At 43.1% G+C, this 144179-nt stretch overlaps 2 protein-coding genes and 1 long non-coding RNA gene across 9 annotated transcripts; 2 read left to right on the top strand and 1 right to left on the bottom strand.

The window, feature by feature from the left end:
* The first annotated feature begins 1661 nt into the window (after window positions 1-1661).
* CNN3 (calponin 3) lies at window positions 1662-28577 on the top strand. The gene is made up of 7 exons (XM_001490827.7): window positions 1662-2468; window positions 22223-22344; window positions 22555-22621; window positions 23418-23555; window positions 23916-24032; window positions 25782-25928; window positions 27470-28577. Exons 1-7 carry the CDS (start codon window positions 2412-2414, stop codon window positions 27809-27811), a joined length of 990 nt encoding a protein of 329 aa, XP_001490877.1. The 5' UTR covers window positions 1662-2411; the 3' UTR covers window positions 27812-28577.
* SLC44A3 (solute carrier family 44 member 3) lies at window positions 28107-108593 on the bottom strand. 7 transcript variants are annotated; one of them, XM_070268691.1, is made up of 16 exons: window positions 108349-108593; window positions 107770-107877; window positions 104240-104382; window positions 102495-102631; window positions 101465-101558; window positions 83411-83571; window positions 81626-81715; window positions 80281-80405; window positions 75449-75635; window positions 66274-66439; window positions 56915-57071; window positions 54372-54458; window positions 34058-34195; window positions 31621-31686; window positions 30226-30349; window positions 28107-29444 (listed from the first exon to the last, which is right to left on the bottom strand). In XM_070268691.1, the coding sequence occupies exons 1-15, from the start codon at window positions 108373-108375 to the stop codon at window positions 30233-30235; spliced, it is 1803 nt and encodes a 600-aa protein (XP_070124792.1). In that variant the 5' UTR covers window positions 108376-108593; the 3' UTR covers window positions 28107-29444; window positions 30226-30232. The 7 variants fall into 7 exon arrangements, with proteins under 7 accessions (XP_070124792.1, XP_023497358.2, XP_023497359.2 ...); XM_023641590.2 differs by having other exon boundaries at window positions 28571-29470; window positions 31450-31686; XM_023641591.2 differs by having other exon boundaries at window positions 29321-29444; window positions 31450-31686.
* LOC138924332 (uncharacterized) lies at window positions 108510-115404 on the top strand. Its single transcript, XR_011439339.1, has 2 exons — window positions 108510-108837; window positions 114236-115404. It is a non-coding gene; the product is annotated as an uncharacterized lncRNA (long non-coding RNA).
* The last annotated feature ends 28775 nt before the right edge of the window (window positions 115405-144179 follow it).

Consider the following 144179-nt stretch of genomic DNA (forward strand, 5'->3'; position numbering starts at 1 on the left):
CTGGAAACAACCCAGTTGTTCGTCACCAAAGGAATAGATATATACATTGTCATAGATCCCTACAATGGAATAATATTCAGCAATAAAAAGGAATGAATTATTGATATATGCTACAACATTGATGAATCTCAAAATAAGTTTTCTGAGTGAAAGAAGCCAGTTAAAATGGAATACACAATGTATGCTAACATTTATATAAAATTCTAGAAAGCACAAACTGATATGTAGAGACAGAAAGCATATCAGTGGTTGCCCGGTCAGTTAGGGTAGCAAGGAGGGGACAGAGGGAGGTGTTACAAAAGACTCATTTTTAAGCATACAGTGGCAATAAGTACATTTACATTGTTTTGTGACTGTCGCTACTCTCCATTGCTGGACCTTTTTCATCATTCCAAACTAAAACCCTGTACCCATTAAACAATAACTCCCATTAAACAAAACTCGCGTTTTGTCTATAAGGTTTTCATGATGAAATTGAACACTCTACAAGCAATGACCCTTAAGTAGATGAAAATGATTTTGACTCTGTCCTTTCCATCTCCACTGCGGTGGAAATCCGGCTTAGGTGCCAGCAGGAAGTCTTTAGAGGCTGGGCATATGACAGAACTGTGACTTATACCTCAGATCTGCCCTCCTTTTCCCACTGCTTGGTCCACAGTAAAGTGGGTGAAGTCTTGCCGACACATAGCCGCTGTCACACTACTGGAAAAACAGCCCAAACTGCTTGTCTCACTAATCTTGGGTCAATTGTGTCATCTTTGTGTGGGAAGAATGACCTCATTATCATTACCTCCTGGCTAAATTAGCAAATCACATATAAATCATTCACTTTCCTTCCTATTAGCCTCCTCCACCTTTGCACCTCCCGGTCATTCGAAAGTCCTTAAAACGTGGATAGCAGTTTCGTGCATGTCCTTTTCTGGTTGCTATTCACTTCTGTCCCAGGATGGCCCAACTGTGGGGAGGGTTTGCCTCCTCTTCTCAAGTAGGTTGCCACACCTGGTTCCATGTCTCTTCTAGCCCAGCAGCTGGTGTTTGGTAAACAAAACTCTCATCCTAGGATCGGGGATTGAAACACGTCCTAGGTGTGCCCCAGAAAGGGATGCGAAGGGGCGAAGCTGTGGGGGCGGGCAGACCTCAGCCAGGATACTTGGGTCTCTGAGTTGAAGCCCTCTCACCTTTACAACGGATAAGATGTCTGCCCATTAGTTGTTTGGGGGGAGTCAATGAGATGACGTTTGGAAGACGGCTAGTACAGGCGAGTGACGAAAGTTCTGTTCCCTTCCTCCTCTCTATCAAATTACTCGAGATCAGAGGAAAGAAAAGGGTGAGGAGGGAGCGGGACCTTGAAAGCACGGCGGCCGCTTCTGGCCTAAAGGACGCTTATCTCTAAAGAAAGGTCTCCTGATTCAAAGAGGCCTCCAGATTCCAAAAAAAAGTAGCAGAGCAACAGCCACCTGAGTTTTTGGACTAGCTGAATTCCGGATAAAGATGCCTGTAAAAAGGAGCTGGCGCGAATCCAGAAAAGGACTTGAAACGCCCCAGGATTTGCCGTGGCACATTCCTGTTTTTTCTGCACTGTATTTAGAGGTTTAGACACAGAGTGAGCTCGAATTTGGCCCAAAGCCTTGACTTCCCGTGGCGGCCGCGGGGCGGGGGTCAGACCCACAGGTGTGGGAGGCTGCGAGGTAAGGCAGGGAGGAGCAGGTGTCTGAGGAGCCCCCTTTCTCTGGCGCGGAGGCTCCAAGGCTGCTCCCGGGGTTGCAGCAGCGGGCGGAGGGGCCCTGCCCTCCAGCCGGGCGCGCGGGGCCTCCAGCCGGGGACGCGGCGGGTCAGCGGCGGGCCAGTCCTGCTGGCTTCGCCCCCCTCCGCCGGCCCCGGGCGGGGGTGGATGCCTGGAAGTTGACGTGAACTCCGGGCCGCTGGGAAGCCCCCAGGCGCCGGGCGCGGGGCTGGGCTTCATCCCGCCGCCTGCCCCGGCCCAGCCCCGGGTGGGAGTCGCCTCGCCGCGGGCCGGGGTGGTGCGAGGGCGGGGGCGGGGCCGGGCTCCGCCGGGAAGGAGCGTCCCCCCCCTCCCCCGGCTGGCCGCCCCGCCCCTCGCCGGCGAGGCGGGAGGAGGCGGCCCTCCATTGGCCGGGCCCGTCGGCCAATCCCCGAAAGCCCGGGGAGGAGGTGGGGGCAGTCGTGCGGGACTCCGCTGCGGACCGGGAGGCTCTGCGGGCCCCAGTCGGACCGAGTCGCCGAGGCACCGCCCGCGCCCCGCCGCCGCGCCCGGGCATCTCCTGCGCCGCCCAGGGGAGCGAGCTCCGAGCATCTCGAGTTGCGGCCTCTCCTCGGGGCCAGGAGCGGGGAAGGCGAGTGCGAGGAACCCCCCGACCCGAGCTCAGCCGCTTCCCGCCGCCCGAACCACCATGACCCACTTCAACAAGGGACCTTCCTACGGGCTCTCGGCCGAGGTCAAGAACAAGGTACGCCGGGGCCCGGCTGGGGCGGCCCTCCCCGCTGGGCGGGGGGTGGGATGCAAGACGCCGCCCGGGGGGCTCTGGGACTGGGGCGACGCTGGGCTGCGCTTGGCCGCCGCGCCTTGGTTCTGTGGCTTCGCGAAGCTGAGACGTCGGGGCGGCCCGAGAGTTGCCGCGCGTCCGCATCCTGTTCCCGGGCACGAGGCGCCGGCTCCCGGGCGCTCCCCTGGCTTTGTTCCCGCGCCGCGGGCCGGTGCTAGCGGCGGGCGGTGCGTTCTCGGGCTCCTGGAGTCCCGCAGCGCCGGCCTTCAACTACAGGAGCCGGTCCGTTGCTGCAGGACGCGCCCCTCCGGGAAGGGGGCGCTCCTGTCTGGTCGTTCGCCCTTAGGTGGGGCCCGTCCGCGCGGCTGGGGACCCAGCTAGCAGCCCCCGCCATCCGCCCCGACCAGGGCTGCTGGCCGACCCTGCGCCTTTCCCACCCCATCCCCCCGGCCGAATTCAGCCGCTAGCAAAGTTGGGCGGTTACTTGGCCAAACTGGGCCCCCCATTGTTCCTTGCCTCTTGCTGGGGAGGGAGCCTGCTGAGCGTCCCACCGCCTTCGGGGACCCTGGAGGCACGGGAGCCGTCCCGGACCCTTCGCAGTTTCCGAATCTCGGTGCCTTGTGGCAAATTGCTGCTGCGTCTGCGGGAAACAGACAAAGCCTGAGCGCGCTGCCCTGGGAGTGCTGTCTGCTGTAGACTTGAGATTTTTTTTTTATAAAACTCTGAGACGCCTGTACTACATTAGACTTTAACGATATCAAGGATATCTTCGTGGGTCGCTTTTGTTGAGGGTTTATTTGCTGAGGGTTGTGGTTTGGAGCGGTTGGGCTGTGGTTACGGCTCCGTTTTGCCACTTTGCTTAGCATAAGAATGCGTTGGTTTTATCTTTGGGACTTTTGGTCTGGGAAAGAGATGAGAGGCGTCCCCCTCCCCAAATCCTCTCCTTCCTTCCTCCCTCCCTGCATTCCAAGCCCATGACATCAGGGGTTTCTGGGGGGAGAGACCAGCCAATCGGCGCGGAACTGCGCACAGAACGCTCATTGTCTCCTTTCTGCTGTTCTGGCCAAAGCGCCACAAAGGAGGGCTGCTGTGGTTTAATTCCCATTAACCTCCCGGGAGGCGAAGCATGTCAGGATTGCCACCGCACCGTCCCACCGCTGGTGGAATACAGTGGCATTGTCCGAGCTGTAACATCCCGGCGTTGGGGGTGCCTGTGGCGTGGAGTGCATTGTATAGAGGCGATGAAGCGCACCGTTGTCAATCCTCAAGGAGAGTTATGGCTCTTCTCACCCCCTGTTAGAGTCTACGCATCATATTATAATTCAGTCGTTAATAAATTCTGAACAGTCTTTGAAGCAGGGAGTGGATTTTAGTCTACGTATCTAAAATTGGAATGTTTAGGTGCTTTACCTTGTCAAGTGTGTTTCCTTTATTAGAAGACAGTTTCCTGAGCTTTTTTTAAAGAACAGAAAAGTGAGTAGTTTGTGTATGATTGTTCCAGTACTTTGCAAGGCTTACAGTCGGATCTTCAGGAATCCTTTCAGAGGAATCGACGCTCCAAACTGTCGGATGTGATACCCCTGCCTGGCTTGTGCACATTAATTTTAATTCGCCCTTGTGAGTCTTAGCTGGCAGAGGTTGAGTCTCCACCTTTTGCATTGTAAATGAGGTTCTGATAACTTTGGCAATCCTTCAAGTGACTTAGTTTTCTTGGATGTTAATATCCATGTTAATTTCTTTTTGTTGATTAGTGAAGCAGCTTCTGCCTCTTTCCTAATTATTATTGAGCAGACTGAAGGAAATGCATAGACTGAAGCTAGATCACTATAATTATTATAAATTTTTACAAACAGTAAAACCTCAGTTTTCAGAACCTTTGGAAAGTTAGTTTTAACTTGGGGTTTATGTAACTGTGGGTTTATCCCTTTAAGCACCAAACCCATCTTTTAATAACCCCTTTCATTTATATGAGCCTTTCATACAGTGTCCTTTCATAGGAAGTCTTTTGATCTTAACAGCAGAGCAGCCTGTGAGGTGGGGAGCATTGCTGGGATTATTCATCATCGTTTCCAGATCTGGATGGTGAAGCTCAGAAAGGGTGTGATTTGCCCAAGGTCACAGAAGCAAGTTGGAATATTCTAAGAATTTTAACTGAACTACTTAGGGATGTTCTACTACAAGTCACTATTGTCTGCCTCCCCCAACCCCCTATGTTTGCCATTCACCTTTCATTTCTTGACATGATTATTCATGTAATGCTGTTTTAATCTGTTCTGCGCTTGGAAATCAAATACTCATGTCTGCTAGGCCTTCGTATGAGCTGTTGCATTTCGACTAAAAGCTCAGCATGCTGGATGAATGGGTCTGTGGCATATGAACTTTGACATTGCTTGGTTTGGACACCTTTTGATTCCTTCCTGCCTTTTTTTAAGAAAATGTATTGCATAACTGATGTGTAGCTTAAATGCAATGTTTTTTTTAAACGTCATTTAACAAAGAGGAAAAAGTGTAAACATCCTGGGGAGGCAGTGTGGAATGGACCTTGGATGAAGCAGACGTGGGTTCTGGTCCCTCCTCTGCCACTTCCTGCCTTGCATGATGTTGGGCAAGTTATTTGAGATGTCTGTTCTGGTTTTCTAATCAGTAAAATGGGGGGGAATAATAGTTACCACCCCTAAACAGTGCATCTTTGAGATGTGTCTGGTTTGTAGCAAGTACTCGATGACTAATTTGTAGCTATTAGTTCTTAGTAATAGAAAATTAGTATCAATATTATATTGCTTATACTTGTATATCTCTGCCTCTTTAAGAATGACATTTGTGTTAAGTAAGACTTTGGTCTTTTTATCTTCCGGCTGTAAAAGCAGCTCATCAATGAATTGAGGAAGTCTTTGATCTTAGATACTTTCAATTAGTAAGATTTCAGGGAAAAGTTTGTAAACACAAGATACTGTTTGAAAAGAGGATAATACATGGCAGAACATACAAACTTAACTCTTTTTAATTGGCAAGAAGATATTTGAAAACAGCTTTAAAAAGTAGAATCCTTCAGCCTGGACTGTGAACTACGTCTCTTTAATCAACAGAAGGATCAATAACTTGCAATCTACAAAGATCATAAGAGAGTGGAAGAGTCCAGGAAAATACAGAAGCTGGTGTATGTAGTTCAGTGCCCGGGGAGAGGGGGTGGTGGAAGCACTCATAAGCAGTAAGGTCCTACACGGATTATGCAAGTTGAGCCAGGCCCTTGACTGCATCTTGGGGACCAAAATGAAAAGGAAACACACCTCTATGCCTTATAAGCCATGAGAAAACATGACAGGTCCTCAGGGGAATCACAGCGTTTCCTGACACTTGGCTCTGAACAAGATGTTGGAGTCAGGGTAGTTTCTTGTAAAGTGGAGGAGGCTGCAGTGGAACGTGCCCTTGCCAGTCCTAGAGCAAATGCTGCAGGAAGCTTTCTTACAGGTCTCAGGGAGAGGGGAGGAAATCAGTTGTGGGGGAGAGGGTGGAGCTGAAATGATCTCACCTTGGTATGTTTTTTGGGGGAATCCTAACTGAAACATTAAGAAGAATGGGATTGGAATGCACACTGACAGTTTTCTGCTCCCATGGAATGTCTGATTGGAGCAGAGCAGTTTCTCACAGAATCTTCTTGGTTACAAAATGGCAGCCCTCATCCGCTGAAAACCATTTTGGAAGTCATTGAAGAGTGAGTTAAACAATCATGTTGTAATAGTTAAATAGGACCAAAATGTCCCACAAACCCTGCTAGCCTGCCTGCCCAGTGCCATTTGGACGAGCACTTGCTTCAAAAGTGCCCCTGATCAGTAACCTCAGGGTGACTGTGGACTCCAGCTATAGAAATCCTACCCTAAGAGGCCTGCCTTGTTTTGCTGCTGGAGCACCAGAAGCATGGAAAACTGTAGATGGGTTTAGTTTTTTTTTTGTTTTTTTTTGGTGAGAAAGATTGGCCCTGAGCTAACATCTGTGCCCATTTTCCTCTATTTTGTATGTGAGATGCCACCACAGCATGGCTTGATGAGCGGTCTGTAAGTCTGCACCTGGGATCAGAACCTGTGAATCCTGGACCACCAAAGCTGAGCAAGCAAACTTAACCACTATGCCACTGGGCCAGCCCCGGAAATACGTTTTTAATTCAAAACTTTTTGTTTGTTTATTGTCTGTCTCTTTCCACCAACGATAAGGATGCCTGTCTTCTTCACTGATGGATTAAATCAGGATCTCTAGAATATAACTTGACACGTAGTAGATGCTCAGTAAATATTTGTTGATTTAATCAACTTATCCATCAGGAACAGATTTTACTATCTCTAGAAGTTAGAGTAGTCCTCGTGAGGGAATTCTCTAGTGTTTTTGTAGAATTCAATGATGTTTTTGAAGAATGGTGATTTTTATAGCTAGTTTTTCTTCAGCAGTTTATTGGTTAACATTACATTGAAAACTTACCACTAAGATAATCCTTCTTTGTTGCTGAGGTTCTTTCTTAGACTCCCAAATTAGGGAGGGACAGTAGAGGGCCCCTCTGCCAGGCTCTGCGGGATGCCTGTGGAGGACCACCTGCATGGTGGCTATTCACCCAGCCTGCTCTCCTGGTAGGAACATGCTGTTGTGGGTTATCTGCTATATTTTTTTTTTTTTTCCCCTATCTTGGCCAAAACAGATAAAGAGAATACATTTTGGTGAATTGAGAAGCAATACTGTTTTTCGTCTTTAAAATGATCAGATTTATTTACTGTGAATTTTAATGAGGATCATTATCACCTTCACTGCCCTGTGGTCCACAGCTCTTTACGCTCTTTCCTTTGTGGAAATTGTACGTCTGCCTTTCTCTACTCTTAGACTGCAAAAAGAACCTCAACAGCGAAGACATAGCTACTACTGCCATCAACGAGAGGTATATCCCTTGTCCCTTTTGCCTTTTTCCCTTCCAGGTTGGGATCATGAGGGTTAGTGAGTGTTTTCTTGTCACTTAAAAGTGTATTGGAACCATGATTAATATCTGCGACATAAAAAAGCACGGTTGGAAGGTTTTGGTTTTTCCGCCAGTCGTTGCCATTATTTCCAGGGGAGTGTGGAAATGCATTACTTCCCTTCTCAGTACAACTGGTGGTGGGAGGGAGCTTGTGCTTAGAATTCTTTGGTAACTTTCATTTTATTCTAGGCATTAGCCTCCCACAGCATATACCATGGGCTGGTGGTTCCCCTTGCCTCTGAATCTTAGCCATGGGGGCCTCTTAACTGTTACTCATTCTACTTGTGCTCAGGTTTTTGTTCAGGATTTCTTGAGCCTGGGGTAGATTCAGGTTATTTGTGGGGCCTGAAGTTATACAATTTGGGGGGGAGGTCATCACTACAAAAAGTACAAAAATATCCTGCAAATTTTATAAAAACATGTGACCATGGGAATCCTTGTGACCTTGGAGATGTCTGGTAGGCTCCAGGTTCCTGCCAGTGAGAAAGTAGAACCTAGTGGCCAAGAATGCGCACCGTGGAGACTGGGATGGAATCTTGGTTCTGCCCCTTACTCTGTAACTTTGGGCAAGTAACTCGTCTATGTCTCATCTATGAAATAAGGATATGGTAGTACCCGCCTTTATAGGGGTGTCGGGAGAAATAAGTAAGATGGACAGTCCGCTGAAAGTGTTTAGAATAATACCTGGAACCAAAAGTACAGATCCTGTAAATGTTAGCCCTTGTTCCATTTTGCTGGCGTGTGCCCTGCTGGTTAGATGCAGTCCTGTGTTCTGAACTTCTGTCTTCTGGCTGTTGAGATTATCTCCAGGACTTGGACCTTCGTTCCCCCATCTGCTTGTATCTGACATGAGGCTTCTGGCAGATAAGGGACCATGATGACGAGCGGTGCTCTACTTCACTTCTGTGTCAGCGATAGGATCTGGCCCGGAGTCCTTAGCCAAGAATCCTCCCCTTGGCATCCTGCAATGCATTCCCTCCATGAAATCCTGGGGTCTCTGACCCTGTTCTCATCCCGTCCTCATTGCCCTCAGGGCCGTGGACTTCCGTACCGAGCTCGAGGCCTTGCTTTCTGGTGATGGTATGACTTGGCTTTACTTGGTTATATGTGGCTTTTTCTTCCTAAGAGATTGATTCCTACTAAACAGGATACATCTTTCCTTTCTTGGCTTCAGATAGGGCTCATATTCTCCACAGTGGACTGATAAACATATTTACCGTCTAGGGTTAAAATCTTGGTTGTCACTTCAGTTTTAAATTGTCTTCTGAAGCCTCAGCTGAGACCTGTGTGAAGTAAGTCCATGAGTAGAGAAGACTAATTCTTAGTTTTTCCCCATGAGGTAGGGAGGGAACTTCAGCATCTTCCTTCTGCCCCCAGGACCAGGAAGCCTCAGGGTGTGTGGCTCCCTCTGCAGTGGGGAGGGCAGGCAATCCGGGATGTGAGTGGCGAGAAAAGAGGAGGCCCTTTGGGCTTGGATGGAGTCCTGCGGAAGATGTAACCTAAGCATTTATAGCTAGTTTCCTCTCTTCCCCCACACATTTTCCAGGGGATCCTAGCTGTGGAGTGGCTAGACAGGGCTGGCTATGATTTCATCGTTGGTTCTTCTCTCCCTCCTGAATGTTTGGACATGATCTTTCTTCATTGTCCCAGGCCTCTCGGCCTGCTTACTGCTACCCGAGCCTCCACAAACAGAGAGAGAGCGTGTGCACTTTATTATTGCAGTTTCCCTCCCTCCCTTTGTTTCACGTGGGAGGAAAAGGAGAGAAAATAATCAATACCATGTGTAGTAAGTCTCTCCTCATTCAAACATGTGATTCTACTTTGAATGCAAAAATAGCAGCAGCAATCCTAGTTCTAATCGAGTATAGAAATTGGTCTTATATTAAACATGAGATTGTGAGCTTGTCGGGGTCTGCGGCCCTTCCAGCCGAGCTGGAACTCCAGGGCTGCTCTTCAGAGGCCACACGTGGCCAGTTTCCTTACCCTGAATGGGCCCATTCTCTGAAGACTGGAGAGCATTCGTTTCTGTTTTCTCCTTACCTTTCTTCAGAGACCTGGGTGTTGTATGAAAAACCCCTCACCCCCACCTCACCTCAGCCACACACACGCAGGCGTGGGCTTTGCCAGGCAGGCTTTCGTTTCTAATTTTCTTCCTCTCTGGGCTGCTTTTTAAATTTTCTTCTTTTTCTCCTTTCAGTGACAGATCTGCTGTTGACACCCTTTCCTGCAGTCCGTGTGCATGCGTGTGGTAGAAGGCTGCCTTTCACAGGGGCCGGTGGAAGAGTTAAACACTGAAGTGTTTTTAGTCTGAGACGTCTCTGCCAAATGTCTCATTATGAACTTTTGAACCGTGCTGGCAACGCCCTTTGAGACGACAGCCTCCCGTGGGCTGCTTGGAATCTGGGCTCTCCAGCTCCGCAGCATGTTCGCGGGGCCTCGGTCTGATACCGCTAGGGTGGGGGCTGCTTTGGGATGCACTCTCGCTTCTCCAGGAGTTGGAAGGACTTTCTGTGAAGCCAGAGGGTCTAAGCCGCCACTTTGCTGTCTGTTGTTAATCGTCTTCCAGCAGGCAGTGCACACTCCGTGTGTAGTGTAGTGCAGAGAGTTCCCATCTCTTGGTTGGTTAGGAGGGTGAGGGGAGAACATCCAGGGGAGGAAAAGACTTAGACTTTGGAGCCCGTCCTGGGTCCGAATCCCTGCTGAGCCCACGACCTTTGGACAAGTCATCTCTGCCTGAAGACAGTGCATCTACCTTGGGTGCCATCTTCCTTGCCTGTGAGAACCTCGTCTCTTTTTTATCCTCAGAACGAAATGAAACATTTGTTGTGAAGAATGCAAATAGTACGAAAATATACAAGTAAAAAAGTGAAAGTATCTTGTATTTCTTACCCCCACCCAACCACTTGTACAGCTTTGAATAGCGTATGACTGTTTTAGAAACTGAATTATAATCTACTGTATGGCTTTCCATTATTTATTCATGGCTTCCCTGCTGGTGGATATTTCCTTTAAAAGTACTTGTGTAGAAAGGTGCGTAACTTTTGACCTAACATTTAAACCTCTTACAGGTAGTACCAAATTGCTCTCTAAAAAATTCAGTTGATACTTCCGACCAGTGGTATGAAAGAGAAGGTGGATCTCCTCTTGGTGTTAGAGAAACAAAACTATTTCAAAGCAGCCTGGTCGAAATTCATGTCGCTTGCTGTAGTTCTTTATTGTCAAGTCATGAATCATTGACATCCATGATCCCTACTCCATCTGTAACCCCCACCGGACTCAGGTGAGAGCTGGCAGCAGGATGAGGCTTGGGAATGAGGTGAGGGCATCTCTCTTACAAATTATTTGATAATAGTTTTTCAAATAGAAAGCTTAGGCAGCATCCAAATTATTTTTTATCAAAATGGCTATCAAATAGTGTCATGTAATTGGTCTTAGGATATATTGAAAGGAGGAAATCTTTCTGGTGTCTGGACAGGAGTGGCCGGCAAAGCATAGATAGAAGGATGAGGATTGACATTTATTGAGTTCTTACGATTTTCATGAATTAAGTCATCGATTCTTCTTAACCACTGTCTCATGTAATTGCCATTAAGGATCGCTGATTTACAGGTGAGGAAACTGAGGTGGGTTGGAGATGGGAGTCTAACCTGAATGTTCAGGCTCCAGAGCCCATGCTCCTAACCATTTTAACCTGAAGTCACAACTTGAGGAGAATTGGCATCTTTCAAGGCAAAGGGGAGAAGGCAGCCCAGAGAGGGAAGCTGTGGGATGGTGTCCGTTAACAAGAAGCTGGGGGAAGAGATTGGAGGGGCCTCCAGGAGTGCCGCAGAGGCCAGGAGGACTAGAAACAGGCCACAGGATTTGGCTACTGAGCGGTCACTGTGACCTTTTGAGAGATTATCTTCAGTAGAGCAAATTTCCGGGGGGTTAGGAAGAAGTACTAAGTGAGGAAATGGAGAGGTTTGTCATGAAATAAGAGAGTAACAGGACAGTGTTTGAGGCTGGCAGTTGGTTCGGTCACAGATGCACTTGTCTCAGACAAGATAGTGAACAGTCTGTGCCCATTGATGGGCCAAACAAAGGAGAAGAGCTCAGTATACATGGTGGGTGAGAGCAAAGCAGCAGAGGGAAGAAGATTCGCTGTGAAAGGCTGGGAATGATAAAGGAAGCGGACTGAGAAAACATAGACCCGAGGTGGATAAGAGTCTCCTTTTCCGTTTCGGTTGTTTTGTTGCTCTTCGCATGGAGCTGCTGGTGTCTGATGGCATCGGAGGCAGGAATAGGAGGAGATGGTCCAGGCTGGCTCCTGCATGTGGGATACACTGTAGATTCAGCTGCCTCTCCCTGAGTCCTACTGAGGCCCCTTTGCAGCCTGGGTTCTGCTCTCTCCTCATTCCATTGGCCCTTGATCTGGAAGGGATGCGAAGTTGGGTTTATGTTGTTCTTTGTGCCTGGGTGTCTCAAGGCTTCACAGCGTAATCGCCGAGGGCCCTTTGTGTTGGGTGCAGCGCTCCCATGGGGATGCAGTGCTTCCAGGGGAACTTCCGTTCTTCCTCCTTTTCTGTGCTCTCAGACTGCATTACAGTCAGGAAGCGTGTGGAGGTAGCTTTACTGTCAAGATGTGGGCGCCCTGTGACCTCCTCACAAAGGCACTGCCAAAGGGAACCATTTCAGACTGCCTTTTTTTTTTTTTTGGAACTCTATCAGTCTTCTAACTGATTGTTTCTTAGTTGTCTTGGTGGATAAGAAGCTTGGATACTAGTTTGCATCTGTCCTAGCTTTGGTGGCATTTGTGTAGCACGTGATGACATGCAGGTGTTTGAATCTTACTTCTGATTTCATCTTTTTTCATACTCCCCGTTAAAGCAAACTGAACCAAAAACCTTTTTACTTAGGGTCTCAAAAAGTTGAGTGTCCAGCTATCAAAAAGGATGAAATCTTGCCATTTGCGACAATATGGATGGACCTTGAGGGTATTATGCTAAGTGAAATAAATCAGAGAGAGAAAATTAAATACCGGATGATCTCAACAACAACAAACACATGGAGACAGAGATTGGCTTGGTGGTTACCAGAGGGGATGGGGGGAGGGAGGAGGGCCAAAGGAGTGATTAGGCACACGTGTGTGGCGATGGATTGTAATTAGTCTTTGGGTGGTGAACATGATATAATCTACACAGCAATCAAAATGTAATGATGTCCTCCTGAAATTTATATAAACCACTGTTACTGCAATAAAAAAAAGTTGAGTGTCATATATCTTTGTATGCTATTTCATGAGGTAAATTATAATTTTTTTAAAAAAGAGGAAATGGGAAATTCCATCCTGCTTTTTAATGGAAATTTCATATCCTCTAGTGAGAGAAAAAGACTATGGTATCTTGCAGACTTAATATATCTGTAAGACTCTGAAATCTCGCTAGCCAGCGTCTACCTACCTTTCAAAGGAGGTCTTTCAACTCTGTTCTTCACTGGTTGTGCAAAGCCATCTCTCTTAACTGGACAGACTCCACTGTGGTAAGCAGAAAAGGCATTCAGATCCGAGAGCTGGATCTGGATCCCTGAGGGGAGCTTCCAGGTATACTGAAGGCTGACTGAAAGGCTGGCATCTGTTTCTCCTTGGCCTCCTTTCTGCCCGTCCCATCAGTAGCTCAGAGCAAGGCGGTGGTGTGTGTTTGACTCAGTTTCGGGGTAGGCAGCTGGGAGCCCTTGGGTGAATGTGGTCAATGATCTCAGAGTGGAGAGGGTTTCCCACACCGGTAGAGATAAGTTCTTTGTAGATACAGTTTACACTTGGGGCCGTGGAGGTGGATTTTGTGCCTCCTAAGGCCATAACGGACTCGGAGACGTCCTATGAAGCGAACTTGCTAAATAGTTGATGAGCAGTGAGTACACAGTCCAAAGCTACAGAAAAGTTACTGCCACAATGTTACTTGTAATTATGGAAAGAGAAAAGGCAACTTTTCAGTGCTATCCACATGCCTGACTCAAAGGTTATTTAGGGGGCGCCTAGAGGCCTGCTGAGGAGAAAAGTGAAATCAGGTAAAATGTGGAGATGGCTGTCTGTCGAGGTGTGAAAGGTGCCCTGTGACCTCATGAGAGGGTCTTCTCGGGCTCCAGGACTGGAAAAGGGAACCACATTCAGACTGACTTTTGACTGTGATTGAAAATCTGGATAGCAGCAAAAAATCTGGATGCCTGCAAATACTGTGATGAGTGAGGTGGACCCTTAAATCTTGTAGAGGTGAGAAAGAAAACAAATCACGGAAGAGCATCTCTCTTTTCATCTATTTTCCTGTGGGGCTTCTGTTAAGGTCCCCTTTCAGCAAGCTCTCTACAGTGACATAAAATTCATGACAGGTTGGCTTCCTTCCAAAGTGAGAGGATGTTCTCAAGCAGGCTTTCTCGTGGGTCCCCTTCACCTGCCCGTCATTGGCACCCTGTGCTCTCTTTCCCTTCCTGCCTGTCTCCAGTCCATCTCTCTAGAATTTCTGCACATTTATGCTGGGTCTGACCTCTGTGTGGCATTCAGAATAAACCAACTCCCTCTTCTGTGACTTCATCTAAATATTTAGATGGTACTAGCCTGTATCTCCTGCCCACAAGGTCCCTTCTAGGTCATATATAGCCACTCTTGGTGGTTAACCTGTCTCTCATAATAGGCTGTGTAGGATTTTTCTTGTCTCTTCCCCATCCAGTTTGCCTCTTCTAGAAACTGATGTCGGTTTCTCAGCGTCCCCTTTTAGAGCGCAGCACACTCAGAATTGGTCTCAGTAATACCACAGATATGGTTTAACCTACCAGGGTCCAGTGGGATTATTAACTAACTCCATTGTTTGACTACAAAGGACTAACTCATTCTATTTTGATCAGCGTAATCACCTGGTGAGGTAGACAGGCACCTCCCTGTCCAGGAGGATTCTAATTCTTGCTTTGGCAAGTTGATTTTCCCTCTGTCCAGAGTAGGGGCAGTGACACTGCCTAAGGTTTTATAGTTCATGTACTCTTCTCACACCTGTCGATTTAACTAGTCCTTTCCTTGGTTACCTCATGAGTCTGTTGTGATCAAACGAATAAGGCAAGCAGTAGTATTTTATAAAGAATTGTAGATCTGTGCAGACCAAGGTAGCATTAGCTATTTTAGGCTCACTAAGTAAGCATTACTAGTTAATTCTAGAACTCTGGGACAGGATTTTACATCTATCTTGAATAATTTGTTATTAAGCTAAGATCTTTCTGAATCTGACTTTTGTTTCTTTTTAGCTAGTCTCAATTTAATTTTCTAAAGTTTACTAAGTGTTCTCAATAGTTTCCAAATTGTTGATTACCAAAACAGAAGCGAAGAGATGTAAATCTCAGCCTCGAGGTTCACATCCTTGGGAGCTCCTCCTGCCTTGACATTGGTCAGCACAGCGGGCACGGTTGTTGCTTCTGACCAGGCCCGACTTCTAGGGTTACCAAACTGGACTTAAGGAGTGCCATAGACATAAGGGACTTTTATCAGAAAGTAAAACAAATATGTCCCTAGTGATGCATCTAAGATTACTAGATGCGTAGATCAAAGAGATGTGATGCCCCTAAAAACCAGCAGCATTCAAATGCAGATGCCTCTCTGTAACAAGATAGATCTTGAAATCTGCGGCCTTTCCCTAGCCCAGTAATACTACCAATGGATGAAAAATCATTTATTGAGTACCCACTGTGCGCCAGACATGGGACCTAAGGGTACAAAGATGAATAAAGGTGTTCTTGGATATGCCTTGCATACCTGCGCTGGCTCATGGTGATGACTGTCTGCTCCCTGCCCCACCAGTGCCCGCACACCCTCTCTCAGGAGTCCACCATAGCATGACAGCGAGGCTCTTCAGCCTGTGGTGGAGGCCCTTGCCTTTTGGGTGGGGGTGGGGAAGGACTGGGCGCATCTCTGGGTTCCTGTTATTGCTGTTTGCCGAGGTTTCTCACACGCCGCGTGAGCTATTCAATACGTGCGTCTTTGTTAATTGATACTTCTGAGCCTAGATCCTTCTGGGGTCCAGACTCTGTGCTCGCTCCCTCCTTCTTTAGATTTGAACTTTCAAAATCTGCTTTTAACTATGTGTGTTCTAAACTTTGTAGTCTGAAGTCTGCATTTTCTAGATCGAGAAGACAAAATTGGCGTTCTGTCTGTTCTGCATTTTTCCTAGCATTTATTTGCTTTAGGCATTGGATCACCTCCTCTTAAGTTAACGTAAAAGCTTTACTTTCTTTCAGTTTCACAGTATTCGTACACTGAATCATAATGTGTTTGTATTTTTTTGCCCATACATATTTGGAGGCAAAAAATTGTGCTGGTGCCATATGCTGAATCCTGGATGTGAAGATCTGGCTGTACCTCACAGAGAAGGATCCAACTTTAAAATCCCCTTAGGCATCACTCCTGTTTACCCCAGGCAAATGTGACTTTCTATAGCTTTGGAATATGTAATCATTCCCCATCAAATCTTTAGCAAGTTCACACCGTAGAATGAGTCTAGATTCTATAATGACCTGGAGGAAGGCATCATGTGCAATCTACCTTGACATCATTGCCCCAAATGTAAAGTGATTTTCTCTCGAATTCCCATCCCTGCCCCCATTAGATACAATTAGATGCTTTTAAAAAAAGTTACTTCATCCTTTTCATCAGCAATAATCTGAAAAAGAATGAGAATTTGGGATTCAAGGCCATTCTAAGTAGAGAGGAGTGAAGAGAGAGGGGTAGGAATGAGGATCTGGATGAGTGGTGATGGGAATGGACATCAATGGTGATGGGCAGTATCCGAGATAGGCTTGTCTGCAGTCGAACTTTCTCTTTGAATGCTAGATAGTAAAGTGAGTAGGTTGCTGTGGGATTTGGTTAATAGAAAGCTTTGTACCTCTGTACTCAAGCTGATATCAAGGGAGAGTGTTAATTCTGCCATGTGTCAGGCATTGAGATGGCCTCCCCTTTACCAATGGAATAGGCTTCGTCTTCACAATGGCTCTGGAAGGAAGGAGACTATGAGTGAGAAATCGGGTCACCAGGGTTAAGTTACTTGCTTAGGTCACACTGGAATTGGGAACACACTTTTTGGAAGTTTTTGGCGTTTGACTTGAAGGCATGTGCTCTTTAGGCTGTTGTATTCCCAGTGTGAATACCTGAAACATTTGCAAAGGTGTTCACATGTTTGTAGGATCCATAGGGTGGGAGGTTAAGGTAGGTGAAAAAGTGTTAAAGCCTGTTCATTGTCTTGCATGAGGTATCAAGAATGGCAGTGATGGAGAAGAAGGGAAGAGGCACCCTGTTGCAGATGGAGATCTGTTTTGGTTCCTGTTTTGAGACTGTGGTGGACTCTGTATTTGTGTTCTCCCTTATTTTAAATACCCTACTTCATTTTTGTTTCGCAGATGTCTTAACACACCTTATTTAGCAGGCATTTGTCTCTTTCCACTAGAATGTAAGCTTTTAGGGCAGAGACTTTGCCTTTGAAGCGGGCCTGGTACGCAGTAGCCATTGGAAGGAGGACAGAAGGAAGGAGTAAGGAGAAATCAGGGACCAGAAAACCACTGGCCTTCAACAGAGCGAGAGCAGCTCTATCAAGTTCCAGTGAAACCATCTGGCCGTTTGTCCAGAGAAAGAAGTTGAAGGAAGAATCCACCACACACAAGGAACCCTGGAGAGAGAAGGAAGCTACACTGAATACGATTTTACTTGGAGGTGTTGCTGGATTGTCCTGGTGGCTCGAAACAGGGAGCCCAGTGAGAGTTCAGGCCTTATGGAAATTTGGGGGACACTGCTGTAACCACGAGAGACAGGAACCTGGAACTGTCTGCTTTGTGATAATACAAGCGCTGTGATAGTACATCGTGAGAAGGAATACTTGAGAAAGACACATCTTCATTCTCTAGTAGATTCTAGAATGTCCCTATGTGTAAGTGGGGGCTGTTACACAGTTCTTGGACATAAATATTATCACTCTGCCTCATACCGGGTGCACCGCCATCTTTTTACTAAGTTAGACTTTGTCTAAATGTGTCCTGCTTACACTGAGAAGCACCATAAAATGAGGCAGGACTCTCACTTTCGGGTTGGTTGTTGAGATGTTTTTGAAGCTCGGTTTCCCTTCTGACTGTATCTCCCGTTAGGGATTCTGAGAGGGAGACTTCTCAGACCTCCAGGCAGGAAGGGCGTGGCCCTTTCTTAGCACCAGCAGGCTTTTTATCTGATTGAGAGTCTCCCTTCTCTGTTAGCAAGTTTAGGCCCTCAGGGCTGGTGTTTGTGAGGGCATCTCATTCTTCTGCCGTTTTGTCCACTGATTCTGTGTAATACGGTGGTGCCCGTGGTCTGGAAGAGGAATTGGCAGCTAGGAGCTTACCTGTGGGGAGGGAGTAGGATTTGGGGGAGAGGGGTGAAGAGAGACACGTGCCTTTTCTGTCTCAGTGTTTGTCAACCTTGTTTTCATCATCTTGTTTCCCAAAGACCCTTTTTAGATGTTTGTCCTAACTTCCTCCTCTCTCCCACCAGTTTTTTTTTTAATTTGGTGAGGAAGATTGTGCCTGAACTAATATCTGTGCCAGTCTTCCTCTATTTTATATGTGGGACACTGCCTCAGCATGGCTTGAGCAGTGCGTAGGTCCATGCCAGGGAACCTTGGAACCCCAGGCCACTGAAGTGGTGTGCAGGAACTTAACCACTATGCCACCAGGCCGGACCCCCACCAAATTTTATGCAAAGGAATAGTTTGTTAGGGAGGTCAAAATTATTTTAGTAACTAAGGTTGTTTTCACCTCTTTGGGGGGCCGTCTCACCCCCATTGAGAATGAAGGCTGTACAAACTTGTGTACCATTTGGGTTTTTTTGTGACAATTAAGTAATTTTGTGTTATTGTAGAAATCAAAAGGATAGGTCACGCAGCTTGAAAGGTCTGAGCTGCCTCTGAACCTGAGCGTGACCCCGGACGGGTGCTCTTAGCTGTGCTGAGCAGAGAGCAAGGGAAGAGCAGAGGGCTGCAGCCGCCCGGGGCCGGAGCCCGCGCACAGGCGCCGGAAGGAAAAGAGGCACACTGGCAGGTGCCCGCAGCCGGGGCGCGGTGGCTGATCGCAGGATTAAATGCCCCAGAGGCTTTCTTTCAGTCTCTATTTTCGGTGCCTTTTGATTGTATTTGGCCAGGGAAGTGTTGTTGAGCGTCAGTGAGGACCTCGGCAGGTGTTCTTCCCAGAGAGTGCACACGAGTGGGTCACACGTGTGCCTTGACTGGAGCAGGGCTGGGAGGCTGCTGGAGAGAATGCCAGGTGTTAGGGAAAGGGGACGGGGTGGGTGAAGAAGGGGCGGCTGTGGACTCGGGAGGACCAGGCAGAAAGAGTGGAAGTCTCTTGGGAAGGCCTGATAAATCTTGAAGAAGATTTTCTAATAATGTTTATAAGTGTTGATAAATGATGTTTATAAACAACTTGGAAGAGTGATTTTAAACAAATTACAGTGAAATTTCCATGAGGTATTAATGAGATAAGATTAAGTAATTTTTAAATTTTCTTGTTGCAAGGAAGAAATATGTCAGCATTCTCTGCCTGGTGTTTAGAAATTAAAGCTTTTTAAATGAAAATGGTGAATAAATTTTATTGGCTAAAGCTTACTTTTTATTTTTAATTGCTCTCAATTTTAAAATGTGTGTATATCAAACAGTTCGAAAATAACCTCTGTAGTTAAAGAATCTAATGATATTTGCTTGGGTTGTGTTCTCATATACTTTTAAGGGAAACACTTAAGATTTCTGTGTCCTGTGGAACAGTGCTGCAGGCCAGGAGCTAAAAGACAATTTGAAATAGGTTTTTTTCCTAGATGATTTCATAAGAATTTGGGTTTTTTCATTTCAAACTTAAAAAAAAACCAAGTACACATTCCTACAGAAAGCTCACTTTAAAAAAAAATATTAACAGTACTTGGGTAGAAAAATCCTTGCTGCTCCTTCACTTAAAGGAAAACCGCGAGTGAACCCCAGCAGTCCCATGATGTGGATGCATACCTAGTTTTCATTTTTAGTTTACCATTTGGGGTCTTGAGCTTTGCGTGTATGTGCTTGCCAATTTTTTCTGTGTGTGTGTATTACATTAAGTCTCAGACAGAGTCAGCCATCCAGAGCTCCCCCTATCTCCATCCAGTCAGGGGGAGTCAGGGTTTGAACCCGGGTCCGTCTGACTCCAGTCCTTGATTTTTCTCTCTTGACTCGCTTGATGAGAACAGTCAACAGAGGAGATGGAAATTTCTTTCTGGCGTTCCTACTGGGATATTTCAAGTTAGATCTGTAATCCCTTTGTGGTTTGGGGCATGGCACTGAATCTGTCAGACACATTTTGAACAAAGGAAACATAAATATGCTTTTATGTTTTTTTGGTTGAAGAATAATTGGTCTCATTTGGTTAAGAATTACCATCACCCTACAAAAACCCAAAACCTCTCCACCATAACTTCCATCTCTACATTTGAGAAAATGAAGAGAAAGAATTTCTTTCCAATTTTTGCTGATTGACCAAATGGTTTAGGCAACTTGGAATGGGAAGAGACCTGGTGCTCTCATTGAATTCATCCTTCCTGTTGTACAGACAGGAAATGGGTCCGAAGTTAGATGAATTGACTTACGGCCCATAGTAAGATGGGTGGAGCCAGGGCAGGACCCCTCCTACCCTAAGGCATCAGGTTTGTCTTTAGATTTATTGAAATGTATCTCCCCGTTGAGAGTGCTTCGCTGTGGACAAAAATTCAACTCCCTCTGAGGGGTTGCTTCCCGTAGCTAGTGCCTGAGGAGTCCTAGTTTCTCCTTTTCTTCTTTGCCTGTTCCTTTCCATCCATACCTCGACCCCCAAATTTATATAGTTTCTTTTTCTAGCCAACTGGAACAAGACTCCTGTGTGAAAATATAGCCAAGTCTTAATTTTTTTGCACCAATTTATATTTGTCTTCTAAGAGTACCATATGTAAATAGACATGTTTGATGAGATAGATTATCCGAGAATATTTGTCTGAGGTGTAATGGCTCCTTCCTGCTGACCAGACGCTGGTGTGTCCCTGTGGTAAACCCTTCCAGCATCGCAACCTCCTCCTCCCCTGTTCCCACATCCAGGTGCCCATGTAACCCAGACCGGCAGGAAATCAGAATAGATATGTGGTTTTTAGGGGACAGGAGTTAAGAGGGGGCAGGAAATTACCACACGTTAGGTAATAGCTTTACATTGTGCCTAAACCGTCTTTTATAAACTAACCTCCAAGCCAAAATTTGATCCAGGAAACATTGCACAGTGTTAGTTATCTTAATATGAAGATATCAACTCATTGAATTTTCATTTGTAATCCTGGTAAAGTAAATCTACAGCTTAAATAAATCATCCGTTATTCTGTCAAAGGTGTAGAGCCATTTCTCCAACTCCGGAGGAGAATGCAATGATCGAGGACTGCCTTCTCCCTAAATGACACAGTAATTAGTGAAGTCATCTGCCTCCAGGGCTGAAGCAGAAGCCTCACCCTTTGGTGGTCGGGGAGGGGAGAGGGCTCCTCTGTGACTGCTGGAGACTAGAACTCAGAGGACCTTTCAATGACTGAAATGTCATGCCATTTCATTTCTTTCAGTAATTAAACCTAATCATGTTTTACGGAAGCAAACCATTTCCATTTTCAACAATGCCGGAACTGACTCCCAAGCTCCTCGCGATCTCCATCCCCTGGGCACTGTCTACATGGTGCTGGCATTTTCACCTGTGCTAACGAGAAAAATGACACATAATCTTTCCTTCTTCCCAGCCGTGTTCTTCTAATAACTCTGATTGACCAGCCTCTTTAAGGACCCAAGGACAAGGAATAGCTTTAAGAACTTGAGCATGTGATCTTTAACAGTATTTTGTTTACCTTTTATTATTTTTTTTAAAAAATTGAGGTTTATCATCTTATCCTGAAGAGATCTTTCAAAACCTGTGTTTAGTAGGTAGTTTTAGCATATACAATAGTATAGCATCAGTGTTGGTAATGTTGCCTTTATCGTAGAATTCTGTAAGTAAAGAGATACATTTTCTTTTAGTTTTATTAAATGTTTGGGTGTTAGGTACAGTGCTAGGTACTGAGGGTTGAAAAGTGAATTAAATACTTTTCCTTCCTGTGAGGAGTCTCCTATGGTATAGACTACGTAAACAATTTCAGTATTGTACTGTAAGTGCAGTAATTAGTACTGAGGGAAGAGTGTGTGTGTGTAGGATGTAGTGTGTATTTGGCTGAATAGAAGGCATAGAAACATCATAACTTTCAAGACAACAAGACTATTAGACTGATATGTCTTGGCCAGTTGCCATACTGTGTAAAATAGTTGCATGTGTCAGAATCCTACCACTCTTTTTTAAGTTTAATATGGCTGGTGCCATATTGTTCTCCGCTGTTAACCCTTGTCACTTCCTATGTGTCATGAATGGGAATCTGTCTTATCTTGATCCATATTTTCTCCTCAGTCCCAGCCTCTCTCCATGTGCTGTTCAAGATTTTGTATGCTGCACCTTCACCAGAAGTTTTTTATTAGTTACTGAAGCTGTAATAATTGGTTGTGTCAGCCAATGAACTCCAGTGTATATAATTTACTGCACATTGCAGCTTTGGTCTCAATGGATAATTAAAGCAGAGCAAGTCATACGTCAGCAGTTTCGCTGCTTTAGTGAAACTTCTTCTAAAGTTAGATAACTTGTATTTCAGATTGCTTCCAAGTATGATCACCAGGCAGAAGAAGATCTTCGCAATTGGATAGAAGAGGTGACAGGCATGAGCATTGGCACCAACTTTCAGCTGGGCTTAAAAGATGGCATAATCCTCTGCGAGTGAGTTTTGGCCCTGATGTGGCCATTTTGTTCTTCCAGTCCTTTCCACAGGCCTCTGTCTTGCCCTCCTTCCTAGTCCAGGGTGTCAAACCTTGATATTCTGCAAATGTTTTTAATGCTTTCCTTTGCTGATGTTAAAGGAACCAACTTTACATTCCAGTCCTTGTTTTTGTGTGACCAGTAAATAAGGTGTCACACTTTTCTTTTCAGACTCATTAACAAGCTACAGCCAGGCTCAGTGAAGAAGGTCAACGAGTCCTCCTTAAACTGGCCTCAGGTAACAGGCAAACCAGCAGCCTCTGGTTCTAGTTGGTTACCCTTTATGCAGCGAAAACTTGATTACAGGTTTAAAATAGACATTTTAGCAGAAATGTGTGCACATGACTATATTTTGTTTTTCACAATGTTATTTTTAATGTTTCCATAATTAGAATGAGTTCTGTGATTAGTAGATGGTTAGCTTAGAAGTTTTCTTATAGTCTGTCTACTCTTAGAGGATTTGACATAGCTTACACAGAGAAATACAAATTAGACCATAAGGATAAACCAGGGAAAAAGCAAGGAATTTAACATAATAACTAATGGTTGACTGTGGACCACTGTATTAAGCATAGTCTTATTCATGAATGCGTATGGTTAAGTAACATTGGATATTTAGTCTTGACTATATGTTTTGAGATATAAGAGCATTTAGTAACCACAAATTTATTTTTAAAATTAAACCATAATAAATTATTTATTAATGTGAGTAATTGTGTACCCTAGACAAAGAAAATTCCAGCCCTGGATAGCTTTGACACAGATTTCTTGAAAACATGTAGGGAAGAACTTGCCTTTAAAGAATTGAAAAAACTTGACTGCTTAAAAATATTAAAAAGAACATTATGTGACCTACTATGAAACACTCTTTCTTTTTCCAAAGAGAACTGTGCTTCATATGTATCTGGTCAGGAATCCTTGCCAAGTCACTTTCTACCTGATGTCCTGTAACTAGTCAGGGAGATGTAGAATTCTCAGATAATATGAATGTCAATATTTAGCTCCAAAAGTTATGTGACTGTTTTTCTTTATAGTTGGAGAATATTGGCAACTTTATTAAAGCTATTCAGGCTTATGGTATGAAGCCACATGACATATTTGAAGCAAATGATCTTTTTGAGAATGGAAACATGACCCAGGTTCAGACTACGCTGGTGGCTCTAGCAGGTCTGGTACGTAAATGTCTTTAATGTCTGGTTAAAAAACCTCCACTCTGTTGGTGCTGAGTTGTGTTTGTTTTCCTCTCGGAGTTCAGACTAGGCAGGGAGGAGCCGGTCTCTTCCATAATTATTAGGTTTGTGGAAAGGCTGCTGCCATCAACTGCCTTGTATTGGAAGCTTAAATAGAATATTCACACTTCTGAGGTACAGTGTGACCTTAAGTATATTTTTCACCCCTAATTTGGGTCTTACCAAGTGAAACCCTTCATCTATTGACAGCATCATTTCTTTGTTATTCCTTCTGTAAAACTCTGTTGGCAAAAATCTCCATTTAAGTGTTCCTTTTCACTGAGTGTACATATTTCTGTCTAGGCTAAAACAAAAGGATTCCATACAACCATTGACGTTGGAGTTAAGTATGCAGAAAAACAAACAAGACGTTTTGATGAAGGAAAATTAAAGGCTGGCCAGAGTGTAATTGGTTTGCAGGTAACTAACGTGGTATTGCTTAATCAGTTACTTATTCACTGTCATTAATTTCTCACCATACAAAGTGTCTCTCCTAAGTGAGGACTAGGCAGATAGACCATAATGTAGGTTTGGGGATGGAGATGTGGTTTATACAGTTGATGTCCATTTAAAGCCCATGAGACGATGTTGGTTTTAGAAGAAACCTCAGACATGCCATCTGACTTGACAGTTGTTTCTCCAGGAAATGCTTTTTTTCCCTAATTACATTGTCTTATTTTTTAAGAAAACACTATAAATTCCTAAATGTTAATGACCAAATGAAGCAATTTTACAAAACCTCAGTGCCAGAGTCATTTATTTACATTAGTAAATCATGATACAGCAGCCAGGCACTGTTAGAATCTGTCAGTCCAGGGGAATACTTAGTTCAGGTATTTTTTTCCCTTCATATCATTCCCCTGGAGAGTGTCACAGAAACACCACTGCTAAATGCCCAGTGTGCTGTCGGCTTCACTGTCCCACAGCTACGTGGTAACAGTGCCCCGTCACAACCGGGTCTGCGTGAGTGGATTTATTTATTTATTTCAGCTTTACTGAGGTATAATTGACATATACATGTATTTTTATACAGTACAAAATTGTGTCAATGGCAAGAAGCTGGAAACCTGAATTCCTGAACAGTAATCGGTCGTTTATATTATGGTAACTCCATAAAAGGAACTAATCATGTAAAATTGATAGACGAGTTCAAAGATTAAGGAAAACAAATCAGGTTATAGAATACTATGGTCAGCGTGATGCCAATTTTTATTTTAAAATTGCACATGCATGTTTTTGTATGTATATTTATATGCATGTGTCTCTATAGATATATACACAGACACATAAGGTAAAAAAGCTAGAAGGATATACACGTGTTTACAGTGAATGTCTGAAAGGATTATAATTATTCCCCCCTTTTTGCTTATATCTGTTTTTTCTGTCTTCTCCATTGAACAGGTTTTACTTTTAGTAATAAAGTTTTCCTTTAATAAATCTTGTTTTTAAGGAAAAAAGACCAACAGTAGAAATGTGTCCCCAACCAGTAGAGCAGGGTGTACTGGTTGGTCCTGAAGCCATATTATTCTCAGTGGGGAAGAGAAGTTATTGTTTGTCTGAACTTGGTTGAGTTCAGATTCTTCATTCTGCCTCTCCGACTCTGTCCTGTGACATGAGAGTTGGAGGAATAAAACGTGTTTCTTTTCCCATGAAAATGGTGATTTTGATGAAATTTGAAGAGGCCCTTGCTAAGCTGCCAGAGAAGACACCTGCACTTGCTCTCACATTTTATACAGAACATGTGTGGAGTAGAAAAGCATGTTGTCTAGCCAGAGATTGCTCTGTCCCTTTAAATGGCTGAAGCAGGTACCCCTTAATTTGCTTATCTGTGCTACAGAGAGTAGCAGAGGAAATTAATTATTCATAATTTTGCCACTGCAATAACTTTTTGTGTGTCTATTCATCTCTTCCTGTGTGCATGTTTCTATATGGTTGATTATGTTGTGAGGGTTTGGGAATTTTTTGGAAATTTTTCTTTTTAGAGTGAGCAGCTTGAAAGTCCTTTGTAGAAGCAGAGAGATTTTGTGCCTAGTTGACTGCAGCCTCAGCGCAGGAAGGGACTAGTCAGTTGTGCCCCTCCCATCTTTTTAGTAGAAGAGAAGTTTTGTTTGCTTCATGTATGTTGTTGACTTCTGATAATTGGCACTAATTTTATTTTTAACTTAAAAGATGGGAACCAACAAATGCGCCAGCCAAGCAGGTATGACAGCCTATGGGACTAGGAGGCATCTTTATGATCCCAAAATGCAAACTGACAAACCTTTTGACCAGACCACGATTAGTCTGCAGATGGGCACCAACAAAGGAGCCAGCCAGGTAAGCAATACCTTTTTCTACTTGTAGCAAAGAGTACGAAAAGGGCTATTTAAATTAGCACTTACCTTAGTCTTATTAATTCAAGTAGGTATTTTTTGTATGGTATGTTTAGAGTATATTCCTTCAGGAAAGTAGCTTTTGCTGAGAAAGCAAAAGAATCAAAGGACCTTTTCTGTAGCAATACAAGCATGATGTGGCTCATAGCTTTTGTTGGCAGTTAGAACAGCTGGCCTTTCTACCTAACCAGAAGAAAAAAGATACGTTTATTACAGTGTTCTTGCTCCAAATCCAAGTAAATTGCTCATTCTAATGCTTCTGACTTTTATTTTTAAAGGTGCCTGTAGTTAACTTGATGGTAAAATTATCTGGTGTTCCGCTAAGAACTGTTTAGCTAGCATTCCTGTTAAATGTGTGACTGAGTAGATGGAAATGGAGCACGGTGAGAACGCCGGCATTCTAATACCACACAGATGGAAGTATCTCCCGTTGAAAATAGATCACCAGCACCTCAGGAGCTTCCTAGAACCATTTGAGAGCAGACAGGTCTCACATCCAACAAGAATGGGGATAAGGTTTGAAAAAGCTTTTTCTTCATGACCCAAGATGAGATTTGCTGTCGTTTGCCCTTTATGGAACACATCTTGCCACAGGGGGCATTGTCTCTCTCATTGCTGCCGCTCAAGTTTGCTTTTTTTTTTTTACTGATTAAATCTGGGAGTGTGTGCTCGGCACAAACGGAGAAATGAGGCTTGAGTCACTGTACTCTGAACAGGAGGGGCGCGGTTGCTCTGAAATGGCTGGCTCTTCAGTGTCTTAGAGCCTTTTGAAAGACTCGAGCCCTTAAGGACTGCTCAGCAGAATTTTTTTAAAGATTTTATTTTTCCTTTTTCTCCCCAAAGCCCCCGGTACATAGTTGTGTATTTTTAGTTGTGGGTCCTTCTCGTTGCGGCATGAGGGATGCCGCCTCAGCATGGCCTGGTGAGCAGTGCCATATCTGCGCCCAGGATCCGAACCAGCAAAACCCTGGGCCACCGAAGTGGAGCGCTCGAACTTAACCACTGGGCCATGGGGCCGGCCCCGCAGCAGAATTTTTGTTGAATGTATTCTAAGCTTTTGAAATTGGTAACCTGGATAGTGTACATAGTCATAGTAGGCATTGAAATGGAACTTTCAGGTGTGCCAGCATTCTTCTTTGTTTGTTCATTCTTTATGTCTAATCCTCTCCTAAATCCAAAGCAGGTGGCATTGTCTCCATTTTGCATATGAGAAACCTAAAACTGAAAGCAAGTTAACTTGTTTGAGGCCATATAGCAGTTTCATAGCAGAGCTATAAGGAAGGGCTGACCTAGCTTGAAAGCCAATGAATATTGCTTCATAAGAGAGATTCGGCATTGCGATATTTTGGTAGGCTAGCTTTACCTAACCAAATTAAAGTTATTATATTAGTGTTCACATTCAATGTGAACTTCATAATTCATCGAATAGGCACAAGAACGGATTTTAGTTGCTGTTTTAACGTTTCTACTCTGTTTTCATACTAGGCGGGGATGTTAGCACCGGGTACCAGGAGAGACATCTACGATCAGAAGCTAACATTACAGCCAGTGGACAACTCGACAATTTCTCTACAGATGGGTACCAACAAAGTCGCTTCCCAGAAAGGAATGAGTGTGTATGGGCTGGGGCGGCAAGTATATGATCCCAAATACTGTGCTGCTCCAACAGAACCTGTCATTCACAATGGAAGCCAAGGAACAGGAACAAATGGGTCGGAAATCAGTGATAGTGATTATCAGGCAGAATACCCAGATGAATATCATGGCGAGTACCAAGATGACTACCCCAGAGATTACCAATATGGCGACCAAGGCATTGATTATTAGATTCACACAGAGCAGCTCAGTATTTAGCCATTGTTTTTATTCAGTGAGAACCAAGCTAGCCTTGAGTAATTTTTATCTTGTCTTCCTAAAACACTATTATGCTTATTGTACCTAAAAGAAATATTGCCTTACATACATTCCTTTTTCCTTTTCTGCCTCTTCCCTAAATAGTTGCCTTTTAGTGCTGTAACAGTTAAATCCTACAGCATAACCGATAACTTTCATATGAAGTAAAAAGGAATACTGTGAAAGGGGAGTACTCTTGTACAGTCAATTCTTTTATGAAAGATCTATGCATTTTTACAATCTTCTACTTAAACTGGTATTTTCAAACAATAGGAACCTATTTTTTTTTGTTACAGTTTAGTATCTCGTTTCTACATGGAAGACTAAACTCATGCTTATAGCTAAATGTGGTCTTTGCCAATTAAATTTAAGATGCAGCATTTTAGAAATTTACATATCAATGTTTCTACAGTATTGTTTGCTAATTTTTAAATAAAGTCATGATCAGTGTGCATTTGTGATTATATGTGTACTCATTCTCTTACCCAAGCTGACAGATCTTTTCTGAGTGGTGTTTCTGAAGGAGCATGTACAGTCGGCCTGCAGACATTTAGGTCTGGGGGTGCCTCTGCTCTTCCTGTTTGTGCCAATGTATCAATGTAGAGTTGCTCTGTTTTCTTCAACTGTATTTATTGCTGCATTTCTCAGCATAAACTTATCCCATTGTATTTTTTATAAATAAATATTTTTTTTGAACATTTATATGAGCCACAGGCTGATTATTTTCTGGCTAACTTCCAGCTAGGTAGAGTCAGATTTTTTTTTAAGTACTCTTTCCAGGTACTGCTCTAAGGTATTTTAACATTACTGAACTCCCGTAACTGCACTCTGTGCTTGAGACTGAGGCTTAGGAAAACGAAGGGACCTGCCTGTTGCATGTCGTAAATGACAGCAGGGTTCAAATCAGTATTTGATCCTTGCTTATTCCATTGTGACTGAGCTGCCCCAGAGTCATCCTAAACCCGACGTGGAATAATCCTAAAGTCTTCAGGAACCTTGGTGGGACAGGTTGGAGGGATTTTCTATTCATCTTCTAGGGTGAATAAATATTACTGAGAAACATACTGGATCAGGAGGAGACTATGCTGTTTGACAGTAAACTAGGATTTATAGTATGAAGTGTTAGCAAAACCTAACCTTCAGTCATGACATAGAGAAGGTCAAACGACCAAAAATTCCAATCACTGAAAGAAAATTGGTGACAAACTTTCTGACATTTTCTCAGCCAAGTGATTTCCGCTGATAGTATTGGCTCTGTGAGGCTTTGGTGGAATGTGGCTTCTTGGTTTTTGCTGAGGCTGATAATGAGGACAGACATGGGGTTTGATGCACCCACAAGAGCGCAGGCTACTTGCTCCTCATGCCACAATGACCATTTAATGCTCCCCAGAAACTGCTCTGTAAATCCCTTTCCTCAAGGAGACTGTCAGGAGCGCCACTGATTCAATGGTGCTGTTTAAGGAAAAGGTCGCAATTTGCATTTGCTGAAGTTGTTCTGAGCAGACATGCTGTTTCTTGCCATCTGTGGAGAGGGGGCTCAGGGAAGCCTTCTCTTGCACTGCTTGTCCTGCCAAATAAGCCAGATTGGCACTCCTGTTAGGAGAGGGGGTAATTCTGTTTACTCGCTCATCCAATTGAAATGAGCCTGCCAATCAATGCTACATGTTCCCCTTTGTTTAAAGCTTTAAAAATGAAAAGTGCCCAGCACAGCCCCTACCCACCATCGAATCTGAATCTCTGGGGATGGGGTCCAGGCATAACTATTGTCAATCTTCCTCCAGGATTCTCAGGTGGGGCTGTGGTTGAAAACCACTTCTCCAGAACGTTTGCCGATTTGTGAGAGGTAGCCTTGTACTTTTAACCAAACTTAAGTCGTATCTGGTTAAACTTCTGCCTCTTATACCATGCCTATCAGGCGGTAGTTCCAGCTAAACTTTTGGTTTTATTGTCACTAGATCTAAGAACTGTACTTGAAAAGTTATAATAGCATATTGAGCACATTTCCAAGAGTGGATATGTGGGGAAAAGTTCTGCTCTGCAAGCTGGGCAATATTCTAGAGATTTCTGCTAAGGTCTACTTACTGGTTGTGAGTGAGGAGTGTCCTTTTCACTGGTGCCCTGAAAGGAGTTTTTACCTGGTGTGCTCTTTAAATTGATGCATATAAACACTGTCTTAAAAGGTTTTCTCTCCCAGCTAGTACAAAAAAGGTTGTAAACTTTTATGGTTCTCGTATTGTAACATGGTTGAACAATAGGTCAAAAACAATGAAGACTAGGGCCCATCGGGCCTTATCCTTTATTTTGTGAGTGGCTCTTAGAAGAAAGAGACTTTTTCCAGGTACCAATACCTAATGTTTATCTCACAGTGGGCCGGACAATGGGCCGGAGTTCGGTTCCCTCCTCCTTCCTTAAGGAGTTCTTGTCTTTCTGTGCCCTTGGGTCGTTTAATTTGTTGATCCTTGTTACAAAACTCTGAAAAACAGAAGAATGAGTTAGACCTGTGTTACGTATCTGCACTACTGGCAGTCATTTAACTTGGCCGTATCATTTCGGGGAATTTAATCCTTAAAAAAGTTTTCCCTGTTGAATTAAAATATTTTGGGGGGTAGATTTCAGAGTGGATTTTTAATTGAAAAAGTATAAATCAGGGAAAGAAGACCTGCTTGGCTTCCTACCACCATCAGAAATACTGTCTTTAGAGGACATACGGATGCGTTACAGTGCTGTTGTATGTTTCATAGAAGGATGAGGATACCTTTATGATAAAACTACAGAAGTGCTTGTGAAACTGCAGTGCCTGGCTGAACTGAGCAGTGCTTTGAATGCTCTGTTTAAAAGCAAAAGGGCTTTAACACCTAAGTTTTATGGCAACGGAATGAAAGAAAATTGTTAAAATGTCACTTGACCCAGACAACGGAAAAAGATGAGACTTCATTCAGCTGTTAAAATATCCCTGTCTACACAGGATAAGGCAAACAGGCAACAAATGTGTTGCAAAAGCTGTTGGAAACAGCTGCCTGCTATTTCCAGATAGAAGCAGGATGGGGCTGCACTGAGGGTGTGGCTTTCCTCACGTTGGTGTGCCTCGGTTAATAAAGGGCCTGAGAACTGCACATCCGAGAGTACTGGCACAGAAGGTGACCAGTCTATACTGGAGTGTGTGCTCCCTAAAATACAACTGGTAGAACATGGCACTTGGGGATGCAAAAGTGCTTTAGAGAAACATCAACTGTTAAACCTGCAGACCGTTCAGAAGGCCAGACCAAGCCATTAGCACAAAAGGGACTTGATGGCCGCTGTGTCCACAACACCCTCTACCCAGGATCATTTGGTTAGTGTTAACTGAGCTTCATTCCTCTCCAGGGAGAAGGTTTCAATAAGGGAGGTGAGTCCAGCCTTGGAAAACAGAGTCCAAATCTTACCCTCAGAACCTTCAGGCCATGTGTGGAAGCTCACGGAGCACCCCCAGGAAGAGAAAATGAGGCTGAGGACGAGCCTCCTTTATGTGTGTCTTCCACACCTTTGAGATTGTGAGGATGGAGATTGCAACAGGAAATGAAATGTTTGCTTACCAAAAACTCCTGGTCCATAAAGTAGGGCTTTTCTGATGATCCATCATTTGTTTCCAGATCAACAGTAAAACACAGGAAAAGTGCATCCAGCACAGTTTCAAATACAGATAAAAAACTATGGGCTACTAAGTAGGCCAAAAAAGCAACCAATAGCAGAGGGATTGCCCACACCTGGAGTGCACGGTTGTAGTTAAACGCCATCAGTCCTCCAAAAACAGTGAAACACACCACTAACACCTGTCAAAACAAGAGTTTGTTGAAAATCTTTATAAAGTGGTCGGTTGGAATATTTTGGGGAAGATTTTTGTCAGTTACAAGTAATAGCTTCAAATACATGCATGTGTGTGTGTGTTCATACTCTATGATAAATGCTTGTCAGAAAATTTGGTACAATGAAATAGGAAGAAACACAAATGAGAAGCTATGATACCAAAAGAAAACCCAGTTAATATGGAGAGTGGGAAGAGGATATGTACTTCCATTTTATCTGTGTCTAGTTTTCGTATTTATGTAGATGTGATGATACCTCACAAAATTTTTGTTTTCTTCACTTAACACCACAAATAAGCATCTTCATTCAAAAACTTTTTTTATAAACACCGTTTGTTTTTGCCTGAGGAAGTTTAGCCCTGTGCTAACATCTGTTGCCAATCTTCCTCTTTTTTTTTTCTCTTGAGGAAGATTAGCCCTGAGCTGACATCTGTGCCAATCTTCCTCCACTTTTATATGTGGGTTGCCACCACAGCGTGGCTGCCAGTGGTAGGTCTGTGCCCAGGATCCAAACCCACAAACCTGGGCTACTGAAGTGGAGTGTGCCAAACTTATCCATTATGCCACATAATCGCCAATTTTAATAACAGTACTACAATCCATTGAGTGGATATATTGTAGTTTAATATGTGATTATTGTTACCCTGGGGATTAAAGCAGAAGGGCTTTCCAAGGCTAGTGTGGGGAGATGATAACATTACTTCAGGCTTTGGCTATATGTAATTACTATATTTCCAGGAACATGATTACAGGCCATGATGTACCTAATTCTTTAACAGACAAAGTGGAGCCTATCTGGAGTCCCCATTGCCCTTGGATATCCACAAAGATGGACATGAATGTCCGAATGCTACTTCATTCAAAAAACCAAAGAATCACTGATTATCTCATGCTCATTAGAAGCTCGTTAGCAATTATATATTCCTTATGAGAAATACAGGAAAATGGATTATTGTATAAAATGAAATAAAAGATAAATCTGTTATAAGGATGAAAGCTCGTTCCAGAAATTTTTGGAAGTAGTTATTGGAAAATACATCATCTACAATTCTACCAAGCTAACGTAGACAATATTATCCATTTAAATACAACTACAACTTAGATTATTTAGGCTGTTTTGAAAGGCATAATCAGTTTGTGTTTCTAAAGCAACTGTCACATGAAAAGTCTCCAGGGCCCAGCTGAGCCTTAAAATATATCTGCAATTAACACACACCTGTGACATCCAAGCATGTTATAACTTGTTACTGAGAGTTAACTATGATAGTAATGCACCGGAGACATACCAAGTGCCAGAGAAGCAGAAAATGCTAAATGAGGAGCCAAGAGTCTCCCTGTTTGGAATTGGTCATGTCACAGCTGGAAACAGATCTTGTTCACTTTGGGGCACCACTGAAGGCCCCGGCATTCATGGGTATGTGGAGGAATAGTTGGAAGAAGTGAGGATGTCTAGCTTGGAATAGTGAAGATGTGGCGGGAAGGTCAGGATGTCTGTGGTCAGCAATGTGAAGGCAGTCAAGTGGACGTGGAATCAGACAAACTGAGGTGTGCAGAATTAGGCCGAGTGGGTGACAATCACATGGAAAGAAAGACACTGTGGCAAAGTATAAAGAACTTTCAACTTGAAGCATGGTCAAGTAGGGGCTGGAACACCACTTTCATCAGTATCAGCCTGGAAAGGGCATGTGTCGCCTTTAGTTTATAGGTGTGAAGACTGACGTTTGGAGTTGTTAAAGATCTCAAATTCAGGAGTTGTCATTTATACCATGAGATGTTGGAGCTCCAAGATGCTCTCTCGTTCCACACGATTATACACGATTCCTTGAAAAAAATGATTCTGAGCAGAAATGTAACTTTGGTTCCATTTGGGACATTAACAATTCTGTCTTTATATCTATGGACTTAATGTCCTTAAATAATGTAGACATTTTATCAGATTTCAATACTATTTCCATGTATTTTATGACAACCACCCCCAAACAGAGCCATTTTCTGAAGCTAGTAGCATTTTCATTTTAGATATGAAAAAGTGGGACTCGGAATAGTAGAGAAAATTGATCATAGCTAAGAGAGGAGGACTAGGATTCAAATCCTGGTTCCACCTATTGTGGGATCCTGGACAAGTTATGGAACCTCATCTGGTTCCTCATCTTCTGGTTTCCTCACCTGCAAAAAACAGACACCTCACCGGATTGAGGATCAAGTGAGATAATGAAGCGCAGCATCTACCATAGAGGAAGCACTCAGGAAACATTAGCTCCCTTTCAAAGCCTTGTTGTATGGCTTAATTTTTGGATCTGACGTTCCTTTACTTATTATTTTAATGAAGACATCTCACCTTTCCTAGAAAGATTATGAAGTCTCCAAAGCGGTTAACAGATGTAAAATGACTTGAATTCTTGGACAAGAGTTTGAGTGCATCTTTTGCTGATGCGCAAAAATCTGTGGCATTAATGGCAGTTGTAGTGTATGCATTCTGAAACAAAAGACAATAGTTAAAAGGATGATGATTCTTATAGTTATTGTTTTAAAGACAATATGACAAGACAGAATATTTACAAAATAAAAATAGTTACTATACACTCCTAACAAATCATTTCAAAGTCCCTTCCATCTCTGATTATATGCACATATATTTTCATATAGTTGCAGTAAATGGAAAAGATAAATAAGTACTTCTGTCAATACGGTGGATTCCACTTGCCACGGCAAACATATGGCAATGAGGAGTAGAACATAAATTATGTTTTAATGCACAGCAGAGTTTGAGGGCAGGAAAAGACGTGTAGCGCTAGAAAAAAAGCAGGCCCTAGAGGTTGGTGAGAGCTGAACCCAAAGTCTCAGTGAGCATGGAATCAGAAAGGCTGCAGGGGTTGGGGGCTGGCGACTTAACCCCTCATGCGTAAGAGACAATGCTCAGGCCCTCGCTAGGGAATCGAGCTGCCTGCACACATTCGGGATTTATGCTCAGTTCAAACTCAACCAACCATCCCAGGCAAGTGGTAAAGAAATGCACCATCTGCCTGGGACTCTTATGGTCGGAGGAGGCAAATCCAAACCACATACCCCCAGGTCAGGGAAAGGGGGAGCCCCACAGACAACAAGCCTTGAAGAAGAAGAAACGTTCACAGGGAAAATCTGCAGATGACCCAAGGAAATGAACAGCACAACAAGCAAGAGAATCTACCCTGAGAACCACTTGAAATAAAGTATTCAAGGGACTATGCTTAAGATGCTAAGAAGATAATGGAAGGAACAGTGACCATAAGGAACGAACAGCTTGGTGTGAAAAATGAAGAGGCAGAGTAGAAAACAAACCAAGTAGAAATTCTAGAAATGAGAAAATATGTAATTTAAATGGGACAGTGTCATTATTGTACATCTCATATTTTTCCTTTCATATATATTTCTTTTTCTTCTTCTCCTCAAAGAACCCCAGCACATAGCTGCACATTCCAGCTGCAGGTCCCTCAGCTGTGCTACGCAGGATGCTGCCCCAGCACGGCCAGATGAGTGGCGCTAGGTGGCTCCCAGGATCCGAACTCGTGAAACCCAGGGCTGCCGAAGCAGAGCGTGCGAATCCAAGCACTCGGCCATGGGGCCAGCCCCTAATAACATTTTCATGTTGCTCCATGGCTTTTACAAATTTTAATTTTTAATAAATACCTATTCTGAGGCCAGCCCTGTGACCAAGTGATTAAGTTTGTGTGCTCCACTTTGGCACCCTGGGGTTTGCCAGTTCCGATCCTGGGTGTGGACGTATACATTGCTCATCAAGCCATGTTGTGGCAGCATCCCACATAGAAGAACTAGAATGACATACAGCTAGGAGATACAACTATGTATTGGGGTTTGGGGAGGGGGGAAAAAAAGGAGGAAGATTGGCAACAGATGTTAGCTCAGGGCCAATCTTCTTCACCAAAAAAAATTAATTAAAAAAAATACATATTCTATCAGATGTGTAACTCTGTGTGTGTACCTAGGGCATATTAGACTATCAAATATTTTGCTATTATAAATAACTGCAACAAATATCTTAATTTCCTGATTTTGGACAATTTCTTAAGGATAAATTTCCAAAAATGAGATTACTAAGTAAATGAGCACAAGTGTGTGTGTGTGTGTTGTGTGTGTTTATGTTCAAATGAGAAGACAATAATGGGTCATTATTCCAAAATCCCTTCCCCTTATGATTATATGATAATTTCAAACCATCTATTTCTCATATTTCCTTTGAAATCTTTAAAAATACTACTTGCACTGCAGTTTACAACAAAGAATTTATAATGTTCTTGGGAAAATACACTGAATTCTACCTGAGTGGGTTTTTGTCATTCATTTTGGCTTGGATAAAGAATGAAAACTTTTTATCTCATGATATACAAATTAATCCTCTCAGACACCCATTCAAAAACATTGTAAGGAAACCAATTTGGAGTTTACTGTAGTAATCCAGCCCCCAGCAATGTGGGTCTTAATCAGAGTAAGTGACACAGGAGTAACAAGTCCGGGAATAAGGAGGTAGAATGAACTGACTCACTCACCAAAGTGCCTCCTCACCCAGCCAACTGGAGAGGAACGTTTGGTTCTTAAAAAAAAAAAGGTTGGGGTGCCTGCTTCTCCGCACAGAGCACCCTGCTTGCCCCAGAGGGGATATTCTCAGTCAGATGAAGTCCCTCAGAAATGCCTTCGTGGTATTCCACAAAGAACTCTTGGTTTCTGACTTAGATAGAATGCATGCTAAGTTTGCTTTAAAATCCAAAATCACCTATTGGTGGAAAGCTGTCCCCAGTTTGGATGTGGACGCTCATTTGTTCATTATTTAAATAAGCATCTTCAATCATCTAAGGTTCTCAAGAGCCCTGAAGACCAACTCATTAATCCTGAAAATACACTCGTAGGGTGGGTGGGTGAAGAATGGCATGATCATTCTTTTATAGACTGAAAACCAAGATCAAGGGCATTTCCCCAGTCCCCTAGTGAATCAGAGAGGTTTTTTTTTTTTCACTCTAACCTTCTGAACATTACACTATCAATTTTCATTAAACAAAATGCTATTTAAAAGCGTGGTGGTTAAGGGAAGGACAGGCTCTGTAGGCAGACAGTCTCTGGGTTCAGATCCCAATTCTACCGCAGACTGGCTGTCGGTCTTCGGCAAACGATTTAACCTCTCTCAGACCCCAATTTCCTCATCTATAAAGTGAGCTGTAGCACCTACTGCAAAGGGATGTTGGGAGGATTAAAGAATATACTCCCTATAAAGTGTTTAGCATAGTGCCGGCACATAGGAAACACGTAATAAAGGGTGGTTATTATCATCAGACCTCACCAAAGACAATCTCATTTACGGCTGGGAAACACAGAGGCAAGCCTGTAAGCACCGAGGAGGTGCGGAAAGGACCCAGGGTTTCTTTATCCATAGACCTTAATCCCTCACACTCACAGGGATCCAGGAAGGGCAGGTCTTGCTTTCCAGCCCACGTGCCAGGCCCCGGCGTGGTCTTGCTCTGCAGCAGCAGCTCCACCACAGGCCACATGGCCTCTCCCTTTGCATTCAGGCTTCATCGCCAGCCCACCACCCCACAACTGTCCCCCCTCTAAACTGAGGTTCTTGTGTACTTCCTGACTCAAACTGGTGACTACAGTTTTTGTGGGGACTTCCTTTTCCTACAGACCATGGCCTTGTAAGCAATTTAGCACCCCTGCTCCTAAGTAATAAAAATAGATTTTGCTCCTTGGCTAAAATGATTAAAGGTTAAAACAGTACTTTCTCATGCATGTGTTGACTCCACAGATTTTTTTGGCCCACAACCATTTATCTTTTCTTTAGTGTATCATGCCCACTGAACGAGGACTTTAAAACCACTCTGACAGGGAAATTATATATGCCTTCCCGCAGTTAGTATACCGCTAGCATTTTACCACAAGGTTCAAGCCTGAGTGCGACAGAGAGACCTAGAATTAATGTCTGAAGGAATAGCAGGAGGAGGGAAGAATCACTCAAGACACAGGATACGCACTGAAAATTTCTGCAGTTTCAGCATTAGCTAATTTATATGCATTCTGAGTAGAAGCTGCTTCCTTGTCAGGCGGCCGGGAGATTAGTTTTCAGACACTCATGGACTGTCCACCGGGGTCTGTCACAAACTGCGGGAGGTTTGGGGGAAGGTCCTGTGTGCCTGTAAGGACTCGTGAATAATGAACTATAACTCAGGCACAAATGTGAGAGCAACAGGGAGGAGAAGCACAAGCCGGGGTGAAGGGGAGGAAGGGGCGTCGGGGAGGGCAGTGGTTAAGAAGATTTGACAAAAGTAGCGTTGAGCCTGAAGTTGGCTGTCCCCTGCAAGGAATGGGGGTGGGTGGGGGCTGAGGCAGCAGCAGGAGGCAGTGAAGTGAGACTCAGGGACCAAGAAGAGAAGTGTGGTGGGAAATGGGTTGGAGGAGTCATGAGCCAGACCTGGTGGGGCTGAAATGCCATGGTGTGGAGCAAGGGGAGTGACAGGAAGTTTTCAGGACTCGTGATTTTCAGCCTGGGCTTCGGGAAGCTCTCCCAGGCTGCCCTGTGAAGGTTCAGGGCAGATGTCCCCACATCACCACCTGCTGAGCCACAAAGCCCTGCATCTCCCCAGGCTCATTCTCACCCAAGCCTTTGGGGAGCCCCTAAGCACCTCCGTAATGCCTACTGGGCTCTGCTTGAGTTATGCATAAGTGCCGCGTGACCATCCAGCCACTGAGCACACTGGCGCCATTCACAGTCATAAGCCAAGGGTCAGGCCCAAAGAAAATGAGCCCTTCTCTGGGAAGAAAATGAGTATTAGGAATTGTAACTCTTCCCAGGTACTCTGCTCCCTTCCACTCCACATCAAGAGACGCCTTGGCGGGGCTGGTCTGTGGCACAGTGGTAAAGTTCACAGTGCTCCACTTCAGTGACCCAGGGTTTCGCCAGTTCAGGTCCTGGGTGCGGACGTGGCACCGCTCATCAAGCCATGCTGAGGTGGTGTACCACATAGCAGAACTAGAAGGATCTACAACTAGAATATACAACTATGTACTGGGGGGGGGGAGGGGGAGGAGGAGGAGGAGAAGAAAAGAGATTCCTTGGTGATATGTCCCAAATGGCTTGAAATGGACCTGACAGTAGCTTCCTAATTTGTTTCTGTGGCTTTTTTTTTTTTTTTGCTATTAGTAGACAGGTGTGCAGCTTCTGTGTACAAATAAATAACAATAATAAATAATAATGGCAAGCATTCATGAAGTGCATACTAGGTGCCAGGCCCTATGCTATATTCCCCAGAATGCATGAACTGATTTAATCCTCTTGACAACCCCAGTGATGAGGTCATTGAGGAAACTGAAGCACAGAGAGGTTGGTAGCATGCCTCCAGGCATGCACATGCATGACGTTGCATCACTCTTACAAGAAGTAAACCTCTGACTCATTCGGGCCCATCTGCGGGAAAACATTTACTTTGAGCTGTACTTTGTGCTTTTCCTCCCAAAACGTTCAAAATAAGAAAGTAGTGCTCTCCTGAGATGTATCATTAAAAAGAGCCAAGGATGTGGCAGAATGGTTTAGTGGAAAGAGCCTAGGTTCCTATCACACTGCCTCCAAAGACGGGCTGAGTGGCCTCCACTAAGTAATGTCCCTTCTCCAGGGCCCCGTTCATTCTGTTCCTTGTAAAAGGCGTCTGCCAGCTCTGAAGTTCAAAGCTAAAGATGCTTTGTGTTGTGCAGTATTTGGTAGTGGACAGGCACCTCCTGTTATCATCTTATTTGATCATATCTGTTTCTCACTGCAATTCAGTGAAATAATGACCATGGGTATTATTATTTCTGTTTTACAGAAAATTCTAATTATTGAAGAAAAATGAAAGAGATTTAAGTGTACTTTTGGATAATGGAAAAGCTGGATTACCTTTTTACTTTGAGAGTTATCCAAGAATGTTAATCACAGCTTTTGCACAGAAAGAACATTTTTGCTCCTTTAGTCAAAACTGAAGGCTGCACGGTTCCGGCCTGTGTCCCTCTTCTCTAAGGGCAGCCGTCTGTCCTCCCGCTAAACTGAAGCAGTTCCTTCTTTTGGTGGCGGAACTGTGAACCTGAGGTTCTGTTGACTCTTCAAAAAGGTAAACAGAGTTTTTCTGTGTAGGAGGGATGGATTTTTCAAAAGCCATGCCATGAATAGCCAGCTTTATATCTGGAATGCCTTCCTAACAAGATTCCAATATTTCTTAACTCAAAATAAAACAAGAACTACTAAAACAAACTTGAGAAACTGGGCGATGAATAAATAACACTGGTATTCATACTTTCCTCAGAATTGAAGGAAATACAGTGAAATCTGAGCCTAGATCCATCCTCATATACACAAGTGTCCTTCCTTAGACCTACAGTAAAACTTGCAGGAACCATCCCAAGCCAGTTTCATCTGGAGCTCTGTTTTTATCACAAACACATGCCCAGTGAGCAGTGCATAAATAGCCACTGGGCCTTCCAGGGCCTGGCATCACCCTTCAGAGCCATTCAGGAGTCCACTGGTCAGCAGCTGCGTAAGTCCAGTGAAGTGGTGAGCAGGGGAAACCGGCCAGTCCCCTCTGGGATTGGGACCAGGTGGGGGCAGGGGGTAAGCGGACGGTGCCTCTGCCGAGATCTGCCAGTGCCTGTAAGCCAGACGCAGAGCAGTGCTGTCTTGTTAGCTCTTTTTAAATTTATTTACTTTTTGCTTATTTTTTAGAATAATCGCTTTATTATTTTCATGCTCATCATAAAAAAAATAATTCAAGCAAGATAGGAAGAGACAAGGAAGAAAGCAAGAAAATCATTGTGATCCCACTCCTCAGAAATAACCATCACTAAGATCAGGGGACCTCAGCCCAACAGTTCTCTGAAAATACACAGACGGAAGAAGGAAGGGTGAGTGGACAAGCGTAAGTTATAAAAATGGATCCATCCTCTACATGGTATTTTAAATAAAAGTACTAATGTTAATTTGACTCCAACAAAAGAAAATGAAACTAAACTGAAACTGAAGGAATATTTTACTATAGCTGAATGTATCTTCACACACAAGACTTAGGTTTCTAAGAAATCTTTCTAAAATCATTATAAAAATGTTCAAGGTTAGACCACTTTTTTTTTTTTTTTGAGTAAGATTAGCCCTGAGCTAACTACTGCCAATCCTCCTCTTTTTGCTGAGGAAAACTGGCCCTGAGCTAACATCCATGCCCATTTTCCTCCACTTTACATGTGGGACGCCTACCACAGCATGGCTTTTGCCACGCGGTGCCATGTCCGCACCCGGGATCCGAACCAGCGAACCCTGGGCCGCCAAGAAGCAGAACGTGCGAACTTAACCGCTGCACCACCGGGCCGGCCCTCACTTTTTTTTTTTAAACACTGTGTCTTAAGTTTAGGCAGCATGGATGGTGAAAGATGAGTCCTCTCACACTTTCTCCCTCCTCCTGATTTTAGTGAGTTTCATTATTATTCTGACTTTGCCAGGATTTTGGACATTTATAGCCTCTTTGAGGATGACAGTTTTAGCTCCTTAATGAGGTGTACCCAGCACAGCCATCATGCCTTCCACCTCCACACCCGCTCTGTGCCAGCTGCACTTCAAACCGTTCCGCAGGGCCCCTTGTGGTCCCTCTGCTGCTGATGCTGTTCCCTCTGCTGAGATGCCCTTCTGGACCCCTGCCCTCTCTGCCAGGCTAATGTTTGTTGAATGGATAAAGGAAGATGCTTTTGGCAAACTAAGAATGTCTTCCAAATAATATTTCTTCATAGAAAATGCAAATTTAATTGATTGGTACATTTGGTACATTGGTCCCTTCAGTCAAATGTTAGATTAAAAGTCACCCCTGATGTCACTCAGGAAAATCCTTTCATTTTACCGACGAGGAAACAGAAACCTCAACAGGCTGACCAGGCAGAGGTAACGAGGATGGGACATGAATCAGGCATTCACGGCCAGCGCCGCCTCCTCCCACAAATCCAGAAAAAGCTAGACTAAGCAACTGCATCTTGTTGAACTTCACCCGTCACTGATGTGCGAGCAAAGCTCTGTAGTCTGCAATGGAAACCCACCAGAACAGTAATATGATTTATAATGACAAGGCAGGTCCAGGAGACAGGGCTGTGCAGAAAGCGCTGCCTTCATCCAGTAAACCCTTTACCATTACAGAGGGCTCTCACATCCCTTAATCTCATTTGACCTGTGCATAATCAGTGGAGGAAATAAGCAAGGCGGAAGGGAGCCTGGTCCTCCTTGAGGCAAAACTGAACTTGTGGACCCGTGAAATGGGAAGCACAGGGGATGGGAAGTGCTCATTCTGTGTTTTGGCTCCAGCTTTTATTAGAAAGAAGACTCAATAGATGGGCTGTCCCTAGTTAGAGAAGAACATTGGATTCCTCTCGTCTTTACTCTTCTCCTGGACAAGGAACTCCAGGCAGCACAATGAAGCCATAGATTCTGGAGTCATGCGGATCACCACATGGCAGTGCCACCATCCCAGATGAGCTCTTCAGCCTCTGGGCCTCAGCTTCCTCATCTGTACAATGGGGGTAATACTCGCCTAATACGCAGCATCCTTGAGAGGATAAACTTAGATGTGTAAGTAAATACTTACCATGGTGCCTGGTAAACTGAAAGCTCAGTAAATGGCTATGTTATTTAAAGACTTCAGAAGATTGGCTCTTTAGTTAAAGAGGATGTCAAACATCTCTGATTTGAAGCTTAGGGCCAAGGAAATATCAAGAGGGAGATGGAAAGCAGACATGGGAATGTTTACATGTTTTCATATATTGCACGTTTGGGGAAAAGAACTTTAAGTCAGGTGTCTGTCCTCCATGAACACGCTGCTGGTGGGCGTGGCACTGGTGAAGCCAAAGCTGCTGGCCCGAGAAAGGCCTGCTGACAGAGACCCTGGCAGTCAAGGGGAAGTCGCTAGTGACTGGGAGTAACAATTGCTCTGGCCCACAGTGTGGCCCAGCTTGCAGTGAAAAACTCTCTTATAAGAAAAATGCATCTGCTTAAAGACACTGACGATGATAACAGATCTCCTTTCCAAAGCTTCAAAAGGCTATGGGACCCCCCAGTTAGCCTCCTCTGTCCATGACACTTCTGCTCAGAGGGCAGTTTCCCTTGCAGTCAGCCCTGGGTGTTGTTAGGGCAGCTCCAACAAGAAAGGGTAGCTCTTTCGAGCATGTATCTCCTTTTTCTTTATTGTCTCTCTGCTACTCTTAGCAGATGCTGAAAGCTGTGTGAAGGCAGCATGCACCCAGGGCTGTGGCTGAGAAAGTCGGAGCTCTCATATTCAATCATCCTTCCATCCACAGACAAGCTCCAGGCTGGGGACAGGGCACTGAGCTACGTCAGTAGCCTTGTGTTCTTGGGACCTCACCCAATTTCTTTGTTGTGGCTTGGTGGAGGCAAGACATGGGCATGACAAACAGGCCCAGAGGGCCCTTCTCCACCAGCACTGAGGTGCATCCTGGTGAAGTCATTTGGCCTCAGCTGTCTCACTCCTTGGATGAATGCAAGTCTAGCAAATGTTCCTCTCTGCCCCACCCCTGTGCCCATGGAGGCATTCTATAAAAGGCAAAAGATGGGGGAAGACAAAACTGCTTCAAGAACTGTCGAAGCCTGGATCCACCTGCCAAACTTTTAGGAAATTTCTAGCCCCACCTAGATAAGAAAGCTATCTGAAGCAAAATTCTCTTAATTACTTCCTTTCCTACTTTTCACAGAACTTGTTCCTCACATGTTCCTCATTTAGAAATGAGACTCTAAATGGAAGGACTGTCCAGCTGGCCCAAATACATGAGTGATGCTCCCCTTTTCTCTCTTGACTTCTGTTTCTTTTCCCTCGTGGATCTTCTCATTTCCCTTCTCTCTGTATTCCCTATTCAAGTGGGACTCAGGCTCTGTGCTCATTCCCCCCAGGCGAGGCTAGGGAGTGGGGGTGGGGGTCAGGGCAAGAAGACATCCAGTCTGCAACTCTTACTGGCTCTTGCTTTCCAAAATGTTAAGCTCCTTAAGCCCTTACCTACCAGTGGAGAAGGTGAAGGAAGGGGATTCCCAGTATGAACTGAATATCTTGGAGCAGCAGGTGAGCACGTAGGTCTTTCTCTACCCTGAGATTACAAAATGAGACTCCTCTGGGCTGCGAGAAGGAGAGAAAAGAGATCTGTGGGTCCTGACCAAGGGTCTGGGTCTGCTTTTTTTAGCAGAGCACAGAGAAGTGGCCACTCTGAGGGTTCTGATTTGCCAAGAGTGAGGGAGTTTCAGAAACATGTGGCTTTCAGTGCTAAAACCAGATCAGTCTGAGACAAACTGGACAGTTTGTCACTCTACCACTAGCACATCCAGGTAGACAGGACCATAGGTGGCCTTGCAAAAGACTCCACCTTCCTAAGCAGGGCCTGAAGGAGCCAGGAAGATGGGAAGATGGATTTCTCAAGGGCAACCTTAGGACACCTGAAATCTCCTATGACCCCATGGGGGATAGGCCAAGAATAACACATGAAATTTCCTGCCAGTCTAGTGGAATGGGAGCTCAAAGTCAGAAAGTAGGTTGAGAGACATGATACAGTATTTCCTGCACATGTGAGTTTGTGGCTGAGATTCACACCCATGTGGAAGTCAGTCAAAGTCGAGACACAGGCCCTGGTAGCCCGGAGCATGGTCAGATTCCAGCTCATAGCAGGATGTGAATTAGCGACTGTTGCACCGAAGTAGCTTTTCTTCCCTCAACCACTATGACTCACACGTTTCGTTTTTTCTTTTTGTGAATGCATTCTCTAGTCACTGGCCCAAACCCACGTCCTTCTCCCAACAAGTCTCAACATCTAGGACAAAGTCAATTGGGGAATGACGGCAGAGGAACGTACTCACAGTCAGCGCCTTCCTTAGTAGGGTAGGAAGGGAGAAGGGGGTAGGTGGGTTTCAGGGGTGAGCAGTCTGAGCCCTCTGACAACAACTCTGTTCCAGAAGCAGACCCAGATAAAGAGAAAGGACAAGAAGAAACCTGCTCTCCATCACGAGGAAGATTAGATTTGGAGTAGGAGCTACTTAATGGTTTAATTTCATTTCCCACGCTAAATGAATTTGGGAAATGTCAAAACTAATCTATAATCTTTACATTTCTTAAGCACTTAGGATAATGTTGAGAACTCGGACTGTGAAAGTTCCATCTTCCATTCTGAACCGCCTCTCCCAGCTGGGCCACACTCTGGCTGTGATCACAGATCACAGGGCCTGAGCGGCTGGGAGTGTGGGGCCCTGACAGACACTAGCCTGCGGATGGGAAGAGCATAGGAGGAGTCAACCTGCAGCTGCCACAGCCCCACAGTGAACACTGTTCATCAGAGCACAGTGTTTTTATATGTCATCTGCTTCCTTATTTATGAGGAAATTGGATTTTGCTGACTCCAAGGGTAGTTTTCATAGATCAAAGCTGAAAACACAGGCAATCTCCCTCAGCATATTTTCAGTGTACTTGGAGCACATCATGATGGGAAGGGACAAAGGTCATTAAGGGGTTGCTTCCTGTCGTCCTACACGTGGCTCAGACTCAGGGAAGGAGTCTTACAGTTAAGCAAATGGCGAGCCCTTGGATCAGACGACCTTTGAACCAGTGTTGTTGGAAGTGGTCCCAGTCGCCCTCACTAGGCAGTGACACAACTGCCCTTGACTGCTGAAAAACGGGAGTGAAGAGAAAGAAAATGAGGGCTAGATGCAGAAACGAGGGGGCCAGACGGATGTGCTATGCAGGGCAGGTTTCCTTAGCCTCAGCCACAGTCACTTGCTGTCTCCTGGGCACCAGTTTGGATTTGAGTCTCGGCTTTCCCTCACCATCACCCTTCTTGAGGGGAAACTTGGGCATTATTCTGGTCTGGAAGTTGAATTATAGCAATTCAACTGCCCTGAACCAGTCATTAGCGCAGTGGTTCTGGCAGGGGTTGGAGGACGGGGTGGGGAAGAGAAAGGTGTATTTTGAGAAGTTCCCCATGGATGCTGATATACTCCCAACTGAGCAGGTTTCATGAATAACCCCTGGAACTCAGCACCATTCTTAGTGCACAGGATAGAATCAGAGCTCATACACTTAGCGGGTTGATAATGATGATAATGACTTCCATTTATTCAGTATGTACCTCTAAACACCAGGCACAAAACTAAGAGCTTTGCAAACATTATCTCTGTAATTATTTATAATAATCCCAGAAGATAAGCACTATTATACCCAATTTGTCTGGCACATGGTAGACTTCCAATATTTGGTGAATCGATGAATAAACTAATTAAACCTTCTTCCTCTCACAAAGGAAACTAACATTTATGGAGCATGTACTAAGAGCCTGACACCATACTGTAATGTTTATATGTATTAGCTTAGTTAGCCCTCTCAACTGCCTGTGAGGTAGGTGTTAAGACTTTTGCTTTACCTATGGGGAAACCAAGGCTCAGAGAGGCGAGGTAACCTATCTAATGTCACACAATAAGTGGTGGAGCTGATTCAAACTCAGACCTGTCTGCCTCAAAGTCTGCCTTCTTCCTACTCTATCATACTGCTGGGAAATGGATATATGGTTCAGGTCCAAGGAGGGGAAAGGGCGAGGCAGAAGAAGCTGTCATAAGATGTGGACAAATATCTTCCAGAAGAAGAGGAAGCCTAAGGTGTAAGGAGAGAGAGGAGGCTTGGAGAAAGAAGCTGGGGGCTTGGTACCATTAAGAAGTGAGACCTTGTCCATCCCAGGATCCAAATGTTCCCTACCCTTCTGCCCTATATGAGCATGGGCCTGACTTCCATGTTGCCCAAGGGATGTTGAGATACATAGAGATATGCTTGAAAGGGAAGCCAGGGCAGCTCACACTGACATACCGTGTAATGTGACATACACGTCTGTCCTCAATGTCTCAGTGAAGCTCAGAAGGGCAGGGGGAGAGAAGATACAAGGTAGAGAAGAGGAGAATCAGAAAGAGCTCTGCCCACTGTGTGACCCTGGTTAAGGCACTCAAGTCCTCTGGACCCCAGACTCTGCTGTGATGAGGGGAGGGTGCTCCATGCTCTAAAGTTCTGGGGTCTGAGTTCCTACCCTACGGAAGGAGTGCCCTAGTGGACTGGTGAAGACCTGGGTTTGAATCCTGATGTGGGGCAACCTTGTATTTGCATTACTGTGGCCGGGGACCTCCTTTAGGGTAATACCTCTCATTCATTCCCAGAGGATGAGGCTGACTTAAGGGACTGGGTGAGTTTGGAGGGAGATGCAGAGCACAGACTGGCTCAGCCCTTCGCCATTCTCTTTGGGATCTAGCTGTCACTGAGAATCCACCCTCTCAGCTCCTCAGCTATAAGTTTACAGGGAGACCCCGGGGCAGGTCTACGTTGCTGGTTGGGCCTGGGAGAGGGAGAGTTGGTCTGTTTCAGGGCTGAAACATTAACAAGCTGCTCCTACAACGCATTTTCCAACCTGCTGATTAGGTATTCAAGGTGATATTTTTAATCTTCATCCACTTGATTCCTGTGTCTCTCAACTGTCCAGAACATGGACAAGGAAGGGGGAATGACATTAGCTCCCCAAAACCGCAACATGCAGCTCTGCTACTTTCCTCCTGTCTGACCCACAGCACACTGCTCCTTGACTTCTCTGAACCTAAGTATCATCATCTATGAAAAAAGGAAAAAGGATGATAATTGTACCTTCCTCACAGGATTATTTGTGAGGATGAAGGTAGTTAATACACGTAAAGTAGTTAGCACAGTGCTGGGCACATGTCAGTGCCCAATAAGTGGTAGGTATTCTCGTCTTCAGGAGCTGCACACCTTGGAGGGAGTCAAAGTAAGTGATGCCTAACATTCAGTTGCCTCCCAGGATGGTTTTCTGATTAGCTGAGGACCCCTTGCATAACTTACTGTCCCTCCCCTAGAGTGAGGCAATCATTCACTCAACAAACATGAATTGCCTCTCTGAGAAGGTAGAAGTATTTCAAGTCAGGAAGGACTTCAAAGTCCATCCTAAGATGGCAGTTGCTCCCTGGACCTTACCCCAAAAGGAGGAGAGGCTGCTAAGGCCCACTTGGGGAAAAGGCTTTAGGGCCTCACCCTTGCAACACGCCCACAGCAGGTGGGAGCTAGGCTCCAGAGAGGCTGCTCCCAAGGGAGCCACATAAAGCCAGGGCCCTAAGAACAGCAGGTTCTGAGCCACACACCAGGAAACATGAGGATACAGTTAGGTCTCTCCCAGACAGTCTGGGGCCTCTGACAAATAGGTATCTTAATTCCTTTCTATCTAAAGCCAGGGTAGAAGCATTTGCCATGAAACAGCTGGGCTGTGAGGATTACCACTGTCCATAAATGGGCCTAATGCAAACTATCATATTGACACACATGTGAGTTTCTTTCTAAAACATGTGCACAGGGAGGCCTCTCTCCAGGGCTCTCATCATCAGCTGCCTGCCCAGAATAGCTCTAACCCAGTCGGCGGGGGTGGCAGCATTCAGAACACTGTCACTGCAAGAACGGCTGTTTCGATGCTCTGTGATGAGGTTACCTATCACGGCAATGTCAGCGACCAAAACTGTGTGCTCTTAAGAACCTTTACGTCATTTTCATTATCTAGTTAGAGAAATTGCACAATATTCATTACTTTTTTTTTTTTCTGAGATACACATGCTGTTCCGGGGAGAGTAGAGAAGAGGAATCCCTGGAGATCTGCCAGTTGGCTTGGGATGAACCAAAACCTGATATGGAAAAGTCACCTAGTGTCTTTGCTATTGATGGACTGCAAGAAAGAGAGTCATTGAAGCTAACTGCAAGGAAAATTGTTGGGGAGAGAAAGCTTTGAGATATTACAAAGTTGAGTCTGCCACAAAGGCTTAGGAGACAGAGACCAACATTATGTGCACTGAAAAAAAAGTACTGGCAGGCAGTATGGGTTGGGGAGTGGGCTATGAAGTAGGGAGCGGAGATGAGTGTATTTTCCAACTAGCAGCAAGTTTTTCTCTGCACTGGACTCAAGATTATCTGGGGTCTTTCTGAGCACTATATTTGTCAGTCAGGAAGACAGGAAGCTGCAGGATTTCTGATCAAATGCCAAGAGGCAATAATCTGTGCATTTCTTAGCATCTCGTATCTAGATGGATGCCAAAGTAAAGCAGGCTGCCAACTCTATGGACTGCATTACGGAAGATCCGAGTCATCTTGTCCTCTCCTCACGTCGGAGACGCAGCAGAGATTCATCGGGTACCTATAAGCTATCCTGAAATGGGATGTGAAAGCTGTTGGACATTACAGTACTCTCCTCTACCGAGAATGACCTAGGTGACTGGCATTTTACCAGAATCTCATCACCAGTTATTTTATTTATTTGCGGTTACCGTTACGTAGCATCAGCATCAGGAGAATCACTGTAAGGGGATGCTGATAGGTGCCTCCTCCTTGTCCACTCACATTCTCAGTCCACTCGATAAGATTCTGGAGGCTCAAGATGGCGGCAACATAAAACATCACCGATCTTTGTGATCCCTTGCCATGGATAAGAAGTACAACACGAAAAACACAATCCTGTCATTTGGAACATGACGGGAAAACGTGTAGTTGACATTTTTTTCTGTTCTGCCCCACATTCCACACAAAGCATGTCATGGCTGTGACGCAGTGGTATGCCCCCGCATGCCCCAGCTCTCGGTTGGGCACTACAAGGGTCAGAAAGCGGCACAAGGACCTTGGGGTCATTGAAACTGATGGGCTCATTCTGCAGAAGCTCATTAAGGTGGAGGGATTCACCCGAGTTCCACAAAGAAGGCAGAAGCCCACTGTTGCCACACCTGACGGGGAGTAGCCTTTACCTGGGAGTTCCTCCCAGCCAACTGGAAGGGAAAAAGTCATTCTCAGACTTGTTCCACCTCAGCCCGTAGCTCACTTCCTACACTCATTCCCACTTCCGCTGGAAGAACAAAGGATTGAAGATGAATGCAACGTTCAACATGATAAAAATATGACAATTAAACGCGCCAAATAATCAACAGAAGTAAAATGTTAATTAAGATAAGAATAACAGCAGTTGAATAACACAGCCAATTCAACTCTGGTGGGACACCCAAAGCAAAGTGTTCTTTGCCCAGCTTGCAAAATCCTGACTGTCTGCATGGGCGCAGTCACAAGCTTTGTAGGGTTGCCAGGCATCGCCTTGGCAGCCAGACATCTTAACAGAATAATGAATTTGAGTCCTCAGGAAACTAGGTAAAACATCAATTTTGGTTCATTAATAACACATTTTAGTAAGCTCTACTGACATACTATGTACTTTACTGATTGGTAAATAGCCCTTAATTGTATGTGAAAATGAAAATCCATGATATTCTGCCATTTGCCTATAAGAATTGAAGAAAAGACATCCTGGAGTGTTCAGATTAGTCTGGAACCATCAGGCAGAGTCCTGTGGCCCACCAGTGGCTTTCAGACGTAGAGGAACACTGATCTAAAACCAGCATCAGAGCTGGGACAGATGTGTGTCCGCAGTGGACATGAGATGTGCACTTAGGGAGACATTTCCAAGAGGAACCACATGTGGACACATAAGAAACAATAAGAGGTGTGCCACTCCTGCCGATGGTCAGCTCGCAGAGGCCCACAGGGGAACTTCTCAGCCAGGTTTCTGGAAAGTGCTGGGAGGGAGAGGGAGGCTCCAGGATCTCCTTGTCTGAAAATCTCTGAGAACAGCCAGCCTGGCCTCCCAGAAGCTTTAACAGTGACTTGGCCTGAGGGGAGGAGGCGGGCCCCACCCCCCCACAAGCCTTTTCTGGATCTGTAATTGCATGATTCATGCTTCATCCCCTTCGATGTCCCTACGCCTTTCCTGTTCTCCACAAAAACCTGCCTGTAACAGGCCTTGCCGAGATGCTGGCAAACAGACGTGTCTGGGCCCCGGCTGGGACAGGCGCTGAAGAGATCCACCTGACAGTGGTTGTGACGTCCTCTCTGGCTGTTTAAAAATCAGAGTGGTTAAACTCTCGGTCCTGGAGGCAAAACAGATACGGATTCAAATTCTAGTCCTGCCACTAACTCTGTGCCCTCTCTAAGCCTCAGTTTCCTCATCTGTAAATTGGAGATACCACCTCAAAGGGCTGAGGCAAGAACTCACACTGATATAAGGCAGGAACTTAGCCTACAACTGGCAAGACAGGGAGTGCCAAGAGCCCATAGTGATTGTCATTGTCCTTAGCTGGTGACCTCCCGTGGGTGCTCAGTGCTCAGGTCTGACAAATCCAACCTCTTCCATGACACCTCTCCAATGACCAAGTCAAAGTACCTCTCCAATGACCAAAATTCTCCTTTTCTGAACTGCAGTGCTCATGCCAGCACTTAAACACGCACCTCTCTGTTCTGTTATATAAATGCCTCACACTGTTCCCCATTCCTCACACTAGCTTGTCAGCTCCTGGAAAGCCTGGCTTTGCTTTATATTGACTCTGTTTCACCACAGTGCCTTCCCCCACTATGTCCAGGTTCAAATGGTTCGTATACACCATAAATAAACAAATAGTTGTTGGATATATAAATGAGTGAGATGTACACATCTAATTTTTTCAGGTATACACACATTTGGAATTAATGATGTGGAGAGACAAGTAATGAGAAATGACGAGATGTGGGGTCTCACCCTGTTCTCTGCCTGTGAATCACTGTGCAGCCTTAGGCTGGGGGTCTATAAAAAACAGCAACTACCACCTGCTGCCTGCCCAGGACTAGTGAAGACAGATGAGGCTTTTCTGCAGCAATGGTGAGACCCCACCAGCTCCTTGATGTTAAGTAAGGAAGAGCATCTGGGTTCTGATGGTAACAAATGGATCTCATTCTCTTTGAGCATTTCCCAGCTCCTATTGCACAAAACAAGGAAATAAAACAGGCCTCAGCTCTTTTAAATCTGATTTCCAGAGAAATCCTTCCTTAGTAACTCATTCATGGTGCCAGGAAATTTTTCAAAAGGCTAATCTAAATTCCTTCTCTCCCTTTAAGCTCCCTTTCCTTCGTCCACCACCAAATGAGATGGACCACGGACCACAGCTCTGCCCACCATGATACAATAATGATCTTTACTCTGAAAAATCTTTATTTTTCTCTGCTTCCCAGTAGTTGATTTAGACTAGAGGTGACCTTCCCCTCTCCATCAATAGTCACATCAATTCTTTTTCTTTCTTTTCCATTCTTCCTCCTCTTCTTTCTCAGTCTCCTAAACCTTTGGCCTCCCAGCAGTGCCCACGTCTGGGAGGCAGTGCCCACAGCATTGCCTAGACCTGTAGAAGCCACCTCAAGTTAAAGATGCTTTGACAGCTGGTTTAGGCCAAGGCCTAGTGCACCAGCACCATGATCAGAATCGGAAGGACCTATCCCTGTTTGCAACACTGATTCACTATGAGCTTGATCAAGGTTAGGTGAGCTTTTTTGAGATGCAGGGACAATCACTCCCATGGCACATCTGTGATAAGGGTTCCTCACCTTTCTAATGGTAATTATAGTGTGGTTAATACTAACACTACTTATGACCTTGGAAAAATGTTGAGCTCCCAAGGGAAAAGGTACCAAGTTAGTATAAGGTGGTGAAATTTCAGAATGCAGGAACTATGTCCCTCAGGAAAACAGGGCAGAGAAAACAAACACGAACATGGTCCAAGACAATGGTTTTCAAATGTGTTAGCAGCAGAGACCTGTCTTCAAACAAAACATCCAGTGGACTCCTACTCCCAAATCTGATGAAAGTGGAGCTGCTCTGGTTCGAAGGCAGGTAGGGTGGTGGTGGTATGGAGCCAGAGCCCACCCTTCCTCCTCTTCACCCATTTCTTTCCCCTCCTGAAGTGGGGGTCCCTGTAGAATCCACAAGAAGCCCCTAGGCTTCCATGGGGCAGTCTGAAAACTACCAGTGAAAGAGGGACACAGAAAGAACCTGAATTTACATAATACAGTGAGGGGATGGCAACTCAACTTCAGGGCCTTGTAGGACCATGTGGCCAACATACTTGGATATCCACGGTCCCATTGCTTCTGCCTTTCTAGTCTATCTACATGTTTCTTAGCCTTGATTTTCATGTACATACACTTTACCATAATTAGTAAATTTTTATAATGCATCTCAAAATCTTTCTGGAAGAAGTTGGTGTCTGGATATGTACACACAGTTCTAGGAAGAGAGAGGCTAGCACGTTGTACCATGACAAGACATTCATAGGGTTTGGCTTGACTTGCTATATGACCCACCATTCTGAAAGGTGCTTTGGTATTTTACTGTGTTTTATACACGCTGGCTTGAAGCAATCCAAATGAAAACTCGATACTCTCTAAAATGTACTCCAAGATTCTTAAGAAGAGCCTTAGAAATAGAGCTTTACTCTAAGAAGAGTACACTCTCCTTTGAACAATGAAAGGTATTCTTAATACATTTATAAGACATCATTAAACACGGATGGTCTAATTAGTCCCTTTACTTCTCCTAGTACGTTTATTAGGAAGAGTGGCAATGATAAGAAGTACTTTTCTAAGTGAGATTTTTGTGGACATGTAAATTATAAAACAGCCTGCTGACTTACAAAAATATTGCTTTGCATAAATTTGACTAAGGGCTATTAAAATTTCCTAAATTACCTACAGAAAAATAAAACATATATTTAAATTTCCATCAATGTGAAAGACTCATGAGAGAAAAAAATTTTAAATTCAAACAATTGTAGTACATAATTTTTTTGATTTTTAGAGGAATATTTATAGTTTGAAAGGGAAAGGATGGTGAAATATATAAAAATTAGGGAGGCAATTCTTTTCCTATTTCAGGAAAATTATAGTTCTTAGAGAACACATTGAAAATAATCTCACAGTTGAAATATATTCATTATGCTAGAGGTTCTAAAGCCTCCTTCCCTTTTTATTTCTGAAAAGAGAAACCCATTTCTTTCGGAATTTGAAGAATGGCTTTAATGCTGTAAGGCTCTAAAGTGAGGGCCTGCAAGCCACCGCCCACAAGCCAGCTCCATCGGAAAGCCCGCTTTCCTCTGGCCGGAGCCGAGAATAATTTCCACGTTTTCTTTTTTTTTTTTTTTGGAAGATTCGCCCTGAGCTAACATCTACTGCCAATCCTTCTCTTTTTGCTGAGGAAGACTGGCCCTGAGCTAACATCCGTGCCCATCTTCCTCTACTTTATATGTGGGACGCCTACCGCAGCATGGCTTGCCAAGCGGTGCCACATCTGCACCCGGGATCTGAACCGGCGAACCCTGGGCTGCCGAAGCACAACGTGTGAACTTAACCGCTGCGCCACTGGGCCAGCCCCAATTTCCACATTTTTAAAACGGTTGAAAAAAAGTGAAAAGAAGAATATTTATTGCAGTGTGAAATTATAGGAAATTCAAATTTCAGTGCCTGTAAATAAAGTTCTATGGGAACACAGTGACGCCCCTTCATTTACATTTTGTCTATGGCTGCTTTCCCACTACTGTGAGTGAGCAGGGGTGAGCCGTTGCGACAGACTGAATGGCCCAAAGGCTAACATATTTACACTATCTGGCCTTTCCCAGGCAAATCTGCCAATCCCTGACCTAAGGGATGGAGCCCACGCACTGGCCCCTTTGTGTGTCCCTGCTGCACGTGGAGGACACCTACCTGGTTGAGATGGCGCAGGCACCTGTCAAGACACCAGAAACAGCAGAAGCAGCATCTGAACACGTATCTCGACCACACACTACGCTGCTGGGATCAGGTTCAGAACAAAGGAAGAGAGTCAGAAACAACACAGGAAAGAAGTCAGCAGGCAGTTTCCGTGGACACACGGCTGCGTTTCTCCTTGGAGACTTACACAGCTGGGGACGCACTGTAGCTATCTGCCTTCAGTATGGGAGAAGTTCCTCTATTTTGCACAAGTTATTATTATGAATTATTGTTATTATTACCAGTGAGCAAAGTCTCTCTCTTGTGGGCTCACCAGTTTTGATTACTGTTGACCTCAGCAGAGAGGGAAATGGGTTAATGCATATTTACCAGCAAAGGCAAACTAGGCCTCTGGTTCTAGAAAAACAAATCTCTCTTCCCTCCTCACCATCCCCTAAGCAGCTTCAATGATAAACTTTGCTTTTGCAAACCAGCTTATATTCATGAAAAATTCACACCCCAAAGACAAAATAAATAACGTAGTGGAGAGACTAGTTATGTGCCCACGTAAAAAAAGAATCCAGTTTAACTTTTTTGGAAATCCTACAGTGAGACTTACAGGGCTAACTTTCAAGGGATAAACGAGTCCTTTGAAATTTTAACTTGGATCTTGTGTATGACTCAAAAGTAAATAGTTTAATGAAACTCGTGGAGGAGGGGTGATCGAATTTGTCCTACCCACTGCCCAGAGTGAAAAAAAGAAAACAAAAAGCAATCCTGAAATAGTCCTCTATGAGGACCCCAGGAATAACTCAGCCTTATATGGACATTTTCTTGTCCCAGTGTTAATTCAATTGGATGAAACTTGATCTGGATACTTTTCAGCCTGGCTGTGGTTGTGAATGAGCCATTTAACGAAGGAAAGATCACGCAGTGGCTGTGTGAAACGTTGAAATTGTAGACACAGGACAGGCTGTAAGGCTGCTGAGGAAGACGATTTCCTTTTAACCTAAGAAAGGACATGTTTCTCCAACAGTAACATCACTAAAAGGGAGTTTGGCCCCTTGGTCCTTTTGGGATCTGGGGAGTGATAAATAAGCTTTTAGACCTCTGTTGGAGAGACCGACCCACCGATGTCTCTTTTAGATTTATGGAAGGCTGTCTCCCCACAGTTTAAGCTGCCTAGCTCTAGGAGCAACAGCAAGGTCCCCTACTGTTCATTAATTTATGATTATCTATTACTAATGCATATATATATATGAATATATTTAAAATAAAAAGCTGTTCTGTTTGTCAAGAAATCCTTCTCCAAGTCTCCTAAAATTGAAGGATCAATTTCAAAATGCAGGAGCTAGAGCAGCCACATTTGGCCTGGATGTGGAAATGCCTCTTGAAGTCACTAAAATGTATATATTTTTTAATCCCTTGAAATTTAGCCCTGAAAGTCTCACTATAGAATTAATTTCCAAAAAAGTCAAACTTGGTTTTTTTTTTATATAGGCACATAACTGGTATCTACAATGCAATATTTCAGTAGCAATACAATAAAGTACTCTATGATCAGGGGCAAGTGCTTACCATACATTTCAAGATAAGGAAGCTAGAAAATTTTATGTGAAATTCAATCTATTGTTCCTAACTGATACACTTATGGGCTTAAAAATAAACAACTCGGATTTCTGCTTAAAAGAAAAAAGAAAAGTAATTCTAAAATACAATAATGAATCCATGTGTAAAATTTCCCATTTACTAAGGACACATACCTATACCCATAAGGTGGGAATCAGGTAGCTGTGTGAAACTGACCAACCCACCAGTGCAGAGGTGGGAATGGGGGAGAGAGGAACATCGTATGAGAACAGGAAAGTTGGGACAAGTCCAACCTTCCCTTGTTGGGCAGGCCAGAAATACCATGAGAACAGCTGTTTTCCTGGTGTTCTGGTTTCCACTGGCATTCATAACCAAATGTGCATGGAAATAAAAACCAGGGAGAAGCAAAACCCCCAGGCACAAAAGCCCTTCAGTTTTCTGTCTTTGAGCTGAGATTTAGGTCAGCTTGCCATTTCTCACTGTTAAGTGTACGCCCACCTCCCCACCCCCCCGGCCCTTCACACCAGTAACTTCCAGTAACCCTCTAGGAAACACAAAAGGCAGGGAATATTTTAGCATTAAAACAGAAAAAAATATTACATTTATCTTGTAGTATATTTTCTTACTTTTTAAAAAAGCATGATAAATGTCCAGAAAAACTTGTTTAACTTTCATTTGAAGAACTCCTCCCGTTTGTTCAGCATTTAAAGAAGAAGGACCAGTCCCTGCCCACCCCACCTCCAGCACCGCATTGGTGAAAAACTCAACAAACTAAACTATAAACAAAACCGACTGGGGACAACAAGTTTGCTGGGGGTCGGGGAGGATGGGACCTGAAGAACACGGGAGCCTTCTGAATGGCCACTGTCACAGGTCACATTCCTGTCCCTGGGGCTGCTGTAGTTTTCCAGTGATGAACTTTTCTGCAACCCAGACAGACTGCGCTGTGTGTTAAGGTGCTGCCTTACCTTCTCTTTCAGAGCGTTACACATGTACACGAGAACGGTTCTTGGAATCCTCACCATGGTGATTACAAATGACCCTTTTACAACTGTTCCTAGATGGTAGCAGAAAAGTACGGAGAGAGATGAAAGGATTGGTCCATCAGGAGGGTCATTTTTATTTCTGGGAATAGGAAAAAAGGACAGCATTTAAAAAACACTGTTTAAAAAGAAACAAAAAACTTCTCTCTGGTTCAAATCATCAACGGTACTACTGAGTTATAAAGCAGTGATGCAACAAGCATTTGGCAAAATTTTTATACTCCTTGGTAGCTAAGGTTAAATTATTTCTTGGACTGAGTTTAATTCCTTTTGGTGGCACTCAATGCTACACAGAAAAGAAAATTAAAAAAAAAAAACAACTAATGAGTTAATAAACAAGTTTCCCTCTTTATAACACCTACCCTCGCCACCAATCCTTTAAGTTGCCTATTTTCATTTTCAGAAGTTTAATTATATAAGAATCTCCAAGGTTTAAATTACGCAGGAGCATATGTAAATATCGCCAGGTTAAAATCATCACCAAATCACCTGACCAGGACGGGCCGCCAGAGAGGTAACTGTGACCTCCAGCTTAATGGGAAGGAACAGAAAGTTTTGGCTTCTGCACAGCTCTAGGCTCCTGAAATCCAGCTGATTTCTGCTCTGCTCTTTAAAGGTCACTTCAGTGTGAATCATTTACGGGACTTGTCATGACACAGCTCCCAAGAATGCAAGTCAGTTTCACAGGCATGGATAAAAAGCGAAAAAGAACAGAATGGGCACAGCCTTCGCCCTGCCTCAAACCTGAAAGATAAAGGAGGGAGGGCTGGTGCAACCCCTCCCCTGATCCTCTGAATTCCCGCTGAGGCCAGTTCTAGAAAAGTAGGCCATTTCCGAGAAGGCAATTCACTGATTCCAAGTGAAGGTTGGTTCCTTCGTAATGGATTATTCTACAACTTGCTCTGGTTGCTAATAAGTCACGATGAATTAAGGTTTTGACAAGAGCCTTGGTTTTGAGGGAGGAAAAGGAATGCAGCCAGAAATGTTTCAAGAGTTGGCAATGGCTGTATTTCGCTGTTACTTAAATCATCCAGGAAGGAAAAGAGAACATGAAAGTCGTTCCGGGAGCGGAATAACTGCAATCCAGTTGTCCCACAAAAGGGCCACGTGTGTTTAAACTCAATATTATTGAAAATAGGAAATACTGGCGAAGCCATTGCTGATACGAATTCATCGTTATCTGATCAACTAGAAGAGTAGGATGGGCAAGGAAAATCTGACACATTTTTTCCCTTTCCTCAGTTGTTTTTTTTTTTTTTTTTTAAAGGCAGAATGCTTACTTTGCCATTTAGGAGATTTATGTGCCTTAGAACTTATTATGGTGCTCAAGAGGGGCTGCAGGGAGAAGAGGACAACACCTGCTTTCCATCTGGTAGGGAAACAAATGATTCATAGGCCCCCCTGCAGACGGGCCTGGGGGTCTGCTCCTCCAGGTACTGAAGTTTGGGGTTAGGCATCAGCTTTCTGAGAAGGTTTCGCCGTGATGGGATTAACCACTTCAGACAGAGGACTGTCTGCACTGGCTCCATGGCCCTCATCCATGACACATCCTGGCTATGACTCTAAGGTCTCCAGGGCTTGGTCAGAAGATGCAGAGGTTCCAGAAGCTGAGTTACCACATGATGAGAGAGACAACGTGAAAAGAAGGGCCTTTAAACCCAGGCCAGCTCACAGAACCAGAAGTCACTCAATATCTGCCCTGAAAGCTAGACACCACTCTGCAGAAAAAGGTTAGATAAGTGGAGTGTGTTTGAGGCCTCCCCCTTTGCCACCCTGGCATCCCTCCTCTGCCATGTATGCAGCTGCGGCCTTCATCTCTGTTTCCTTCATAACCAGCAAAACCTGCCTTCAGCAAGAGAATCTGATTGTACCCGGTGAGACTTAAAGTAATAGATATCTCTAAACTTCACCGTATTTTGAGAATTGGCCTAAGGATCGGGCATACTCGGGGACTCAGTGATGAGCTTATCAGGAGGCTAGGGCCTCCAGTCAGGCTTACTCATCTGTCCCTAGGGAGTACTGTGTGTTGAGCACATTCCACCCTGATTCTGTGGATGGTGGCAATAAGGAAAACTCAGGCAGTGTGAGAGAGCAGCGACTCGAGGATGTGCCCCACAAGCCCAGGTTTCCCTCTCCTTCTAAACTTGCGGCTGCCCTGAGTGCTCAAGGTGCCTGGCCCCATGCCACAGAGCCAGGGCCTCAGAACACTGCATCAACTCAAGTTGCTGGGCAGAGGTTTTAATGGTCCCATCTATACAAGTCATGGTGCATAAGTGCTGTTTTGCAATGACTAGTGCCTAGGACAACAGAGCATAAGGCCAAGCAAGCAACTTCAGAGTCCCAGAGGCAAGTTGGAGCTCTAGTTAGATCCAGCCCAGTGCTCACTAAGAACTCTTCAAACAGTATGGAAAACTCATTTTGTGCTGAGGCTCCTGGACAAGGACCGGGCTGCACGGGATGGATGGCCTCCAATGTAAATCTGGTCCCAAGCAAAGGAGCGCTCTGTGGTTCCTGCAGAGACCGCGTCCTTTCCTGATATTTCTTTCAGCAAATTCACTGCAAGATGGGGTTGGGAGGGCTGTTAAGAAGCTGTAAAGCTCATCTTTCCAATCCTACAGAAAATGGAAACTGTGTTTGTTATGAAGAACAGGATTCTTTAGCTGTCCTCGGCAACTCTTGCCAGGGTTAGGAAATTCATCTGTCTCCTACCTAAATTCCTTAGGCTCTGGTGTGAATCTGTTCCCTCACTTCTTCCTCTGTGAATCCAGAGCAGCTGGAAACCATCTTTTATATATTTGAAAATGATGATGAAGTCGTGCCTCAAGTGTCCCTTTGCCAAGCTGAACAGTTCTAGTTCCTTCCTGCCACACCTCAGTGGACCCCTCTTTAAGCAAATGGTTTTAAAAGGGAGATTTTATCCTGGTACTTGAGTCTTTGCATGAACTCTTCAGTCCTCTCAGTGCTTAAGGAATGACCAAGATGAATGTACTCTGGCTATATTTAATCCTCACTCTGCATGCAGGCTAGAACACGAGATTAAAGAATTGTGAACTCTGAGATAAGGAAAAACTTTGAGGTTTCAAAATTAGGCACAAACTCAAAAAGAAGGTAGAACTTTTTAATAAATGAAATAGCTGTGCTAAAAATAAATCGTGTTTCATTTTAAAATAATTTAGTTTGATCAAAGTAATACGTCAAATATCTTAAAAAGTCAGATAGTACTGTGAGGCTTAACAGGAAAAACAGCAGTTTTCTTCCTCTACTCTTAATTTTCTCTCCCTAAAGATAATATTTCAGCTGTTTCTTCTGGAACTCACCTCTACACTTCTAAATTATATGTTCTTACTGCTATTTCTTGATTCTTCAGCCTCAGCTATTGTCCACTGACATCCCACTACACAAGATGCCGGTTTACTGTTCTTACTAAGGCCAAACTCCCCAATACACTCATTCTTCCATGCCCCGTTCTTCATCTAATTGTACTGAAATGTTTAACGTTTTCTTTCCCCAGCTTTATTGAGATATGATTGACATATTACATTCTGTAGGTTTAAGGTGTACAATGTGTTGATTCGATACACTTACATATTGCAAAATGATCACCACCATGGCCTTAGCTAAACCTCCATCATGTCACGTAATTACTGTTTATTTTTTGTGATGAGAACATTTAAAATCTATTCTCTTCACAACTTTTAAATATATAATACAGTCTTATTAATTGTAATCACCATGCTGTACGTTAGATCCCCAGAACATACTCATCCTATAACTAGAAGTTTGTACCCTTCAACCAACATCTCCCCATTTCTCTTACCCCCCAGCCCCTGGTAACCACCACTCTACCCTGTTCCTATGAGTTCAGCTTTTTCAGACCCATAGATAACTGAGATCACACAGTATTTGTCTTTCTCTGTGTGGCTTATTTCACTTAGCATAATGCCCTAAAGGTCAATCCATGTTGTCACAATGGCAGGATTTCCTTCTTTCTTATGGCGAATAATATTCCGTTGTGTGTGTGTGTGTGTGTGTGTGTGTGTGTGTATTCTTTTTTATTCATTCATCTGTTGACAGGCACTTAGATTGTTTCCATATCTTGGCTATTGTGAATAATGCTGCAGTAAACATGGGAGTGCAGATACCTGAGATCCTGTTCTCATTTCCTTTGTGTATATATATCCAGAAGTAAGATTGCTGGATCATATGGGAATTCTATTTTTAATTTTTTCAGGAACATCTACACTCTTTCCCATACTGGCTGTACCAATTTACATTCCCACTGATAGTACACAAGGGTTCCCTTTTTTCTACATCCTCTACAACACTTTTTTATCTCTTGTCTTTTTGATGATAGACGCCCTAACAGGAGTGAGGTGATAGCTCATCGTCGTTTTGATTTGTATTTCCCTGATGATTAGCGATGTCAAGCACATTTTCATGCACCAGTTGGCCATTTGGATGTCTTCTTTGGAAAAACAGCTATTCAGTTCCTCTGCCCATTTTTCTTTTCTTTTTTTTTTTTTTAGGAAGATCAGCTCTGAGCTAAAAATCTGCCACCAATCCTCCTCTTTTTCTAGGAAGACTGGCCCTCAGTTAACACCTGTGCCCATCTCCCTCTATTTTATATGTGGGATGCCTGCCAAGGCATGGCATCAAGCATGGTTTGATAAGCGGTGCATAGGTCCGCACCTGGGATCTGAACCAGCAAACCCCGGGCCACCAAAGCAGAGTGCGTGAACTTAACTGCTGTGCCACCAGGTTGGCCCCTCTGCCCATTTTTTAATTGGATTTTTATTTTTTTGCTATTGAGTTGTATGAGTTCTTTATATATTTTGGATATTAACCCCTTATCAGATACCTGATTTACAAATGTTTTCTCCCATTCCGTAGGTTGCCTTTTCATTTTTGGATGGATTCTTTTGCCGTGCAGAACCTTTTTAGTTTGATGTAGTCTCAGTTGTTAATGCTGCTTTTGTTGCTTGTGGTTTTGGTGTCATATTAAAAAAATTGTTGGCAAGACCAATGTCAAGGAGGTTTTCCCCTTTGTTTCTTCTAGGAGTTTTACAGTTTCAGTTCTTATGTTTAAGTGTTTATAAGTTAATTTTTATGACCAGTATAAGATAGAGGTCTAATTTCATTCTTCTGCATGTAGTTATCCAGTTTGCCCAGCACCATTTACTGAAGAGACTAACCTTTCCCCATGGAGTATTCTTGGCTCCCTTGTCAAATATTAGTTCATCGTATATGCAAGGGCTTATTTCTGGGCTCTCGACAGTGTTTCATTTATCTGTGTCTATTTTGATGTGAGGACCATACTGTTTTGATTACTATAGCTTTGGAGTATAGTTTGAAATCAGGAAGTGTGATGCTTCCAGCTTTGTTCTTTCTCAGGATTGCTTTGGCTATTTGGGGCCTTTTGTGATTCTATACAAATTTTAGGATTATTTTTTCTATTTTTGTGAAAAATGGCATTGGAGTTTTGAGAGGGATTGCACTGAATCTTTAGATGGCTTTGGATAGTATGGATATTTTAACATTATTAATTCTTCTGATCCATGAACCTGGGATATCTTTCCATTCGTTTGTGACTTCTTCAATTTCATCAAAATCTTAGAAGTTTTGATCTTTCATCTCTTCGGTTAAATTTATTTCTAAGTATTTTACTGTTTCTAACACTATTGTGAATGGGACTGTTTTCTTGATTTCCTTTTCAGATACTTTGTTGTTAGTGTATAGAAATGCAACTGTTTTTTGCATGTTGATTTTATATCCTGAAACTTTACCAAATTCATTGGTTAGTTCTAAGAGTTTTTTGGTGGCGTCTTTAGGGTTTTCTCTATCTAAGAATATATCATCTGCAAACAAAGACAATTTTGCTCCTTCCTCCCCAATTTGGATGGCTTTTATTTCTTTTTTCTTGCCTGATTGCTCTGCTGGAACTTCCAGAACTATGTGGAATAGGAGTGGTGAGAGTGGGCACTCTTGTCTTGTTCCTGATCTTAGAGGAAAAGCTTTCAACATCTCACCATTATGTTTTAGTTAATGTTTAATGTTCATATTATCAGTACATAAATAACATTCACAACTGATCCAAGTAGTGTACTCTGATTATATCTCCTCTCTTATACAACTTTTGGTTTTCCTGAAGTTAATAATCGTTTCACATTTGTTATTTGCTTGGTTTTCATGGGTTTCACTGAATGCTTCACCAAAGTGTAAATCATTTCTCTACATGTTCAAACACACCTGGTTTTCTTTTTTTTCTTGGAGACAACCCTCCTTTTGCCCACTGTCCTCCTGTTCCATCTTGGACAATCTATTTTCTATACCTGCTGCATAACTACCACCCTTCCCTTCTTTTCTGTGGAGCCCATTTCCTGAATCTCATGTTTTCCTCCCTGGCTTACTCATTTACTTCAGTGGAGAACATCCTTCCTAAGGAAGAGTGGGGAGGGAATCTTTTAGAACACTGCAAGCCTGAATACAACTTTATTCTCCTTTACCCTGACTGATGGTCAATAGGTAAAGAATTCTAGATAGGAAATAATATTTCCTTAGAATTTTGACAGTCTTGTTCCACTGTCTTCCTGGTTCAGAGTTGTTGTTGAAAGTCAGGTTTCACTCTAGTTCTTGATCCTTTGCCTGTGATCTGTGTTTCCTTCTAGAAGCTTCTGGAATCTTCTCTTTACTCATGTCCTCCAGCTCTTCTTTTTTCTCTATTCTCTGTTTCTAGAACTCATATTAGTCAGATGTTGAGTCTTCTAAATTTATCCTCTTTTTATCCTTTCTTATTTTCCATCTCTTTGTCTCTTTGCTCTACCTTCTGGAAGAGTTTTTTATTTTTTAAAGATTGGCACTTGTTGTCAATCTTTTTTTATTTTTCTTTTCTTCTTCTTCCCAAAGCCCCCCAGTACATAGTTGTATATTCTAGTTGTAGGTCCTTCTGCCTCTGCTATGTGGGATGCTGTCTCAGCATGGCTTGACGAGTGGTGCTAGGTCCATGCCCAGGATCCGAACCAGTAAAACGTGGGCCGCCGAAGCAGAGTGCATTAACTTAACCACTTGGCCACGGGGCTGGCCCCCTGGAAGAGTTCTCCAACTTTATATTTTAATTCTTCAATAGAAAATTTTCACTTTTACAGTAATATTTTTAATTACTAAGAGGTCTTTCTTGTTCTCTCGCTATTCTCCTCCTCCACTTTTTTTGGTTCTTATTTTATGGATTCAGTATTTCTTTGTTCTCTCTGAGGATATTATAGTTCTTTTTTTTTTGTAGTTTTCTTCTGTTGCCTGCATTGTCTCTTTTTCTCTAAATTCCATTTGTTTGTTTTGTTCATTTTGATTTCTTTCTTTCACTAGAGGCTTTCTTCAAATATTTAACCACCACTGGCTACCAGTTCACATTTAAGAGTGAGAGACTAAAGAGGAAGTGGAAGCTCTATATTTGAGGGGCACTGCTTATTGACTGATGAATTTCACCGTCTGGTTCAGAATCAGGGAGTCAGGCCATTTCATTGGGGGACTCCCGTACGGCACTATGTATAGGTCTTTGGGTTATAAAATTTCTCCAAAGAAGAATCCTCTGACTTCCTGCCTAAGGGATATTAACCTGGCTGTTAACATCCTGGGAGCTGAGCCATGAAATGTGGATCAGTGGTGGGTCCTCACTATGCAGTATTTAGACTGTCATTTACTCCCTTTTCTTTCAGTCAGAGCCTCCCCTCCAGCCTCAGCTGTGCCAGACACCCCAAGTCCAGACCTTCTCTGGTTTACCTCTCCAGAGATCAAGGCTCCCATCTTTTGCTGGTGTGGAGGAGGAGACCTGGGGCCTAACTGCTCCTTAGAAAAACTTTTAACTAATCCTTGGAAGTACATTTTACCCGTGAATTCCTGAGCCTCTCTAGGTTTTTGTGGCTCAAATCAGCCTGCATCTTATCATCACCTCCTCTCCCACTGCCCCCCCACCAACCCCCACACAGACAGGCCTTTTTAGCTCTCTCTAGTCTGCTCAAAGTCACCACTCACCCATCCTTTCTGTTGACATATCTTATCTGCTGTCATTGCCTCTGTTTGTCACTGGCCTTGTGTGTTTATGCCTTTTTCATTCTTTCATGATTTTGGGGTGGGAACTGGAGTGGGAGGAGGTGTTAGGAGATCCATTCACATGCTTCACTGGAAGTCCACACCCTCTCATTGAAAATGCTTTGGCTTTGTTATTCTAAGACAATAGAAAATCACTACTGTCAGACATCTGTTACTTGCTGGTCAATTTGGTTAGGATAATCTTTGCTCTCCTACTCAGGAGCAAGCAGCACATACCACCCACCTGGGGCCGCTCAGAGGTTCTCCACGCCATGGGCTACAGCCCCTCTGCAGCCCTCAGTCCTATGTCCTACAGAGTCTTTAATGATGGAGGCTCCCAAACAGCACCACTGTGTTAAAACCCACGGGCTCCTTATCCTCAGGAGGTAAGTGCTCATCGCTGTGAGTCATCCCTGGTTGACTTTCTTTCCCCACAAACACTCATGTATATCTGCTCATTTGGTCTGAGAGGTTAGAGGAGGATGGGAAGGATCAGCCCTATCAGGAGTAAACTTCCTGTTCTGAGTCCAACCCTGTCATTGTCTTGGCTGAGCTCTTCTTGCCTGTGGTTTTATCAACGCTCCTTGGAATGTCTTACACACAAAAGGGGTAAAGAGTTGAGGGGTGAGTGTCCTCAATTATTTTGACGTTGTAATGGGGTGTAAATACTTAAATGATAATCATGGTGAACACAGAAGGTAGTAATTAATTCTCTAGTACTTGACTATATGAACACAAATTATATTTTATAGTTATATACAATTCCCTTAGGATTTAAAATTATTTTCCAAGAAGATGTTCTCCTCATTTCACATAGGATGAAATGAGGCTCACAGAACTTACTGAAGTGTGTTCCAAATAGACTAGCAATTTTTTTAAGTCTGAAATCAGTAAGAATGGATGTTTACAGAAGTCAACTCTTCCTTTAGGCTGTCTTTCAATGCTAAACAGTACGATTACTTCCCTGTTTGATTTCCTTCTGAATTTTTTTTTAGTTTAAAGCAAAACAGCTTGGAAATGCAGCAAATTTAAGGTATAACATTTCTTTTCACTACCAAATGACCATTCCACCCAATTTTTAGCTTAGTCTTTCATTCTAGGCCACTGCTTTTAAGGGGTCATGGCAAAGCTCCAAAATATCTTTTGAGATGCACAACATGAAGCACACAGACAAACCAGCAGGAGTAACATGCTAGACCTACCTGTTGAAATAACAAGTAGCCACCGCCCCAGCTATAGTCATCTGCTGGCACGCCAGGATGAATTCGCTGGTCCAGATGAGGCCAATCAAATGGTACCACCACATATACCGAATGCCAGAAAGAGGCTTGTACTCCACTTGGCCGCCTTCGATAACCTGGGCAGCTCCTAAAGTTTAAAACACAGACATGCTCTACACCAATGCTTCCCCAAGGGTGGAAGACGGTTCCACAGGCCATGCCTCTCGTGCCTGGCCTTTGGCATTACATGAAACACAGACACCAAAGCAGTTTGAAGCACCCACCATAATTTAAGATCTCCACAGCAAAAACTAAAAATTGAAACACACCTTTAATTTATGAGTAACATCAACAACAATAATTACAATGACTGATTGGTAGGCAATTTGCAAGGTATTTGCCCCATACTCTAATACCCATCCCACTTCGTAGATGTGAAAACTGAGGTTTGGAAGAGACAAGTAACTTTCGGAAAGTTTTGCTGCTCATGATTAGCGGAAGGAGAATACAAACCCAGACACACTGGACTCTAAAATGCCTGGATTTTCTACTAGACCACTTTGGGATGTGAACAAAAGTTGCTATGTTGATGAAACCACACAAAGCCATTAAGACTATGTTATAGAACCTTACTTTACCCCAACTTTAGCCATTCTAAAAGACAAAGATCTTCATTTCTTTCAAAGGGATTCATTGCAGATTTCAAGAACAAACTCTTCTAACACATTTAAAATGCCTGCTGGGCCTCAGGGTTAATCTTGGAGATTCAGATCTCAGCTTTACCTCTTCCTGGGTAGCCTGGGGCAAGGTACTTGGCCTCTTGGAGTTTCAGCATCCTTATCTCTAATACCCATTTCCTGGTGGTAATCTGAGTGACATTACCTGGTAAGTGCTTAACAGAGGGCCTGGAATAGCCCTCCATAAGTGACAACGATTATTATTATTAAATTTCAGGAGCACAATACTGTATTATACCAAGGCCAGCAAGGTAACCCCAGCAGTGCTCAGCTGTTCCCAAGGCTGTACCTTGCTTTACGCGCCCTCATCTAAAGAAGCCCTTGAATTAGCTCTGCAATTTAATTCAACTCCATTTGGATTTGGCAAATCCCAGCTGTGGGACTGTGCTTGATTTCTAGAAGGACTCTGCTAAATATTTTAAATAAGCTACTGTAAGTAAGAAGATGGGCACTTTGGTCTTCGGCGAAACCTACAACTTGAACAACATTTAAAGATAGTTTCAGATTCCTTTCATAGCTATAAATTGCTTTTAGGTTCATAATTCATATGTCTTTAGACATTCACAATAGAGTTTGTGCAAAGGAAGTAGGAGAAGATAATCATGCTTCCACAGATCAGGGCTGGGCTCAGTTCCTTATGCTCTGTGTTCTGCTGAACAAGAGTCACATTGTGACAAACAGTGGAGCAGCTTGATGTACAGAGAGAAGTTAATATTTTAGTGAACACTGGGCGCATTCTGGCTTGGCGGCAATCTCTGTTTCAGGTAAGGCACTGATAAATGCTTATGTTTCTCCAAAATGGGTGTGTTTCAGAAAAGCATTCCCAACTCCAAAGGAGGTGACCCCTCACAACGAACAGGTGTGTTTGGGTAGATCAGGTCAGTGGAGACTTGGAGAACCACTCCCTGGAGGAGTAGAAGTGACAGGGGCTAGCCAACAAGCACTCTGCTGCTCCTGCAAGGTCTCCAAGTCCTGGGGACAGATTGCCGTTCTGCAAGATTAGATCTACACCTTCACAAATGCTTTGGGGCTGGAGAATGTTTCCACAGAGCAGGAGGGATGGTTTCCTCGACTGACAAAAGGCAAGTACAAAGGTCCTGCATTCTGAGGGGGACAGTCTCTCCTCGCTCTGCACGTTCATATGCATCCCTGCTAGGCACACTGATGGCAACAGCCGGCCAGTGGAGAGCGGCTGGATAAGTCAAGACCTGTGCAGGCCTTCAAACCGTTGGCATTCCCCAAAGCAGCAGAACCTGTGCGTTAGTTTTGATTGCTCACTTGCTTTTGGACATCTTTAGCAAAGCTGTCTTCTATTTGTTCTTCTGGTTCAGTTATACCAGGCTGTTTATAGACTTCCCTTTAGGACATGGTTTCTCAACCTCTCAACACACCAATTGGCATTGTGGACCAGATCATTCTTTGTCGGGGGTAGGGGGACTGTTCTGTGCACTGTAGGATGTTTAGCAGCTTCCCCGGCCTCTACCTACTAGATGTGAGGGGCATCCCCCCTTCTCGCTTCCAGTTATGACAACCTAAAATGTCTCCATACATTGCCAAATGTCTCCTGGGGGACAAAACGGCTGCTTGAGAAACACTCCTTTAAGTAAACACTCTGAAGAACCAGGCGCTGGCGCTGGCTTCAGGAGGAAAGCCCAGGACTAGTCTATGGGTGGGGCAGGCGGGTTTATGCACACATGACTGCCCTCTTCTGGATGGCCGGGTTGGTGCAGGCAAGTGCCTCTCATTGAACGACCAGTCGCTTTGTCACTAAGGACTCTTACAATACAGCTACTACCATGTGTAGCTAACAGGTGTTAGCAGGAACTGGACTTCTACAGATAGATCCCAAGATATGATGGATCTCAGGGATGGTGGTGGAGAGGGCACTGAACTGGGAGTGGACTTAGTTCCTGCCTCGGCTTTGACATAAGCGATCAGCACCTTGGGCCTCAGTTCTCTCATCGTAAAGACGAAGAGGGTAGACAGGATGAACCCTGGGGCAGTGGTTACAGGCTTGGGCTCAAGAGTCACACAGGCTGAGATTCACACCTCTGCATTGTCCTCTAATGGTGACCCAACCTCGGGCAGGTTATGGGACACTGTAAAATCTGTTTCATTGTCTGTAATCTGAAGGTACCTACTTCTCACTCCCGGGGGGATCCCATCCAGTCTCATGGCTCTAAATGTCATACATGTAGCTGTTATGAGGATCAAGTGGGTATGGCACTTTGAATAGTAAGTACAATGTAGGGTTAGCTATAATTGAGATATAGGTAGATATGATTCCAGTTCTGAAATTAACAAATATCTATTAAGCATCTACTGCATGCTAGATTATGCTGGATGTTAGCTATTAGGGGAAGAAAATGAGAGAAGCAAACGAAAAATCAGAAGAAAGATACCATCTGAGCGACTATCAGGAACTCACACGTTGCTATGTTAGTCTATTCATCTCCCCTTCTGGACTGTTTATAATTTCTCCTCCGACCTCTGAGAGCTGCTTCCCCATCCTCACTCTCAGTCAATGACCTTACTTCCGGTTTCTCTGAGAAAATTGAAGCAATCAGAAAACCTCTGCTAGAGCTTACCCACTACATCTACTCGCCATCGGCAGGTTTCCATAGCCCACCCCCTGCCTCCCCCTCCCTCCTGATAGGATAAACTGTCCATGATCTTAAGGCCAATCTCTCCACTAGATCCTACTTCTCACCTACTTGAAGATACCTCCTCAATTCTCTCCCTCTTTCTTGCTTCATCAAAACAGTCCCTCTACTGAAACATTTTTAATCATCTCACATCTTTAAAAAAATCTACTCTTGACTCTTTCCTCCTCCAGCTGCCTTTCCATTTCTCTGTTCCTCTTTATGATCCAATTCTCAAGATTTTCTCTACTTACTCTTTCCAATTCTTTTTCTCCCATTTTTCTCTTAAACCCACTCCAATCCGGATCCACTCCCCATCACCTCTCTGAAACTGTTTTGTGTCACCTCCATGTTGCAAACTTCAGTGGTCAATCTTTAGCCCTTATCTTTCTTAGCAGCACTGGACCATTCACATCTCCTGGAAACCTTTACCCAGATTCCAGGACAGCACGCTTTCTCCCCTCCTGCCCACTGGTGGCTCCCTTTCAGTTTCCTTCCTTATTCTTCCTCATCTCCAGGACTTCTTAACACTGAAGTGCCCCAGAGCACAGGCCTTAGATTTCTTCTCTCTCTGCACTCATTCTAACCTCATGGTTTTAAATACTACTTACATGCTCCCAGATTCCCAAATGTAGATCTCTACCTGGGATTTCTCCAGAAACTTCAGACTCCAACAGCTAACTCTTTACTTCATATTTCCATCTGGCTTCCTTAAAGACATGTCAATTAACACAACCAAAAGCGGATTTCTGATCTTCCCCTAAAATGCTCCACTCAAAGTCTTGCTCCATTTCCATGGGTGGCAACCCTATCTTCCAGTTGCTCAAGCCAAAAACCTCAGTACCATCCCTGACTCCTCTTTCTTTCAGACCCCTCATTGACTATATCAGGAAATCCTTCAGACTAGATGCAGAATCCAATATGTCACACCATGTCCACCATTACGACCTCTCCTAAGCCACCGTCATCTCCTCCCTGGATCACTGCTATTCATATGTAGGTCAGATCACGTCACTATTCTGCTTAAAACACTGTGATGACTTCCCATCTTAGATTAGAATCAAAATTCCTATAAAGGCCTACAGGGCCCCAGAATCAGGCCCTCTGCTCTCTGACCCCCTCCTGAACCATGCCCTCCTTCAACCATGCCACTCTGGCTGAACGGGCCTCCTCACTGTGCCCCCAGACCTCTGTCTATGGCTGTTCCCTTTGCTGAGAGCATTTTCCCTTCCCTTATACAGCCTCATGGCTCTGCCCTCACCTCCTTCAAATCTTTGCTCATGTACCACCTTCTCAATGAGGCCATCCCCGGTCACCAAATTTAAAATTGCACCCCTCCCTTAAGCCTTTCTGGTTCCTGTTCTCTGCTTTATCTTTCTCCATACCACTTGCCAACTTTTAATGTTCTATGAAATTCGCTTACTTATTTTATTTAATGCCTATCTCCCTCTAGCTTCCAAACCAGAAGGATTTATCTCCAGCCTCTATAACAGGGTCTGAGACAGTAAATGTTCAATAAGCAATTGTTGAATGAATGACTAAATGAATGAACAGCCAACCTTCCTCAAGTAATATATCCTATCATAGAGATTTGAGACAATTTTCTGGAGATCTTCCTAGAGTTATCAGTATAACCTGGAGGAAATTCATCCTGCAGCTAACTGTAAATCTGGGTATTATAAGCAAGCTTTAAAGTATTTCAAAAGACTGAAGTGATACTAATCATCAATATAAATGGCAGTTTCTCAAAGAAGGCAGTCCAGCTGGTTGGGATAATTTCCCAAAGAAAGCAGGCCCAACTTGGAAGGGCTCAAATTTCTAGCACATTCTGTGTACTTGCTCTCTTCCAGCAAATTGGCTTAAACGTCCTGCTGGACCCCCAGCCCGCTAATAGCAATCCTGCTTGTACCTCCCACTGGCTCAGCTTCTGCTCTGACAGCATGAGGATCAGAGAAAAGGAGAAGAAAAATCTCACTGACATAGAGCCTGCAATTTACCAAATTCTTTTAATGTATTCATCTCATTTCATACTCACAACACTGATGTGAATTCACACGGATTCAGACACACTTTCTGATCCCATTCAGGGCCTGTGCACTGAGCTAAGAGACACAGAGAGAAAAAGACATGGTCGCTGCCCTCAAGATGTTTGTACTCTAGTGGGACGACAACACACAAGTCATTGTCTTGCATTATTGTTCTTCACAGGACTTACCACCATGACATATAATATATTTACTTATTTATTCCCTCATTCCCCACTTACGAGTGCCTTTGTCCTGCTCATTGCTGTATCTCCCATACCCAGGGCACACAGTAGACTTGCAACGAACATTTGTTGAAAGAATGAAGAACATAAAAAATGCAAGGAAAATGAAGAAGAAATATCTGTGTGCCTGGGGAATTTATAGGAGATTTTCTAAGAAATATAATACTCAAATCTTGAAGAATGACTAGATTTCCAAGTAGTTTGGGGTAGGGAGTTGGGGTATCATTGGGGAAGAGGAGAAGGCTCTAGACGAAGATCACAGCAGGTGAAGGGCACAGAGATGTCCGTGGAGACCATTTTCCTTTGTACCTTCCCAAAGGGACCGTGACCTTCTGAAAAGCAGGAGCTGTTTCAAATCGCTCCTGTGCAATCTCCCTTCACTCGGTTCCTAGGACCGGGTTGGGCCACTAGCAGGCTTTTGTACAATAACTTTGAATATCTTCTAGATCTCTGATAATTAAAAAAAAAAGACTATTTTCTTTTGAACTGTGTTCTCAAATGTGCCAGGCAGAGCAAAGAATAAACCACTAAGCTGAAGCTAGTTCTTGATTTTCCCTAGTCGAAATTAATTCCTAAAATTAGGAACATATATGGTCCTTTACTTGCAAAGCAAAGCTCTGATTCCATCTCAGCCTCCTAACGTCCCTGTGAGGCAGCCTGGGGAAAGCAGCATTTTTCCATTGCAAACATGGGAAAAGGGAAGAGCAGAGGATTAACATACAAGGAAGGCCAGAGCCAGCCTGGATCCCGGGTCCCTTGATGGGAAATCCTCTGTCCGATCCTGCTGCCTCCTTTCCAAGCACGGCCCTTTGCCTGTCCCAAGCATGCTGAGGCATCCCTGTGTTACCTCTTCTAAGCGCGGCAGAGACTGCGAGGGAAAACTCCCCCTCAATGGGCCTCTTCCATTATTCAGACTCTGCGGTCTCCAGACCATGTTAATGACAACTGGGGGAATCAGCTCATGTGGGCTCTTTCCAACCTGCCAACTGCACCTGCTGGATCCCCAAGGTTATTACAGTTTTCATTTTTCTCCACTGGATTTTAGTAGTCACTGTCACGTTGCTGGTAGCAGACAAGTCCCAACCGACCAATAAATGTCATTGCTGGGGGGCATTGATATGCTCTGCTGAAATAATCCCCAAACAGGTCAGAATTTGGTAAGTAGTTAAAAGACTGATCAACTGTCACTAGAGAAATATAGCTCATCCAGGCAAAAATGATCAATCTAAGTTCACTTTTCCTGTATTTTCTTTTCTTTTTTATAGATCAAAAGAATCATTCATTCAACCGTCTGACAAAATTGAAAACTCACAAGTGTTTACCTACTGAAGACACTCCACAACATTGGGCACGGACTGAAGAGGGAGTCTGAGGGGGGGTGAACAAGACAATCAGGCACGTGTGCCGTCTCTCACCACCCAGCTCACCTGGCATCTTTGCTCGAGCTGTGAGAGCAGCTCAGAGTCTCTCACAAGTGTAGCTGGGGCATCTTCTGAAGATCAAAGGGATGCAGCTGCTGACCTGCCCAGGCCCAGAGCTGTTGCTTTGGCACTGGGTGAAAAGGCCTTTGAAAACAAAGGGAGCTCTGTGCACCTGGATCAGCCCACAGGTGAGTGGAAAGGAGAGGCAGGTGGCCTGAGGGGACGCCAGCCTGGTCTTATGATGCCCTACCCCAGGGAGGAGCGACGGCGGTCACTCTGTGTAACACCTTCCCTCCCAGAAAGTCTAATATCAACCCTAACGTCATCCATACCACAATAGGTCCTGGCACCCAGCTTGCTTTCCCACCCATTGACTCCTCTCACTCTTGCTTGTTTGCTCCTTGCACTGATAGAGAACTGCTGCTACACTTTAATACATGACCCTCTGAAGCAGCTATAGACCGAGTGCCACCTTTGGCCCTGGAGAAGAGCCTGCTTGTCTCCCTGCCCCTCTTGCTCTCAATCCTGGGGCTGGGGCTCTTGAATTCCCCCTGGGCCCTGGGCCTACGGTGGGGACTGACGGGGCACCATGCTAGCAGCTCACCCCCAGTCAGCCGTGGGGCTTGTTCCTCTCTGACTGAAGCCCCAGCTCTCAACCTGGCTCTCTTCCTGTCCTCTGTGACTGAGTCCTCTCCTGTGTTTGGTCGTGACACCATTAAACGCCCTTTTGTCTCTTTCTGTATTTTCTGATCTTCTGGCAACTTCTAGCCCATCTTCTGAGAAGCCTTCCCTGACTCACAAAGTGGGTTGGAACCTTGTTCTGGTGCTCTCAAGGCTCCCCAAATTTCTCCACGGTGACATTCGTCAACTCTGCTGTGAGCACGTGTTTAATTCTCAGTCCATCCTGTTTGGCTCTAAGTACTATGGGGAGAGACCACCCCTCACCCCTGGTGCCTTCCCAAGGCCTCAGCCCCACAGAACTCACCTAACATCCGTGAATCAAAGAACGAATGGAAGAATGTGCCCTGCTCTAAAGCATCGAGGGTTTAACCACAGAACCAGTTTCCTTCAGCCAGACTCAGAGGCCCTAGAAGCTGGAGGAGGAAGCTCCTTCTCTGGTCCTGAGCCATATTTCCCAAGACCTCAACCTTCCTCTGGTGATTCTTTGAGGCAAGGGCTCAAGTACCACAGCTCAGCACCCCATGCGCTGTACCCTGCCACTTCCTGCCACTTGTCACTCCCAGCCTGCTCTGGCTTCAACCTCTGGCCCTGCTATGTCTCCCTGTAGCCACAGGCCCCAAGTGCCACATTAGGGGCACAGCCTGCATCTGCCAGCCAGCGGCTGTGGCCGTAATACTGCTTCGATTTGAACAGACAGATCTGAGGAAGCCTAATTTTGATTTCCTAGCTTTGAATCTCAGACACAAGGAAAAGGTGAGATAGAGGAAAGAGGACAGGTTCTATTCTAAAGCTCTGGAGCCAGAGAGAGCCACTGCACTTCCCAGCTGTTTGACCTTGGGCAAATTACTTACTCAGAACCTCTATTTTCTTGCCTTGTTAAGTTGAGCATAACAATGCATGCATCATGACAGGAGGATGGGGGACACAGTATTGTCTTCTCAGGACCAAAGCAGTGTGAACTTCTGTGTGCACCTGCTTTGCACTTAAGCTGGCTCTGCTGAGCACAACAAGATTTTAACAGGGTCTTTCCTGGGTTCTTCTTTATCGCCTACGGATTTGTGAGGAGTTGGCAAATTACCTTGGAAAAAATTTAAACCCAGAGACATTTGATAATATTCTTCCTATAGACTTTTGTTCATATTGTAGTTTTTCCTGAAGCTCTTTCAGTTCTCACTGAATTTGTTCTTTCATGAAACACAAACCCAGCTTCTTTAATGACTATATAAAAGAAGAAAAAGAACATCCTGCTTCCCCCCATGACAGAGGCCCTAGCACCGTCTCTGTTGTCATCAGATGCCTCTAGTCAATGGGAGGGTCGGTGCCTACAAAAACAGACCAATGGTTCCAAAATGGTGGCATCTTCTGTGCATGACTCCGAGGTGATGGGACCCACCCCGCTGCCCGTACCTGCAGTTCCCAGGCTCAGGAGCACAGCCACCCAAAGGACCCAGAAGAAAATGAGGATGGCAAATGTCCACAGTGGCTGGAACAGCAGGAAAGGAGAGCTGCCGATGGCTTTATTTATGACTCGGAAAAGTTCAACTGTCAATTTTATTCTCTTTCTGAGGACAAAAATCAAGACGAGCAGAACTGCCTGGGGAAAAATGGGATAGAGTAAATTAGTCAAAATAATGAAGAACTGAGAAGCGCTTAAAACAAACCCTAATATTTCACTGCCATCTCAGCAAACAGCTCTCTTAGGGTAGTTACTCACTACTTTTATTAGAATCGGGCAGATAAATTCTCAAACACGAATTGGGCGTCTGCTATATGCTGGTCCCTCTGCTAGATCCTGCAGCTACAACAGTGAACAAGACACAGTCCCTGCCCTGCAGGAGCCTGCAGTCTGGTCAGAGAGCAAGAGAAAATGAGAAGGCGGCCCTCTGGGGTGAGGGAACTGTCTTCTATGTCTTTTTCCCCCCGTAGCACCCAAAACACTCAGAGAACGCTGAAGGACTGCAAAAGGGCAAAGGAACACAAGTATGAGGGCAAAGGAACACAAGCATGAGGGCAAAGGACAGTGATTGTGTCTCGAAACAACCATCTGTGCCCTCTTCTCCACTGGTTTTGGCCTCAACATAAATATCACATTAAAGAAACAAACCACCCTTCACCCCACATCCCAGTCCAGCCACTACCATCCCTCTCATTCCTTTCACAGGCAAGCTTCTTCAAGGACTCGTCTACACTCGCCATCTACACTTCTATAGCCCAACTCATTCTTCAACCACCTGTAAACCTCCAGACCCCAACACTCTTCTAAATCTGCTCTCCCTAAGGTCACCTCTTTTGACCTCCTTCATGTCAAACCCCATGGAAACCTTCCAGGTCTTGCTTGGCCTCAGCATGGCCCAGGAATCTCTGGTCCACTCCTCTTTTTCTTAAACTTGACTTCTGTGATCGCTCTTTCTTCTGGTTCCCCTCCTCCTACTTCTTCAGTTGTTGTTACTTGGGATCTTTTGTGGGTATCTCCTACTCCTTTCAGATTTTAGCATTCTTCCTAGATGCTGATAACTTTCAAATAAACTCAAACTCAACTTGTCCTGAACCAAATTCATTAGCTTCATACAAAAATCTCCTCTTTCCCGTATGTTCCTGACTCTGGTGGCCCTAATTTTTCTGGCTCTTCGAGAATGAGTTAGACTCCTCTCTTGCGTGCTTCCATTTTATTCTATACTTGCCCTATGGTAGCACTCAACATATTCTACTGTAAATGCTTACTGTCTGGATTTACCATTAGACTAAACTCCTCGAAGGAGGGCCATCTGTTATTGTCAGGGACTGGCAAAGGGCCCAGTGTCCAGCACAATCCCAATGACCTGTGATTCAGGTTCCTGACCGATCTCTCAATCTATCCTTTCCTTTCTATTCCCACTGTTGATGCCTCAGCTCAAATCTCATCCTGTCTCATCTAGAGCCTAATAACCTCCCATTAGCTTTCTGCTTTTAATCCCTCTGACCCCCCACTCCCACTCCAATCGCTCCTCCAACCCACAGCTAAAGGGATCTTTGTAAAGGGTAGTGTCAAGGATGTCATCTCCCTGCTCAAAATCCATCAACCGTCCCCCAATGCCTCTGGATAAAGACCAAAGTCATTATCATCACAGATCAGGACCTTGCCCCCACGGCCTCTCCCCACACCTGCCTCTCAGGCTTCCACCAAGGGAACTTCCTGCAAGTCCGTCTCTTGTTCATGTGACCCTACACATGCCATCACCTTGGCCTAACATGCCCCTTCTCTTCCAGCTGGGCTTGGGCATTCCTACCTCAAGGATCTCACAGTCAAGTGGAGGGAAGTCAGAGGACGGTGGGACAAACTGTGCAAAACTGCTCTGGGGCTGCGAGCAGAACCTCCGGACCTAGCTGTGGGGAGTGTTAGCAGAAGCTGGGGAAGATGCTCAGAGGAGACCCAAGAGTTGTAAAGGCTAAGTGGGAATTTCCATCTCTGTGTCCTCAATGCCTAGCACCATCAACAAGGAAGAGGGATTTTTTTGTTTTTGTTTTTTATTTAAAATTTTAACAAATCAAAATGATACAATCTTTAGGCAAATAAACTTGGCTTCTAGCTCCTGAATGGAATGCTAACATGTGTATTTAAATGTGTGTGTGTTTCACAACTTATATTACATATATGCATGAAATACTCCCCTCCTACTCAAGGTACACTTATGTGGATGTTCTTTAGAAGTGTTAACTCGAACCCATTACTGCCCCCTATCCTTCTCAGTGGGGTAATGGGACGGTGCTAGAGCTGTGGGCTGGGCTGGGGCAGGCAGCACAGCTGACTCACCATGGGCGCCAAGCCTGGACTTCACTTTTCTGGGCTCTAAGCTACAGGCAGCTGCATTTCAGCCTGTGCTCCTAGGCTGACACCCTGAGGTCAGCATTTAACGCCATTCACTCCATTATCTTCATTGCTGCTTGTGATTATATTGAAACTATTTAAATAATAGTCACAGGGAGCCCCATCTTTCCTGTTGTAAACAACATTTTCAAGTTTATTTGTAAGGCAGGTGCTGGGAACCCAGGAAACACATCCCGACCCAAGTGGTCCTGGCAGCAGACAGGAGCTCGCCGGGATTCAGGCCACCAGGTGAGACTCTCAGGGTTCCAATACATGGCAAGAGCATGTGGGAAGACGAATGAGATGGAGGCTCGAGGTGAGCAAAGAGGATGAGCGTTGAGGGAGGTGACCCTCCTTCTGCTTCTATTCTTCTCCTGCTAATGTTGGTTTTCCCCTTTCTTTCCCTTCTCTGGGAAAGTCGGGGTAAGAAAGAGGCAATGAGGGAGAGGAAGGGCAGCTGACAACTCCTCTTGCCCCTTGGAGACCTGCACTGGGCATGGGGAGTGGTGCTTGACCAGCGGACATAACTTGATTTTCCCTCCCTGTCCTTCTTCCCTCACCTTGCGCAGGGTCTGTAGGAGCTGAGACTGGGGTAGTGGGAGAATAAACATGGTGGGCAGTGGTTTTCCCAGGCATGGCCCTGGCCCTCCTCTTGCTCCGTAACCAGCCCAGCTGCCCCAGACTCAGGGCTCCAGCCAGGGAGCGTTAGGGGTGGCTCTCTGGTGGGAATGCCAAGCTTCCATGGTGGACGCCCCTAGGGGAGGGGAAGTCCATACCCCGGGGCAACCTTGCAGTGGTATTCCCATTGGACAGATGAGGAGACCCAGGCCTCAGAGGCAAGGTATGTCTCCAAGGTCACACAGTGGGTGGGTGGGTGGGGCGTGGATTTGAATGTAGGCCTGAGACTGCAAAGGCCAGACCCTTTTCCCATGCACCATGTCATGGTGTTTGCCTGTAATTCACCTTACCACAGGGCATGTGCTATGTGTGATGTGTCCTGCTAGCTCCACTTAGTGCAGAGCCCTGTGCAGAATAGGGGCTCAGTAAACAGCAACGATGACAAAGAATCTAGGGTTTTTATGAGGATAAGCTCATCCAGGAACTGGTACTTGGTAGAAACTCAGTAGGTGCCCAATGAATGGTGTGTGAGCTGTGGTTTAGTTCTACCCTCTGTACCAGCCTTCACACTCCTCACCGACACAGGTGAAAACAGCCTCTCTCTGCTCTCACAGCCTCTCCTTTCCTAACCTTACACTCAGTGAGGAGGAAAATTCACCCCTGACCCTGGCATCTGGGTGGCCATCAATGGTTCAGTGTGTGAGGACAAAGGAAGCCCTGTGGAGGGCTCAGGGAGGAAGCGGCTCTCTCGGGAACTCTAGCCCTGCTCCCTCCACCCCCAGGCCCAACAGCCCCGGCCTGGGGGTGCAGGGGGTCCTTTCTTCTCCAGCCTCCTTCACAGGCCCCGGCTCAGCTACGCGCTTGCTCCCTGGCTGAGGCAGGACAAATCAGGAGCTTTGCTTTCTCGTAGCCTTGCTCCTTGAGATGCAGTTTATGTGAAGAACACAAACCTGAAACATCACTAGAAAGGAGAAAATGTGAAGACCGTACCAAATATGGGAACCAAAGGATTTCCTTAGGAGAGAGAACTGAGTTGGCAAGACAGTCTCCATTTGCTGAAAGATTAATGGGCTTGTGGAAACCCCTGGTTGTTGCTCTTCCATAAACAGTAAGCAACACACTAGCAAGGATGACCATGGGTCACCTGGAATCAATTCCAGACCCTTACCAGGGCCTTGTGGTTCTAGCACTTCTAACACCACCTGGGGTGTGGCCCGAATGACTTGCGTTTGCCAACCACCCTCCCCCAACAACCCGTATCTGCTGCTTCAACGTTCTGTGTTTGCCTGTTTTCAACTATGGAGTTCACTGAGGAGGCGGCAGGTTCTCTGAAAACCAAAATAACCCAGTGGCCAGGAGGTTTGGAAACAAAGGGCTCTCTGTGTTCAAAGGCAGTGGGAGCTGTCACAGCCTGGAGGGAGCAGAGCATCCGTTGGCTGGAAGGGGGCCTCTCCTCACAGACAGGAAATAGGCACTGTCGTGAGTCTGACCCCTCCACCTTAGAGCACCACTCACTGTATTCAAGGGTAACGAATCAACCTCAGAGAGATGGCAGAAACAACTCGGAGAGAAGTAAGATCTTTTCCTTATTTTTGAAGGTTTTGATTTATTCCTACGTAGGTATCTCAAATAAAAAGAAGGCACTAAATATGTATATACATTCACTACACTCATATTTATGCACATTTGGAGGTGAGAGACAAATAAATTCTAGTGGTTTTTGGTTAAAATCCAAGTATTTGGATTTCGGAGTTGTGGCTGGCTACTCGTTTCTTACCGTGACGACTGTGGATACAATGGCAAACCCCAGCAAACACTCCATATTTTCCCTTTCTGTGTCCAATTCTATGCTGAGGTCATAGGTATAGTCGTAATACAGCCACCATAAGACACCGCAGACAACTGGAAAACAAAACACCAGTGAGGCTCAGCACACATGGCATGAGGGAACCACCCCACAGAGGTGGCCCTGCTCAGGCAGTGGGGCTCAAATCCCCGGGGCTTTACAGGCAAAGACTGCCCCTCTGAAGGAGTTGGGCAGGGCCAGGGTGGCCCCCTGAGGACCCACCAGACCTGCAGTGGTTGGTTGTCTTTGGGAGATGCAGGAAGCTGACCCCAGAACACAGGTGTGTCCCGTCAGTCTAGCCCACAGGTTGGGTCTGGGTGTGAGGCAGGAGGAAATTGCACCAGGATGGTGAGAAGAACAATATTAGAGTCCAAAGTCTGAAATTTCCAAATGAGCTCTGTGGTGACAACTCCTGTGAGAGTCTGAATGTCGGCCTGGCAGCCACAACACCAGACGAATACTTTGACACTGCAAATGCTCTCCATTTAGCTACTAAATGCCACCTACGCCACATCCACAGTGACTACAGGAAGGTCAGAGTGGTCTTTATGTGGTAGATGAGGAAAGCGTCCCTCACAAGCCATGGTGCCTGTCCTTCAGCACAGGCATGCTGTGTACCTGGGCGCTGCAGGGCTCCAAGTTCTGAGGAGAACTGATTATTCAGGGGAATGAAACACTACGGTCACACCAATTATTAAAAATTAAAACACCTCACAGCAGTTGGTAAATAGCTGCTGCCTTGAGTTTCCTGCCTGTCCCTGCCTCTCAGACCCCTTTCCTGACAACCCCTGGATGGACTCACAATCCAGTAACACAAAGGGAACAGTGGGCACAGGAGAGCCTCCCCAGGACCCTGCCCCAGGTCAGGACCTGCGGCTTTTCAGACGGGGTGGAGTCTTTGAATGACAGTCGCGGGCACCCAGGTGCCAACGGGTGATGTGAAAGTTCAGAAGAAATCCTTTAAAATGCTTCCAACAGGCGTTGGAATTCTCTTTTAATGGTACGGATACCAGGACCACTTAACTGGCAGGCTCATCTCAGAGGGGGCATAACGTAGACGGGACAATAAGCTGGGCATCAACTCTGCAATTATCTATGAGGCCTAAGAAATCCTCTTTGTCCTCTCTGGGCCTGAGTCTTCTCATTTGTAAAATGACGGGGTTGGAGGAGAGACTCTCTGAGACCCCATTTAGCTCAAAAATGCCAACTTTTAAGTTCTACACTTAGTGGGAAGGCTTTTCATTTAATCAAAAAGAGATCAAGTAGAAATACTTACACAGCAATCCTAAAACAACCAGGGCTATGAAAATGTGAACGAGAAGGGTGGTAACGAATCGGAAGGTGAACATCACGGCCAGAGACAAGGCTGAAAAATTAAGCAAAATATATAAACCCAACAGCAACCAAGATGGGAGGGCAGTGACGGACTATACTGACTAACCCCTCCAGAAAAGGCAGGGCTGAGGATTTCCTTTAGTCTCTAAATATCTTGGGACGTCTACCAAACACCAGACAGAAACAGTAAGACACATCCAGGGCACTCTCTAAAGCAACACCAGTTCAGTCGGCTGCAGTAAGCCGGTCTCTGAAAGTGCTAGCATTCTACTTGAACTAAAAAAATTTTTTTAAGCAGGTATTATTCTCAAATATCCAAATCTTTTTTTTAAGTCCAAATGAACCTTTTTTTTTTTTTTTTTTTTTTACCATACTTAACTCTTTTGACTTCACACTGGGCTTACGTAAAGTTCTAACTTTAAATGTTCTCAGATACTAATATTGAAAAGGAAAGCTTAATGCCTTTAAAAATGAAAAATTTAAGATTCTAATCCTATGGTAAGCTATATGTGTAAAAAATCTGCCTATTATTTTCCAATATTTGGGTTTTTAAACTTATGGATTTATTCTAAGTATTTTAGTGAATCTATATATGCTATTTTATTTTCTTCTAAACAAGAAATCAGGATTACAGATAGATATTTTGGTGTAGTGGTTAAGAACTCGGTTTGGGAATCAGACAGATCTGGGCTGGGTCTCAGCTCTGCTGCTCACTCTGCTGGATGTGTGACCTTGGCCAAGGCTCTTAACCTCGCGAAGCCTCAGTTTCCTCTCCTACAAACGGTGATGGGATTCTGAGGGGGTTTCAATGAGTTAAGAGTAAGCACATTGCCTGGCACATTTGGGTCATAAGCAGTCTGGAAGTTGCATAATGGTGACTAGTTAAGCATGCCCAAGCATTCAGGAATTAGAAACTTTTTGGTAACAAAATTATGGAAAACTCAATTTGTAAAGTGGCAAAATTATGTTAACAGCTGACCAAAGAGGTTCTTTCAACCAAGAGGTAGGGAGGCAGCCACTGGGGAAGCGGGTAGATAACAGGCCGTTACAAGTGCCTAAAGCAGCAGAGTGTATTAACTTGTTCAAAGAGAAAGTGACTCTTAAAGGGGCTCATCAAGCTGAAACATAGAAAATGGGAAGTCAAGGGTCAAGAGTGGGTCTCTGCTTCTAGAAATGCCCGGAAGAGGCACATCCCAGCTCAAGCCTTGGACCTTCCTACAACCCAAAGCAGGCACATTCCTCGGAGGAGCTGGACACATCAGGCCGTTGCCATCTGATGCTATTTAACATGGATGCACATGTCTCCTTCCCTTGCTCACTGAGCAGCCTTCTGATCTGGCTTGCCTATAGGAAGAGGGTACACTGGCCAGAAGACGTGCGTTTCTGGTCCCCCTGACAGTTGTGCTTTTCATGGCCAGTTCACAAATTGGTGATCTGCTTTGCACACCCACCCTTACGTAGAGCCGAGGACCAGGCACTGGAACATGGTCACAATATTAAGGTGACCCACACCCAATGAGGTCTCCTGGCAGAGAGCCAGCTGGTCTTTCCCCATCTTATTGCCCCTTCCCCACTCAAACCTGAAATACTGAAAATATCCATAAAGAAAACATATGAAACGAAGTTTTATATTTAAGTCAAGAGGCTAATTTTCATTGTGCAACATACATAAATGCTAGAAGCTTTGGCATAAAGAGACACCGAAATAAAATTAACTGAACATTACCTAATGCGAGGATACACAGGCCAAGGATTGTGTCTCTTCCTGACATTATTCCACTTAGGATTCGATGAAGGGCGTCCACATCATTTATCAAAACAGAGGCAAACACGGAGTAGCACTCAGGCGTTTGAGGGATGCACCGGTTAAACAAAGGAAAAGGCTTGCTAAAAATAAGAGGACAAAGGGCAAAGAGATTCATTTAATTACTTCAATTACTTAAAATTATTAATTTATAATTTAAATATATTTAAATAAATATGTTTTATAATAAATTATTATTTAAAATTCTCAACATCCAAGAAAGCATAAGATCTGCAGTAATAAAAAGGGGTAGAGTATCCTGTTTGCAAAGTACTGTACATCTTAGAAAACTGCTCCTCTGCACGGCATACTGATTATGGGGTCCTGTAGAAACAAGATGCCTAAATTTGAGAGTGACAATTTTGACTCTCGTGTCTTGGGCCTTCCTTACACAAACTACAAATTCCAACACAAGAATCACATTTCTTTAAGGAACTGTTAGAAATATGCACTGGGTCAATCAGAAGCTGTATTAATGAAACTGCCAACTTTATTCTGTCCTTTTATTAAAAATTTTATTGGAGTCATATTGGCTTACAATGTGTAAATTTCAGGTGTACATTACTGTATTTCAGTTTCTGTATAGACTGCATCATGTTCACCACTAATAGTCTAGTTTTTATCTGTCGCTATACATATGTGCCCCTTTACCCTTTTCGCCTTTCCCCTAACCCCTCCTCCTCTGGTAACCATTAATCTGTTCTCTTTATCTATGTGTTTATCTTCCACATATGAGGGAAATCATATGGCATTTGTCTTTGCCCGTCTGACTTATTTTGCTCAGCATAATACCCTCAAGGTCCATAGATGTCGCAACTGGCACAATTTGGTCTTTTTTTATGGCTGAGTAGTCCATTGTGTGTGTGTGTGTGTGTGTGTATAACATCTTCTTTATCCATTCATCTGTAGAAGGACACTTAGGTTGCTTCTACATCTTGGCCATTGTGAATAATGCTGTGATGAACATAGGGATGCACAAATCTCTTTGAATTGTTGATTTCATGTTCTTTGGCTAAATACCCAGTAGCGGATTAGCTGGATCATATGGTATTTCTACTTTTAATTTTTTGAGAAGTCTCCTTACTGTTTTCCAAAGTGGCTGCACCAGTTTACATTCCCACCAGCAGTGTATGAGGGTTCTCTTTTCTCCACATCCTCTCCAACACTAGTCATTTCTTGTCTTGATAATTACAGCCATTCTGACAAGTCTGAGGTGATAGCTCATTGTAGTTTTGATTTGCATTTCCCTAATAATTAGTGACGTTGAACATCTTTTCATGTGCCTATTGGCCATCTGTATATCTTCTTTGGAAAAGTCTGTTTACATCCACTTCCCATTTTTTGATTGGGTTGTTCATTTTTTTCTTGTTGAGTTGTATGAGTTCTTTATACACTTTGGAAATTGACCCCTTGGTGGATATATGATTTGCATCAGATTAAAAAACTTCTACATGGCAAAGGGAACCGCCAACAAAATGAAAAGACTACCCACCAACTGGGAGAAAATATTTGCAAATCATATATTCTGTCCTTTTTAAGAAGATGTCTAAGGTTTGCGAGCCTTGCTACAAACAGAGTGAATGCTTAATAAACGGGGGATAAATGTATGAATGAAGTGTGGTTGACAACTGCCCTGGGCAGATGAGAAAACTGACCCTTTTTGGGCTCCTTCCTGAACTGCAAGAATGCCCAGGAATGTTCACCCTAATGACTCTTAATGAGGCCACAAAGAATTTCACAGATCCTACTCTTTTTCCTTTCCATGGGCTCCAAACAGTGGAAATAATCTCAACCCAAGAAGTGCCAAATTATCTGACAAGTTGCTAAAACATTAGGCAGTCACCAAGCATTTTGTGGAATGTGTGAAGATAAAACAAGGGAGAACCTAAATGCAAACAATATTACATTTCCGTGAAGAAAAAATGACTTCCAAAACTCCACTGAAGCACAACATAGAACATATGGAAGAATCTTTCTCAGGAAGACACAGCATTACAGAAATAGTTCCTGAGTCATCGAACAGTGATTCAAAAGAAGGGTAATACAACTAAGCAGTTGGGTTTTTGTAATTAAAAATTTTTAAGTGTGATACATTCACACGGCTCAAATTCCAAAAGGTACAATAGAATAAACTGTGAGAAATTGCCCTTTCGTCTCCTCGAGCCACCAAAGTACATTTCCTCACAGGCCACCATTGTTTGGTTTCTTGTATATCGTTCTAGAGACATTTTTTAGCACATGTGAACGTAACTGAGAATTTAAATGGAAGTTTGCAGCTGAGGCAAAAATATAATAAAAATTATACTCCAAAACAAGATGCTAGAACCCACCACACAGGGCTTATCAAAAGAGAGGTGCAGAGAACTGGTTAGATTATTCTTAAACCCCTCACCCACACTGAGAGTATAAAAGGGTTGGGAATTGGAGATCAGAACATTTTAAAAAATACGCTTTTTTTTTTAAAGATTGGCACCTGAACTAACATCTGTTTCTAATCTTCTTATTTTTTTCTTCTTCTCCCCAAAGCCCCCCAGTACATAGCTGTATATTTTAGATGTGGGTCCTTCTGGTTGTGTCATGTGGGATGCTGCCTCAGCATGGTCTAAGGAGTGGTGCCATGTCCGCACCCAGGATCCGAACTGGCAAAACCCTGGGCCGCCAAAGCGGAGCACCTGAACCTAACCGCTCAGCCCCGGGGCTGGCCTGCAAAAATAAACTTTTAATTTTGGAATAATTTTTGAGTTGCAGAAAAATTCCAAAGGTGTTACAGAGAGTTCTTGTATACCCATCACTCACCTTCCTCTAAGGTTCCCATCTTACGTAACTACAGAACATTGGTGAAAATTAAGAAATTAACATTGGTACTGCACCATTAACTAACCCACAGCCTTTACTTGGATTTCACCATTTCCCACTGACGTCCTTTTCTGTTCCCACATTGCATTTAGTTGTCAGATCTCCTTTGGTCTGTGACAGTTTTAGTTTTTCCTTATGTCCCATCTTTAGCTTACAGTATCCAATCACATAGCTGTTTTCCAGGGTTACTTAGGTCAGCTCTTGTTCTCGCTGTTCCCTTCAGTGAGGTTATGTTGTACATCTGTAAGAGTTAGATTCATTTGTCATAGTCTACATTCTATCCTGAGATCTCAACACTGGTTGATTTTATTTTTAATTTGGATATAGTAAAGTTCACTCTGTATAGGAGGTGACAAGCACACAGAATCACATAGAAGAGCAATTCTGAAGTTTCCCTTTTTTTGAAAGAGAGAGAATTGTTACGTGATTCCATCCCTGTCCCCAAGGGGAAGAGGGTGAGGGATGCTACTCCTGAGTCCGATGAGAAGGGTCTCATGGGAAAAACTAGACTCACTGAATAAATTCAAAGAGACAGAAAGATAAAAATAAAGTTGCCTTCTGACTATATGCTAAAGGTCATGTTTGTTTGATGTATATTTACATACATGTGTATGACATAAACGTATATATATATTTACTTGTACAACCATTATATACACTTACATATACATATATTCACTTATATGTATATAATCCCATAAGTCACACTGATATTTCCTTTTTATGCAAAAGATAGTACACTACATACTGCTTTATAGTTTGTTTTTTTAACATAATACATCTTGCAGCCCTGTTCATTTCAGAATGTAAGGGATTCCTATTATTTTTACTGAGGTAAAATGTACATACAGTGAAACATGTATGTAAACGTGTTAAACATATAATTAATGACTTTTGACAAATATATATGTCCATGTAACCACAACCCCTTTCAAGGTACAGAATATTTCTATACCCCAGAAAGTTCCCTCATGCCCCCTTGCAATCAATCTCCATCCCTTTATAGGCACTAGTGATCTGATTTCTATACTATAAATTAGTTTCACTCTTGCACAATTCCATTTAAATGGAATTACATAGTACGTACTCTTGTGTCCAGCTTCTTTCACTGAGCTGTTTCATGTACCAGCATATCATTTATTTTAATTGCTGAGTGCTATTCCACTGCATGAATATACCTCCATTTGGTTATCTATTGTCCTGTCTATTGCCATTGGAGTCGTTTCCAGTTTTGGGCTATTAAAAATAAGCTGCTATTGGAGTGACAGCAGCAGCACGGCAGAGAGAGCTTTCCTGGTAATCTCTCCTTTCCACCATACAATGAAAAAGACATTCATACTCCAACAGAGGACATCCAAACACAACACAAAAGACATCTGAGAGACCACGCAGCCATATGATGTTGGGCAGAGAGGCTGGAGTCCTGCTTGGAGGAGGTAGAACTGGGTAAGAGAAAACTTCACTCCCTCCCCAAAAGACTGGGATCCAGGACTGCAGGCCACTTCTGAGAGGAAAGGAACAGGGGAGGGGATGTTCATTTGCTAGAATGTCAAAGATCCCCAAGGGCCCTGACAGCCTAGAGGGAAGCCCCCTATCAGGGTGAAAGCTGTCATAGGGGGTGACCTCATCAAGCCAACACCCCAGGAGAGCAGATAGAGCAGAGCGAGAAAACCCCAAGAGCACACAGGAGAAAGGACCCCTCTCCCCACCCACCCAGCCCTGGATCTAGTCCCTGGGATCTTGGCAGAATGCAGAGGGCTCAGAATCCATGGCTCTTGACCCCTACTCAGTGGTGACAGACAGTAACTGAGACCAAATAATACCATGATGTGCAAAAACAGAGCCACACCCTCCAGCAGTATCAAAAATTATATTAAATCTCCAGACCAGAGAAAAAAGGACAAGTACCCAGAAATCAGTCCTTTGGACACCGAAATATGTAATCTAAATGACAGAGAATTCAAAATAGCTATCATCAAAAAACTCAAGTTAAAAGAGAATGTAGAGAAACAATTCAACAAGTTCAGGAGCTACTTCACAAAAGAGATTGAAACTATAAAGAAGAATCAATCAGAAATATTGAGGGTGAAAGACACAACGGATAAGATAAAACAAAATATGGATTTCCTGAATGATTGAGCAGACATCATAGAGGAGCGAATCAGCATAATTGAGGATAGACATGTTGAAATGCTCCAGATAGAGGAGGAGAAAGAACTAAGAATAAAATGAAATGAAGAAAGTCTCTGAGAAATATCCAACTTAATTAGGAAATGCAACATAAGAATTATAGGTATTCAAGAGGGAGAAGAGAAGGAGAATGGAGCAGAAAGCTTGTTCAAATAATAGCAGAGAACTTTCCAAATCTAGGGAAGGAATGGAAATCCATGTGGAAGAGCCTAGTAGATCTCCTAAATATGTCAATGTAAAAAGACCAACTGCAAGGCATAAGTGAATGACAAAGAAAAGATACTAAGGACACCAAGGCAGAAGAAAATAACCTACAAAGGAACCCTTATCAGGCTTTCAGAGGATTTCTCCGCAGAAACCTTACGGGGGGGGACTGGAATGACATATTCAAATCTTTGAAGGACAAAAACTTTCAGCCAAGAATACTCTATCCAGCGAAAATTTCCTTCAGATATGATGAGAAAGAAAAACTTTCCCAGATAAACAAAAGCTAAGGGAGATTGTAGCTACAAGAACCCCCCTACAAGAAATCCTCAAGGCCCTCGTACCGGGGGAAAAGAAAAAGGGAGAAAGGGGTTACAAAGCAGGGAGTAAGGAGATAAACAGGTAGACAAAATCAGAAAATTGCAGCTATACATCAGAACAGGTTAGCAAATACTGAAGAATAGCATTACAGACAAAGGGCAGAAGAATACCAAAAACAGGAGTAATCTTGTCATTTTAATCACAAACTCCTAACACAAGATGGAGTAAGATGTGAGAAAAACAACTCAGGAGGGGAATGTGAAAGGGACTGTATCTCTTTACTCTAAGGAAATGAGGCCATCAGAAAATGGACTATCTTATATATGAGATTTCGAATACAAACCTCATGGTAACCACTAAACAAAAAAGCAGAACAGAGACACAAATAACAAATAAGGAGAAACAAAGAAACACAACATAAAAAAGTACATAACTCAATTGGTAGACCAAAATACACAGGGCAAGAAACAAAGGAAATTCAGGAGAACTGGAAAATGAGTGATAAAATGGCAGCATTAGCCCTCATATATCGATAATCATCCTAAACATAAATGGACTGAATTTTCCAATAAAAAGACAAAGAGTGGCAAGGTGGGTTAAAGAACAAGACCCAACAATATGCTGCCTCCAGGAAACACATCTCAGCTCCAACGACAAACACAGGCTCAGAGTGAAGGGATGAAAGATGATACTTCAAGCTAATGGCAAACAAAAGACAGCAGGTGTTGCAATAATTATATCAGACAAAGTACACTTCAAGATAAGACAAGTAACGAGAGACAAAGGGGGCAGTATATAATGATTAAAGGGACACTCCACCAAGAAGACATAACACTTATATATATCTATGCACCCAACACAGGAGCACCAAAGTACATAAAGCAACTATTAACAAACCTAAAAGAAGATATTAATAATAACACAATAATAGTAGGGGACCTCAACACTCTACCTCACATTAATGGATAGAAATCATCCAGACAGAAAATCAGCAAGGAAACAGTGGAATTAAATGAAAAGCTAGACCAGTTGGACTTAATAGACATATATAGAACACTCCATCCAAAAACAGCAGAATATACATTCTTCTCAAGTGTGCATGGAACATTCTCAAGGATAGACCATATGTCAGGAAACAAGGCAAGCCTCAATAAATTTAAGAAGATTGAAATAATAACAAGCATCTTTTCTGATCACAATGCTGTGAAGCTAGAAGTTAATTACAAGAAAAAAGCTGAGAAAGGGACAAAGATGTGGAGACTAAACAACATGCTATTGAACAACCAATGGATCATCGAAGAAATTAAAGGGGAAATAAAAAAATAACTGGAGACAACTGAAAATGAAAACATACCACACCAACTCATATGGGATGCAGCAAAAGCCGTATTAAGAGGGAAACTCACTGCAATACAGGCACACCTTAACAAACAAGAAAAATCCCAAATAAGCAATCTCAAACTACACCTAACTGAATTAGAAAAAGAAAAACAAAGCCCAAAGTCAGCAGAAGGAGGGAAATAATAAAAATCAGAGCAAACATAAATGCTATTGAAACAAAAAAGGCAGTAGAACGGTTCTTTGAGAAGATAAACAAAATTGACAAAGCCCTTGCCAGACTTACAAAGAAAAAATGAGAGGAAGCTCAGATAAATAAAATTAGAAATTAAAGAGGAGAAATAACAACGGACGGCACAGAAATACAATGGATTATAAGAGAATACTATGAAAAGCTATATGGCAACAAAACTGACAATCTGGAGGAAATGGATAAATTCTTATACTCTTACAACCTCCCAAAGCTGAGTCAAGAAGAAATAGAGAATCTGAATAGACCAATCACAAGGAAAGAGATTGAAACAGTAATCAAAAGCATCCCAAAGAATAAAAGCCCAGGACCAGATGGCTTCCCTGGAGAATTCTACCAAACTTTCAGAGAGGATTAAATACCTATCCTTCTTGAGCTATTCCGAAAAATTAGGGAAGATGGAGTGCTTCCTAACATATTCCATGGGGCCAACATCACTCTGATACCAAAGGCTGACAAGGACAACACAAAAAAGGAAAACTACAGGCCAATATTGCTGATGAACATAGATGCAAAAATCCTCAACAAAATATTGGCAGCCTGAATACAGCAATACATCAAAAAGATCATATACCACGACCAAGTGGGATTTATACCAGGGACACAGAGGTGGCTCAACATCTGCAAATCAATCAATGTGATACACCACATTAACAAAATGAGGGATAAAAACCACATGATCATCTTAATAGACACAGAGAAAACATTTAAGATCCAACAGCTGTTTATGATAAAACCTCTTAACAAAATGGGGATAGAAGGAAATTACCTCAACATAATAAAGGGCATGTATGACAAACTCACAGCCAACGTCAACTTAAGGGGTAAAAACTGAATGCCATCCCTCTGAGAACAGGAACAAGGCAAGGGTGCCCACTCTCACCACTCTTATTCAACATAGTACTGGAGGTTTTGGCCAGAGCAATCAGGCAAGAAAAAGGAATAAAAGGAATCCAAATAGGGAATGAAGAAGTGAAACTCTCACTATTTGCAGACGATATGATCTTATATATAGAAAACCCTAAAGAATCCATAGGAAAACTATTAGAAATAATTAACAACTACAGTAAAGTTGCAGAGTACAAAGTCAAATTACAGAAATCAGTTGCGTTTCTATACTCTAATAACGAACTCACAGAAAGAGAACTCAAGAATAAAATTCCACTTACAATAGCAACAAAAAGAATAAAGTATCTAGGAAGAAATTTAGCCAAGAAAGTGAAGGATTTATACAATGAAAACTATAAGACATTATTGAAAGAAATAGATGATGACATAAAGAGATGAAGACAGATTCCACGCACATGGATTAGAAGAATAAGCATAATTAAAATGTCCATACTACCCAAAGCAATCTACAAATTCAATGCAATCTCAATCAGAATCCTAATGACATTCTTCACGAAAATAGAACAAAGAATATTGAAATTCATATGGGGCAAAGACCCCGAAGTGCTAAAGCAATACTGAAAAAAAAGAACAAAGCTGGAGGCATTACAATCCCTGACTTCAAAATGTACCACAAAGCCATAATGATCAAAACACAATGGTACTGGTACAAAAACAGGCACATAGATCAATGGAACAGAACGGAAAGCCCAGAAATAAAACAGCACATCTACGGACAGCTAATCTTTGACAAAGGTCCCAAGAACATACAATGGAGAAAACATAGTCTCTTCAATAAATGGTGGTGGGAAAATTGGACAGCCACATGCAAAAGAATGAAAACAGACCATTATCTCACATCATACACAAAAATTAACTTAAAATGGATTGAAGGCTTGAAGATAAGGCCTGAAAGCATAAAACTCCTGAAAGATAATGTAGGTAGTACACTCTTTGACATGGAACTTCAAAGGATGTTTTGGAATACCATGTCGTCTCAGACAAGGGAAACAAAAGAAAAAATAAACAAGTGGAACTTCATCAGACTAAACAACTTCTGCAAAGCAAAAGAAACCAGGAACAAAACAAGAAGACAACCCACCGATTGGGAGAAAATATTTGCAAATCATATATCCAACAAGGGGTTAATCTCCGTAACTCGGAACTCCGTAACTCCGGAACTCCATACACGGAACTCACACAACTGAACAAAAAAACAAACAGCCGGATCAAAAAATGGGCAGAGGATATGAACAGACATTTTTCCAAAGAAGATATACAGATGGCCAAAAAACAGAGGAAAAGATGTTCAATGTCACTAATCATCAGGGAAATGTAGATCAAAACTACACTAAGATACCACCTTACACCTGTTAAAATGGCTATAATCATTAAGACTAAAAATAGCAAATGTTGGAGAGGGTGTGGAGAGAAGGGAACCCTCATACACTGCTGGTGGGAATGCAAACTGGTGCAGCCACTATGGAAAACAGTATGGAGATTCCTCAAAACACTAAAAATAAAACTACCATATGACCCAGCTATCCTGCTACTGGGTATCCACCCAAACAACTTGAAATCAACAATCCAAAGTAACATATGTGCCCCTATGTTCACTGCAGCACTAGTCACAATAACCAAGACATGGAAGCAATCCAAGTGCCCATCAACTGATGACTGGATAAAGAAGATGTGGATATATATACAACAGAATACTACTCAGCCATAAAAGAAGACAAAATCATCCCATTTGCAACAACATGGGTGGAGCTGGAGGGAATTATGCTAAGCAAAATAAGCCAGACAGAGAAAGACAAACACCGTATGATTTCACTTATATGTGGAATATAAACAAACACATGGACAAAGAAAACAGTTCAGTGGTTACCAGGGGAAGAGGGGTGGAGGGGTGGACACAGGGGGTGAAGGCGAGCACTTATGTGATGACAGACAAGAAATAATGAACAACTGAAATTTCATAAAGATGTAAACTATTATGAACTCAAAACAAAAAAACACAAAGCACCATCCCCTGGGACTACAGCCTGAAAGAAATTACACTAAATAGTATTTTTAATAAAAGTTATTAAAAAAAAATAAGCTGCTATTGGGGCCAGCCCGGTAGCACAGTGGTTAAGTTTGCATGCTCTGCTTCGGCAGCCCAGGGTTCACCGGTTTGGATCCTGGGCGTGGACATAGACACCACTTATCAAGCCATGCTGTAGCAGGTGTCCCACATATAAAATAGAGGAAGATGGGCACAGATGTTAGCTCAGGGCCAATCTTCCTCAGCAAAAAGAGGAGGATTGGCAGTGGACGTTAGCTCAGGGCTAATCTTCCTCAAATAAAAAGCTGCTATTAACATTTGTACACAAATATTTTTATGGATGTACATTTTCATTTCTTTGAGTAAATACCTAGGAGTGGAATTGTTGGGTCATATAGTAAGTGCATGCTTAGCTTTATAAGAAACACCAAACTTTTCCCAAAGTGGCTGCACTATTTACACTCCCACTAGCAATGTATGAGGGTTCTTGTTCTATATCCTCACCAGCACTTGGTATTGTTAATTTTTAAAATGGTAGCCCTTCTCGTTGGGGTGTGGTTGATATCTCATTGTGCTTTTATTTGCATTTTCCTGATGGCAAGCATCTTTTCATGCACCTATTGGTTGTTTGTATATCTTCTTTTGAAGAAGTGTCTGTTCAAGTTTTTGCCCAGTTTTATGGAGCTATTTGTCTTTTTGTTATTGATTAAAGTAGGGGTCAGCCGCATTCGGCCCACCGCCTGTTTTTGTACATGAAGCTTTATTGGAACGGAGCACAGCCCACGTGTTTATGTATTTTCTATGGCTGCTTTTGCACTACAGTGGCAGAATTAAACAGTTGCCCATGAGATTCTATGGTCCACAAAGCCTAAATATTTACTATCTGGCCCTTTACAAAAAAAGATTATAGACCCTTAAAGAAATTCTTTACATATTCTGGGTTTAAGCATTTGTCATAGATATGTATTGTGACATTCTCTCTCAGTCTTGCTTTTTTTCTTTTCATTTTCTCAATGGTGTCTTTAGATGAATGGAAGTTTTTAGTTTTGATGCAGTCCACAGTATCATTTTTGTTTCTTTTATGAATAGTGCTTTCTGTGTCCTCTCAAAGAAATCTTTGCCTACTTCAAGGTGTCAAAGATATTCTTCTGGAAGCTTTATTGTTTTAGCTCTTATGTTAGGTCCAAGATATATCTCAAATTACTTTTTGTGTGTGGTATGGGATAAGAGTCCTCATACAAAATGACCCAGAGTCATTTTTCCCCCAATGTCTTTCTGCTTACGTCAGCCCCATTTGTTGAAAAGACTTCTTTTCCTCATGAAACTGACTTGGTACTTTCATTAAAAATCATTGACCACGGATATGTAGTTCTATTTCTGGACTCTCCATTCTGATCCACTTGTCTATTTGTCTATCCTCATTCCAATACCACACTGTCTTAATCGCTGTAACTTTATAATAACTCCTGAATCTTTTCTTCTTCAAGAATTTTTTGTGACCCTAAGTAGAATAAGTCAAATAAACTTGTCAGTTTCTACAAAAATTATATATGGAGGATTGTGTTGACTCTAAAGAACAATTTAGGGAGAAGTGAAATCCTAACAATGTTAAAGTTTAGGGAGAAGTGAATATTAAATTTAGGGAGAAGTGAAATCCTAACAATATTAAAAACTTCCAATTCATGAATAAGGTATTTTTCTCTACTCATTTAGGTATTTAATTTCTCTCAGCAATGGCTTGAAGTTTTCAGTTGACGTCTTCCATGTCTTCTATGAAATTTATTCCTAAGTATTCTATATTTTTTGATGCTGCTGAAGATGTACTTAAAAATTATTTCCTGGGGCCGGCCCAGTGGCTGCACTCCACTTTGACGGCCTGGGGTTTGCCAGTTTGGATCCTGGGCACAGACCTATGCACTGCTCATCAAGCCATGCTGTGGCGGGAGTCCCACATGTAAAGTGGAGGAAGATGGGCACAGATGTTAGCTCAGGGACAACCTTCCTCAGCAAAAAGAGGAAGATTGGTGGCAGATGTCAGCTCAGGATTAATCTTCCTCAAAAAAAAAAAATTATTTCCTAAATGCTGCTGGTATATACAAATACAATTTGGTCTCGTATCTTACAACTTTGCTAAATTTACTTAGTATTTTGTAGATTCCTTTGGATTTTCTATGTAAAAAATTAGTTCATCTGTAAATAAAGATGGTTTCATTTCTTCCTTTCTATTTCTTTTTCTTACTTTATTGCAGTTCCCAGGACCTCCATTACAACGTTGCGTGGAAGTGGTGAGAGCAGACATCCTTGCTCTGTTTCTAATCTTAGGTGGAAAGCATTCAATAGCTCACCGTTGAGTATAACATTAACTGTAGATTTCTCATAGGTGCCTTTTATCAGACCGAGAAAGTTCTCAGCTATTCCTAGCTTGCTAGTCTCTTATGAAAAAAAAGGCTAAATGGTGTTACATTAAATGATATACCATCATTTAAGCAGCTTCTATTGACAATCATTTAGATTGTTTTCCATCTTTCACTATTACAAACACTGCAGTGAATAACCTTGCACAAATGTCATTTCACCCTGGTAAAAGTAGGCCTGTAGATTAAATTTCTAGAAGCAGAAATGCTTGATTAAAAGGTATGCACATTCATCACTGATGAATATCAATGAATTGCCCTCCTGGGGACGCTGCCTCCACAATGGATGAAAGTCCTTACTTCCCCATACCCTTGCCAATACAGCATATTATCAAACCTTTAGATGTTGCCAGTCTACGAGGTGAAAACATTAGAGTCTTAATGGAATCTCCTCTATCATGAGGGAGGTCCAGTCTCTTTTAGTATATTTTAGAAACATTATGCTTTTTCTTTAATGCATCTACTCATATCATTATTTCATTTTCATATTGAGATATTGGTCTATTAAAAGTTGATTAGTAAAACCTTTTATAAGTTAGACAAATCAAACTTTTTTATATGAACTGTAACTTATTTACCTGTTAATTTCGCTTCTAGTGTTTTTGTCATGCAGAAATTTTGTTGTTTTTTTTTAAACATTGGCACCTGAGCAACTGTTGCCAATCTTCTTTTTTTTTTTCTCCCCAAATCTCCCCAGTATTTAGTTGTATATATATTTTAGTTGTGGTCCTTCTAGTTGTGGCATGTGGGACGCCGCCTTAACGTGGCCTGATGAGCGGTGCCATGTCTGTGCCCAGGATCCGAACTGGTGAAACCCTGGGCCGCCAGATTGGAGCATGCAAACTTAACCACTTGGCCATGGGGCCAGCCCAGAAATGTTTGATTTTAATGCAGCCAAATTTATCAATTTTTTAATTTATGTCTTCTGAGTTTTAAGCCATAGTTAGAAGCCTTCGTTACTCACAGGTCATAAAATAATTCTCCCATGGCTTCTAGTACTTTCTGATTTCACTTTACACATTAAAATCTTTCATCCATTTGGAATTTATTCATAAAAGGCACAGGGTATGGATCCAGCTTTCCCCCAATGCCTGCCCAGTTGTCCCAACACCACTTGTTGATAGTCCATCTTTTTGTCACTTATATGAGATGCCACTTTTAGCACGTACTAAATTCCCGTAAGCATTTGGGTCTATTCCTGGATTATCTAATGTCTTCCACTGATCTTTCTACACATGAACTAGTACTACAGTATTCTAATTATTAAACTTTATCATATGTTTTAAAAACTGGAAGGGCTAGTCCTCTTAGTTTTTCTTTTTCAGGTTTTTCTTGGTCATTCTTGTTTTTTTTCCTTTAAATTTTCTTTACAAACTTTCAAATCAGCTTATCTAGTTACTGAAAAATCCCATTTTTATTGTAATCATGATAAATGTATAGCTCTACTTTTGGAGAAATGACATCTTTATAACATTGAGTCATACTATCAAGAACACAGTCTATCTTTCTATCTGTTCAAGTTTTGCTTGTACCTCAGGAACTTATTAAATTTTTTTTTTTTTTTTTTTGAGGAAGATTAGCCCCGAGCTAACATCTGCCCCCAAGCCTCCTCTTTTTGCTCAGGAAGACTGGCCCTGACCTAACATCCATGCCCATCTTCCTGCACTTTATATATGGGATGCATACCACAGCATGGCTTGCCAAGCAGTGCCAGGTCTGCACCCAGGATCCAAACCGGCAAACCCCAGGCCGCTGAAGTGGAACGTGCACACTTAACCACTGCACCACCGGGCCAGTCCCTAAAGTTTTCTTTGTTGTACACTTCTTCTTAAATTTATTTCTAGGCACTTTTGTGCTTTTGTATGTATTTTTCTTGTTGCAGTAAAAGGAGTCTTTTAAAAAATATATGAATCCTACAGATTTCTGTACATTAATCTCGTTCCCTGCCATCTAAATAAGTTTTCTTACCATTTTTAGTTTTTCAATTAATTTTCTTAACAACTGAAGAGTAGTAATTTTACCTCCTGCTTTCCAATTTTTAAACCTCGAATTTCTTTTTCTTTTTTATTACTAAACAATCTTAACACCAATGAATCTGAATTGTTTTGAAAGCAAATGTTTTCTGACCTTTCATTTAGTGTTTCTGAAAAATATGGTCAGATATAGATTGAATGTTATTTTATTTGTTTTTCTTCAAGCACAGTTCTCCGTAAGACCTTAATTTTGTCAACTAGGGTGATTTTTAGGCATTTAATAATGCTGTGCTGGTAAACAATGGCCTATCTTAGCCCTGAGGGTGACACAGAGAGGCACAAACTGTGGGTCACCCCTGCTGGGTGGTTGACCAGCTGCCCACTGAGTGCTTCATTAGCTGGGGCAAGGGATGTATCTTTCGGCCACAAACTGTGGTTTCTTCCCCACTTCTGCTTTTCCTCTCCCCACCAGCAAAGCCACTCAAATGTGCAGGAAGTAATTTGGAGAGCTGACTGTATATTCAGATGACCCTGTATGTGGAATTCATCCAAGGAAACAATTCGGTGACATCCATGGGCACCTGTGTGGGAGGCTGGAACTAGAATATACTAGAGGGAAAACCCCAAGTCTTTTAGATTTTAAATACACAGGAGACTCAAAATACAATATTTCATTGAACACCAAAGGGAAAAAGATACGCTTGTTATCTTCTGCAGTATTTTTTTTACTGCTCTTAAAAGCTCATTCATAGGTACACAAACCTTCTTGATATTCAGCCGCTGCTCTAAAAGGGTGTGTTACACCTCACGTGATCGACAGAGGAAGAAGAAACAACTGGTTTAGTCAAAAAGAGGTATTTAGAAAATGCTCCTGGGCCATATAGCCACACTTCTCATGTTTTCAAGCTTTTCACTCTTGGCACTATTCTTCCATGATAAATACGATAATTTCCATCTTAAAACAAACAAACGTTTGTGCAGGAAAAGGAAACGGAGCCCTCAAGCCTATTTCTATCTGCCTAACTCCATCCAAGAAAGGCCAGTCAATCAGCAGTTTTGTCTTCACTGGAAAAGTTAGTATTGGAAAAGTCTGCATTTAAGGAGTGATAGGACTAGGAGTGGTCGAGTGGTAGAAAAGATGGTGACCCTAGGGCACATGGTATGGGACTTCTCCGCCAGCTTGGTGTGAGCCTAAGGAGGACATTTGCCAGGCAAAATAAAACCAATGAAGCGTCGACTGTTTGTTTTGAATCACATAAACAAATACGGACGCTGTTTGGTTTTGAATTCCAGCTCTTCCACTTGCTGGTTGTACGACCTTAACCTGTCTCTGCATCAGTTTTCTCAGCTGTAAAATAGGGATGAAAACAACGCCTACAACACAGAGGTTAGGTGAGGTCCAAATAAGTGAATACACGTCAAGAGCTTACAAAAGTACCTGGCAAATATCAAAAACTCAATAAAAGTTCTCTAGTATCATCAGTAACATCAAGATATAAGCTTCCCATGGAATTACAGTTGCCGTCCCTTTACAGTAAGAGGGGAGTTTATCCGGCTCTGGTTAGATAAACAACCTTAAAAATTCCATTCTCTCTCAATTCCTTCTGCAGGCACAGTTACAAATAGTGTTCTTTAAAAAGTCTTTCTCAAAAGGCAAATACGCAGGATCTTACTTATATATGGACTCTAAATAGTCAATCTAGAAGCTCTTCTCTAACAGAATGGTGGTGGCCAAGAGTGGAGGAGGCAATGGGGACATGTTGGTCAAAGCGCATAAAGTTTAAAAAAAAAATTGTTCTCTTTAACTGTTAAATAATTTTCTTTCAACCTGCTAAAATATTGTAGTTTTTTTCCCCTGGGTTCAGTTGTGTTTCATTGAGATGTATTTATGATATATGACAAAAACCAGAATTGAAAAAATATTACAGAGGCTGGGCCCGTGGCTGAGTGGTTAAGTTCGTGCGTTCCACTTTGGCAGCTCAGGGTTTTGCTGGTTCGGATCCTGGGTGCAGACATGGCACCGCTCATCAAGCCGTGCTGAGGTGTCATCCCACATAGCACAACCAGAGGGACCCACAGCTAGAATATACAACTACGTATTGAGGGGCTTTGGGGAGAAGAAGAAAGAAAGAAAGAAAAATATTGGCAGATGTTAGCTCAGGTGCCAATCTTAAAAAAAAAAAAAATTACAGAAAAATGGAACTGGTACTCTCCTTGGCAAGTAATTCTTTCCTCTTTCAATTACTTATAACACAAAGTATTTATTTTAGAAAAGAATACCACAAGAATGGTTCACTATATTCTTCCTCCTATTCAGTTAAAACCTATCCCCTTTTTTTTCTTTTTTTAGCACCTGCTATTCAGCATTTTTCAAGCTGTACTTGCAACCTGTTAGAAATTACTGAAATCCTGAACTAAATTTCTTTTTTAAAAAAGTTAAAGAGAACAGGAACTGTTAGGGTGAATCATGTGTAGTTAAGGGCAATCTGGTTTTGTGAGACTTCTCTTTCTGCTTCATATATGTAAGTATGTACGATGGAGGTGCGTGTATACTGGGGTTGTGACACAATAAATTTCTTACTGTGGGTCCCAACCAAGAGTGTGATAAACACTGAATTAGACAGTTGGCAAAAGGCCTTGTTCTGCTTAAATCATCATTATTTCTCAGGGATTTTGCAAAGAGGTCTCATTCATGGTAAACATACTTAGAATTTTCAAAAGAAGGTCAATGCAAAATAATCGAAGTTTTCCTTCATCACACCTCAGCATCCTGATGGTGGCAATGATTATTAACTGTATTTTTCCCCTTAGCCTTCTCAGTGGCTCAAATACAAACCATTTACCATGGCAATGCAACCACCGCTTCCTCATTACAGCCTTATTCTACAGATGTTTATAAGATGCCTCCTATGTGCCAGTACTACCCTAGTTGATAGGGATAAATAAGACTCTGACAGGAGCTCACTGAGTGCTATTCTTGAGAAGGACCTGTTTTCTGTTCTCAATGAGAAGAAAGGTATCATGGACACTTGGCCTTGCTTACCCAGGTCTGTTTCTTATGGACAAATCTAGAACTATACAAACTAACAATGTCTGGTTGCAATAAAAAAGCAAAAGTAAACAATTTCTACTTCGTAATAAAATAGTTGGAGTGGAAAAAATACACACCGACAACTTTGTAAAACCACTCATTTGGTAATAATTCATATATTACTTTTGCTAGCTCTAGTGTTGTCACTGCAGACTATGTGTATCTTTCTTGTTTGTTCTCTCCTTATTTATCCTGGTTCCTAATCCATTGTCCATTATGTATATTGCAAACAGTCCCTCCTTGTTTACCCCTGGCCTCCTCCAGACTGTAAGCTCCCTACAGGCAGGGGCTCTACCCGATATACCTCCTTTGTGCTTCACACAATACCTAGAAGAGTAACAGACACGCACCAGGCACCCAATAACTTTTGTTGATGGATAAGGAAAAAGTACGGAAGCTTTTACCTTGGAGGGACTGGCAGACTGGGGCACAAGGAGCCTGCATTTGGATTCTGGGTGTAGTTGAAGGAATTCAAGCTATAAACACACAGGAAGGACCCTGGAAGCAGAAGACACACAGACTGTACCATCTTCCCATATTGTGCCCATCTTTCTAGTGGAGCCAGTAAGGAAATCATAGTCATTTTACAAACCCAGGAGAGAGACAGAATAAGTCACTCAGATTTAGAAAACAGGCCTATGGGTGACCTAAATACAAAAGAATTAGCATACCATCTGAGGTCAAGTTAGGTCCTCTCTTCCTCTTTCTCCAAAACCCCAAATCCAAGACTAAAAGCTATATGATTGGTACTAAAATGATTTGAAGTTTATTTGAAGATATTAATTGGATAGGCTTGATATTTTTAACTCAGCCTTGCAATTAATCTTTAAAAAATCTGGCGTACTATTTCACAGGCAGATAAAATTTGCAGTAAGTTGCCTCAAATTCCCTTTACTTTCTTTTGGTTGTTTAGTCTTTGTAACATAAACCTGAAAAGTGGGCTCAGAACAAGGTACTTCAGTTACTCAAACGTTTGCTACCACTTATGACTATCCCACTGGTCGGTGAAAGTACCCAACATTTTAATGAAAGAACATACTTGTTGGCAATTCACTCCGAAGCCTGTGGGCGCCTCTCTAGGACTGGATGGGCCCCGGGCACAGAGCTCTCTGACCTCCGTCTGACCCTGCCTGCAGGCCATAAATGTCTGTCATCTACTCTGTGTTCTCTACGGAAGACTATTCCCTGGCAGTGAGCAGAGAACAGCTAGGGTTTCAGATAAATTCCAGATAAACCAGAGTGAAATTGAACAAGCTCAAGAGAAAATGTTTACAGCCTTTTCCACACATGAAGAGGCACCCACAAGGAAGGGTGATTTCCAGCTTTGCAGAGAAAGGAGTGTCAGGGTAAGTTATCTGGTCTAGGTCTGCACAGGTTACCCCACCGTGGTTCCCAGCCTCAGGGGAAAGAGGGAGCCCGTCCCTCGGTACCTACCACTGTTGTTTGCAAAGAGCTGAACCTCTTCCAGGGTATCAAGCTGCTCTTCAGGACAGCTGGACACACAGAGGACAGTGGAACTGAGCCTCACATCTTTCACCTCCAGGTTGCAGGAATTCATAAAGAACACGTGTCTAGGAGATAGATCAAACAGATAATGTTTTAGAGCATTTCCACTCCTTGGGTTTCACTGCGGGCTTTAAAAAATATCCACGTGCTATCAAATATGGGAATAATTAATGCAAACTTTTATAATCAAATGCTTCAGCATAATTTAACATGTAGCATGCCTCCTGGGGGTCATCTAGGGAGTTGCGCAGCTTGGGAAGCATACTCAAATGTTAACACAACTTTCCTTTTCCAGATTCAGCATTTTCTGGGGGAGAACACTAGGGAGTTAACTTAGGAAGTCACTGAGGAAGGGAGGGGATTGATTCAACTGCCTGTGGATTGCCACATCAGGCCAGTGCAGAAACTGCTCAGTGAAGTCCACAGAAGGCATTTTTGCACCCAAGAGCGTTCAACTATACCTCAGAGACTAGCTGAACCCAGGGAAGAGAGAAGTGGAAAGGAGGGGCCAGAGGCTCTGAATTAAAGGTTTGCTCCTCCCTCTGCCTCCCAGTTTGAGAGCCAGAAAACTCAGGAGACCCTTGCTGCTGCACTGTGCAGCCACTGGGGAGGTGGGCAATGCCCCCAGGCAATCCACATCCAGCAACGCAAAGCCACCGTCCTCAGGAGTGACATTCAAGGACAGAAAACGCTTGGTCTGAGATTCATATTCGGTGACTCCAAACTTACATTCAGGACCTATTTAGACCCTTAAGATTTCTCTCCTGGGAGCTGCTTTTGATTATCAAGCCTCAAAAGTTACTCGGAGGCAGTCTCCATCGTAGAAAGTCACAGCCAGGGATTCCTCTCCCCTCTGGATTTCTGTCTCTTCTCTCCCCTTCCTGTTTCTGTGTTGGAGTCAGAGGAGGAAAAACGTGACATCACAGCACCAGAGTTGAGAGTGTAGACTGAGGAGGAAGTGAGACACAGCCCCCAGCATTCCCAGTGCAAGCCAGGTATTCTGCTTAGAGACAATACTGTGGATGGAGTACAATTGGCAACAGGATTTAACTCACTATGAATCGCTGTAACAACTAACCTTTACTAAACCTTAGCTCGTGCAGTGGCTCAGCCGATCCTCAAAACAACCTTGCGAGGTGGGTGCAATAACCAGTTTAAAAAGTTGAAAACCTGGCTCATAGAGGTTAAGTACTCTGTCCAAGGTGACACTGCTGAAAAGCAGCAGAGGCTGAATTTGAACTTAGGACTGGCTGATTCTAAAACCCATGTCCTTCTTACCACATATATGCCTCCCTCTTTAAGAGATGGGCTGAAAGAGTTTTGAATGGGAAAACAGCTTCCAGGCTCAACATGACTAATTTATACAAGATTTTGAAATATAGCCCTTGTACAGGTTGGGGACTTACTTGAATACTTTTTTATTTTGGTGAGGAAGATTGGCCCTGAGCTAACATCGGTTGCCAATCTTCCTCTTTTTACTTGAGGAAGATTGTCACTGAGCTAACATCTGTGCCAGACTTCCTCTGTTTCGCACGTGCGACACTGCCACAGCATGGCTTGATTAGCGGTGTGTAGGTCTGCCCCCAGGATCTGAACCCATGAACCCTGGGCCACTGAAGCAGAGAGCGTGAACTTAACCACCACGCCATCGGGCCAGCCCCTTGAATACTTACTTTTTTAGGGTCATGTCCTGCCCTGAAAGAGGGGCTCCTTCTACTGGGGAGTTCTTCTTGCCACACACGTTGCCAAAGCTGTCATAGCCGAAGAGGAGTCTTCCCGTGGCTCCCGCCGCCACCGAGTAGCCCATGATGAACACCTGGCAAAACCCATCCAGGTGGCATGTGAAAGCCTGGCCAACGTGCTGAAAACATGGTCCCCCACATCCCTGAAGATGCTGATATAAAATGAAACCAGGTGAAAATGAATCCCCCAGCGTCACTGCACTGCTCTCCTTCAGCAACAACGTCAATGACTCAAATGAGTTAGGAAGCTGCTCATGTGCTACTTGTGTGAACAGGGTGGGTAGGGAGAACGTTCTAAAACGCCGACACAGAGTTCTCACCATTTTCTCCCCTCTTTGCACTTCTCGCCATCTTCTCCTAGCGTCTGTCATTTTTCCCTCTTGGCCTCACTTCACCAGGACAACTTAGTGCTTTTCCCCTCGAGGTTCTTGGTTTACCAAGTGCACCAGGGCTGTACTACTTCTTTCTCTGACTTTCCTCCCCTTCCTCTCTCTCCCTCGCTCTCCCTTTTTCTTTCTGTCTTATATTTAGGGCACTCCGACCCTCAGGGGCAGAGGCAACGCAGCTGACATGTACAAAAATACTGTTCATAACGAGCGTGAAAATGGAATAAGTGCTTAAAACACACAAAATAAAGAATCTTCGTATTCTGCTGGACAAGAACATCTTGCAATCTATAGTCACTTTTCTTTAATTTCATAACGAATGTGGGATGTTTGAAATTTCAGCTCAAATGATGGTTCCATTAATACGCATCGGCAGGCCTTCTACCAAGGCTGAGTATGTATCTTCTATAACACACACCCAGCGCTGTAAGTTTCCCAACATGCAATGCAGACAACACCATTTAATAGGTGGTAACGACAGCCTCATTCCAGGAGAGGGGATACCGTACATCATTCAATAAAATATGGTGTTGATACCGCATGTTCCAAAGGTATATCACCCCAAAGCGAAATAGGTTTCAGACATTCTGCATTCCCTACTAATTAAGAAATCAAGATAACAGTCTTCAAGTGCCCACTGTGTGCCAGCGGCTCTGTTGCTGGAGGACAGAAAGGTGAACAACCTCAAGTCCCCATCCTCAAGGAACTGAGCCTAGAAGACAGGCGCGGCTCAGGGCTCAGGAATCACCGGCCTCCTGGGAAGGAGGCTCTCTGCCCCTCGAACGCCCCCAGCACTTGCCATGGTCAGACTCCAGGACGAGTGCGTCACCTGTGCTGGCAGACAGGTCACTCCCCCTTTACTTACAGGCTGCGGGTGTGGGTTTGACGGTGTGCCCACGTGGCCGGCACGGCAGGCTGACCCAGCCCCGCATTGCTCCTCCCCTGCCCTTCCAGCTAAGATCCTGATTGGGTTTGGGTTTAGAGGGAGGAAAGGGGTCGTCTGTTTCTGCCCAGTTCTCCAGAAAGCTAATAAGGAAGTGACCATTCCCATTTACTAGCATTCTTTATGTTAATCTCTCCCTTGGAAGGTTGTGGGGAGAAGTGGGAGGTTTTTTCTTAGGGAGGGAGGAGGGATTTGGGTACCCCTGAGTCCCTGCCTTACAATTACTACTTTAAACCATCGAAAATTTGTTCTAATTTCAAACACACAATAGCAATTCCATAAGATAGGTGATACGGTAGGTGTGTATACCAGGTAGGGTGGGTCTACCAAGGTCACTGTCAGCTGTGCCAGGGAGATCTAGAAAATGGAGTCTTAAAAGACAAGAAGGAGAGGGCAAGGAGGGAGAGGACTCTGGAGAGGTAAGTAGAGACAGAGATGGTCCAGGTTTTGAGACGCTCTCTTCTATGTGTCTTATACAAATATAAACAAAGACTGGTAGTCTTTCTATTTGCAACAGACTGTCCCTGCTTCCAATTCTGGCCCCTCACCCCCTAACCTCCTTTGTCCAACCCTAACTCAGGGCAGCACCATCAATAATCCAGTCCAGCATGCGCCTCGTCACCGGTCAGGTCACAAGACCAGGAAGCTGAAGAGCAGAGACAGGAAAAACACTCTTTGCCCTGTTTTAAATATCTGTGGTTTAAAAATGTCGCAAAAGATACTAAAAGCCAGTCAGCTAAGGAAGGACTCTCATTATTCAAATTTAATACAGTAAAGAGAATGTGGGCATATTGAAGCCTTCAGACTGATTTTGCAAACGACATGTAATTTTAAAGCAGTTTCCAGCTCTGTGCCACCTCTCAGATGGTTCATAATTCTTCAGGCTGTGATGGGCCATCTACGAACCCTCTCCCCAGACAGCTGTCGGGCTGAGAGTCTGGTAGCCATGAGGCCTAGGGAAGATCACCAAGTAACATTAACTGCCAGAGGTCCACGCAGCCAGGTGCAGGCAGGATAGCTGGTCCCTGCATTTATGCAATAGCAGACCCGGCTAGAAACACGGGCATCTGTGGGAAGTTAAGGGGGAGGTGCAGTTTCTCTCAGCTCCTAGCGGAGAGCTCCAACGGCCATGATTTAGACACCCAGAACATTCAGTTACACCTTCAAAGCCCAACCTTCCCCTGTGTCTGTAACCAGTTGGTAAAGCCAACAACTGCACAAATACCTTTCTTACTTGGAAAGAGGAACAAACACTATATTCGAGTCATTCAAACAGAATTCTTTTCAACAAAGGTAATTAGTATCTGGTAGCTATTATCGAGCTTTATAAATTAATCATTTACCATGCAGCAAACAGCATGCCTCAATCTGGAGTGCATGGTTTCACGAACATGCTCTTGGAAGCAGTTGAGCGAGCCTTTTTCTGCTGTTACCTACGACTCTAAAATATGCATTGAAGCACCAACATTCAGCTTCCAAGAGACTCTCCCAGGACTGAAACGGCACAGCCGGATGAGGTCGACCAGCAATCCTACACACCTGGAAGCTGGAGTGGGGGGGGAAATTATTCTCTAACTAGTGGGTTTAAATCAAAGGCCTGTTTCCCTGTTAGCTGCTAAACCCCACATACCAGGAGAGTGTGTGTTATGCTCAGCTAAAGTATGACTAACATATTTCTAGGCTCACCCTGGATTTTCCTATGTTAGAGGAACCGCAAACACTTGAGGAATATTTTATTTTGGGGGCTGAGACAGTAAAAGAATTTCCAAGCAGCGAGCTCGGATAATGAGACCACACACTGGTCTATTAAATAACAAGCCGGATGCAAACGGTGATTCTCATCTGCTAATGGAGTATTCCCTTAGAACGTGGCCTGCGGCAGGAAGACAGCCTCTCCCATTCAGTAAGTCGACGAGGTTAGGAGATACCTGACAAGAATTCTCCAGGACTGATGTTTATTCTGCAGTATTGGTAGATGTCTCTCATTGCACCACAGACTTTAACCTGGTAGCTCCCGGAGCCCTGGGCTTCCCCAGGGAAAGTACTAGGGGAGCAATTTACATTTGGGGCACAGTTATTTCGGGACACGCGCACACGCTCTGGGCTTTTCCCTGCCAAGCACCCACACTTACCAAACCAGTCCAAAAGAGAAAGAACAGGGATAACCATATCGTATCTGTGCATTTCCTATAAATCTGAGGTCGCCACTCTCTTTCCCTGGGGGTTCTCTCTGCAGAAACCTTCCAGAAAAAGAAGGGAGAGAGTTTAGAAAAAGAGGATAAATAATGATATGGATCCCAGCCTGGAAACTGAACCCAAACTTACTCGAAGACTGCTCGATTGTTTGTTTTTTTTTCAACGTGGCGGCCTAAGCTTTCCTGGGAGCCTGTGAAACACCTGCTCTTGCGGAGCGGTTGTGAATTCCCACTCGCCAAGTCCTTCCCCGGAGGTGCACCTGGAGGCGGCCCCAAGTTCGCGCTCCGAGGCCAGCCTCTCCCGCGCCTCTGCCCCAGCACTTCAGTGGGGTCCGAGGTCCTCCTCGCCAGGTGTCCCCAGCACTCAGCGGCGCCGGGGCGGGGGGTTATCCCTGAGGATTGGGGGAGGCGGAAGCGTCCCGGCAGGGCAGGTGCATGCAGGAGGGGACCTGAGCTTTCCCCCGCGGTGCCTTCCCCCGCGGTCCCTTCCCCGGGGGGCCAGATGCGGACACTGACCTGGTACTCGGCGCCGAAGCAGTGCATCCTGCGCTCCGCGCCCGGGGCCGCCGACTGGGAGCCGGCAGAGCGCCCGCGGCTGGCGGGCCTGGGGGCCAGGCGGCCGAGCGGCGGGAAGGGGCGCAGCGCCGCCCCGCGGCCGCCTCCGGGAGCCACGAACTGCGCGCTCGGCGCCGCCTAGAGGAGCGCCGGGCCCCGCGAGCACCGGCCCGCCCAGGGCCTCGGCCGTCGGCGCACTCCTTCCCGTCGGGATCCGGGGCCCGGGGCGCTTCCCCGCCCGCCTCACCCCTGCTCGGCGGCCGCTCCCGGGCTGCCAGTTTCGCGGCCTGCAGCGTGGAGGTCCCGGGCCGGCCCCGCCACCACCCCGGCGTGCCCTGCCGGGGGCTTGGTTAGCTGGCCGGCCACTGCAGGGAGCAGGAAGCAGAGGTTCAGCAAATCCTTCCCGAGGGGTGGGGGACCGTTCCGCGCTGCCTTATTCAGAGCTCACAGGTAAGAAGCACTTGCCCCGTGCCGGATTCTGTTCGACCCGCTTTACAAGCTTTATTAAATAATCAACAAGGCAACGACTGTTGTTATCCCTAATCTACAGATGAGGGAAACTGAGGCACTGGACAGCAGCGATGTAACTTGCTCGAGGAGACACAGCTAGCACACTGTAGGCCCAGGAGTTGAACCCAGACCCTCACGGAGTCGCTCTCAAGGCGGTTCTCTGCAAACGCTACCATGTCTCTGGTTCAGCTGCCGTTTCTACCGAGACGGTGGACCCGGAGGCTGCTGGCTCTCTGCCACAAAGTCTTTCCTGAAGGGACTACCGGAGCCGGAGGAACCACGGGTTCTAGGAAGCAAAACAACAAGAATAAAAACCCTGGGAGCCTGAAGACTGCCTTAGTCTGAGTGTGCCGCAGGTGGGTGGCGGGAGGAGACGCTTAGACGTTGGCGGGGCTGAAAGAATCTTCGGGTCTGCTCTCACCTCTCTCCCGCGCTGCCTTGGGACAATCATTGCCCTACTCTTCGCACTTGAAATGGTAGCAACCGCAGAAGCCGCTGGTGGGGGAGTCCTCCAGGTAATAGCAGACCAGCACAGAAGTGCTGTTGGGGTGAGAATTATCACTGCAGACTGGTCCCCCTTACCCCTTTCACTCTACTCCTCCAGGGCTGCCAGGTTACTGTTTTCCTTCAATACTGTGTCTCCTTGAATGTAGAAACCTGGTTGGAGGAATGATCTGGTGTAGTATCAGAAAGTCTTGTTCGCTGGGGCCTGAGACATCAGTCCTGGGCTCATCACCACCTTCCCACCCCACACCCACTGGGCCCTCCTGGACGCATGTTTATCAGGGTAGCTGAACTCCAGGGAACAGGAATTCACCAGACAAATAACCAGACAGCTGAGGAGTACAACTACTATAAAAAGACCACAATTGAGCAACATGTAGCCTCTGAAACCTAATTGTGAGAGCAGATGGACCAAGATTTTTAAATAAACATGATAAATATGTTTAAGAAGATGAGAGGTGACGATAGCAGTATGAATCAGGAAAAAATATCATGAAACTAAAACAAACAGAAATATTACGCATGAAAAATATAATTGGAATGAATATTTATTGATGCTGTTTATTAATAACATTAGATAAATCATAGAAAAGATGCCACTGGATGCAGCTAATTAAGATGAATTATTGATTGGAAGAGCAGTTTCAGCAGCTCTGCAGAGGCAGCAAGAAAAGGTTAAAAAAATAAAATAAGGCTGTTTGTTTTAAAAATTCCTGATTAATATCAAGGATAGAACTAGAAGAGAAAAGGAGTGATATAAAAATGGAGAGGAGGAAATATTTGAAGACATAATGGAGATAAATTCCAAGGTTAAAAGAAAGAAAGAAACCTCAGATTGAAAGGGCAAGTCTCAATCCAATTATGAATATTTAAAATATATTATTTGTTTGTTTTAGGGATTTCCTAAAAATTCATTCATTGGGACAATAGCTCAACCACCCAACCAGCTCTCAACAGAATAACAGCCCCTCCTCAGAGCCACAGACCAGTCAGCTGGGTTATCCCATGAGTGTGCCCTTCAAGGCTCACTTCAGACCCTTCCCTTGCTGTGTTCACTAGTCACAACTATTATCTGACAAACTTACCCAATCTAATCAGCCTCCCTGCATTGAAAGACCCATCTTATACCAGACCCTAAGAAACCTGTAAATATCCCATCCTTGAAATACATCAAATATGTTTATATTCAGAAATTCACAATAATGCTAAGTAAAAATAAAAACATTGATTGCCTGTAGAGGAGTCTAAACTCATTATTCCAAAAACTGGTAAATAAGGGAAAGAATCAAGCGCATATCCTGCTTCTTTGACAGGAGCCATACTTCAGGGTAATCACATCACTGATGAAGGAAATTTTCCTTTAGAGAAGTCTGGCTTATAAGTGCAGAAGAAATGATAGAATTTAGGACATCACAGTTTTCTGAACATCAGAAAAGAGGGACAATCAGACATCAGCCTCCTCCCAGTGAAGAACACACTGCCACCAGTGAAGCTGTCATGCCAGAAAAGTCCACCTGAATCTGACTACCAATTTATAAGAAGTGTAGGGAATAGAGGAACAAGAGAAATGACACCACAGGGATGCTACCAGCAAAACCGAGAATGGGAAAGTCTTCAGACACGTGGCCTAGTTTGAACATCAACAACAGGAGCAGCAGCAAAAAAAGTTAGAAAAAAAAAGCAGGGAGGGGAATGTAAATTAAAAGAATGTAAATGAGAAGAATGTAAATTAAAAGAGACGTAGGAGATATTTTAACTAATTATAATGTAAGGACATTGTTTAGAACCAGCTTAAACCAACCGGAAAAATAAAAAGAAAGAAGGCCATTCAGTGAACAATCTAGGGAATGTGAATACTGATTGGATATTTGATGGTTTTAAGTAATTCATATTAAGAAATTTGGGGATCTGACGATGTCATTGGGGTTAAGTTTAAAAAGGAGAGTCATCTTTTAGATTTACGTACTCAAACTTTTACAAAATGATATGCTGTCTGCGATTTGCTTTAAAAAATTCAGGGCAAAGGGCAATGGGTGGAGGTGTAGGAGGAACGAGGTTGACCATCAGTTGGTAATTGCTGAAGTTGGGGGACGTATACATGGGGTTCATTGAATTGTTTTCTCTGCTTTGGTATGTTTGCAACTTTATACACACACTCAGAGAAAACAACAATGCATCCCTCTCCCAAGCCTCCACTTAGGCAGCCTCTAACACTTACTGTACACACGTACCTGTTACTGAACACACTTGCCTTTTCTCCTTTTTTACTCCCTACCCCACAGCCTGAGCCCTCAGCCTGACCCCATCTATCCTCAGGAGGCAACACCCCCTGCTGAGCCTTAGGATGGTTGTGTCTCCAGACCTATTGGCCTTGTCAAGGTGCCCCGCTCCTACAGTTTCCCTCAAACTCCTCTCCAACCCCATCTGCAAGCCCCTGGTGCTTCTGCAGCACTTGGGCCGTAATGTTTTCTCCTCTTCTACGTGTCTCTTCATCCCTCACTCACACTGCCTCTTCTGCCCATCCATCCCTAAATTTCTCATGATCTGCATGCTTTTCCTTCCTGATACTCTAATCCGCATCTCTTCCAAAGGCTTTGGCACCTTCCTTAACTTCTAGCTGCTCTCCCCAGATGCTGGACTCTTACTCCTGTCCTGATCCAGCCAGACAGAGATGCAATTAGAACCACTCAAGTTGCCTGCTTTCCTTTCAAGCATCTGACCACTACCATTCGGGTCAGGCCTCTCACGTGCAGACTGACGCTTGAGCTGGGCTTCAGCCTGCACATCTTATTGACACTGTACTTTGGGGCCAACACCTGGGGAAGGTCGCATTTCCCACCCTCTATTCCACTTTGCTCAGGCTTTCTTCCTCTCCTCACCAGCTCCTCTGGCTGAGTTCCCAGCATGCTTTGAACCCTAGCCTGACACCCTATGGTTAAAATACTGTGATGCTGGACTGTGATATGGCAATTTGTCTTCCAAGAATAAGGGTTCACCTAAGAAAGTCAGTTATTAGAGGCTCCAGAGAGGGCAGGATCATCAGCTCAGGCCTGAGGATCCAGATCTTTCATCATCTTTCCTTTCCTGTCAGCCATGAAGATTCATCCCTCAGAATGGAAGCGAGAAATTAGATGAAGGATACAGGGGTCTTGGGTTTGAACTTTGGTATTTGTTGTTGGTCCAGGAATGGCCCAAGATGCACTGGACAGATAAGGGGGCTGCAAGGGGCCATTGGCTACAAGACAGGAAAGGGGGTGAGAGGAAGAGAGCCAAGCAAGGTGTGTGTGTAAAGGAGTCCCAGTGCTTTCGAGCTGGATTGGGAGAATTTCAGGATGAGGAAGTTGGAGGCTCTGAAAAGTCTTTCTTTTCTCTTTGAAATCTTTGGATCAGAAATCTGGTCTCTGGAACCTTGACTATTTCAGCTGTTCTCCATCCAACAAGGATTGACTGAACATTTGCTTTGTACCAGGACTTGGGCCGACTCAAGGGGCACAAACACCAAGCAGGAGCATTTGCCCCTTCGTGAAGGTCACACTTGCTTGGGGGTTGGTGATGAGACACATGGTGAGGGTTCTTTGCCCAGAGCAATGGTTCCCGGAAAACCTCCTGGGAAAGGGTGCCTGAGTTGAGGGGTCAAGTGTGAGTAAGAGATGACGAGGCAGACAGAGGGGGAGAGGGCATTCCCAGCAGAAGAAACAGCAGGGACAAAGGCCTGGATGTGTGGAACTGCACGGAGAACCCCGAGCCGTGCAGTACTGCTGGAAAACGAACAGGAGCAAGGGAAGGAGGGTGGGGTGAGTCTGAAGGCGGAAACCTCTCAGCCGTTTAGGGCCCAGCCTGCCACACTGAGGACCTGCTTGTCTTTTTGTGGTTTTATCTTTCCCATTCGCCCTCACTAGAACAGCGTTTGGAAAATGCTGTCCTGCCCTGGTTGTACTTAGAGGACTGGAAGAAGAGGGGCTTGTTCCTCCTCGTGCCTCAGAAGAGCTGGAAGCGAGAGCGACAGTTTCGGGGCTATAGGTAGTAGGAGCAGCAAGAATCAAGTGAGACACTCTTATGGGGCAGTGAGACACGGGGACAGTACAGCCACCAGGCTCCCTTCCTATATGGGCTCCTTGGAATGCAGCTCTCCTCAAGCTCTGAGGGATTTTGTTTGGTTAAAAATTTTTTTTTATTACGAAAAGTTATATATAATTACATTACATTATTTGTATTACTAATCCTTTTGTATATATCAAATATTACATAATAATACCGTATGTAACACATATATGTCATATATGTAACATATTTCAGTTATAAGGCATAATAACACGAACACCCCTGAACCCACCGCCCAACTTAAGAACTGGAACATCACCATCATGTTCCTTCTTGATCACAACCCTTGTCGAACCTTCAGTCTCAGAGGTAACCACTGTTCTGAATTTTGTTTATCAATCCCTGCTTAAACAGGTTTATCTCGCGTTATCTTAATCTTTAAATAATATAATTTAGTTTGCTTTTTAAGGGAATGTTATAAAAAATAGTGGTATATGGCATAGAGTTGGCTGGAACTTTTTTCACTCAGCATTATTTTTTTCACGTTTGATTTTAAAATCGAAGCTGGTCCTTTAAAGACTTAACCAAACAATTTATCCACAGACTTTCTGCCTGTAGTTTGGAAGAGCAGAACAATCAGATTTCTGAGTCCTCCAATGCTGTTGAAGATAAAATGCTTGCACTGCTAGGGGCTGACTGCTTGGTCCAATTTTTGGCTTTCCTTTGTCCCACCATTTCCATTTAGTCAGATTTTAATGTTATCTGTACACTAATCAGATCTCTTACCTCCTAGGTTTCTACATCCGTGCGGGGCAGAGCCCTCCTGCGAATGACCTCATGACACTTCCTGCTTTCCTTCACCCAGTGTTTGCACCTGTCTCTAGGACACCTCCTGTTCCGGCCTTTTGTGTCCACAGCAGTCTTCAGAAACCATATTCTTCCTTCTTTGTCTTTTAATCAGTAACGAGAGTTCTAACAGCAAAGCTGTAGGACAGCCTTTACCATGATGCTTTGATGAGGCTAGAGACTGAACAGAAGGAAGTCGATGGCCTGGTCCCTCTTGTGTGTTCTGAGGAACATTAGTCCTTGTCTAGTTTCCCAGGGCTGCTGCAACAAATTACCACAAATTGCATGGCTTCACAATAGAAATTTATTTTCTCACAGTTCTGGAGGCTAGGAGTCTGAAAGCAGAGTGTCAGCAGGGCCATGCTCTGAAGGCTCTGGGAAGTGAAAATCCTTCTTTCCAGCTTCTAGTAGCTCATAGTGTTCCTTGGCTTGTGGCTATGAAGCTGGGGACGTGAGGGTTACTGTAAATATTCATTAAGATTACCTTTCACTTTTGTTCCTAACGCATAGATGAAAAGAAGTCAATCTTGTCAATTTGCTGTAAGTGTAACCTGGGAGGGTCACAAGGATTTATGAGCTTGTTTTACAGAAGAGAGAGAATGCCTTCAAGGAAGTTACAATCACCAGATAACCAGCCCCAGCTGCCATTGCTGCCCAGAAATCAGATTGCCCAAGCACTTATCTGGAGTGAAAGAAACACAGATTTCCCCTTTATTTCTGTGAGACTCCTGCCAAGCCCCTTAGCTCTATGAAACCTCCTGTGTTCTTCTCTTGTGAAGGTGAATTTGAGAGAACCTATCCTCCTGCTTTCTCATTTTGGCCAATTCGAATAAACCTTTCTCCATCTCCAAGCTCCTGTCTCACTGATTGGCTTACTGCATGTTGGGTACCTGAACTTGAGATTGAGAGATCGGTATCAGCTACATCACTCCAACTTCTGTGTCTGTCTTCACATGGCTTGTTTTCTGGGTCACTGTTTGCCTTCTTTTCTGTCTCTTAGGAGGACACCATGATTGGATTTAGGATCCACCCTAATCAATCCAAGATGATCTATCTCAAGATCCTTACTTTAATTACCTTTATTCCAAATAAAGTTACATTCTGAGGTTCCAGGTAGATGTATCTTTTTTTTTTTTTGCAGGGGAAGGGGAGCATTATTTAACCCACTACAGACCTACAGACGCTACTTGAACATGCCCTGTGGTTACATATGTTTTAGAAATGTTATCTATCCCAGACTGTTCATCAGTATGTTAGAGACTGGACCACAGTGTGTGTGTTTGTGTGTATGGGTGTGGTAACAACTGTTAGCACTGCTTTGGGAAGTGTTGTTAGAGACTATGTATTAGAGGACATGTTCCACTCAACATGTGGAAATACATGGGATCTTAGAGTGGGTGGAAGGATTTCCAAGGCTCCTGGAAAACCCTCCTCCTCCATGCCTTGCTGACTTGATCAATGCTGCCTCAGGTTTCTTAGAGAAGAAAGCCTTTTTGCCCCCCTTGAGGGAATACTTTCAATACAGATGGCACAGGGAGAGGGGCTTGGGTAATATCTCCGTACCAAGATATGAATGACTAATAACAAATTCTTTTCTTATCAAAGGTCTTCATAGGGAATGGAAGAGACCCAGACCTCAAGGCCACTGGGCTTCTGAAGACTGAGGGTGGCATGAAAGGGCAGGACAGAAGCCTGGAATTCAAACGAGCTTCTTTGTAACCTTGTCAGGGCCAGTGCTTTTTACTGCACAGTTGAATACATTGTATGACTGAAAGTGCTCACCTGTTTGACCTGAAATATAAGACTACATTCTCATTTTCATACCAATCACTGATACATGAAGATACCATCCATTTTTGCTTCTTGCCAAATATCTGCTATAACTATCAGAATTTTTAATGGATACAAGTATAAACTTCTAGAAGGCAGATTGAATTTTTTTAATCTAAAATTATGTTGTATTTGATTACCTGTGACTTTTTCTCTCTTCTCATTCAACAGGAAGCCTGTCCACTTGGAATAAATGTGTGATGTTATAAAAACAGGAAAATCACTAACCACCAACACAAATGTACTCTGATTTTTAAATTCTTACATGCAAATCTCTTGCAGGGGATGTTTGCCTATTTCTCCTGAATTTTATCAATCCAACAACCTTATCTTTTTCTGTTCTGGGTGTGGGGAAGAAGAAAAGGAAGGGAGAGAGAGTAAAGAAGGGAGGAGGACGCGTGGTGGAGTGAATGGAGAAGGAGCGATGAATCAAGAATGTGGAACCTCGTCGCCGGCTGTAGGCAATGAGGTGCATCTCCCTGCTCTCTGGGTCTGTGAGATGAGGGGGGAGAGCCAGGTTCTTCTCTGTCTTCTTCCAGCTCTGAGTTCTGTGATTTAAAATTACATGGTGTAGATATGGAAACTAAAACCCAATGGAAGTAGAAGGAAGCAAATAACAGAGATGAACAGAAATAAGTGAAATAGAAATGAAAATATAATAGAGATGATCAATGAAAACAAAAGCTTATTCTTTGAAAAGACTGAAAAAAGCAAAAAAGCAAGCCTCTGTGACAGATCAGTAAAACAGATTGGAGATAAAATATGCAAAATACCCAGCAGGTGATAAGAGAGAGAGACTAATGTACACAGTGGTCAGTGATGTGACACCCCCTCCCTGTGTGGCTTTTCTTTTTCTCTCCCATCCTCCTTAGTTTTCCTCCTCTTATATTGTATTTTCTTCTTACTTCTGCCTTTATTCCATGTCTACACATTATATCTGATGTTGGCACTCACTCTGTTAGACTCCTGGGGGTAATAAAGAGGTGATAGACCTTAGACCAGTGTCCTGGTGACACCCTGGCATTGAGGGCTAATGTAGTTGCCACTTTGTTACAGCAGGTGGCACTGTAAGCCAGGAGCTGAGGAGTCAAACCAGCCATAAATTGTAGTATCAGGTTTTTCCATTGATTCTAAGTTCTCTTCCTCTGTTTTATTTATTTATTTGCAGTTTCACATTTCCAAAATTGTAAAGCATCTTACACTCAATATGTAGATTTACCGTAGAGTTTTATACCCCCTGAAAGCTGTTATTAAATTGATGCTGCTTCTTATTAAATCTTAACGTTGTCTTAGAATGGAGGACATCAGCGTGTTGTGAACCTTAGCACTATCTGGAATGAATTCATTACCTATAGAGAATATTCAAGCTCACGGGACATAAGTTCTTACTGAAGAATTAAAAATGCTGCATTAGTTAGTTGTCTGGGAATCACTGAAGCTTTGAGGTTGGACAGACTCAGGGGTTTGAAACCAGGCTGTGTGATCTTGGGCATATTTCTTATCCTCTGTGAGCCTCAGTTTCCTCATCTTTCAAATGGTGATAACAATGGCTAATTTGGAAGATTGTTGTTGTATGCCTACTATATAACTTGGCTCAAAACAGTTTCAATAACGTCCAGCTAGTGTCACATAATTTTAAAAAGCTTAGGTTAACAATGAAATGTGCAACAGACCCCTGTTAATTTACAACAATTAGGGAGACCGCACCTGTGCTATTCAATGAATTAGCTAATTGACTTGGGGTCCATGGATGTTTGACACTCAACCCAGATGGCACGACTTTATCATCTTCAATAGTGTGGTTCCGGGAACAGGATCTCCTGGGTGCTTGTTAAACAGGTAGATTTCTGGGCCCACCCAGACCTACTAAATTAAAATCCCTGGAGATGCAGCATAGAATGCATTTTTTAAACAAGTTCTCCATGTTGTTTGTAGGGACACAAAAATACGGTAACTCTGACCCAGCGTGTGTCCTGCTGACTAGTGTTGGGATCATATTAACTTAGCTTATTTCTGTAGTACTTGAATGATACGGTGATTTTAATTTGCTTATTGAGTGATGGAAAAACAAAACTAATGGACAACTCTGGTTTCCTCTGATCTTTCTCCTTCCCATGTGTCGCTCATCTTTCACGAATCAGTTCCATTTGCAGTGGTTTCTACCACCATTGTGAATGGGTGTTGCTGCTAGGAGATGAATAAATTCTAAAGATCTAATGCACAGCACAGTGATTATAGGCAACAATACTGTATTATATACTTCAAAGTTGCTAAGAGTCTAGATTTTAAATGTTCTCACCTTAAAGAAATAATTGTGTGCCGAGATAGAGGTGTTAGCTACCACTTCGGTGGTAATCATATTGCAATATATAAATGTATCAAATCAATGCTTTGCACGCCTTAAACTTACACAATGTTATATGTCAATTATATCTCAATAAAAACAAAACAACCTATGTTAAAAAAAATGAATGGGCCTGGCGTGATGGCAATGCCAGTTATAAAGTCTCGTCTCCATTGTGTGAAATAGTTAGAAAATGAGAATTCTAGATTGGTGAGTGAGTTCTAGATAACTGAGGTTTAACTTTTTAAATGTCTACACTATTTGAACATTTTTGATGAAAATTATTTATTCAACAAATATTTGTGTATGGCTTCCTAGGTCCCAGACTCAGGCTCTCTCTCTCAGTACAGAGAACACAAGGACTAGAGCATGTGTATTTGGAGCTGAGGGAGACCCTGGACCAACTCTCCACACACAGCAAGGTGTCCGTGGAGAGGGTCTCCCTGTGCTGTCCCGTCCCTTCAGTCATGACTTGTGTCTGGACACGCATTCTTCCAGCTGCCGCTCATGCAATTGTTGGTCAATTGCAATTTCTTCCTCCTTAAACATTTTCTTGAAGGCAACTTTAAGTGCCAAAAACTTGAATCCATATGTATATCTATAAATGCATACATACACACTTGCACAAACACATGTATGTGTATATGTATATCTGGTGCAGGTCTGGCACTATCACTTCTGTGCGCTTGATCTCCTCTAGGTCAAATTGTTTTCTGGGACACACGTTAAATGACAGGAGACAAGGCCGTGGTGGATTAAGCCACACACAGTGCTGGATGTGAGCACAGGACAGGGCTGTGAAGGGCTCGTGGCTGAGAGCCTTTGCAGGTGTGAGTTAATACTCACTGCCCGAGAGCACAGCTGTCATTGTCACCGAGCTTACAACAGCACTCAGCACATGGGAAAATATAGAATATGTCTCCTGTATGGGTCAGCATATCTATTTACTTTTATAGCATACTATTTCAGAGATAAATGTCATTATAATGACACAGAGTAGAATGGCTACTTCAAATGGGGGGGGGATGTGTACCTTAACTTTCTTAATGACAGAGTGATTATTAGGAACATAAATTATTGTACTGTGTGATCATTTTGAGAATTATTGTGAGCAATCTGTGTGGGATGGTGGTGGGCAGGCCCATTTGTCCCACACTAAGTGACTCAGCCCTCTCTGCCTGACACCTGTGTCCTTGTTGCCTTGCCCCCTGTCTCAGGGTCTTCTTGTTACTGTCTCCTGTCACCTTTCTGCTCTCTGATATCCTCTTCCATTTTATTTGCTTCACAACCTTTCTTTTCTCTTCTCTTTCCTTTCATCTCAGTCTGAATTTTATCTTACATTCTTTGTTTTTAGAGCCATTTCTAATCAAAGAGAATTTTAACTAAAACAGCTAAATAAATTTCTCCTTGCCCAAACTTCTCCTTCATCTTTTGAGGATTGAAGAGTATTTATTTCAAAAGGCATAGAACCAAAGGTGAAAAATACACATAAAGATATTGAAACACCTGCTAAATATAAACAGCACAAAACCAAAACTATTTTGCTATATGTGTTTTGAACAGCATACAGACTATAGAATCAAGCCTCACATACATCCAGCCCCAATATGTAGGTTTTATAATATATTTAATTGTAGCTGCTTTCATCTTCTTGTCTCCAGCTTATCTTAGATTTTTTTTTTAAAGATTGGCACCTGAGCTAACAACGGTTGCCACTCTTTTTCTTTTTTTTTGGCTTTTTCTCCCCAAATTCTTCCAGTACCTAGTTGTATATTTTAGTTGTGGGTCCTTCTAGTTGTGGAATGTGGGACGCCGTATCAACATGGCCTGACGAGTGGTGCCATGTCCATGCCCAGGATCCGAACCGGTGAAACCCTGGGCCGCTGAAGTGGAGCATGTGAACTTAACCACTCGGCCACGGGCTGGCCCCCTCATCTTAGATTTTTCAACTGGTCTTGTGCCTGAGGCTTTTCTGGGTACTTCTGGCTGTCGTTGTACTGGACAGTTGAGTGGCAGAGGTCAGAGTGCAGGTCATGACGCCATTGACCAAGAAAACTGTTCAGACAAAGTGTTTCTCAAATTGAAATCCATTGGCTTTAGGAGGTCTGTAAGAGCGCTTGGGTGGGAGTCAGGCTCTCAAACTGTTCTAGCCCGTAGATCTCTTGTGCTGCCAAAATGTAAAAGGCCAAGAGCCCCTCCCAGATGGAGACAGGTGAACTCCCACCCTTGTCGGCCTCAAAGTAGAGCTCTAGGGGCGGCCTCGTCTCCCAACTGCTGCCCGACTTTACCTGGCATGGGCAGGCAGTCCTCTGGGGCAGGGCTGGGGCAGGGTGAGGAGAGGGAGGCCCCCAGGCTGTGATCACCTCCTGAAATTATGCACCCAAGGCAACTCCCCTGCCTTGCCCTTGTCCTGGCCCTGCTCGGGCAACTCCAATTGTCCTTCCTCTAAATACTCAGAATTCAACCCTGCAGAGGGAGCCAAGTAACTTTAAAAAGAACACATGACTCTCACATTCTAAGTGGTTATTAACCAGATGAAACAAACAGCTAGAGAACTCTACCCTTCTAGTTACAGCACGACCTCTTAGGCAATGCCTTTGTTAGCGAATTGTTTAATTAGATGAGACCTGATCCCGGATTTCTGATCCGCAGCAATAGAAGGCCTATTGTATCACGCCTGGATGTGCATTCTCTAAGGAAACAGGAGGATGCAAAGCAAAACTGAAGTGGGACAGGAGAAGGGGGAGCCAAATGTGACAGACAGAAATAAAAGCACAAATTTTTCTGAGCAATGCAAAGGAAAGCTGGAAGAAAGAGAAGGCCCACTGTTTAAAGACGATGAAACATTGTGAAGACGTAACTGCTCTCAAAATTCACAGGCTTGATGCAATTTCAAACTAAGTCCAATGGGATTATTTTGTGGGGAAGAGGTCTTGGCAAAATAGTCTTAAAATTTATCTAAGTGTATTTTCAGGCAAGAACACATCAAATTCTAGAGAAGAGGAGAAAGAGACTGCACCATTAAGAAAGTACTGGGGTTATTAGCTGGTAGCACACAAATAGTAAAAAAATAGTGACGTGATGAAAGGATCAGTTCCCTGGAGCAGAATCAATGGCCCAACGATAGTGTATATTACACGTTCATGAATTCAGTACATATAATAAAGAATAAATACACAATAATAAATAAGTAAAATTAATGGGCTTGTTCGACCAAGGCCGCACATAAACAAATATATAAAATAAACTAAGAAATAAATAATAGTAATAAATAAAAAGAAAAAATCCATATAGGTGCCCTTCTCACACCATGGCCCCAATACATTCCTGATGAATCAGAGTTAAACAGATATTATATCATAGAAAAACTTCATGGATATGAGTTTCAATATTTGTCAAATTTCTAGAAGATGAAAGACTAAATTTCCAAATGACAGAAAATCATAATGGAAAATACTTGATTACAGAACATAAATTAATGTAAAATTATCTGAAATCAAAATTAAATGAAATTGTCATATCTGCTGCAAAGAGTTTCTAAAATCTTTATTCTAAGGTATAATCACAAAGATTGTAGAGGAAAACAAGAGAAAAATGGGCAAAGGAAAGAACTGGTCGATTCCTAAAGGAAGACACAAACGCAGGAATAAATATGCATATGGAAAATGCCGACTCCTGATATTAAAATGAGAATTGCCGTGATATAGCATTCACTGCCATAAACATTTTAAATGTACGCATTTAAAAATAAAATAGTTGCGGGGCTGGCCCCGTGGCCGAGTGGTTAAGTTCGCGCGCTCCGCTGCAGGCGACCCAGTGTTTCGTTGGTTCGAATCCTGGGCGCGGACATGGCACTGCTCATCAGACCACGCTGAGGCAGCGTCCCACATGCCACAACTAGAAGAACCCACAACGAAGAATACACAACTATGTACCGGGGGGCTTTGGGAAGAAAAAGGAAAAAATAAAAAATCTTAAAAAAAAATAAAAATAAAAAAATAAAATAGTTGCTGGAGAGAGTGTGATGTAACAGATACGCTCGCACTTAGAAGAAATTGGTTTGTGTTTATCTTTTGAACACTGTGAATGTTCTAATATCTCCTGCCTCCCTGGCAAGCACTGGACCGCTGGAAAGCCCACTCTTATTTTGGCTCACCCGTAACAAAGGTACCTTCGTGTAGCCCCAAATGAAGTACAGCATAGCGATTAAGAGCTCAAATTCTGGAGTTTGAGCTCTTAATTATTCTGCTCTGTCCCATAATGGTTTTGTGAAATTGGGCAAGTTATGAACTTTCCCACCCTCAGTTTTCTTATCTGTAAAATGGGCATAATAATACCTACCTCCTTGCTGTGGGAATTAAATGAGATTATATATGATGATTTTACCATGGTACCTGATACACAATAAGTGTTCAAGAAATGCTAGTTGTTACTTTTCATATTTTCTCCCTTTACCCTAATTTTCCCACTTTAAAAAAATATTTGTAGTGCTGTGTTTGCTTTCGTAAACTACTTCAAATCCTTTTGGGACAAGGCTGCTTATAAACTAATAATTCATATTGCCAGGCCCTTCTTAGAGAATTGTATTAATTTATGATGCCAACTCCAATGCTGGAGAGCAATTGGACAGCAAGGTCAGTTGTAATGTGCCAACATCTGTCCTAAGACTTAAAATGCTCATTACCTTTGACACAGTAATTCCATTTTTTTTGATTCTACATGTGAAAAAGCTGAAAACTTTACATACGTAAAAAGCTCATTCACAAAATTTTTGCATTGTTCTATTTATAACAGCTAATACTTGCAAACAACCTGAACATCCTTTAAAAGAAAATGGTCAAATTATTCACTCAAGAAAACTTTATGGAGTCATTAAAAAAAAGTTTTTGAAAATTGTGTAATAGCGTGGTAACTGCTTATGATGTAATACCAAGCGAAGCAATTTACTTGTGTCTCTGATATGACTACAGCAACCTACAATAATCTCTAAAGGAAGACTGGAAGGAAATATACTAGCGTGTTAATAATGGATTTTGAGGGGAGAAACAATGGATAATTTTAAATCCTTTTTTCCACACGTTTCTGTAATTCCCCGTTGTCTATAATGATGAATCTCCCCCCAACATAATGCCATTTAAGGTCTCTGTTCATAACTCATGGGTAAACACAAAGGACAGCTCATTTTGAACTGTTTTCTTTGGACAGGATGTCATCATTATTCATGAGAAACGCAACCACCTAAGGTACAACAGTGGGACAAGGGAGGGGCTTTGGGGCCTGTATAATGGGGAAATTTAATATCAGTTCCTGTCAGGGGCCTTGTTTGGGCTGATAAAATGAGAGAAAGCAGAGCACCTTTAGAGAAGACGGTGAGGAACCAGATTCTTTCTACCAGTCACAGAAGTTACAGAAATTCCAAAATCAGGAAAATGGAATTCCAGAGCAGAATTCACTGCTTGATTGGGAAAAGAAAATAACAAATAAAAAAATAGAAATCCCTCAAACTTTGTTTAAAGTAAGCAAAATCCTATTAGAACATGTTACTGCTATTCCTGTTTTAGTATTATTTATTTTTTAACTTAAAGTCATCAAATTAAAGACATTTTAGAACCCTAAGATAGACTTTTAATTTTTATGCTGTGTATTATCTTTTTCTGATTATAAATTTTAAATATACAAAATGTATAAATTAATAGATGAAATTTGTGAGTCATCCACCACTGTTAGGGTTTGTGATGTGAACTTTCTCTGGTATGGATAGAGCTGTTATTTCTTGAGTGATTATCACGAGCTTGGCAGCGCTTGGAGAATTTTACATGTATTAACTAAGGTTCATTCTCACAGCAATCTTCTAAGGTGGGTACAAAGATTATCTGCATTTCATCAAAGTTCAGCTTCTGGTTCACGACTCTGCAGCTGGGAAGGGGCAGAAGCGGGTCATGGAACCCCAGTGTTCTGGCTCTGAGTCTGTGCACTTAACCTCTCTCTCCACAGCTTCCATGCATTTATAAACACGTATTTACCAAAGTGGGATTATATTGCACCTAATGTCTCGTGACCTGCTTTTTCTTTTTAGTGTAGCTGAACAGCATTCCAAGTCACTAGAGAAAAGTCTGCCTCAGTATTTTTCATGTCTGCATTGTATTTTATTGCGTGGGTGTCACATAATGGATTTAACCATTATCCATATGGCTGGATATTTAAGTTTTTTCCTTATTGTAAACAGCAACAAAATGCACATCCTTACATGAAAATGTGCATATGAGAGATCATTTCATTAGGATAAATTCTTAGATGAGAAACATCTGAGTCAAAGTGAACATTTTCAAGGGTTAAAACACTTGCCAAAAGGCCCTTGAGGAAAGTTGTGTGCATTTACATTCCTCCGAGCAGCACAGGAGAGTGTGTTTTTCTCTACATTCTAGAGCTTTTCAAACCTTCTGCACCTTGACTGACTGTGAGAAATACATTTTATGTAGTGATTCAGTGTAAATACACATTAAACAAAGTTTACTATTTTCCTGACTAGATGCAGTGACCTCTTTTTCTCTCCTCTCCTCTTCTTTTCCTTCTGAAAATTTTCTTAAATGCCAGAGATGGTCCACTAAGTTAATTACATGATCCACAAATGGGTAGGAACTCACCATTTGGAAAAACACCATGTCAATGCTTGGATGTTAACATTCTTTTTAGTATTTGCCTATCTGATAATCTGAGATAATGACAAGTTTCAATTTCAACTCCTTTAATTAGGTACCAGGAGGTTGAACATTTTGCAAAATCATGTTTTTGGAGAGAGTGAACTGTAGTTCATCGTTTCTCAACTTCCAGCGCACATTAGAATTAAAAAAAAACTCATCTTTTTAATTAATTGCTGAACCAAATAATCTCTAGAGATTGGGCCCAGATATCAAAATTTGTCTCCAAGGCCGAGAACGATGGCTGTAGATGATCACAGTAAATTAGAGATTCGTACAATGATCTTGTTTATAACCTACCTAGAGTCTTCCTTTATAAAACTGCATTTGGCTTGGTGTCCCTTTGAATTTGATATTTATCTTAAAATATACTTGACAGGCATTTAAACAAATAAATATGGTTGATTTTCTAAGATGTTTTGTTCAGTTCTGACTATTAAGCATATGCCACTTCCAAGGGTCACTCTTTATTTAAATTGAAGTATCCTAATATTTTTTGCAAGCCTACTATGTGCGAAGCACAGTGCTAAATCTGTGGGGTTAGCGGATGAGCCAGCCACTCAGCGTGTAATAGCTGCCTTAACCTATGTGTGCAAATGTCTCTAACGCCAGGAAGATAGTGGCAATTTCACAACCGTACGAATTTAGAAATAAGACCATTAAAAAACTATGTTTCTAATATCCTCATAGTATTTACGACAAATTATATTATTTATACCAAAAAGCAACAAGAAAATTTGGAAACTCTTTCAGCTGGCTTTGATAAACTCTGTTTGCCCTGTAAACAGTACATATTTTAATAATATCTTCGTCATCTGAAGGTGTGCCTTCACTCCGTCTTATGTATAGAGCTGCGCAAATCACAGTTGTGTTTATTTAGTCTGATTTAGGGGTGGATTATTGCAAGGAAACTCATCTGATGGGAGACAGTTTAGATTGTCATGAATAAAATCACATTGTGGGAGAACCGAGGTGCTGTTTAGTATTTCAGAGTTCCATCAGATACAGAGTTCCAATTGCCTACTGTACAGTCCACCTAGAGGGTCCTCTGGAACCCCAAGTGTAATGTATCTCCCCAATAGAGTTCTTAGCTCCCCCTACCTATTCCACAAACCCATCTTCCCTCCTCCATTTGTGGCACAGTGGGCAATTGTGTGCTTTGCAGTAAGACAGAGCTTACTATACATCTCTGATGCTGTCTCCTCAGTTGGAGAAATATACTACTTGCTGGCCCAAACCAGTCTGGGGTACTTTGGGTCATCTGTGGGCCTGAGCACTGGCTGGAGGCGCTGACTGCTGAGATTCCAGCTCTGAAAGCCCAAGAAGGCCAGCCTGGGACAACTTTCACCATCCTTCCCTCCATCTTCACATTTTTGCTTCTCTGTTGTACATGAAAAGGACTTCAGGAGAGGAGGGACGTTCACAGGAGGCTCTCAGAGGGCCACTAGGACCAGTCTCTGGTCACAGGACTGTCTGGAGAAGCGAAGACAGCACAGTAGAGTCTATAGTGGGTGACATGTTGAGGGCTGGCACAGGTGAAAGAAGTAAGCGAATTCCAAAAGGGTTGCACAAATTGGTGAATGACAAAGGACTAGGAGGAGCTGGGGTTGACGTTGAAGGGGGTCATTCATGCCCTCCCATGGCATCCGTGTTTCGTCTGCTATTGGCACACTTGGCAATTCCCAAGTCTCCAGGTTCCTCTACTACTGCATCCTTAGAAGTACGCTGGAGTAGGAGAAGCTTTGTCCTTGAGAAGTTACTCAACCTTTCTATGCCTCAGTTAACTCACCTACAAAAACTGGGTAAATGACAGCTCTGTAGAAGGAGCCAGCTCTGATGGCCAGGATCAGACCCCCTCTATACATCCAGCTGGACAAGTGCCTGAGATCTCAGATCATCAAGTGGAGTGTCCAGTAAGGGGGCTGAGGCATGGCGGGTGGGCTGTGGGTTTACTTATGGTCCCTACCATCTTCTCCCACAGCGTAAAATGTTCACCCTTCAGGGGAACCCAGCCCTTGGCAGAGATGTAGCAGAACAGTTATGGATCTGGTCAGATGATGGATCAGCTGTTCAATTTACCTGTCCTTTACATATTTTGGGAGAGGAGACTATCAGTCACCTAGGGCAAGAACCAAAAGTGCAGCAGTGTTTTGGGCTCGGATTATTGGACCGTGAGTTTTCCCCCTGTTAGCCATCATCACCAGAGATCAATGACCAAGTCATCAAACCCCGAGAACAGTTTTTTAGAGCTGGAAAATGGAAGACAAGGGAGAGCTGCATCCTGTTGGGTCACATCCTGTTCACGAAGGCAGGAAGCGGGACAGTAGACCAAGACTGTTAGAAAAACATGACGTTTACTAGCCATTCACACGCTATGTGTGTGTGTTTTGGTATACAGTTTTTTAAGACATTGTGAAACGAAGCCCATATATCATGCTTTGGGGAAGTCCTCAAGCTTCTTGTGAAATAAAACTGGCTAAAAGCCAACTCTTTATTATATGACTGTGCTCGATCTATAAAGAAAAATATCCTATTCGCCATCTGAAAAACTGGTCACACAGCAGTGAGTGTTTCCTCCAGGAATGGGAATGCAATGTTGGGAATTTCTCAACGGCAGGCCTAGTGAGTATGAGACTGTGCATCTTGTCCAGAAATAGAAATGTTGTTGTTGTTCTCAAAGGGATGGATGGATTGTCCCAGGGTGGACAGCCCACAGGGCATTGCCAAAGAAGCATTGGGGTCGTGTGGGATTGCTGGCACACAGTGCTCCCTGCTCAAAGCACAGCTTGTCTTTCCTTCAGTCAGCTGCCTCCACAATCCTCTTCTCTGCCTTCTCTTTCTTCTCTCCCCTTCTCTGGCATGTGTTTCAAGTGGGGTGATGGTCGCACAATTGTTCCATGCTGTTTCGCATGGGGGTGGGATTAAGAAGAAAGCATTGCCCTCTCTGGGCAATTATGTTGATAATTAGTGTCCTTCAGGAGTGATCTGAGAGGACCCTTGCAACTCTGGACTATCTAGTAGCTCAGGACTGCCATGCTTCAAGACAAGTCAAACATTCAGGATGGTGGTGCTCAACCTTTTGGACACCTGGTCCTACGAATCTACCTTTAAGATTTGAAAACCACATGCTTTGCAATTAGTACTCAATGGATTGCTGACTTTCTTCTTGGATTTCCCTTAGTCTATGGTAAGTAATTGTGCTAGGAATGGGCCACAATTACTAGGAAATTATCTCTTAGGAATATCCATGCATCATGGAACCAGACTGGGTGCAAATCTTCCAGCAGATAGTTCTGCTAAGGGCTTCACCTATCATCCGGTGATTTTGGATTTTAGTATTTAGAGAAAGAGACAGAAAGAAAGGCAAAGAAAAGAATAATATTGACTTTGCTAAGATCTATGCATGGTTAGTGTAGTTTTTATTCTAAAAATTTTAAGTAATGGAAATCCAACAAAAATATTGCATATAATTTTATCCTAAATTAAAGTTGTGTTTTTAGTGGTTCATGTCACCTTCTAGTTCTTGTGATATGTTTTTTTTTAACCTGTTTACAGTGTCATCATAAACTTTCTATATTTTTGCCTAAATTCATGTATAAGAGATGTTTTTTTAAAAAGAAGTGATAATTAGACCCGTTTTTGGTGCTCATGGGCAGAGTAACAGAATGCCCACAATAAGTTGTGGGTTTCCTTTCTTGCTTTCCCTTGGGGTCTTCACATCACACTTCAGCTCGGTTTATGAATAATGGGAGCTTATGACTAGTCACCTTATAAATATATTAGGTGGAAAAATAATGGCATGATTTCAGAATCACCCAGATGGAAAGATGTGGTGTCAAATGTTGCAATACTTAAAGGACCTCAAAATTTGGGCGGTCACCAGGATATGCTCCTTTTCTCTTGTTCTTGTCCTTTCACTTCTGACTTTTCTTTCTTCTTCTCACTGCTCCCAAACACTCCTTTCGCAAAATTCTGTTGAAGTCTAAGAGCGAGGATTCTACTTGCTAATCTCTGCAGGGCTTGTGTGACAGGCAATGTGCTAAGGTATTTACTCACATATCCTGTTTAATCCTACTCCCTGATGGGGGAGGTACTATTATCCCCACTTTACAGGAGAGGGAACTGAGCTGCTAGTGATTAAGTGCCTTGCTGGAGAGCAGTTGGTGAGTGATGGAGCTATTACCCAATGCAGATCTCTGCAGTTGGATTTTTCTGATTACAGATCAGGCTGTTTTGCAACACAGCACCGCCTTTCAGTGTGGAACCTGGGACAGAGATGATAGGAGAAGCAGGCATGTTGTACAGTTGGCTACTTATTCTTTCAATGATATGATCACTCTATTTTCCCTGCATTTTTGTACCTTGCGTTTCCTGTCACCGCCTTCTACAAGCTGGGGACATTCAATAACAGACATAATTATTTAGAGAATATGATTTTATGTAATAGGAAAAAGCGTTTTTGGAATATAAACTGGAGGAAGAGAAAGACAGCAAGTTTGTTGATGTCTCATTTCCTTTCTTTTCTTCTTTTGTAAACTGTTTGGTTGGTTCCATTCAGGATATTAAGTTAACCTCCTGAAAGATAAAAATAACTTCCTTTGTAGTTTTACCTCAGACAGCAATGACTTATTGTGCTTTTTCATTGAAAGATCTATTTTTAGAAAGAGTGCAATCCCCATGAGTAATAACTGTTTGGCAAGATGACGTTTATGGTGGATAATCACTCTGAGGTCTTTCTTTGGATGGCTAACAAATTGTTTTTTACACAGTTTGTGTGAGTTATTTTGTGATATGTGCAACTTCATTTAATAAAAAACCCCAAAGGATATATGTATAGAGCTTTGGGAATTCCTTTTACTTCCTGTATAATGACTCACAGTTTAGATACACTAAGTTGGGTAGAGGAAGCATCTCCCTATGATTGTCTCACAAAAATAAAAACCATAAACCGGGAACAGAAAGTGCAAACCTCTGCAGGATCCTCTGCTCTCCCCTAGGCAGGAGGTGGCATCTGGGGATAGTATGTGAGGTCAAAAAAATGAAGCCACTGGTGGACTGAGAATGGGCTGATCCTGGGAAGAGGGGAGGAATCATTTTCTTTTGGTGCTTAAGTTTAGGATATTTACTTTTTATTTTTGATCTACTTCTCTCCAGCTTCAGAATTCCAGTCATCTAACTCAAATACAGCCAGAACTGATTCCCATCTCTGTTTGAAATACACAAATGGCTAAACAAAATAGACAAAATGACCAGAATATGGAATTTCAAACTTTGAGAGTCATGGTTTCCTAGAATTATATAGAAGAACACCAGGGTAATTATAGGGCTGATTCCTGAGTTAGGTGGGTGGTCTCCTTCACCTCTGAGATGCTATCGTTCTATGATTTTTTACTCTTCTATGTCTCTGATAAGTTTCTTCTGGGAGACAAATTTTCAGCTTCCCAGAACCTCAGAGAGCCATGACCAAATAATCCGAACAAAAGTGCAGAGACAGACACCTTCCTTTCTGGGGAAGCAGTGCTGACAGTAGCTGGGAAGAACTGGTGACTTGTTAACAAAAAACCAGTGTAAAGATATACTATTGTTATTTCCATTGGAGAAATCTTGATATAAAGTTGCATTTCATCTAAAAAACCACCATTTGTAAATAGAGCCATGGGTTTTCTGCTACTGGATTCAGGCAACTCACCCCAGAATTGTGTACGTATTTTGCTCTGAACTTCATTGCACAAACTGGTAGGTATAGTTTGGTTCAGATTTCCTCTAGCCGTATTTGAATGATGATTTCATCAACAATTCAATTAAGTTGAAATTTATGGCTTTAGAAAGAGATCACAAACATGACTCGTTTGGGTTTTATGTTTTGTGAAATTTTTAAAAATCTTTTAAACCACTCACAGAACTTTCCAAGTATGACAGATTTGCAAAGTGTGGCCAAATGGGCCAGTTAGGTTTACCCAGGGTTTCCAAGATCCCAGCACTCAGGTCCTGGGTGGCAGTGGATCTGGAAGACTTCTAGAACGAGCTCTAGCTTGTGGTTTCACAATCAACTTAGTTTCACCTCTACCTTAATAGGAGTAAAACTTAGTACAATTAGAAATTAAAAGTCTTCTGATGAGTGTTAGGAGTAAAACTTAGTACAATTAGAAATTAAAAGTCTTCTGATGAGTGTTTCTGTCTTTAACATTCAGTAATCTTGGTTCCAAGCAATCACTGCTATAGATTTAGAAGAAAGATGGCACCTGAGGGGACGGAATTATACTTGGGCCGCATGATTACTGTGTTCTTGTGGTCTGAACCAATGACTGAGCCCTTCCCAAGTGAAATAACTGCAGAGCAACACATTTTTGAAGGAGAAGGAACTAAAGGCGTGTAACAGGAGCTCTTGCGTGTTAAAAATAAATTACAGAATAATGAAGGCAAGCCATTATTTTTGTTGTGATTGTAAATGGTATTGTATTCTTGAGTTCTCTTTCTGTAGTTCATTATTAGAACATAGAAATGCAACTGATTTTTCTAAGTTCATTTTGTACAGCAACTTTGCTATAGCTGTTGATTATTTCTAATAGTTTTCCAATGGATTCTTTAGGGCTTTCTATATAAAAAATCATGTCATCTGCAAACAGTGAGAGTTTCACTTCTTCATTGCCTATTTGGATTCCTTTTATTTACTTTTTTGGCTCTGGCCAAAACCTACAGTACTATGTTGAATAAGAGTGGTGAGTATGGGCACCCTTGTCTTATCTCGATGGCTTTCAGTTTTTCACCATTGGGTATGATGTTGGCTGTGTGTTTGTCATACACGGCCTTTATTACATTGAAGAACTTTCCTTCTATACGCATTTTATTCAGATCTTTTATCATAAATGGATGTTAGATCTTAGATGATTTCTCTGTGTCTATTGAGATGACCATGTGGTTTTTATTCCTCATTTTGTTAATGTGGTGTATCACATTGATTGATTTCCAGATGTTGAACCATACCTGTGTGTCTGGTGTAAATCCCACTCAATCATGGTGTATAATCTTTTTAATGTATTGCTGTATTCGGTTTGCCGATATTTTGTTGAGTATTTTTGCATCTGTGTTTATCAGCAATATTGGCCTGTAATTTTCCTTCTTTGTGTTGCCATTGTCTGGCTTTGGGATCAGGGTGACGTTGACCTCATAATATGTGTTAGGAAGTATTCCATCTTCTTCAACTTTTTGGAATAGTTTGAGAAGGATAGGTATTAAGTCTTTGAATGTTTGGTAAAATTCTCCAGAGAAGCTATCTGGTGCTGGACTTTTATTTTTGGGGAGGCTTTTGATTACTGTTTCAATCTCTTCACTTGTGATTGGTCTATTCAGGTTTTCTATTTCTTCTTGATTCAGTTTTGGGAGATTGTATAAGTCTAAGAATTTATCCATTTCTTCTAGATTATCCAATTCGTCGGCGTATAGTTTTTCAAAGTAGTCTCTTATAATCCTTTGTATTTCTGTACAATCCATTGTAATTGCTCCTCTTTCATTTCTAATTTTATTCATTTGAGGCTTCTCTCTTTTTTCTTAGTGAGCCTGGCTAAGGGTCTGTCAATTTTGTTTAGCTTCTCAAAGAACCTGCTGTTTGCTTCATTAATCCTTTCTAATTTTTTTCTATTTCATTTATTTCTGCTCTAATTTTTATTATTTCCCTCCTTCTGCTGACTTTGGGCTTTGTTTGTCCTTTTTCTTCTAATTCTGTAGTTTAAGATTGCTTACTTGAGATTTTTCTTGTTTGTTAAGCTGGACCTGTACTGCTGTGAATTTCCCTCTTAGGACCACTTTGGCTGCATCCCATATGAATTGGTATGGTGTACTTTCACTTTCATTTGTGTCCAGATATTTTTTTATTTTTCCTTTAATTTCTTCAATGATCCACTGGTTGTTCAGTAGCACATTATTTAGTCTCCACATATTTGTCACTTTCCCAGCTTTTTTCTTGTCATTGATTTCCAGTTTTATAGCATTATGATTGGAAAATATGCTTGATATGATTTCAGCCTTCTTAAATTTATTGAGGCCTACCTTGTTTCCCAACATCTGGTCTATCTTTGAGAATGCTCCGTGTGCACTTGAGAAGAATGTGTATTCTGCTGTTTTTGGATGGATTGCTCTATGTATATTGATTAAGTCCATCTAGTCTAGTTTTTCATTTAAATCCGCTATGTCCTTGTTGACTTTCTGTCTGGATAATCTATCCACTGATGTAAGTGGGGTGTTAAGATCCCCTACTATTATTGTGTTGTTGTTAATATCTCCTTTTATGTTTGTTAATAGTTGCTTTATGTACTTTGGTGCTCCTGTGATGGTGTATATATATTTATATGTGTTATATCTTCTTGATGGAGTGTCCCTTTTATCACTGTATACCACCTCTCTCTGTCTCTCATTACCTGTTTTATCTTGAAGTCTACTTTGTCTAACATAAGCATGGCAACACCTGCTGTCTTTTGTTTGCCATTAGTTTGGAGTATCGTCTTCCATCCCTTCACTCTGAGCTTGTTTGTCGTCTGTGGAGCTGAGATGTGTTTCCTGGAGGCAGGATATTGTTGGGTCTTGTTTTTAATCCATCCAGCCACTCTGTGTCTTTTGATTGGAGAATTCAATCTGTTTACATTTAGAGTGAGTATTGATATATGAGGGCTTAGTCTGCCATTTTATTGTTCATTTTCTAGTTCTTCTGCATTTCCTTTGTTTCTTGTCCTGTGTATTTCAGACTACCAATTCAGTTTGGTAGTTTTCTGTGATGGTTTTCTTAGTTTCCTCTTTATCACTTATGTCTCTGTTCTGATTATTTATTTAGTGGTTATCATGAGGTTTGTATAAAAAATCTCATAGATGTGATAGTCCATTTCTGATTTCGTATTTCCTTAGATTAAGCCAATTCCATCCCTTTCCTTTTCCTCTTCTAAGTTATTATTGTTACAACTTATTTCGTCTTGTGTTGTGAGTTTGTGGTTTAAATGATGAGATTGTATTTATTTTTGGTGCTTTCCTTCCCTTTAATTTAATGTTATAATTAAGTGTTTGCTATCCTGTCCTGATAGAGAGCTGCAATTTTCTGATTTTGTCTACCTATTTAAATCCTTGCTCAAGACTTTTTAACCCCTTTCTTTTATTTTTCAGGTATGAGAGCCTTCTTGAGCATTTCTTGGGAGGGTGGGGGGAGTTCGTCTTGTGGCAATGAACTCCCTTAGCTTTTGTTTATATGGGAAAGTTTTTATCTCTCTATCGTATCTGAAGGATATCTTCACTGGATAGAGTATTCTTGGCTGAAAGTTTTTGTCTTTCAGAATTTTGAAATTGTCATTTCACTTTCTCCTAGCCTGTAAGATTTCTGCTGAGAAATCTGCTGAAATCCTGATAAGGGTTCCTTTGTAAATTATTCTCTTCTGGGTTGCTAGCTTTAATATTTTTTCTTTGTCATTGACTTTTGCTAGGTTTACTACTACATACCTTGGAGAAGGTCTTTTTACATTGATATAATTAGGAGATCTGTTGTCTTCTTTCACTCGTATTTCTAGCTCCTTCCTCAGGTTTGGGAGATTCTCAGCTATTACTTCTTTTTTTAAAAATTTTATTTATTTACATATTTATTTTGAGGAAGATTAGCCCTGAGCTAACATCTTCCACCAATCCTCCTCTTTTTGCTGAGGAAGACTGGCCCTAAGCTAATATCCGTTCCCATCTTCCTCTACATTATATGTGGGACACCTGCCACAGTGTGGCTTGACACATGGTGCTTAGGTCCACACTCAGGATCAGAACTGGTGAACCCTGATCCACCAAAGCAGAACATGCAAACTTAACCACCATGCCACTGGGCTGGCCCCTCAGCTATTACTTCTTTGAACAAGATTTCTGCTCCCTTCTCCTTTGCTTCTCCCTCTGGAATATCCATAGTCCTTATGTTGTATTTCCCAATTGAGTTGGATATTTCTCAGAGAATTTCTTCATTTCTTTTTAGTTTTAGTTCTCTCTCCTCCTTCATCTGGAGCATTTCTATATTTCTGTCCTCCAGACTGCTGATTCACTCCTCCATATTATCAGCTCTGTTATTCAGGGAGTACAGATTTTTCTTTATCTCATCTGTTGTGTTTTTCATCTCCAACATTTCTGATTTGTTTTTCTTTATAGTTTCAATCTCTTTTGTGAGAATGTTCATGATTTCATTGAACTGTTTATGTGTATTTTCTTGTAACTCATTGAGTTTTTGTATGATAGCTATTTTGAATTCTCTGTCATTTAGATTATAAATTTCTGTGCCTTCAGGCTTGATTTCTGTGTGCTTGTTATCTTCCTTCTGGTCTGGAGATTTAATATTTTTTTCATACTGTTTGACAGCATGGATTTGTGTCTCTGCATAGTGATACTATCTGGTCACAGCTTCCACCTGCCGCCACTGGATGGGGGTCAAGATCTGTGTATTCTGAGCCCACAGTCATCCATGGCTTGCTCTCTCACAGCTGCTACTTTTCTATCTGTGCAGGCACTCTAGCTGACCAGTTGAGCTGGAGTGTTGGGCCCGGGGAGGGGTGCTTTATTTCACCTGCACAATCCCAGGGGCATTCTCGCTCTGCCCTCACTATCTGCTCTCCTTGGGTTCTGGCTTGTTGAAGACATCCCTGAACTAACTTAGTCACTTCTGTGTGGGGTTTTCCCATGGGCTGTGAGTGAACCTGGAGAGAGAAGGAGTTCCCATGGAGGGCCACCCTTCTCCCCTTTCCTCTCAGAGCGATGTGCAGTCCTGAGCCCCGGGTTGCTGCTGCTGGGGAGGGAGAGGAGATGCTCTTATCTCCTTCAACTTTCCCTGGGGGTACCAGCACCTTCACCTTCAGACACATGGCTGTGTGGGTCTCTCAGATGTCTTTTGTGTTGTGTGAATGTTCTCTCTTGGTATGTGAATGTCCTTTTCATTGTGTCTCAGGGAGAGAGTCTAAGGGGAGAAATCACTCTGCCATGATGCTGAATGTCACTCCTCTTTTAATTTTTGTAATGATATCTTTGGAAGAATAAAACCTTTTAATTTTGATGAAGTCCAATTCAACTTTTTTTTGCTTTTGGTATCATATCTAATAGTTTGCCTAACCCAAGTTCACAAAGATTTCTCCTATGTTTTCTTCTAGAAATCTTATAGATTTAGGATTTACATTTTGGCCTGTGATCCAGTTTTAGCTATGTATGGTGTGTAAGGTGTGGGGAAAAGTTCCATGGTAATTTTTGAAATTTGCATGCAAAGATACAATTGTTCCAGGATCATTTGTTGAAAAGACTATTCTTTTCCCTGTTGAATTGTCTTGATACCTTTGTCAAAACCAATTGACCATAAATATGAGGATTTATTTCTAGACTCTCTGTTCATTGATCTATATGTCATTCTGTACCCCAACATCACACATTTTTGATTACTTTATAGTAAGTGTTGTATAAGTCCTCCAATGTTGTTTTTGTTCAGTTTTTTTTTGGTTTATTCTAAGTCCTTTGAATTTCATATAAATTTTAGAATCATCTTGTCAATTTCTTCAAAAGAGGATCTTTACCAAACTTGCTTGTTAGGTCTAGTACATTTTTTTGTTGATTTTATAAAATTTTCTACCTACAAGATTATGTCATCTGCACATAAAGACAATTTTGCTTTTTCATTTTCAATCTGTATGCCTTTAATTTCTTTCAATTGCCTTATTGCACTGGCTAGAACCTCCAGCACAATGTTGACTAGAAGTGGTAAGAAAAGACGTCCTTGCCTCATCCCCAATCTTAGGGGCAAAGCATTCAGTATTCCACCATTAAATATGATGTTAACACATTCAAAGAGACATATGCACCCTTATGTTTATCGCAGCATTATTCACTATAGCCAAGAAGTGGAAGCAACCCAAGTGCCCATCAACTGATGACTGGATAAAGAAGATGTGGTATATATATATATATATATACATATATATATATATATATATATATACAATTTAATACTACTCAGCCGTAAAAAAGACAAAATTGTCTCATTTGCAGCAACATGGACAGACCTTGAGAGCATTATGTTAAGGGAAATAAGTCAGACAGAGAAAACTAAACAGCATATGATGTCACTCATATGTGGAAGATAAACAAACACATGGACAAAGAGAACAGATTAATGGTTACCAAAGGGGAAGGGGGCTAGAGGGTGGGCATAAGGGGTAAAGGGGCACATATATGTAGTGATGGAACTGAAATTTCACAATGTTATAAACTATTATGACCTCAATAAAATAAATAAATAAATAAATAAATAAATAAATATATGATGTTAGCTATGGATTTTTCATAGATGCCCTTTATCAGGTGGAGAAAGTTTACTTCTATTCCTAGTTTGTTGAGTTTTAAAAAATCATGACTAAATATTAGATATTGTCAAATGTTTTTCTGCATCTGTTGAGATGATCATGTGGGCCTATTGTTTATTCTTTTAATGTGGTATATTATATTTATTGACTTTTGGATATTAAGCCAACCTTGCATTCCTGGAATAAAACCCAATTGGTTATGGTGGGGTTTTTTTTCATGTTACTAGATTTGGTTTGTGATTTCCTGTAAAGGGTTTTGCATCTATATTCATGAAGGATATTGATCTATAGTTTCCTTTCATGTGACTTCTTTGCCTGGTTTTCATATCAGGCTAATACTGGGCTACTAATATTTGAGAGTGTCCCCTCATCCTCTATTTTCTGAAAGAATTTGTATAGGCTTGGTATTGTCTCTCCCTTAAATATTTGATAGAAGTCAACAGTGAAAACCATCAGGACTTGGCCTCTTCTTTGTGGGAATATTTTAAATTTCTAATTCAATGTTCTTACTTGATATAGATCTACTCAGATTTTCTTAAGTAAATTTTCATAATTTGGGGTTTTTTTTCCAGGAATTTGTCCATTTCATCTAGGTTGTTTATTTGGTTGGAATAAGTTGTTCGTAATAATCCTTTAAATATCTGTAGGGTGGTCCTGCTTGAATTGGTTTGTTTTAATTTCCCACTGACTTTAATCACAAGGGCATGGTAGTACTAAAAGATGCTGTAAGAAATCTCCTGTATTTCAGGAATACTGTTCCTTACTTCCATTGTCAACTGGCAGTCCAATTTCCCACTGGTAATCAGGATCAATCACCCTTGACAGTACAGTAACTCCCTTCCTTGCCTGTTGATTTAGTTATGAGGAGACCAAAATGACTGGATAGCAGTCCAAACTTTCAGTTCAATGGAATCGTTGCTATGTCTCCTGGTGAAAGCATTTTTCTCATTGAAACCAAGACCTCCGGGCAAGCAGAGAATTAGGTTGTATGTACAGGAAGCAAAACTTTGCTGGGGGATCACTAAGAGTAATAGTAAGTGGTGCCACTTTTATTTCCACCCTTTGATTCCTGGACCTGTGAATCCTGGCTATGGGAGAAATAACACCATTTGCTGGATGCTGATTCAGAGCATAATAGCCTTCTGGAGAACCTTGGCCCAGCCCTGCCACTTAGCTGGTGCTGTAACTGAGTCTTTAAAAGGCCAAGCCAGCTGCTTCAAGATGGTGGGGCACATGGTAAGACCAGTTAATTCCATGAGCGTGGGCTCATTGTTGCACTTCATTTGCTCTGAAGTGAGTTCCTTAGCCAGCAACAATGCTATATGGAATACCATGATGATGGATAAGGCATTCTATAAGTCCACAGGCAGTAATTTTGGCAAAACATTGCGTGTATGGACCACAAATCCATGTATAGGGTGTCTATTTCAGTAAGAACAAAATACTGTCTTTTCCATAATGGAAGAAGTCCAATGTAATCATCCTGCCACTAGGTAGCTGGCTGATCACTTTGGGGAATGATGCCCCCCATAATGTGGATTTTGTCTTGGTCTCTGCTGCTAGCAGATTGGGCCCTCAGCCGTGGTGGTAGCCAAGTTGACCTCGGTGAGTGGAAGTCCATGTTGCCAAGCCCAATGTGTAGCCTCCACCCCTGCCACCATGGCCACTTTGTTCATGAGCCCATTGGGCAGTGCCAGGGTGGCTGGGGAAAGAGACTGACTTGTATCTACAAAATGAGTCATCCTATTCACCTGGTTATTAAAATCTTCTGCTGAGGTCACCTTTTGGTAAGCATTGACACGGAACACAAATATCTTCATATTTTCCACCCATTCTGAGAAGTCCATACACATACTTCTTCCTCAAATTTCCTTGTCACCAATTTTCCAATCATGTTTCCTCCAAGTCCCTGACAGTCCAGGGAAACCATTGGCCATGGGACACGATCAGCATACAATCACATAACTGGATGTTTATCCTTCCACACAAAATTGTCTAGGTACACTTCTTGAAGTTCTGCCCACAGGGAGGACTTCCCTTCACCACTATCCTTCTTGGATGTCCCAGAAAGAGGCTGTAATACTATAGCTGTCCACTTTCAGATGGTGCCTGCATATCATGCAGAACCATCCGTAAACGAGGCTCAAGATTTCTGTCAGTCAACTGATAGTAGGGAATGCCCATGAGCCACATGTGTGGGCTGGGAGAGAGAAGGTAATATAGTGGAAGTAGGGACCATGGGTAATGGATATTTGGACCACTTCTTCATGTAGCTTGCTTGTGCCTTCCAGGTGCACTTGGGCCAGATCTTATATATGCCACTTCCATTTGATGGTGGAGTGCAGCTGTGCATGCCCAACTTTATGTTTTGATGGGTCAAACAACACCCAGTTTATGATGGGCAGCTTGGGTCAAATGGTAACTTTGTGGCCCACAGTTAAACAGTCAGTCTCCACTAAGGCCCAGTAACAGACCAAGAGTTGATCCTCAAAAGGAAAGTGGTTATCTACAAAAGATGCCAGGACTTTGCTCTAAAATCCTAAGGGTCTGTGCTGTGATTCACCTCTAGGGCTCCAAAGAGAATCTCTACCTGCCACTGACATTTTAAGCACCCTTGAATCTGCTGGGCCATGTGGCCCAAGTGGCATAGTAGCTTGCATGGCAGCCTGGACCTGTTTCAGAGCCTTCTCTTGTGCTGGGCCTTGCTCAAAACTGCAGCTTTTCAGGTCATTTAGTTAATGGGCTGGAGTAGCACACCCAAATGAGGAATATGTCTCCTCCAAAACCCAGAGTCCCACTTTCTGGTTGTGGGAAGGGCCCAATACAACAATTCATCCTTCACCTTAGAAGATATATTAACGTTTATAAATTTTTGGTGGTGTAGTGAGGTCCAGCCTCCTCTTTATTCATGGGGTTCTGGGTCTGTAAACAAGCTCAAGTCCAGGAATTGATTGAGGGGCCATGACTCTATTTTTATGATTCAATTTTTATTTTAGTTCATTTGGCCTAGAACTCTTCTGCTTATACAGATAAGTAAGAATTTAGTAGACTGCCTATCTATATCCCTTCTAAGCACACCATGATCAACCAGCCAATGCCGTATGTCTCTGTGAGCCCTACTATTCTGATTATTGCTTTGACTCTGCTGTCCATTAGGGCAACCACACCCTCCTTGTCTTTGGTGGTTAAGTGCCACCACTTGGCCTCTGCCATCCCAGGATCTAATTATCTCTACTGTATCTAAGAATTGCAGTTTAATGATAGCAGTTACCACAGAGATTCCTGACTTTTAGAGAAAAGCAACCATTGAGTTCTTCAAGGATGCTATGGCTCCCCTCAGAAATTTATTCCTCATGGTCATGGTGAAAGATGTGTCTCTGACCTTCCTAGAGTGAGGATGCAGGTTTTCCATGAGATATCACTCTAACATTCCAATCTTCCTAAGCTTTTTCTACAGTATACCAAGACAGTTCTGGTATTTCAACTTCATTTAGTGTAGGCCACTCTTTGGTCCATGTTTCAGCCAACCAACTAACCAGGCAAACTCTTAAAGCCTTTATAACCCTTGGAGCTACATCATTAAATCCAGAATCTCTGCTTAGTGGGCCCATATCAATAAATTTGGCTTAATCGAACTTTATGTTCCTTCCAACATTATCCCACACCCTTAGTATCCATTCCCACACATATTCCCCAGATTTCTGTCTGTATATATGGGAGAAATCATGTCCTTCTTTTGGAGTGTAGTGCACCTCCTCATGGGTCATGTTTTGTACCTTATCTTTTGGGGCCTGCTGGGACTTGAGTCTAGTTACAGGTCTGGAAGAGAAAAGGGGTGGTGGGGCTGGGTCGTGAGGAGAATAGACAGTGTCTTGCATGGCAGCTACCTTGGGGGAGGCCATTACTGTTTCCTTAGACAATGCAAGGTTAATCTCCTCACATGGGAGTGGAAAGGCTGCTTCAACTGGCAAACAAGACTTATTTTAGTCCCCATTTTACTTCACTAGAAGGAAACTCCAACCCAGTCATTTTGAGGCTCAGCCTCGTCCCAGGGTTTTACGTATTAAGGCGTTAGTGAGACCCCTCCAGTTCTAGGTCATCTCTAGTTACCACCTGTTTGTCCATTCTCTGTGTTCCCCTCAGGGCCAAGCCTGGGTTCCAGGAATCTTTGGTGAGTCTATAATCACTTATCCATTCCTCTGTGAAGTCTTGTCATCACCTTTCCAGTTCCAAAAATCTCTATTTCCTACCTTACTGTTCCTCAAAGACACTCTTCCTGCCCCAGTCTCTAGAAGAGATTCTATTACTCGAGAATTGACGTCTACTTTCCCCTTGCTGAAATCCTCTTTCAAGAAATTATAAACCTTGGTTTCCTGATTGAAATGAGGGTAGGGGAAAATACAAAGAGCGTGGACAAAGTTTAAAATTTTAGTATATGGCCCTATTGTGGAGATGGGACACCAAAGTTGCTGAAGATAGAAGGAAAGACTTCTTAACATTTCTAGAGAACTTAACATTCTCTAAATACATAAAGAATGATAAATTTTCCCCACAACTGGACACTATTCCTCCGTTGACATTCTCCACCCTTAACCTCGGGGCAAAGGCTTGTGTTTGGCAAGTTTGTTGGTGTTATAGTCTGGGTGACTGGCTTCTGGTGATAAATCTTGTGTATGAATTGTGGGAATGGCCAGTATCCAAAGTAAATAGTGATTGTTGTGGGGAAGGCTGGATGGGCGCTCTGCTGGTGGCCCATCAGCTTCTGGGCTGTCTTCTCGCAGTTACTGCTGAATGTGGGTTCCCCAAGGCTCTGCTGGAAGTGGGAAGCTTTCTGGCCCCTCAGCTAGGACCTTAGCGACTCTACCCTTCCCACTGGCGAGCAGGCCTCCTCTCCCCATATCAGGGTGACAGCAAAAAGAGTGCCAGGGTACTGCGCACTCCCTCCTTTGACATCTCCCTATCAGCCCAGCACCCCAGGCTGTTCTCTGGGCAGTGGAAGGCAGAAGAAAGTGGCTCTCTTCAGTGGGCTAGAAAGAGGAAGCCTGGCTATAGTACCTGTAGCTGTCCAAACTCACCTTTCTCATTTATTCCTCTACACCTTTGCTTTTGACATTTACTTTGCCCGGGGAGCCTCACCTTATTTTCTCCTTTTCTCCTGGTGAAATTCCTACTTATGCTTTAAGGCTCAATGAAAACTCCATCTCTTCTGGTAAGCCGCTACCCTTCTCCCTCAACTGTTTGCTCCCACAGCTTTTTGTTCCTAGATCTGTTATATTAATCATATTGTATTATAGTGAGTTATTTACCTGCCAGATGCAAGAACTTTTAAAAAATTTTTTTTCCTTGGGGTCTGGGCTGGTACCATATTGCAGAGGCTCTTGGATGCACTAAGGCATTACATTTTCTTAAGTAGACAGTAGGGAGCCAATGTGATGTAAGCTGGACTCTAGAAACCAGCAGCAAGGTATGGCCATGACCTAGGTGAGGCCCAAGCCTTCATCACACATCTCCTGGGGGCCTATGAAAGGAGACGCACGGTGGCACAGTCAGGCCTGCTGAGTTCTCAGAATCAGGAGAGCAGGCAACACAGAGTTGTAGGCACCATCATAAATGTCTGCACCAAATTTGGTAGGCACACAAAAGACAGTGCAGAGCCTCTGGGGCTGAGGGACATCAAGAAAGCTTTTAGTGGAGGTAATGCTTGAGCTGAAATTCTATTTACCTGGTCAAGAAGGCGGGGAAGGGGAGAGGTGAGGGAGAGGAAGGCCTCAGCAAGAAGAAAGAACTGAGATGTTGACAGCATGACCAGTGAGTGGGACCCACTGGGATTTGTTCTTTTGATTTTTGTTCTATAAAACTTGTTTTGCTTACTTCAGTAATGCTTGTTTAATGTAGAAAATGTGTCAAATATAGAAAAACAAAAAGAATAAATCTATAATCCCACTACCTAGAGATAATTATTTTTGAAATTAGGTGAGTATCCTTCCATTTTTATGTGAGTGCATTTGTGTGTTTGAATAAGAATAAATGTGCCTAAGTATACATGCACACATATAGATGTATCAATAGTATGAAAGTATAAGTGCGTGTACTACAACCTCTCCACCTTATCTCTAACTTATCGAATATTCTGCTTTACTAGCTTTAGGGATAAAATAAGTTTACATTTCCTTAATGTTCAAATGATATTGACTTAGAATGTCCACCAGCCCAGGCCGATAGGAAGTCCAGTCTTCCTCTGGGGTTCCCGAGTAATTTCCAGGACTATTCAAGAAATCTCTACATATACCTCAACCTGCCTAAAGGTACTGCTCCCCATCTGCCCTGACCTGTGTCTAAGATTTAAATAGGAGGGGGAAATATAGGTAGGTGATTCATTCCAGCTAGAATGAAAATGCCTGTGGGGTGGGAAGCTATGACTTTCTTGTCCGCTGCTGTACTCCTAGTGCTTCGAATAACAGCCCCACGTAGTAGATGTTCAATAAATAAGGTGAATGAATCAATGAATGAATTCAAACTTCCTCTTGTTCACACAATGACATTTATGGAGCATTTTTGATGTGCTGAGCTCTGTGCCAAGGATTAGGGGTACACATGTAGACAAGATGAAACTTTTATCTGTGATGGATAGAACTTAAAGATAAGCAGCTTTTAAAAACCAACTAGGCTGTC

The sequence above is a fragment of the Equus caballus genome, chromosome 5 (assembly GCF_041296265.1).
Source record: "Equus caballus isolate H_3958 breed thoroughbred chromosome 5, TB-T2T, whole genome shotgun sequence".
NCBI lineage: Eukaryota > Metazoa > Chordata > Mammalia > Perissodactyla > Equidae > Equus > Equus caballus.

What these genes read in the sequence shown, in the direction of transcription:
- SLC44A3 (XM_023641590.2), bottom strand. Translation starts at nt 108,375, where the DNA reads ATGCACTGCTTCGGCGCCGAGTACCAG. An exon ending in GTAACGCTCTGAAAGAGAAG is followed by an intron (nt 54,459 to 56,914) that starts GTAAGGCAGCAC and finishes ACCTGATCCCAG; the next exon opens with CAGCGTAGTGTGTGGTCGAG. An exon ending in TTATGGACCAGGAGTTTTTG is followed by an intron (nt 30,350 to 31,449) that starts GTAAGCAAACAT and finishes TCTGTTTTTCAG; the next exon opens with AGTTTTGTAACAAGGATCAA.
- CNN3 (XM_001490827.7), top strand. Translation starts at nt 2,412, where the DNA reads ATGACCCACTTCAACAAGGGACCTTCCTACGGGCTCTCGGCCGAGGTC. An exon ending in GATGGCATAATCCTCTGCGA is followed by an intron (nt 22,345 to 22,554) that starts GTGAGTTTTGGC and finishes TTTTCTTTTCAG; the next exon opens with ACTCATTAACAAGCTACAGC. An exon ending in CCAACAAAGGAGCCAGCCAG is followed by an intron (nt 25,929 to 27,469) that starts GTAAGCAATACC and finishes TTTTCATACTAG; the next exon opens with GCGGGGATGTTAGCACCGGG.